Source organism: Lissotriton vulgaris, chromosome 11 (genome assembly GCF_964263255.1).
Source record: "Lissotriton vulgaris chromosome 11, aLisVul1.2, whole genome shotgun sequence".
NCBI classification, from domain to species: domain Eukaryota; kingdom Metazoa; phylum Chordata; class Amphibia; order Caudata; family Salamandridae; genus Lissotriton; species Lissotriton vulgaris.
Genome location: NC_141699.1, coordinates 469,404,908 through 469,549,086, shown reverse-complemented (window position 1 = coordinate 469,549,086; position 144,179 = coordinate 469,404,908). Strand labels below are relative to the sequence as shown.

The 144,179-nt window shown below is 45.7% G+C and overlaps 1 protein-coding gene across 1 annotated transcript; it reads right to left on the bottom strand.

Annotated features, from left to right (window-relative positions):
* Positions 1-87,993: 87,993 nt before the first annotated feature.
* Positions 87,994-127,534, bottom strand: GNRH1 (gonadotropin releasing hormone 1). The gene is made up of 3 exons (XM_086942488.1): positions 127,397-127,534; positions 125,429-125,524; positions 87,994-88,056 (listed from the first exon to the last, which is right to left on the bottom strand). Exons 1-3 carry the CDS (start codon positions 127,532-127,534, stop codon positions 87,994-87,996), a joined length of 297 nt encoding a protein of 98 aa, XP_086798614.1.
* Positions 127,535-144,179: the final 16,645 nt, after the last annotated feature.

Below are 144,179 nucleotides of genomic sequence, written 5' to 3'. Positions count from 1 at the left end.
GCACTCAGGTCTAACAACAGGAGTGCCGCTGTTCGTCCGGTGTCCAGCACGGAGCGCAGATGTTCAACCATGTATAACAAGGCGGTCTCCGTGCTGTGGCCTGCACGAAATCCATTTTGCGTGGGATCCAGGATGTTAGCTTTGGCAAGATGGTCGGCCAGGATCCTATTCACGTGGGCTTCGGTGATTTTAGCAGGCCACGGTAGCAGAGAAATGGGGCGATAGTTTTCAGGTTTTACAGGATCTAGGGTAGGCTTTTTTAGGATGGGAGTAACTACCGCTTGCTTCCACTTGGTGGGCACCACCCCTGAAGTCAAAGACGTGTTAATAAGGGCCAGCAAGGGAGGACGACATATCGCCTGCATGTTTTTGAACTGAGTCGGAATGAGAGGATCTGCTGGGGAGCCGGATTTAATTTTTTGGCTCAATAGATCGAAACCCTCCTCAGAAAGGGGGGCCAGCAAATCCAAAGTCGGAGTATTGTCCTTTATACTGACATCCAAGTCCAATAGATGCCCGGCAGTTGGGAAGGTGCGGTAGATGGTAAGCACCTTTTGAACAAAGAAGGAGGCCAGGCTCTCACAATGAGAGTCTGTACAGATTTCAGCAGCAGAGGCCCTCTTAGTCGTCAACTCTTTTAGAACCTTAAAGATAAGTTTAGAGGGGTTAGGGCAGTCCCGAAACTCCTGCGCATAATATGCAGCACGCGTTCGGCAGACCGCTCTATGGTATGCCTTGGATAAGAATCAGTAGTTTAGATAGAAAAGGGAAACAAACCAAAAAAACGAAATATTGGGAGATCCTGGAAAATTACATCGAATCTAGACAATAATTTATAACTTCTCCTTGTCAGAGGTCCCTTTGCCTCTTTTTTCTTTTTCTTTTCTTTTTTCTTTTTTTTTGATTCCAATGATTAAGCGGTCAATAATTCCTGGCATGACTTGAAGTCTGTCAAACATCCGAAGGGTCAGAGATCTCCCGATACGAAGGAATTATTGACTAAGATGGAGGTGTGCGGAGGAAAACTGATTAGATCAAGAACGAGACATACCCCTTGTACGCTCTGATAGACGATCAGGGGCAGTCTTTGTGAAACATCTTGTTCGGATACTGTTGGTCTTCCCAAACGCCTTTCTTTCTTTTTGCATAAACCGCAATATGAGGATACAAAAAAAAAAAAAAAAAACACCTCACCGACTCCACGGTTTTATGTCCATCAATTACTTAAAACTTAAGCAATAAAGATGCATGTGTATTCCAACCCACCCCAAAATACATTTTGCATTTGAAATGGTGTATACGAAATACATGAAAATGCTTATAGGTACTGTACGTTTTAAGCAGTGTAATCATTCAAAAATAATTGCATATATATTCAGTTGAACGATTTGCGAAAAATTACACATGAAATGTCTCTCAATACAGAAAAGAAGGGCGAGACTATTTCATCACATATAAATACAGTTGCTGTAAAATGTGCTGGAGGCTGAGGTAATATTTTGTCTCTAGATCTACTAAAAATAGAAGCTCTGTTCTTTATGAATAGTTCTACTTTAAGCAAAGTACGTGTGCCAGAAAAAAGGTTAATATTTTGGAATTTTGGAAAAATAATTTCATGATGAGCGAGGGGAAAAAATAGTTTAGCTCTTGTTTATCAAAGCCGAAGGCCGAATTCAGAGTTCATGGGAACGCTCCGTGCCAGATTGTTTTCCAAAAGTTATTGTTTCTGTTCAGGGGAGAACATCATTTCAGACAGACTCGCAAAAAATTGATTTCAGGATCAGCAATGCTCACAGAAGGTCGTACCTGGGTGATGTTGCTTTCATTTCTTGCTTCACTGCCACCACCTAATCGTAGCACAGGAGTCTCAACGAATGCCGTCATCAGGATTGGTAACTGCTGGGTACAACACGATGCATGAGCCGTTACTGGACCTAGCAAAGTATCGATATCCATTGGCACTGCTGATTGTAGTGCAAGACAGGTGTCTAACACGCATTCCTCTCCGCATAGCATACATCGAAGCACAGGTAAGATGCAGTTCTGCCATATAGGTCTGAATGAAAGAAAGCAGGTCATATTCAGATCTCCAAGCCGGGCTAGTCCAAGGACTTTAGTTATGCGGTCCCGGTAGCGTATTGCTAGGGTCGTTTCTTCCATTGTCGCTGGAGCCATGTCTGCGTTTTGGCTTGCCATATCGGAGCAGAAGGGTCAAAAATAAAATACCTGCTACGAGTCCCAAAAGTAGTCGTAGGCCGCCAAAGACCGAATGGACAAAATTGGGAAAGATGCCCAGGACTGCTTCGAAGGGTGTTAACAGTCCCGAAAAAATTGTCCTAAATACATACGAGATACCACTGGCATTCGACATATTTAGGATTTGGCTTAACATTTCTACGAAATGCACGGGGCAATTTGTTGATAAAAGTGTATGTATCTCTGCAGTTGTTCTTGCAACTTGGAAATCATACGTCTCTTTTGATGACGTGATGGGCACTGTTGTCTGTAAAAACACAGACTTCATTCTGCTTAAAGTATCAATTCGTATAGAAGAGATATTCAACGGAGGCCAAATCGGAGCCTCTGAGTCTCCAGGGACATTTGGATACAATGCTTGCATACAGCAAGTGACCATGGAACTGACGCTTAAGATATATGCTTTCCCTGGCACCAAGTCACAACAGCTGTGATCCGTTATTAGAACGTAACTCCCGTTAGAGAGTTGTCTAAAGAATGGCTCTATCTGTGTTGCAGGTGTGCCGTGCTGGTGGCATGAAAGGTTATTTGAAGTCCCCTCACAGGCCCCATGCAAGTTAATACCTTGGCACAAAAGTATACCGCTTAGTGATGGTTTACACTCATTACCACTAAGAAATACATTTTTGTTATTGTCACTATAACATGTGTGTGTATAAGGTAATTTCCATGATGACTTAATGTATCCTTTACCCAACCTTTCATACTGGCCTGCTGGTATATACTTTAGGCAATTTTTAAATTGGAAAGTTGTTATCGGAATTGTGATTATTCCGTGTATTATCCATTCAATGACAGGTCTTTCTGACATTGTCAATGGTAATCTCTCAAGTTTTTCGATGCTCAGGATTGTATAGTCTGCTCCTTTCTGTGCCAAACTGATTTGTTTATCAGTAAGGTTAAAGATAGAAAACAATGACGTTGTGTTGATTAAATGCCATGGCACATAGCCTGAACGCAGGTTTTGCAACGTCCAGCCTAGCTGTACAATAGAACGTAATTGGGACTGGCCATGTTGTAACATTAGCTAGTCCTGGTCTATTATATCGATAGCAGATGATACAATACTGTCCAGTGAATATATTCTGGAGGACAGAGTCATTGACCCATTGTCCACAACAGAAAATGATTTTTCAAAATTAATACGATCAATTTCTCGTATTATCTCTGCTGTCTCAATTTGAGTCACTTTCCATGCCTCGTTGTAAGCAGCGTATATACTGGCCGCTATGAAACGTTTTTGACGCTGTTTGCGTGGTCCCATTATGAAATCGCGCAAGTCAGCACCATCTTTAAGTAAAGATAGGTGTTGCTTAATTTCTGCCAGTGTGGATGTTTGTAGCCATTCAAGGCATAGTTTCCCTACACTGTATGTTGTTACTATCCCTGGATTGTCTCTGGGAGTATCTAGGGTCTGGTCTGGTCATTTTTAAACCCTGTATTTTGTTCAGGAATCTGTCTTGACAGTTATTTGTGTCTGTAGGCGAGATTATCCACTTTTTCCAATCAGGATGTGTTCTGTTTTCATGTAAAATTTGGGATACGTCTACCTCAATATCTGTGGTTGCATTATCAGGTATTGGCTTTGGAATAGACGGTTTGTTAAGGTCTTTAATCTTGGCTAGGCCAAGACAGGTCGTTTGTTGAATTGTCATTCAAGAACATTATTTGTTCTGGGATCATGCAGGCTCGAAATAATGCTTCTAGGCCTTGTACCTGCCAATCTTTTGTACCCCAGATGGTTTTTGTTTCAATGTTATTTTTCCAGAAATCAAAACCAAATGTAATCATTTTTTCATAAAATGCTTCTGAATATATCAATTTAGTATTTGTCAGCATGGTTTTTGTCCCCGTTTTATCTAATAGTTTATAATAAAATGTTTCTGCATCACTTGTGTTAAACCCTGAGAAGTATTGGAATTTCTCATAGAATGTTTTTGAACTGCTTTTAGGTGGAGTAGCACAATGTTCCCATTGGTTATATTTAAAAACATTTCTAGGTTGAACAGATTTATGCAAATAGTGGTCTGCATAATGGGTAAAACAGTACATCTGTTCATAATTCGATGAACCTTGCAAATAATGATGTTCTGTAAATTTTGCTGACAAAACTAAATCTGACATCATATTATTTATGCTTTCAAAGTCCCAATCATCAGAGAATGTACTTGGTTTTACAAAGTCACTTAATGAAACCTTAAACTGATGAGGATATTTCAAGAGTTCGACCGGTCCATATATTTCGTAATCTGTTTTGTCCCAAACTACCCCGCCGGGTATTTGAATGGCTGTGACATTTATTGATGATAGCTCTCTTTTCTCGATGTGAGATGATTTGTGTGGCTTCAGAACTAAGTTGATGTTCTGACTTGCTGTGTCCATTGTACTGTATTTTCCCTCAATGAATTTTCCCAAACAAAGTACCATGATGAGCCAAACCAGGAGGAAAAATACACCTAGCACAATCCAAAATTCTAACCATGGAGAAATAAGATAGGTTTCTTTGAGTTGATGAAAGAGTTCTGTTGCTTTGTCTTTAAAAGTCTTAGTTACTGGCGTTACTTCAGGCTCGCTTTGATCTTCAGAAAAGTTATCGGAATTGATGAAGTAGCCAGATGCAGTTCTGTCAATTGTTGGAATTGTTATTTCAATTTGCCTTTCATTAGCACATTCTGATGCTACATAATTGTAGACTGGTGTTTCATAACAAACTGTTTCAATTTGGGTTTCAAGAGGCACAAGTTCCATGGCATTTCTGCATAGACCTTTTTTATTCACTGCAGGTTTATCAAATGTGATTAGTCTTTCAGTTTGAACCTCTTGGATACTAGCAAATTTGGGTATTCTGTTACTTCTTGGGAGTCCACTGGGCCTACTATTTATTATAGGCCACATGATTGTGGTTTTACCAGGTCGATTGATACAACTCGGTTCTCCTTTTTACCAGAAAGGGGCGGTAGTACAACTGATCTTGTTCCGTTGATTGCTAAGACAGGTACTGCTTTCCTGTAAGAAGGCCCAAATTCCTTCTTCACCGCTATTTTCTCTCTGACCAGATCCCCAATCTTTGGAATCCAGACAGGTCTTGCTGTGACAGGTGGTGTGCCTTCAGTGGTTGTTGGCTGTTGTTTTAACTTTATGTTGCTCAGGGCTTTTCTTGTTTCATTTAAGTCCTGTAAAACAGCCAAACGATCTTTGATGTCAAAGCATTTTTTCTTATTTTCTACCTCTGAAGCATGACTTTCTAAGTCCTGAACATACATTCTAGTTCCGAACAATAGTTCGTACGGGCTGAAACCTTTTAGAGAATTTCTTGGCAAGTTATTAAGACTACGTTGGACACTTGTTAAATGCTGGACCCACCCATCACCCGAACCTAATACCTTTGCCGTTATAGATTGCTTTATGTCTCGGTTTTTTCTTTCCACTACCCCGTTTCCCTCAGGATGGAAGGGACAAGAGAACCGCAACCCAATGCCCATGCTGGTCATGGCCTCCTTATAAGCTCGAGAGCTAAAAGCAGGACCCTGGTCAGAATGAAGCATGGCAATTGCGTATGTGCCGATAAAGACTCGCAAATCTTTTATAACAGTTCTGGCATCAGCCGAGCGCTGGGGCCACATTTTTAAATGAATATAGTATCAAAAAAGAAATTAATAGGGCGCTGGATTTCATGGCCATGGTATTACTCCGGTTGACTCGTTACTGCGGTCTCTGTTGCAGTCTGGACAGCTCTTTGCAAATTTATAATGTTGCAGGCTCATCCCCGGCCACCAGTATTCTGTCAGAGATTCCTTCATCTGTTTGTGCCTTGGACCCAATCCCATGTGTGCGTCTGCTATTAAAAGATTCTCCGATTTGTGTTTGGAATTACCCTATCCCCCACTCCAGGGATTCGAGCAAAAGGAACGGAGTTTGCATCAATTATGTATGTATAATTGAGTGGATAGTTCACGGGTAGTGCTGCACAGTTGCCTTTTGAAGACGTTTTTACCGCCAGCATGGTTTCCCTGTCTATGTATTTTTCTGAACGCTTTTTTGTGGCTACGGAAGCCGGTTTAGTTGCTTCCGCTGTGGCTGAATTAGCCAATGAATTCCCTGCAACGTGAACGCCATCACGTTGATGACTCAGAGTGTGTATCACGTGAGTCTTTTGTAGTTCCTTCTGTAAAAGAACTACTTGTTTCCAAAGCATTTTATGCTTGATTGTGGCACCTGTGTCGTCTTCGTAATAATTTTGAACCCAGTTCTGTAAATCATTATTGTATGAATTGACGCAAAAATGCGAATCGCACACGATTAGTGTCGGGAATTCACGTTCGGCATTTTCAAGCGCCATCTTTAAAGATCTGATTTCAGCTCGCTGAGCCGAACATTTTCTCAGTGATTCAGTTTTTGTTATTTTCGGTATGAATTTACCGCAGAGCCAGTGACCTTTAACAATCAAGCAAGCTGCATTGTAGGATTTATCATCTAGATTGTAATGCTGTACAAATCTGTCTGTATAGATTATAGATTATACAAGAGTACTGTTGGAGAGGCAGAATTTCGATTGGCAGAGGATATTCTTTTTCATATTTTAAATCATTCCGTTTTTTCATGTTCGGGACAAAATAGTATGTCACGTCTTCTGCAGCAAGAGAATTTTCCCACTGTATCCATTTCGGATCTAGTGCTACTGTTTTTAGATTTACTGGGCTGAAAAGCGCCTCGAAGGCTGATTCTGCTGTGAAAACAGTTATTCTTTTGCCGTGGGCTATGGCTCGTTCTCTTGCTACTGCAGTTTGAACTGCCTTTACAGTATTTTCTATGATACTGAATGTTCTTTTTGTTTGTGTGTACAAATGTGATTTGTAAGCTATTGGTACCGTTTCTCCCTCATTAGAGGTCAGGTACGTGAATCCGCATCTTCCTGGGATGACCCGGATTACAAGGTTGCGTGTATTGTCACGTGTTTCTAATTTTGTTTTAGCTAACATGTCTGTTTGCAGTAATCTCAAAATTTCTGTGTGTTTTTGAGTCCAGTTGATTGGTTTAAAATCGGGTTTTATTAATTCGTAGAGAGGTTTAATCCTCTCTGCATAGTTTAGAATGTAAGTTCTTCCGAAATTCAGGAAGCCTAGAATAGATTGTAAGTTCTTCAGCGTTTTCGGTGCTTGGAGTACAGCGCACTTCTCTAAGAAGTTGGCCGCTAGGCTTTTGCCTTCACTTGATAATTCGTATCCTAAAAATAGGACAGTTAGATGGGCAATTCGTGACTTTTTAAAGTTGAATTTGTAACCCTCTGCTGCAAACCCAAGTATTATGGTGTTCACTCTTTTCAAGTGAGTATCCAAGTTGTCGTCTGTGAGATAAATGTCATCGACATAAGATAATGCCTCATCATCATACATTTGTAGTAACTCTGTTACTCTGGCTGAGAATAGTCCTGGGCTGTTCTTGAATCCCTGTGGGAGCCTACAGACATTTGTCATATGGTTACTGCGTTTCTATATATTGTGTTAAGTTAGCATGAGTTTATTAAATGTTTAAACGACATATTTTCCTTCGGCTTCAGTTTGCGCACGACACCTAATTGTTATTGTAGCTTTCAACCTAGACGAAAGATGTGATTTATTTGAGAATAATATGTTATTGCTCTGATATCAGTAGTGCCTGGTACAACTGTCTGCACACTGAGAACTGCACCCTCTAAGAATAACCTAACACAAAGTTGCTGAAAGCCTGATCCTCGCACTACATTAGACATAACACAAATAATGTTGCTGCCAACATTTGGGCTCTACGCGGGTTTAAGATAGAGTTACAGGGAATGAATCGACACACTTGATGCTTCGCATGCAGAGAGCTGGTAGCTGTTGATGTGATCTACTCCTACTGAGAATTAGAGGTATGGGCCTGCCCTGCTAGAACCCAAACGAGACCTTCTTAGATATAATATAATATGCTAATTAGGGTGCGTGAAATATAGGTGACACAGAATTCTATAGAGTTTGCATCATAACATGCTATCACCTTTTGCTTATTATGGATTAGTGACTATGCTGCTAACTCTGCTTTTTATAATATGTATGTTGATATTATATAAGATACTGCGTTTGAGAACTTTGCATTGAAAAATAAACATTTCAAACTTGCACGTGTGTTCTTTGCCTCCCAGTTTCGGTTTGTAATGATTATATAACGAAAGAGTGTTCATGTGTTCCACGATACCTGAGGTACCCTAAGTTCTTGTTCTGGATTGTCTAAGTCATTGGAAGTTATTACTACCGATGAGACACTGTAGCTAGCTTGGTAAGGGGATTTCTGAAACTAAGGTGAGTTTTGGGTCACCCTAACTCACCCAGGTTCTAGATCTCTGTGCACAGTTCTGTGAGAGAACGGAAACCCTGCTACATGGCGCCCATACGTTGTTGGCCTTATATCATGACACTCGAGTAGTATATCATTCAAACCTTAACCCCTTCATTCCCGTTTCCGGAAAACGGTGGTGTCGGAAAAACCTACCTATTTTTGAAATAGGTCTTTTCAAGCTTGATTCTTACTAAAACGGTTTCTTTGAATTACTACCCAGTTGTGCTACAAAGTAGTCTTTGTTTTTTCATCTTCCAGTACTAACATGGCACAAGCCGTGGACATCCCGCAGCATAGTCGCATTGCGGTGCGTGACCACTTGCGGGCTTATAATGTCCCTGTGGAAGGCTTGGCTGTTGTTCTAGTGGTGAGTGCGGAACATGCTTACCCGTACGAACTATTTTATTCGTGGGTGACATTTCCGCCGGTGAACGCTAATTCTGGTGTTTTCCATTCCTACACTGCTTCAGCTGTACCGGCTGCGTATGCTCCGTACAGAGCACTGGAGGTTCCTATTGTTGCTTGGTAGCATGGAGTTTGGTTTGGTGGCGCCCTACCACACCCTTTAACCGCTCCGAGGTTAGGTCCTTTGTCCATTCCGGGCACACCTTGGCCCGCTTTGGCTGGATTCACTCCTCACCCTGAACGCGCCACATGCAACGTGGCTGATCGGCGGCGGCTTCATGAAGTCGCTGTGGAGGTGATTAGAGCGCTTGTTCAATACACTGGCCGTAATGTTCAAGACGCAGCCCCTAGGGGTGCACAGCTTCGTGCAGAACAGGCTGGTTTGAAAATCAATCCTGTCATGGTGAATTCCGTGATGGGCAAAAAGCCCCAAGATAAGGATGATTTTCTGTTCTGGCTGGCTGAGAAATTCGGCCAGCTAGAAGCTGTGTTTCCCAACACGAGTCCTGGTGATAAGCACAGGATTCTTACACTGAGTTTACCGAAAGATTTGGCGCCTGATCTTGTTGACTGTGAGTCCTGGGGTAGGACTTTTGCAGCGGTCTATTCGAGGTGCTATGGTACCACGTCTGTGACCAATCTGGGTGCGGTCCTTAAACGTGTTCAAGACGAACACGGACCGGAGTCGGCGGTCGAATTGGGTATGCGCATGTGTGGCACCTTTGATATAGTTTGCGATCTGATCCTTGCGAATGTCAAGGGGGATGCTGTGAACTTTCAGGTTGCTAACGCATTGGCGTTGGTTCCCGAGGCCGAGAGACCGCGTAGGTTGGCAAGGATCATTGTGGCTGCTTATAAAACGGTTGGCCGCAATGCAATGGGGCTTAAAGTTTTTCCTGATAAGGAGAAAAAGCCCCAGAGTCAGTCTTCGGATACTAGTGGTCAACAAAAGTCCAAAAAACTAAATTGGCCTAAAAAGCAGAATCAGGGTAAGCAACAACAACAACAAACACAGGTTTCTGCTCCTGCGTCTCCGTTGCCTGCGCAGTCAGATCGGGTTTATGATTTGCGCGATCGCGCGATGATTAAGTCACCTGAAAGATTTCAGGCTTCTGACCAACGCTCTCCTCGTTCCTTTCAGGACTCATCGGCTCCGTCAACCGGTGGTGGAGGGGGCGGCAGGGGCCGGGGTGGCCAGCAAGGATGTGGTCAGCCCCGCCCACGAGCCGGTGGAGATCAGCAGGAAGGCGCTACGCCCAAGAGACCACAGTTTGCCACGAAGAAAGTCGCCGCCCTGACAGCGCATCGATATGCCCCAGATAGTGAGAATGCGGCTTCGTGATCTGACTTGGGCTCTGACCTTGCTGGATAGCGCAGCAGAGATTACCATAGTGAGAGAGGCCCTCCGTCCACTGTTGAAGGTGACAGCGACTGACACTTATGTTGTGATTGAAACTGCTGATACGCATGTTGCTCCCCCTGAACGTCTTTTTGAAATTGTCCTGTTAATTGAAGGTGACATGCAGCGAACTGTAAAAGGGGTATTTTGGGAAAATCTCTTGTCTACGTATGACATTTTGCTTTCGGAGGCTGACTGGCCCCCACCTTTTGTTCTCGCAGCTCCGCGAGGGGAGGAGGTGATCCTCCCCAGTTTCGCGCACACTGTATCGAGAGTGGAAGCTCTGCATTTTGCAGAAGAGTGGGCTCTGGCGCTTGCGCCGGCTGTGTATCGCAATCAGTGTGGCTGGGATAAATTGTCTCCAAGCCACGAGATTCCGTTGCGGTCTCAGCCACAGCCTCAACCTCAATATCCCATACGGCGTGAAGCCAAAGCTTCAGTCGCGGCTGTCCTTGAACAATTGGAATATCAAGGTGTAATTGAAACGTGTGTGTCACCGATGAATAACCCCCTTTTTACTGTAAACAAGCCGGACGGCTCATATCGTTTGGTTTTGGATTATAGGCATTTAAATTCGCATTGCCGTAACTGTGCAGTACAGAATACTCATGGCTCTGCTTTAGTGAATAGTCTTGAGCATAAAAGGTTCAAAACCACGCTTGACATTTCCAATGGTTTTTATGCCCATAGATTAGACGGTCTAAGTTCCCAATGGACCAGTTTTACATGCGGCGGTGTGCAAAAAATGTTTCGGCGTCTCCCAATGGGCTATAAGAATAGTCCTGGGGTATTCTCCGCCCGCATTGTCTCTCTTCTTGAGGGCATCGACCCAGTTGTTTGTTCGTATGTGGATGATATTTATCTTACAGACGGCGATCTTTGGGAGCATCTGTGTCGAGTAAATAGCATGTTTTGTAACTTTGCAGACATTGGTTACAAGTTTAACTTTGCAAAGTCGCACATTGCAGAGTACACAGTGTTGTTTCTCGGCTACGAGCTAAACAACGAGGGAAAGGGGTTAGCACCTCACTTCCTGGAGAAATGCGCACAGCTGCGCTCTCCGACAACACTGAAAGAATTACAATCTTTACTGGGCTTTTTGAATTTCGGGAGGACTTACATTCCGGAATATGCCCAGCGCATCAAGCCTTTGTATGCTTTGATACAACCATCTTTCTCCAAATCATGCTGGCTGCCTGAGCATTCAGCCATTCTGCAGTCTTTGCAGGCTGATTTGCTCGCTTCTGAATACTTACAGACTCGTGATAACCAGACCAACCTGGTGATAAGAATTATCCCTGGGGCGGTGGGTTTCACGTACCTGACTTTTAATGAGGGAGATACAGTACCTATTGCTTACAAGTCACACTTGTACACTTCGGCTGAATTGCGTTTTTCCACTGTGGAGAAAGTTTTAACTGCTGTTCAGATGGCAATTCTTAAGGAACGTGCCCTGTCACAAGGAAAACGCATGATGGTTGTTACCCCGTGTCCGGCCTTAGAGGCGGTTACGAAAGCCAGTGTACCTAATTCCAAAGCTTTGCACCCTAGGTGGATTCAGTGGGCTGCATCCTTGACGTCCCAGGATGTCACGTTTATTTTTGACGCCACTTTACGGTCGCAGGAGTACTTACAGTATGAATTTGTTCATCCTGCTCCTTTAGCAATGCGGCCGTTGGAGGATTTCCATTGCATCATTTACACTGATGGTTCGGCGCAGGTTGCGCATGGCTCTAAACATGCCTACGTTTCCGCTTGCGCCATTGTGGTCGGTGCCATGGTGAATGATGAGTTCAAATCCAGTGTCGTGCACACGCAGACACTTGGGGACTGCACCGCACAATTAGCAGAGCTTCGTGCTCTGATGCTTGCATTGGAGTACGCAGATCCTAGTGTGACAACTTTAATCGTAAGTGATTCTTACTACTGTGTCCAGTCTTACAATGAGAACTTGTTCTTTTGGATTCAGAATGAATTTCGTGATTCCAAAGGTAGCACAATAGAACATAAAATGATCTGGGTCCGAGTGGCGGAACTTAAAGAGAAGTTGCCACTCGTGTTTGTGATTTATACTCTCGGCCATCAGCGCGTGGGGGTCCACGCTGTTGGTAATTCGCTTGCTGATGAAGCAGCGAAATCAGCGGTATCGAAATACTTAGTTGCAGCAGTCACGAGGTCCAAAAGCAAAATAGATAATGACATCTTGGCAGCTGTTGCTGCAACCGAGAAGGGAGGTAAATATCCTGCGGGGTTCCCTTCTAAATACACATACCACTTAAGTCCCGATAAGGTTCCTTATGTGAAAATTCCTGATGTTGGCGAGCGTCTAGTTCCCAACTCGGATCGCAGAACGGCTTTGATTACAGTGGCTCATGAAGGTGTGGCGTTTGCGCATGCGGGCGTCTCAGCCACTGTAACTCAGCTACAATAGAGGTTCTGGTGGCGGGGACTGTACAAACAGACGCGCGATTATGTCCTTCAATGTGACATTTGCCAGCAGATTAAACCTTCAACTGCTGCGCGTCCGCCTCAGACACAGTTGTACATCTCTAATAAACCGCTTGGATGCGTTTATTTAGATCACTGTGGTCCTTTTTCTTCTGATACTGCATACAAATACATCTTAGTAGCAGATGATTCATGCTCACGCTTTGTGTGGGTATGGCCACATCGGAGCGCTGATTCACGGACTGTCATTAAGGATTTGCGAGTCTTTGTGGGAATTTTTGCCTGTGGTACCTTCCATTCGGATCAGGGGCCGGCTTTCGCCTCTAAGGCGTATAAGGATGCTATGGTTTCGTTGGGGGTCCAAGTCAAGTTTTCGAGTCCCTACAGGCCCGAGGGCAATAGTGTAGTTGAACGAATGAACCGCGACTTAAAGCAATCTTTGACAGCTCGAGTTATAGGCACTGGCAGAAACTGGCTGACCCACCTCAATGGCGTGCAGCGTGCGCTTAATAATCTCCCTAGAAGGTCTCTGGGTGGGCGGACCCCGTACGAAATGCTCTTTGGTATCAAGATGTATGTCCCTGACCTCGATGGGCTAGACTGCAAGGCCCAGGCCACGGCCTTTGACGTAGATGAACATTGCAATGTTTTACAGAATCTACAAAAGGCCAGAGACAGTCTTGCAAAGGAACATTTGCCCTCCACATCGGATGATGCGCTGCAGATCCCGGTAGTTGGCTGGCTACCCCAAGTTGGAGAACTGGTTCGAGAGAAGATCGATAACAAGAAAGAGTTTGGTCCCTCATATCGTGCACCGGTTCGGGTTCTTGGAGTGAAGGGCACAAGAACAGTCATTTTACCACCACTTCCAGGTCGTAAGGAAAAAAGATTTATTTCTATTGACAATGTCAAGACACACAGGGTGGCCGATTCTTCATAGCATGACACCGGCTGTATCCTGTCCTTCCATGGTGAGGCACTCTGTGCTAGCAATAACTTCTGGTGCAGAACAGGAGGTGTCCCTCGAGATGCCTGCCATATCCAGTCCTTTATTAAATACTATTCCTGTTACTAACATTGATGAGCTGAACTACACTTATCCTGCTGATTTATCAATGCCTGATTTACAGACCCGTTTGGCCGACCAGTCCAGATTCTCTTTTGACTCTGTTTCGGAACTTTCAAAGAAACCCTCAACTATCGCAAAATATGCCAATTTATTTAAAAAACATTTTTTAATTCCCCCATGGACATACATTTGGTTGATCCTATTTTCATTTTACCTTTTTATGTCAATTGGTTTTGTGTTTTATTTTTTCCGCCTGATCGATGGGCACTACGTTAAAGAAAGAACAGGAATTCGGTACCTAAATGGAACATTGGCCCATCTTTCCTCTTCACATTCAGCACACAGACTGAAACGAAACTTAAATACAGTCAACATTACTGCTTGGCCTGTCCTTGATGGGATTGTGTGGGATGCGGTTAGGTTTCAGATACATGGGCCTACTGAAGTGATTAATGTTCCGAATGTGCTTAGAGTAAACATGGGAGATGTGATTAAACAGAATATACGTTCTGATGATTGGGATATTCAGGCCGTAGAAGCATTATTTTCTGATTTGAAATATTATGCTGCCTTCGATGCTGAGGATCTGTATTTAGATTCTATTAATTATGGTGATTTGTTTTGTTTTCAACATTATGGTAATCACTTTTTGCATAAGACTAATTCCAGGAGGGTTGCTGTAAATTATACACAATGGGAACATTGCCCTGCACCAATAGGAGGCAGCTCCAATACGTTTCTGAAAAAATACACTTATTTCACAGACCTTAATCAATCAAATCCTGAGTCATTTTATTTCAAAATGACACAAAAGTCCATGTCCAAAGTTCGACTTACCGATACAAAATTGCTGTATTCGCAGTCCTTTCTAGACAGGTTGGCTGTAGATGGCTACGAGTTTTGGAAAGGAACAATTGACCTTAAATCGGTTTGGGGTACCAAAGATTGGCAGGTACAAGGCACTGAGGCTTTGCACCGTGCATGTCTCATCCCGAATCACATGTTGTTTCTAAATTCATCCATTTTCCAAACAACATGCTTTGGATTGGCTACTGCTAAAAAATTAAATACGCCAATCATCCCTGATTTAGAGGAATATTTAGGTTGGGGTAATTATACTGAATTGTCCATTCATGAGTTGCAAGCTCTATTGCACAATTCATCCTTTAACATTTCCAGTTTTGATTCCAAGGGTTGGCTGATGTGGCATAGGAGTGCTGATTCTTGCCAACGTCGTTTTCTGGGTTTGGCTGAAGGGTTCACAGAAGTCAGACCTGATCCCCGTTTTGAAGAAGATTATACTGTCACAACTTATTCTGTGGGGAAGCTGTGTCAGAATTGGTTACAACATTCCACATTAGCTGCAGTTAAACTACATCTGTCACAATTAACTGATAATGTGGATTTGAACGATTTTATAAAAGGCCCAGCTAAAGGTAGATCTAAACGATGGCTTTATGCGATTTACAATGAAATTTGGAAAGTTTCTCAAATTGAGGCTGCTAAAAGGCTGAGAGCAATTGATCAAGCAAATTTAGAAAAAGTGCTTGCAGTCGTAGATAACAGTATTAACACGCTTTCTTCCCGAATTTACACGTTGAACAATATTGTGTCTTCTGTTGTTGACATTGTACATGATGAAGTGTCCGTGTTATATCATGGTCAAAATCAATTGCGTTCTGTAATACAGTTTGCTTGGACACTACAGACTTTGAAGTCTGGTCGAGTGCCTTGGAGTTATATGAACGTCTCATCATTATTTGCCCCATTTAATTTGACTGAAAAACAGCGCATGCTTTCCATGCGAGATGCATCATTTTCTATGTTACACATTGAAAAATTAGAATCGTTGCCCTTTTCTGTGGCTGAGGTAACTGCTGCTACATGGCTTATCCATGGTATTATTACCTTACCTTTTGCTCTGTATAAATTTACAAATTGTATGAAATATATTGCTATAGGGCGATATGAACCATTAGGCAGTGCTTTCCTCCATGAGACATGGTCTTTACCATACACATACAGATGCCTAAAGGAGGGGAATGAAGTGAATCTGAATGGTGAAGAATGTACACAGTCGCCTGATAGCTCGCTAATATGCAGACACATCCAGTTGCATGGTTCTTGTAATCAGGACAAGCCTAATTTAGCCTGTGTTTTGAAAGGGACACCGGTTCCTGCAATAGTTCCCACATTCACTTTATTATCCAATGGTAGTTATTTACTTTTAAATAACGAAATGTGTTGTGGGTTAATGGTCGGTATCGCATATGTGGTTACTGTATCAGAACGTGTGGTTTGTTGTAAGAATGTGTTATATCCACCCACGCATGGGAATTCAGATGTTTCAATTTGGCCACGAATACCAACCTTGAGAACGGAGTTCAATGGTTTGAGCCGTATAAGAGCCCTATTGTCTCAGAAACAAGTGGCCCTGAGCTCTGCCCGTGAAACTTATGTCGTTCACATAGCTAACACACGCACAGAGGTGCAGGCACTTTTAAATACTGATTTGCCGTTTCATTTCTCCGAGTTGGTTCATCAAATCTTCAATGCCTCCTCCACAACCGGTCTGGCACATTTTTTTAAATTGGTTAGCAGTGGTCTCGTGACTACGTTTGAAAAAGTATTTGGTATTATCCCTGCATTCTTTCATTCTATATTCGCAAGCTTGTTTGGCGGATTTCCTGTTTTGCTGGCTTTGGCTGCAGGCGTTTTGGTGATATTTTGCTTTCTAAAACATGGATGCCCATCCTGCGCACGAAACGCTCAGCCACTACTGATGCAGTTTCGCAACCGGATGCTTGATTACTATGGCTCCTTGCCGCTTGCGACTTTAAGCACAGCTTTTGGATTATCGTTCCGATTGTCCTATTTCACATGTGTCCAGCCTGTGTTTCATTGCCTGAGCTGTGATTTCGACTGGGCCATTGATTTGTGTCTCTGCTTACCGACTTCTCCTGACGTCGATTTTGATCAGCTAATGAGCCCCGTAGTTGCTCACGAGTTGGTTTGTTCTGGCGAAAGGGTTATGGCCGTGGTAGCGATGCATGGACTAATGGGTCAGTGGGACATATCCGCAGCAGCGCATGACTTTCTGGCGCATAGCATTCTCGAGAACCCACTGAGTTGTCCTCTGATGTTGCTAGAGGATTCAGTGCTGGAGGAGCACGTATGTTCTTTCCCATTGCTTAATTGGATGGCAGAACTGTTTTCGGATGATGACAGTGATTTCATGTTGGAAGCTGTAGCTACCTATTTTGCATATTCATTCAACCCATGAGTGACTTTGAAGACTTTCATTATTATGGCACGTGACTTTTTAGTAATTCTGAATGGTGCCTTTTTTATTACGAACATTGGACTTTCAGTTGTTCTAGGCCTATGTACTTGGAGTTGGCCTTAAGTTCGAATTTTTATATTTTTGTGTGACCACTATAGGCATTCATACATTTTTTTTATTATTGAAAACATATATACATTTACATACATTTAGCTTGGCTCAATATTGTTGAACTCTGCTTTCATGTTTGGCCTATCATATAGTATTGGCTTAAATTTTCTTCCTTTTTTAACCGTCCTCGGATCATTGGGGGGGTGTCATATGGTTACTGCGTTTCTATATATTGTGTTAAGTTAGCATGAGTTTATTAAATGTTTAAACAACATATTTTCCTTCGGCTTCAGTTTGCACACGACACCTAATTGTTATTGTAGCTTTCAACCTAGACGAAAGATGTGATTTATTTGAGAATAATATGTTATTGCTCTGATATCAGTAGTGCTTGGTACAACTGTCTGCACACTGAGAACTGCACCCTCTAAGAATAACCTAACACAAGGTTGCTGAAAGCCTGATCCTCGCACTACATTAGACATAACACAAATAATGTTGCTGCCAACATTTGGGCTCTACGCGGGTTTAAGATAGAGTTACAGGGAATGAATCGACACACTTGATGCTTCGCATGCAGAGAGCTGGTAGCTGTTGATGTGATCTACTCCTACTGAGAATTAGAGGTATGGGCCCACCCTGCTAGAACCCAAACGAGACCTTCTTAGATATAATATAATATGCTAATTAGGGTGCGCGAAATATAGGTGATACAGAATTCTATAGAGTTTGCATCATAACATGCTATCACCTTTTGCTTATTATGGATTAGTGACTATGCTGCTAACTCTGCTTTTTATAATATGTATGTTGATATTATATAAGATACTGTGTTTGAGAACTTTGCATTGAAAAATAAACATTTCAAACTTGCACGTGTGTTCTTTGCCTCCCAGTTTCGGTTTGTAATGATTATATAACGAAAGAGTGTTCATGTGTTCCACGATACCTGAGGTACCCTAAGTTCATGTTCTGGATTGTCTAAGTCATTGGGAAGTTATTACTACCGATGAGACACTGTAGCTAGCTTGGTAAGGGGATTTCTGAAACTAAGGTGAGTTTTGGGTCACCCTAACTCACCCAGGTTCTAGATCTCTGTGCACAGTTCTGTGGGAGAACGGAAACCCTGCTACACATTTTTCTGTGACCCCATTATTGAGAAAGCGGTCAAGTACCTGCTTTCTGGTGCAATATTTTGACAAAAGAACCCATTAGATATGTCTAATGTTGTTTTGTATTTTTTGCGAACTATGTTATTCATTAGTGCCGCACTGTGCGAATTTTGTACTGCAAATGTTTTGCAACATGAGTTAAGGTGTCTGTAGTCCAAGACTAGACGATACGAATCGTCTGGTTTGGAGACAAGAAACAAAGGATTATTCATTTGAGAGGTGCATGTTACAATCACCCCTTGGTATTCAAGTTGATCTAAAATCTCCCTGACCTGTTTTTTAGCTTCTTGCTTAATTGGGTACTGCCTTTGTGCAGTTGGTTGACATTTTAACTGGATTTTGTGAGGAGGAGAGTCCTCATCCCATCCTACATGATTCTTATATAGTGCAGGTGCTTGAGCTACTGCCCATTTCCTTGCATATATATATTTAGTGTGAATTGGAATATGATTTGAGAAGGCAGGCATAATTATTTCTTCGCCATGAGGGCACTCCCTGACAAACTCTGGGGGCCAATCTTTCTCGGCTAACAGGATGTCATAGCCTTTTGAGAGGTTATCCAAAAATAGACCCCTTATTTTCCTAGTCTTATCTCCCTCTATACGCAATGTTATTTCGTATATCTTATGAGGTTCGCTAACTCTGGTATCTCCAGTTTCTACTTGAATGTATTCATTCGTGTCCACTGTCTCCAGATGATTCATCAGGATCCTGCGAGCTATGCTGATTTCTGCTGCCCTGTCTAGCATTGTCTGTGCCCACTCTCCGTTTTTCAGCTGTGTCCTCAGTATTCTTGGCATGTTCGATTACTCTAATACTGGCTACCTTCTTTCTTGGAAATTGTAATTTTTTACTTTGAGCAGGTTCCTTGTCTTTGGACTTGGTGTGCTCTTCCCTTGGTTCTAACCATCCTCTTCTTTCCGATTTCTGCAAAAAAGATCGAGAGGGACTGTTAGAAGGGAAATCTGAGGGTCGGCCGAGCAAGGGGGAGAGGCCTCCAGGCGAGGGCCCTCTCCTAAGATCGTACAGCCGAGCAACCACCCCCTACAGATGGACGCCACACAAGGATAGGTTCTTAACTCTTTTATCAGTACTTTTAGGCAGGTTATCGTAACGATACAGAAGGAACAGGATTCAGGGATCCTCTTAAACTTAGTCTCTTGTGTGAAGGGGTAGCGGGACAGTCTTGGTACCAGTCTGGTACAGGGATATCTTGCGCACAGCTCTCAATCCTCGAGCTGGGGGGGTTCTTCGGTATGGGCCGCGGCAGCGCCAGCAGGACCCCAGGTATGGTCTCACGAAGATGGGCCGCGGCAGCGCCAGCAGGGCTCCAAGGATGGTTTCACAAAGGTGGGCCGCGGCAGCGCCAGCAGGACTTCAAAGATGGCTTCACGTAGACGGGCCGCGGCAGTGCCAGCAGGGCTCCAAGGATGGTTTCACGAAGGTGGGCCGTGGCAGCGCCAGCAGGACTCCACAGATGGTTTCACGAAAGATGGGCCCCGGCAGCGCCAGCAGGACCCCCAGGATGGTTTCACGAAGATGGGCCGCGGCAGCGCCAGCAGGACTCCAAGGATGGTATCACAAAGATGGGCCGCGGCAGCGCCAGCAGGACCCCAAGGATGGTTGCACGAAGATGAGTTTGTCTCGGTGTCTCTCGACTCCAGGATACAACTGCCGACCTGCTCTGGAGCTGCCCCAGTTATAGGTCTGGTGCCCTTTGATGTCCGGACCCTCGCACTTGGAGGTCGGAGGGTCCGGGATGTGCGAGTCCAGACACCCAGCAGGGGGGTGGAGCCAGCGCCCAGGGAGGCTGGGGGCGATCGAAACCAGGCGGATGGGGGACCATCGAAACTCCTTCCCCCATTGACTCGTCAAGTGGTCTCTTTACCCCCTGGTTGGATCGTGGTGCCTCGATGTCGGGGCTTTGCTGGGTCTGTGGCTGGGGTCGGGCCGAGGCCACGAGGCCTGGTCGTGGAGGGTCCAAGATGGTGGCTGGGCCAGAGACGGTGATCCGGGAGAGGGTCCGGGCCAGCCGAAGGGGTTGAGGAGAGGAGGTCGAGTTCCACCGGGGAAGAGCTGGGGGCGGCCCGGAGGGGCAGCACTCGTGGAGAGAGGATGGTGATGCTCTTGGCCGGGGAACAGGGGTCGAGGTAGTCCGGGACCCGTCATGCGGGAGGAGTGGGGCCACGCCACAAGGCCATTTCCAACACGCGTCCCCCCCCAGCTGAAGGCAGGGAGAGTCACCCATCTCCTTGGGTATTCTCCTCGCCGAGGCGGAAGAAGCGGGACAGGCCGTCTGCGTTGGCGTGGTCGTTGCCTGGGCGATGCTCCACAGTGAAGTCCATCCCTTGCAGGGAGATGGACCAACGCAACAGCTTCGGATTCTCCCCTCGCATCTGCATCAGCCATTGCAGAGGTCGGTGGTCAGTTTGTACCCGGAAGTGGGTGCCGAAGAGATAGGGCCAGAGCTTCTTGAGAGCCCACACCACGGCGAAGGCCTCCCGCTCGATGGTGCTCCAGCGCTGTTCTCGGCCAGCAGACGTCGGCTAATGAAGGCCACCGGCTGATCAATTCTCTCGGTGTTGACTTGTGAGAGAACTGCCCCGACGCCGTGATCAGAGGCATCTGTTTGCACTATGAATTCCAGACTGTAGTCGGGGGCTTGGAGCACGGGTGCGGTGCACATTGCTGTCTTGAGGGTCTCAAAGGCGGCCTGACACTCGGGTGTCCAGTGTACCTTCGGTGGGTGTTTCTTTGACGTGAGTTCCGTGAGGGGGCCCACAATACTGCCGTAGTCTTTTACAAAGCGCCGGTAATATCCCGTGAGCCCCAGGAAGGCTCGGACCTCTGTTTGGGTGACCGGGGGTTCCCAGGCCATGATGGCGGTGATCTTGGGTTGGAGGGGGGCTACCTGGCCACTTCCCACCTGGTGCCCCAGGTAGGTCACGGACCCTTGGCCGATTTGGCACTTGCTGGCTTTTATTGTTAGTCCTGCCCATCGGAGGGCGGCCAAGACCTCCCGGAGGTGTTGGAGGTGTTCGGCCCAGTGGAGACTGTACACCGCAATATCGTCCAGGTAGGCGGCGCTGAACTCCTCGAGCCCCGCCAGCACCTTATTCACTAGTCTCTGGAACGTGGAGTGGGCGTTTTTCATCCCGAAGGGCATCACCCTGAAGTGGTAGTGGCCATCAGGGGTGGAGAAGGCGGATCGCTCCTGGGCGCCCGGGGTGAGGCCGATCTGCCAGTAGCCCGCGGTTAGGTCGAAGGTGCTCAGGTAGCGGGCTGCCCCCAAGCGGTCGATCAGTTCATCAGCCCGAGGGATGGGGTGAGCGTCTGTTCGGGTGACGGTGTTCAGGCCCGGTAGTCCACGCAAAACCTGAGTTTGGGGGCGACGCCAGGGGCGGCGGCCTTGGGGACCAGCACGACCGGGCTGGCCCATGGGCTGTCGGAGGGCTCGATCACCCCTAGAGCCAGCATCTTGGACACTTCCGCCTGGATGCAGGCGCGTACCCGATCGGGAACTCAGTAGGCCCGGTGCCGTATAGGTGGGCTATCCCCGGTGTCGACATCGTGGAGGCACCATGGGGTGACCCCGGGGATGAGAGAGAATAGATCGGCAAATTGTCGTAATAAGTCTTGGCAACTTTGGCGTTGTGCTGGGGTTAGGGTGGAAGAGAGGTTGACTCCTTCCACGGAGCCGACTTTTTCGAGGGTCTTCAGGAGGTCGGGTAGTGGCTCGGAGTCCTCTTCAGCCCCACTGTCAGTAGCCATCAGGAGGCTAAGTTCTGAGCGGACAAAGTGAGGCTTAAGTCGATTGGCATGGAGGACCCGGAGGGGGTTCCTGGGGGACTCCATGTCCACCAGGTAGGTGACAGGGCCCTTGCGCTCCACCAACTTGAAGGGCCCAGTCCATTTGTCCTGGAGGGTGCATGGTTCGACCGGGGACATGACCCAGACCTGTTGTCCCAGCTCGAACTCAATGGACGAGGCGTTTTGATCGTACCGCCGTTTCATGTCTTCTTGGCTGGCTTCAAAGTTGGCCTTGACAAGTTCCCGGAACCGCCGAGTCTGGTTCCGGAGGGTCAGGAGGTACCGGTACACGTCAGGAGGGACATTCTGGGTGGTCACCTCCCATCCTTCTTTGACCAGACTTTGGAGACCCCGGACGGGGTGCCCATACAATAGTTCGAAGGGGCTGAATCCCAGGGACTTCTGTGGGACCTCCCGGTAGGCAAATAGGAGGCAGGGCAGCAACACGTCCCATTAGCATCGTAAGGGCACCGCCAGGCCCATGATCATACCCTTGAGGGTGCGATTGAAGCGCTCCACCAGTCCGTTCCCTTGAGGGTGGTAGGGGGTCGTAAATTTGTACCTGACCCCGCACTGTTGCCATAGGGACTTCATGTATCGGGAGATGAAGTTCGTGCCTCGATCACTGACGACTTCTCGGGGGAAGCCCACCCGTGAGAAGATTCCCATCAGGGCCCGGCCCACCACGGGCGCTGTCACGGTCCGGAGAGGTATTGCTTCGGGATAGCGGGTGGCATGGTCCACCAGGACGAGTATGAACCTGTGACCTTGTGATGTCCGGGGCTCCAGGGGCCCCACAATGTCAATCCCTACCCGCTCAAAGGGAGTGTTGACGACTGGAAAAGGTTGCAGGGGGACTTTTAGTTTTCTGCCGCTCTTCCCGCTGGCCTGGCAGGTGGGGCAGGCTCGGCAGTGGTTGATCACATCGTTCCTCATCTTGGGCCAGTAGAAATGGGTCACCAGGCGGCTGTAAGTTTTGTCCTGCCCCAGTTGCCCGGCGAGAGGTACATCATGAGCCAAGTTCAGGAGGAAGTCTCGGAATCGGAGGGGGACTACCAGCACCCGGCTGGCCCCTAGCTCGGCAATCTTCTGCTCGCTGTAGAGGAGCTCATTGTCCCAATAGACCCAGTGAGCCCCCGAGGCATCCCCGGCGCTCTGGGCTGCGGCTTGTTGGCGGATCCCCTCGAGGGAGGGACACGTTTTTTGCTCTTGGCGGAACTGTTCTTGAGTGGGGCCACCTTCCTGGCGCCACTGGGCCAGCTCCGGGAGGTCGCGGAGTGGGCCATTTTCTTCATCGTTGGGCTCCGGTGGACCCGGTTCAGGGGTGGTGTCTTCAGGGATGACGGGCGGTGGAGGCTCGGGCCACTCGGATTCTTCAGTGGAGGGGATGGCGCGGGCGGCCATGTATCGGGTCGTCGCACAGACCCATTCAGGGAGGCCAAGCATCCCCAGGTGCTCCCTCTGCTCAACGGCAGCCCAGGGGGAGCTCTCGAGGTCGTTCCCAAGGAGGCAGTCTACGGGGGCATCGTCAACAACCAGCTCGCCGCCTTCCTCGAATCCAACAAATCCCTAGACTCCTCACAATCTGGCTTCCGAGCCAAACACAGCACTGAGACCGCACTCATCGCAGCAACAGACGACATTCGAACTCTACTGGACAATGGAGACACAGTCGCCCTCATCCTCCTCGACCTCTCCGCAGCCTTCGACACAGTCTGTCATAGCACCCTGTTACAACGCCTCAGAAACATCGGAATCCAAGGAAAAGCACTGTAATGGATCACCTCATTCCTCGCCGGAAGAACCCAGAGAGTCCGCCTCCCACCATTCAAGTCAGAGGCCACTGAAGTCATCTGCGGCGTGCCACAAGGATCGTCACTCAGCCCCACCCTCTTCAACGTATACATGAGCCCCCTCGCGGCCATCGCACGCCAACACAACCTCAACATCATCTCCTACGCTGATGACACTCAACTGATCCTCTCACTCACCAAAGACCCTAACACCGCCAAAACAAACTTACATAAAGGAATGAAAGAAGTAGCCGAGTGAATGAAGCACAGCCGCCTGAAACTGAATTCCGACAAAACTGAAGTCCTTATCCTAGGCACCTCCCCCTCCACCTGGGACGACTCGTGGTGGCCAGAGTCCCTTGGAAAAGCACCCATCCCGACCGGCCACGCACGGAACCTGGGCGTCATTCTGGACTCCTCACTCTCGATGACCAAACAGGTCAACGCCGTTTCATCATCTTGCTTCAACACCCTTCGCATGCTCAAAAAAACATTTCGCTGGATCCCCACCGAAACTAGAAAAACGGTCACCCACGCACTGGTTACAAGCCGCTTGGACTACGGAAACACCCTATACGCCGGCACCACCGCAAAACTTCAGAAAAAACTCCAACGCATCCAGAACGCATCAGCCAGACTCATACTAGACATTCCGCGTAAAGACCACATTTCTGATCACCTGAAAAACCTCCACTGGCTCCCCGTCAATAAGAGGATAACATTCCGCCTCCTAACCCATGCACACAAAGCACTTTACGATCTTGGACCCGAATGCCTCAACACACGACTTTCCTTCTACACCCCCTCCCGCCAGCTACGCTCCTCCCACCAAGCCCTTGCTGCTATACCTCGCATCAACAAAACCACCTTGGGAGGAAGATCCTTCTCCTACCTGGCAGCCAAAACCTGGAACTCACTTCCCACACACCTTCGCCTCACTCAGAACCACCTAGCATTCAGAAAGCAACTTAAAACCTGGATATTCGACAAGTAATTCCCCACCCTTCTCCAAGCGCCTTGAGACCCTCTGGGTATGTAGCGCGCTATATAAATTAATTTGAATTGAAATTGAATTGAATTGAATCTCGGACGGTCACTTTCAGCATGCCCGACACTCCCCCCCCATTCAATCTGGCACAGGCTTTCAGAGTTATCCGCGGACCGTACTGGGCATAGTACATTTGGCAGGATTTGATCCGGGGTCACCAGATGGCAACGGACGGCCGTTACGCTGGCTCCCGTGTCGCGGAGGGCTTCGGCCCGGTGTCCATTAATGGTGACCCACTGGCTGTACTTATGTGTGTTGGCCGGGATTGGGGCCCGGGGGACCATGTCTCTTTCGCCTAGACATACCAGGGACATGGCTGCGGGTTCCCACTCGGTCTGGTATTGTTCATAGTTTTCGGCTTCTTCTTCGCCTTGTTCCTCCCCCAGGGAGGCGGCAGCGATTTGGAGGTTTTGCGGACCCGTGGGGTTGGATGGTTGGTTTCTCGGACAGTTGGGGTCATTGGCGTAATGACCGGGTCGCTGGCATTTGTGGCAGATAACGTTGCAGCGGGATCCCGGCCGTGCAGGTCCCGGCCGTTGCAGGCTTCCTCTCCCGGTCAGGGACGGGGGAGTGCTGGTGGGGGGTGCTGTGGTGGTGTCCCGGCCCTGGCCTCCTCCTCCTCGTGGACCGTGGGATCCCTGGGAGGCTCGGCCTTGGTCTCCCGCCCAGTTCCGGGGGACCCAGGTGCTCTCCCATCGATCCGCTTCAATGGCGAGTTTCCGGGGCTCGGTCAGTTTGCTGTCGAGGAGATGCTGCCTTAGTTCGACGAAACGGTGATTGGAGAGGTGTTCCCATACGATGAGATTGAACAATTGTTCGTAGGTGGTGACCCGGTTGCCCTTGATCCACCCCTCCAAGGCTCTGCTGTAGAAGTTTACATATTCTACCCAGGTGGCACCAGGGATCCTTTCACAGTCTCGGAATCGCTGCCGGTACATCTCGGGGGTGAGCCCATAGCGAGTGAGGAGGGCGGCTTTCATATGCTCGTAGGAGGTCATCTCAGTGTCGGGGAGTTGTAGCAGGGCGTCTCTCCCTTCGTTGACGAATCTCCCCCACAGCCCGGCACCCCAGTCTTTTTTCGGAACACGGTGGGAGGTCATGGCTACCTCGTAGGCCTTAAACCATTGCTGGATGTCGTCGTGTTTATGGTACTCTCGGACGACATCTTTGGGGATGTGGACCTTGGTGTCCGTAGGGGGAGGGAAGCTCTGGTTCCCGGAGACGCCGGTGTCCCCGTTTTGTTTCCTAATCTCTAGTTCTTTCAAACCGCGCTCGTGCTCGTACGCGAGCTTCTTCTCCTCCAGCTCCCTCTGGCTTCTTTTCTCTTCCAGGTCTCTCTGTAATCGTAGTTGCTCAAGGGCTTTCTTCTTTTCCGCTAGTTGCAGTTCCCCATCTAAGCGGAGTCTAGCCAGTTCCAACTCGTGGAGCCGGCTCCTCTCTCGTTCTCGGGCATCCTCATGAGAGAGCCCGTGTTTCTCTCCTCCTCTGGGGTTGCAATGTTCTCGGTGATTGCGATGTCTTCGTTTTGGGGTGGCGACGCTCCTGTCTCCACCCAAGTCTGCAGGGCCTGCTTGAGATCGTCTTTGGTGCTTAGTCCTGTGGTAGCGATACCCAAGTCTTTGCAAAATTGCTTCAATTCCTTGTGACTGTAATCTTCCAGTCGTTCCATCTGGAACTTTGTGGTTGGTCCGGTTTCTTTAGTCGTCATGGTCGCTGTGTGTTTTTTGTTTGTAGTGGGGTGAGTTACTCTCTGTACGATTTGCGTCTGCTCGAATCGCGCCGCTGGCCACCAATGTTAGAAGGGAAATCTGAGGGTCGGCCGAGCAAGGGGGAGAGGCCTCCAGGCGAGGGCCCTCTCCTAAGATCGTACAGCCGAGCAACCACCCCCCTACAGATGGACGCCACACAAGGATAGGTTCTTAACTCTTTTATCAGTACTTTTAGGCAGGTTATCGTAACGCTACAGAAGGAACAGGATTCAGGGATCCTCTTAAACTTAGTCTCTTGTGGGAAGGGGGTAGCGGGACAGTCTTGGTACCAGTCTGGTACAGGGATAGCTTGCGCACAGCTCTCAATCCTCGAGCTAGGGGGTTCTTCGGTATGGGCCACGGCAGCGCCAGCAGGACCCCAGGGATGGTCTTATGTAGATGGGCCGCGGCAGCGCCAGCAGGGCTCCAAGGATGGTTTCACGAAGGTGGGCCGCGGCAGCGCCAGCAGGACTCCAAAGATGGCTTCACGAAGATGGGCCGCGGCCGCAGGGCTCCAAGGATGGTTTCACGAAGGTGGGCCGCGGCAGCGCCAGCAGGACTCCACAGATGGTTTCACGAAAGATGGGCCGCGGCAGCGCCAGCAGGACCCCCAGGATGGTTTCACGAAGATGGGCCGTGGCAGCGCCAGCAGGACCCCAAGGATGGTTGCACGAAGATGAGTTTGTCTCGGTGTCTCTCGACTCCAGGAAACAACTGCCGACCTGCTCTGGAGCTGCCCCAGTTATAGGTCTGGTGCCCTTTGATGTCCGGACCCTCGCACTTGGAGGTCGGAGGGTCCGGGATGTGCGAGTCCAGACACCCAGCAGGGGGGTGGAGCCAGCGCCCAGGGAGGCTGGGGGCAATCGAAACGAGGCGGATGGGGGACCATCGAAACTCCTTCCCCCATTGACTCGTCAAGTGGTCTCTTTACCCCCTGGTTGGATCGTGGTGCCTCGATGTCGGGGCTTTGCTGGGTCTGTGGCTGGGGTCGGGCCGAGGCCACGAGGCCTGGTCGTGGAGGGTCCAAGATGGTGGCTGGGCTAGAGACGGTGATCCAGGAGAGGGTCCGGGCCAGCCGAGGGGGTTGAGGAGAGGAAGTCGAGTTCCACCGGGGAAGAGCTGGGGGTGGCCCGGAAGGGCGACACTCGTGGAGGGAGGATGGTGATGCTCTTGGCCGGGGAACAGGGGTCGAGGTAGTCCGGGACCCGTCATGCGGGAGGAGTGGGGCCACGCCACGAGGCCAGGTCCAACACGGACGTGTATCATTACTTTGATATCTATCAGGCTTTTTCAAGTTATCCCTATTTCTAAGGTTATATCTTTTCTCAGAGGGCTCCCTTTGGGGAGACTGGTGTTCTCGGTTCGAAGTTCTTTCCCTCCGTCGAGGAGACCTTCCTCTGGACTGAAAACTTTTCCTCTGGGAGTGGATTGTTTATTTCCATCCCAGCTCTTTTTAGGAGTGTTTATATTATTTTTAATAAATAATTTTTCAGGATTTTCAAGTAGTTGGGGTTTTACTGGTTTCCCACCCAAACTATCTCTACCTAATTCTTCATAGCATTTTTCTATGATTCTGGCAAGCTCAATTGGTTGATCTGTTATATCTGTATCTTTCAATTTCTGGCGAATCGCCACAGATGCTGCTTCTCCCTTTATATTGGCTAATAATATAGTCGAGACCTGCTTGAAGTCTTTCAGTAGTGTCATACCAAGAGTTAAAGCAGGTTCTGGACCGTATTCATTCTGAATTTGTTTTAGCACATCTGGTATTACCGCCATGGACGGAACACCATGTGTTTTTGTGTAAATGGAAGCAAAGACTGTACCCCTAGTGTCACAGTCCTCCACATGTGGTGCGACCCCCATTGGAAGGCAGATAGTCAGAATTCTGTGTTTCTCAATAGGGGTAGTATTCGGGAATACTGCCTCTATTTGAGTTATTTTCTGTGCTAGCCAGAATGGAATTTGTTCCCGTTTTGCGGGTGTTTTTCCAAGACATGATTGTATGTTCTATGGTGTGATTTTATTTGTGTTCCCCTGATGAGGGGTTAGCTGTGGAATATTAACAGCTGTTTGGACTGTTGCAGTCCGCATTACATATTGGACTAACTGTCTGTGAATTTTAATCAGTAATTTTGGCTGTGCTAAAAGTTCTTCGCAAGACATTTTATCAATGTCTGGATGTGGTGTGTAGCTGGCTAGAACCGGCCACGTTGCTCCTGGTCTACCTAGTGGACCGAGCCTGGTGATGTGATCATTATGTTTTAGGGCGCCTTTAAACCAGAGCAGGTGCTCTTGGTATTTTAATGGAATTTTAATCTCCTCGAAAGGAGCGTATTCTTCCGGAGGTTCCTCTATTTTGTAATAGTGGAACTCGTGTGTTGTAGCGTTTGCCGCTGGAAAGTTTATCCATGAATAGAATACCTCTGTCTGCCGATATTCGTGTGCCTCTATCACGAAAATGACTGTACCACCTCGTGCTCTCAGTCCGTTTTCTATAAGTTTTAAAGTTATAGTTTTTCTTATGTTTGCCGGGATGATAATTGCACCTGGTTCATTAATCCCTGTAACATCGAAACCCCGTTGATTCGCATCTACTGCGACTTCATTGGTTCCGTTGTTATCGCCATTATTTGACATTGTTTTAATGAAAGTTTGCAGAGCAGGTTTCCAAGGAAACAAAAGATTAGGTGCACAATATTTTGGAACACTGTATCCGTCAACGTTGACTAAACCAAAAACTCTACATAGGAATCTCTTCCTACTAAGTTCCGGCGGATTTTAACCTTTCACCCACTCCAGACGTCTATTGGAGTATTTACGGGAGAAAGGGTCTGTGTGAAAAAGCACGACTGAGTTCTAACGTCTTGCGTTAGTTTTATCGCCTTACCAAACGTTGGGCGCCATGTAGTGTAGTTCCTATTTTCCCTATAGGCCCTGCGCATTGGAATAACATAAACCTCTACTGACTATGTTAGACTTAATTTAGGTTTGCGCCAGCTAGCTCAGAGGTCACTGGAAACTTTCTTGACTGAATAGGAAGTGATCAGCTTCCCTGGCTCAGACAAGAAGGGATTCAGCTTCCGACAACCACATAAACATGGCAACTTTGCTCCCCAGAATAAGAGTCAATCTCTAGAGTCGAGTGAAAACAATAGACAATTATTTCACTCAGTCAGACGTGCGTTCTTAGTTTCACCAGAGTGCAGAGAAGAGAGAGACGGGCGTTTTCAATAAAGGGTATGATTTATTGAACAGTCTTCCTTCTCATGCAAGAGAAATGGATTGCCACAATTGCAATACTTAATATAAAGTAAAGTCCGTACAGTAAAAGGAGTATTATGAAATAATACTGTAAAAGCATTGATATGGTTTCTTAGCCATAAGATGGTTAAAATGAGTAAAATATGTACAATATATACATTCATATATACATTGGCTAACGACCTCAACTGGTACTTCTAACTACGCCTACCCCGGTGTACCTGACCTCTGCCTAATACATGGGAGGGAGTAAGTAAGTAGCAGTTTAAGTTAAGTTGGTTTTGCCAAGAGTTTGATTCAAGAATTCTCTCTAAGGGTTTAGTCAGCTCCGTACCTTTGGAATAGAATGTAGGAGGTTTGGTATCTCCCTCTAAGGACCCGATATGCCCGTCACCCGCAAGGGGATGCTGGAAACGCCGGAGCTGGATTTTCTCGGCAGGAGAAAAGATAGCGTCTTTCTCAGCGCGTCAAAGAGGAGGGGCAGCGTCCGTGGGCTTCTCGCGTCTGCTGGGCTTTCTGCAAGGGGACAGCTGTTCTGCTCCAGTATTCACCACCACCGTGTGTTTGCTTAAGGCAACGTTGGTATATTTATACCTGAAAGGTGCCGAGTTTGACGTAAGTTTTGGACATAAGACGTCAATAAAGATGTCACTAAGAACTAGTCATTCTTACAGCGCTCGCAGGAGTTCTATTACTAATCAAAACAAAGCAAGCGGGGCTTTCCCATGTTGCTGGGGGTTTGGTGTGTCGAAAGAACTCGGTGTGCTCTCTAGGAATCTAAGGAAGTAGCTTCTGCTGTGTCATGGACTGCAGAGGCGATGTACTGAAAATATGGCTCCGATTATTAAGCCATTATAGGGATATTTATTGATTATAGCCGTATAGGGGCATAAGGTCACAATATTGATCGGGTTCCTAGATAAAACACATCAGCCTTTGCCCGCCCCAGTTGGCTTCGGGGACAGCCACCTTAGCTTGCAGCCGTCGCCCACGGAGGAGCTGCTTTCCCCACCGCTGGGCCCTACGGAGGCGGGAGCGACCTTCGCTCGTGCTGTGTCCACGGCTGTGGGTATTTTGCGCATGGGTGATCCAGTTGCCCATTTCCCCGCGGATCATCTTCTGGAGGTTCTCCACCAGGGCTCTGATGGGAGGGAGCTGCTGCTTCCCTTTGAGAGTTCAATCCTTTCTTCCCTGATGGGAACTTGGGGGCATACCGCCAAAGGGGACCCGGTGCCTCAACACCTTCTGCACCGGCACCTTCCAGCACCGCGTGACCCGGTGTGTCTTTCCCTCCACCCCTCTGCTTCAAGCCCACTTTTGCGGACTGCCTTTCCCTCCCTGCCACCACTGTTGCCTCCACCATCGCGGGAGGCCCGCAGGCTGGACTCTCAGGTGCACAACATGTTTGCTTCGACCAGTGCAGCTCTGCGGGCCCTTAACACTTTGTGTGTTGGCTAGGGCCACCTCTTGTTTGTGGGATTTAGCTGAGTGTTTGGGATCCGCCGTTTCACAGGAGGATGCTCGGATTGATTTGCAGCCCCATGCATTGGATGGCCGGGAGCAGGCGGCGTTTATTCTTCGCTCCGCTCTGGATATATCCGAGGTGCTTGGTCGTGCCATGGCTTCTTCAGTTGCCCTTCGCTGCTATGCTTGGCTTCGGAACAGTGTGTTCCTGGAAAATGTTAGGGAACTGCTGGTTGATCTTCCCTTCGATGGTACTCTGTTGTTCCATGCCCCGGCACACTCGGCTATCTGTAGGTTCGTGGCAGGGCTTCCGCCTCCTCTTTCTTCTCCCCCTCAGTGGCTGGTGAGTTGTTCTAGTTCTTGGAAATGCTCCACCTTTTGGGCGAGTCGCCCTCGTTGTTGTTCTGTGTGCTTTATGGCCACTGGAGTCCACCTTGTTAATATTGGTTCTGTTGGCTGCTGGACGGCCCTTCTTGACTGTATGTTTTTGCTTTGGGTTATCTGCACTAGGTTGCCCCTGAGATTAGGCCTTCGGTTTTTCTCTTGGGCTGCTTGACAAGCCTTCTGCAGGGTTTTATTCCCCGCTGCTCTTTCTGTTGTCCTCTGCTGTGGAAGTTTCTTCCAAAGAGGGTTTCCATGTCTTGGGACTTAACATACCCTATGTGGGGTAGTGGTAGCTGTCATATAGCTTGTGCTGTGCTGGGGAGTTGTGGTCGCATTCGGGCTTCTGCTCTCCATGGCGTTTATGTACATTGCAGATGCAATTCCCTTGCTGGATTGGCATGCCTTGGTGGCGCCCCGGGGTGTCCTTCTCCGAGGTCGCTACGCTGTACGCCAGGTCTGACCTACTGTCTGCGGCCTGAAGTCGTGGCTGTGGTTCTGCTTCTTTAGGTCGTGTGCACGGACCAGTTGCTGAGGTGTGTCCGGGGTCTTCCTCACTTTCATGCTCCCTGTCCTGGGGGCTAAGATGGTTTATGTTTCTCCTTCTTTCAGGCGCAGCCTGCCCGGTCTTCCTGGGGGCCCGGGCTATTCTTCCTGCTTCCGACTGCTTATTGCTGTCGGTACCGTTCTGTCTGGTCTATTGACTTCCGACTGTGATGGGCTCACCTTCTTTTCCCTCGTCTCCTTGGGCCCTCTAGGTTGTTCTTCTTCCTCTACCTTGCCTTGGCATTGGATGGAGGTTCTGTTGCCTTTGAGGGGTTTGGGGTGCTTCGGCCTCCCCTGGTTCCTCTGTTGAGTGTGAACCGGCTTCCTCTTTTTTCTTTTCTTCTTCCCACACCCCATTTGGGGTCGGTGGTGTTCTGCTTGTGGGGGTTCCCCTTGCCTGGGAGGACGGGGCTCCTCGCCCTGTCCGTTGGACTAGTTCCTGTGGGACCCTCTGTTATGTCCAGGCTGGTGGGGTCCTTTTGCAGACCCTCCTTCTTCGTGGGTATGGCTAGGGTATCTATTCTACATTAAGGAATCTGTAGCTAGTAGTCTATCAGATGTACGAGTTACTTACCTTTGGTAACGATGTATCTGGTAGAGACGATTCTAGCCGCAGATTCCTTCATGGCTCGCCCTTCCTCCCCTTCTGCATGGACCTTTGGCTTCTGCACTCCCTATTCCAGTGGGTGGCTATGTCTTCTGTGAGTGCATTCTTTCATTCTTTTGACAGGAGGATTTGTCTGGTTTCTTGTTCCTTTCCTCCACTTTGGCACTTGGAGGCTGGGTCTATAGGTACTCCTGTGCCCCTCTGCTCTGGTTGCTCCGGGGTTGAGGCTTGCCTTTATTCTCGTCCCTCCCCTCCCTCCCTCTTGTTACTAAGGGTCCTGGCCCCTCTGCTAGTCTCTTGGTTGGCACGATCTGGCTGTGCCTTGCCCTTGTTTCTTGGGGGGTTGTCACACTCTGTGCTGGGGTTGCCTTGGAGGTTGTCGTTCCCTGTTTGTCTTGGAACTGGTTCCCCTTTGTTGTTCTTGGTTGGGGTTATACTCCTGCTACATGTTGTCATTTCTTTTTACATATGTCCCTTGCCTCGGGGGGGATCTGTCTACATACTGGCAGGGTGGCAGCTCAGGGCTGTTCTCTGTTCTTTCTTCTTTCCCTACCTTTGGGAATGGCAGTGTTGGCACTGCTCCTTCTGGTGTTCAAAACCATCATCTTTTTTCCCCTTTTTCTGCTCTTTCGCACACTGTTCCCATGCTCCCACAGTTTGTCTGATGGCTCTGCGTTGTGGCGCGGAAAAGTTCTCCGAAGAAAACTGACTTGGGCGGACCGGAGGGAGACTTATGTGACCTTGCTGACGTCAGGTACGCGGACGACGCCTGGGTGGAGTCGCGTGATGCCGTCCACCCGGCACGCAGCGATGCTGTGGCAAAAAGTTTTCCGGATCCAGTCTCACGCCTGGGGGTAATTCTACGTTAAGGGATCTGCAGCTAGAATTGTCTGTACCAGATACACCATTACCGAAGGTAAGTAACTCATACTTATAGGGGACTCCAAATGCTGCGCTTGGTGCAAGTTAGCAGATGGTGCACAGGGGTTTCTTCATTATTGAGTGTTTTTCCACACTGGCCGGGGGTTCTTCCCTTCCACTCTGTTGGTGCCATTCTATGCTAGCATATGTGAAGGAATGGGCATGAATCTTGGCCTACAATTCTTTGTCTGGGTCCGCCCTGTGTGGTGTTCCTTCTTTCTTTCTTCAGGCATTAGCACTTCTTGTGCTAGTTTTCACTAAACACGGGTGAGACAGGCCCCTGTCCATCATTTTTTTCCCTTAGGTTTCTTGTGGCTCTCTCTTGTCCGTATCTTGGAATAACTGGCCGACTCAGCTGCCCTACCTCTTCGATAGCCTGTTTTTTCCTCTGCTTATACCATTTGCAAAGCTGCAGTTGCTTTCATTTTTGATTGGAAGCGTTTCCATAACACCTCCAAGCCCAAATGTAACATTTTGGTATTGGCCTGGCTGTCCTTCAGGTGTGCCTTCAGCGCTTTTTGGGGGGTATGTGGCAAATGTTCCTCTTTTGATCTTCTTGGACATGGGTTCCTTGGCCGTCCACTCCGGATTGGATTGTACAGAGGTTTGTGATTCCATAGGATTCTTTTCCTGGGAATTTCCTCCACTTCTTGTGAGCGCTGTAGCAGTTCTCACCCATTGGGGGGCTCATCTCCCTTGTACTAATAGGCTACCAAGTTTGATCTTGGGTGGCATCAGGATCCTCACCCACGTCGTCCCTGGCTTATTGGCTGGGCACGGGTTGTTTTGTGCATACGAGGACTTTCCTTTGCTTCTGGCCTTCCTGCTACCTAGGATGTGGGTGCTGCCTCACTTTCTGTTCTTTTTCTTCTTTACACTGGCACTTTAGTTGGACTTTCATTTCTGGCTTTGATCTTCCAATACTAATTTCTTTTACGCTGTGGCCTGGTTTTCTGCATAGGCCTCCCAGGTGTGTGTATATATATTGATACACACACATACACACACCTATATATATATTACCTACTGGCGGTCGCCAGTAGGTAGTTATAGTTAGGATTGTTTTCCATAGGAAATCCTCAACATTCTATTTGGAATAACTTTGGCCCTGGTGGATGAGTCTTTGCGAATTTCTCACAGAAGATGGCTAGGTCCGCTGCGCTCCTTCCCTGAAAGTTTGGGGGGGATTGGTCAAGTGGGGGCTGAGATATAAGGGGGGTCCCAAAACGAGTTTTCTCCATGTTATTTTCCATAGGACCTTTAGACTCGGCTACAGTTCGAACGGGTGAATGAATTTATAAGAAATTTGCCAAAACTGTAGAGTCTTGTTCGCAGATTACGCTTTTTTTGGAATGGTGTAAATCCGTTCAGTAGTTGTTGAGAAAATTAAAGTTAAAGCCAATTATATATCTATAGGCGCGCACGCGTGCGCGCACTCAAGCGGCTGCGCGTGAGCGGAATTTTTTTGGGCTGCGTGACGTCTGTTAACGTTCGATTCGAAGGAAATCAAGAAGTTTTGTCCGCCATTTTGTCACTGCGAGTAAATATATTGTTCATCTCAAAGCGTTGAAACATGGAAAGGGGAGAGGTAGAGATTGTCTTGCTGCGTAGCTTTTCTCGGGGTGTGCAGTAAGGCCCTTAAACGCAAAAAGATATAATTTTTTCCCGAAAAAAAATACGGGGTGCGCGCACCCGGTCGCGCACACCTATTTACAAGAGTGTGAAATTGGAGGTAAATCAGAAGTTTGAGTGCTTAGATATAAGGTGGCTCTGAAAAGAGCCCTTGTGTTAATTGAGTGTTTTCTGCATTTATAAGTAAGTACCGATGCAGAGTCTGATGTTGCAGAGGAAGATTCTGTTTCCCTCATTCGTGAAATGAACACCGTCTCTCCTATAGACGTCTTGCATGTGGTATCGCAAGTTGTTGTGGTAAATAGAACCCATGCTATAATCTCTGAGGAACGCAGAAACAGATTTATTTACATGTCTCCTTGCTTTCTCAAATTGTGCACAATGGTGATTGGACCAATTCCATTTCTGTCTTTGGCATATATTGGAATATACCAAGGCAGATCGAGGAAAAAGTGTCATCAATTGTCGAAAGGTGTCTTTTAGAAGCATTTCCAGACCTACCCCAGTGATTGTGCCTAGATCGTTCCCACCACAGTGCACAATTATAAGGTCTGGTTCTGGGAGATGCATAAAAGTTTTCACCAATGGAATCAATTGGTGACATTTCAATCCTCTTTTGGAAATCCATGTTATGTGTACATTTGGTAAGCTGAGGTTGCAAATTCGTCTGCTTACTGCATATTTTTCACTCCAGTGAATATAACTGTGTCCTATTAGCCAGACCTTCATTTTCAAGGGATTTGTAGTTGTCCTCCGATCGGTTCTGGAAGTGGAATGGTAGTTAGAAGTTGAAATTCTAAATAAAGAAAAAGGAAGAGGCTGGGTGTGGTTTAAAAAATAAAAATGATTGGTTGATTGTAACAAGTGGAGATTGAACAGGTTAATGTTTATGTTAAACGAAAAGTACTATTGGGTGTGAAAAAACAAGACATGTAACAGAGTTGTGGATTGGCAGGTGTTTCTGGAGGGAAAACAGTGTTCTTAGTTTGCTGTAGAACGTTGAGACATGAACTTTTGACCTCTGCCTTCAGCAAGGTGCAGAATGAGGTGTAACCATGGAAACAGCCGGAGATGGCAGTTGGTGATGGGTTCACTCTTTGGTGCCTCTGCATCTGAGTCTGTTCTCTGGTGGCTGGCGGACAACTGTTTGTTATTGTGGAGATGAAAGGGTGATAAGGAGAGAAATACGACATAGCGTCTGGCCTGTAGAAGCGTGGGAGTAGTGATTAACTCTGAGTAAAGCGGAACTGTGTCGGTGCTTAGTAACAGTAAAAAAAAAATGTTAACAGTGGTATAACTGTCTTTACGGTGCGCGACCTACTAAGAAAGAGTTCACGGGCCGTATTTGGCTTGCAGGTTCTAGTATCAGTAAGTGAGGTCGAGAAAAGAAAACATTCAGGACTTTATTTATGAAGGCCTTGCGCCACCGGTGCGTTACTTTTTCCCATTTTAAAAAATGAGGCACTGGCGGCGGAAGGTCTTCATAAATAACGTCCTCAGTGTCTACAGTTAAGGTTATGTGGAACCCATGAATAGTTTTTCAATATGAAATCATTTCAGTTGAGATTATGGATTAAAAGAGATACCGTGAATATTTGAAATGTTTATTTAGAAATGTACTATTTTAAAGGCAAATCATTATGTAATATGAGTACAGAAATTGCAAAAAACACAGTAATTGGTATTGTCAGTAGTACATGGAATACAAATGCTATAGTTGAAGAAAAATGAATATAGTTGGAAAAAAACATTGTACACTCTTATAAGGAAGTATATTATATTTTAATAAATGGAAGAAGGTGTCTGGCCTTTCAGTTTAGGAACGATATATGAAAATGCAAGTGTTTATACATCATTACTTTATGAATCAGCTGTCTAACAACACGAAATCATAATGTGCACTGTTAGTAAAGCAAATAGGTCTGTTCTTCAAAAGAAAATATGGAAAATAACGTGAAGAATATAGAAAACCAAAAGGAAATGAGGACGTCAATGGCTTGTTTGAGAGTTATTGAAGCATTGTTTAGGCAAAATAGGTAGTTTCTGCTTGTAACAGGAAATCAGTTTTATCATTTGAAAGTATGTCAGCTATCCAATGGAAAAGAGTAAAGCAGTACTGATAATCTGTTATAATCGGAGCCTCTTTTACCATCAGAGTGCAGGTCGGTGGGTTTTCGATGTAGCTCGCTGTTAGGAAAGAGTTAACCGTCCATTGTGTAGGCAAAGTATGCAGCAAGTGCCTCTAACATGAAATCCTTGTTATCATCTGAAAACATGTCAGCCATCCAATTGAGAAGATCAAAGGAGCATTCATGATCTGTCATTATTGGAGCGTCTTTTACCATCATTGGGCAGCTCAGTGGGTTTTCGATGTAGCTCTCTGTTAGGAAATCTTGCGCCGCTGCGAATATATTCCAATGACCCAGAACTCCTTGTATCGCTGCAAAGGCCATAAACCCTCCGTTGTAACAAAGCTGTTCATGATCAAGTAACGGATTCATGAGGTGATTGTAATTCGGTTCAGGAGGTACCAAATTGCAGAGACATAAATCCAGGGCCCACGTGAAATCACAGCTCAGGCAATGAAATACAGGCTGCACACAGGTGAAATACGAATATCGAAATGATAATCGATATGAAGTATTCAAAGTTGAGAGTGGTAAGGTGCCGTAGTACAGAAGCATTCTCTGTCGAAATAGTTCTAAGTGGCCCGGCTCGTTTGCGAAGGCAGGAGGGACATCCATTTTGAATTTCCCAAGATGGTAAAGGAAACGGCGCAGCACCGCTGGTTGTATAGCAACTCCACAGAATTAGGTCGCCGGCTATGCAGTGGAGAGAAGCAGAATGACTTGATACATTTTGTAGGAGTCTAGTCACTTATATATTGCTTAGTGGTTATTAAAAAAGTAGCTTTTTTTGAACTGGAGGATGCGTTAAAAAATAAGGGAGTAATTTGAGGGAGTTGTAAAGCAAGGTCAATTTTTTTTTAGATCAATGCTGTTTTCTGTGAATGTTAGCTTAGTGAAAGATATGTGTGTGAGCAGATGCAACGTTCAGTTTTAAATGTGACAATGGCGCTCTTGTTCATGTCTTCCGATTCAAGGTCGGTATTCGCTGCCAAATACAAAGATTAAGAAACGCATGCGTGGGGTACATAGTGTGCATTCTTAAAGGAAAGCAAATGAAGGGTTATTTTTACCGCGTTAGCATTGTCGTTTAAAAAGTTATAGTGATTTCTATTATATGTGAAGAAAGTGTTACTGATGAAGACTGAAAATAAATCCTTATAAATGATACGGACTGGTGTATTTTAGAAAAGGTGTGTAACATTACATGAATTGTGGAAAAAAAATAATGTAATTGAAAGTGTATGGTTTGAAAATGAAAAGTAGAGGTTTATAGTTCATGTTTTGAAAGCAGTTCTAGAGGGTCAGATGAAAGTGTATGGTTTGAAAATGAAAAGTAGAGGTTTATAGTTCACGTTTTGAAAGCAGTTCTAGAGGGTCAGATGCATGATAGATTTATAAAAAATAGAACATGTTTTTAAATAGTATTTTGGAAAAAATATGTGCCTTTATGTACTATTTACATTATCTGCCTGTTGCGTATTCTTTGAGTTTTAGTAATCCTGTGTCTTATAAGTTTTCTAGGGGCGGTTTGAGGCTCATGGTGGGTTTAGGCAGGGAGGGTATGTTGGGGGTTTGTAATAGGGGGTTCGGCTGGGGTGGAGTGCGGAGTTTAGTGAAAAGTGAGGGGGCGGGGAGTTACGGTGTTTGCTATTGGAGCAGAGTCAGAGGACGCCACATTTGTGTTATGGGGTGCCACGGAAATATGTATTTATTCTCAGAGGTTTATTATATTAAGGATATATATCAGCATGGTGGCTCTTGTCGTTTTGTGGTTCTGTGTATGTTTATAATGCTGGTTCTGTAGTTTTTGTTTATGGACCTTATTACGACACACAGGGGAGCTACGTTGCACAGTTGGAGATCAGAGATTTAGGAAATAAAACTTTATAATTGTAAGGACTGTAAGCGATAGAAATCGCCCGTTCTCGGTGTAAAAAATATCACCGCTATTGGTGGTATTTTCTACGGTGTTAGTACTCGAAGGAGAATAGTAACATATATGTGAAATAAAATTATGTAATAGGCTCAGCATTTCACATTATCTTGGAAAACAAAAGTTGCTTTTACATAGCAATAAGTCTCTTATAATTAAGGGACGGAGTGTATATAGTGCTATTTAGTACTCTGCTATGTGATTGATGTCGAATATTTCATAAGAGGAGGCTTTAAAAGTTTTACGATAAACTGGTTTTCTAGGGAAGTGGGTGGAGTGTTCCGTGTAAATTGCAGAATAGAAACTAGTAAGAACCAATTGGAAGTGTTGTTTTAAAGTCACATGACTGCACATGCGTGTCTCGACGCCTGTACGCGATAGGTGGGTGCGCGCACCCGGTCGCGCACTATACGAAAGCGGCGAGAAAATATCAGCTAATATGCTCTTGAAGCTTGTTTTGGTGGAATGAGTTAGTTCTGAAAAGAACCTTTTTTTTTTTTTTTTTTTTTTTTTTGGAAACAAGTGTTTTGATGCTTTTGATTTCTTAAAGTTGCTACGACATTTTTCAGTATGTCATACTATCCAAATAAACAGAAGAAATTTAACTTTTCTTGGAGCATTTATGACTCTCAATTATTTGTTTAATTAGAGTAAAGCTTTGCTCTCCGTATACAAGAAGTTCTCCACAGTTCGTACATTTCATGTGCACGTTCGCCAGATATGGTCTCAAGTCCATCTCAGCACTCGATGGAGATACAGGTCATCCACCGGAAGATGTGTTGATTACTTCTGATGGTAATAGCGTGGCCTCCGTTTTTCTTGTCAAAGGTGGTCGCTCATTTTCATCAGATTCGGAAGATGAATGCGGAACCATAGCCATTGTACCGAAGTCTTCGGGAAGATGTTCGACGTTGTTGTCTCTTGAGAGTAGAAAAGAAAGTGATGGAAGTGGGTGGAGTGCTGCGTGTAAATTCCAGAATAGAAACTACCAAGAACCAATTAGAAGTGTTGTTTAGAAGTCACATGACTTCACATGGGAGTGTCAGGTCCTGTACGCGATAGAAGGGTGCGCGCACCCGGTCTCGCACTAAAATAAAGCGGCGAAAAAACATCTTATAATATGCTCTTGGAGCATGTTTTGGTGGAAAGAGTTAGTTCTGAAAAGAACTTTTTTTTTTTTTTTGGGGGGAAACAAGTGTTTTGATGCTTTTGATTTCTTAAAGTTGCTACGATATTTTTCAGTATGTCATACTATCCAAATAAAGTGAAGAAATTTAACTTTTCTTGGAGCATTTATGACTCTCAATTTTGTGTTTAATTAGAGTAAAGTTTTGCTCTCCGTATACAAGAAGTTCTCCACAGTTCGTGCATTTCATGTGCACATTCGCCAGATATGGTCTCAAGTCCATCTCAGCACTCGATGGAGATACAGGTCGTCCACCGGAAGATGTGTTGATTACTTCTGATGGTAATAGCGTGGCCTCCGTTTTTCTTGTCAAAGGTGGTCGCTCATTTTCATCAGATTCGGAAGATGAATGCGGAACGGTAGCCATTGTACTGAAGTCTTCGGGGAGATGTTCGACGTTGTTGTCTCTTGAGAGTAGAAAAGAAAGTGATGGAAGTGGGTGGAGTGCTGCGTGTAAATTCCAGAATAGAAACTACCAAGAACCAATTAGAAGTGTTGTTTAGAAGTCACATGACTTCACATGCAAGTGTCAGGTCCTGTACGCGATAGGAGGGTGCGCGCACCCGGTCTCGCACTAAAATAAAGCGGCGAAAAAATATCTTATAATATGCTCTTGGAGCACGTTTTGGTAGAAAGAGTTAATTCTGAAAAGAACTTTTTTTTTTTTTTTTGGGGGAAAGAAGTGTTATGATGCTTTCGATTTCTTAAAGTTGCTACTACATTTTTCAGTATGTAATAGTTTGAAAATGAAGTGAAGAAATTTATCTTTTCTTGGGGCATTTGTGACTGTCAATTTTGAGTTCAATAAGAACGAGGCTCTGCTCTCCATACAAAAGAATTTCTCCACACTTGTTGCATCTCATATGCACCTTCGCAAGATATGGTCTCAAGTCCATCTCAGCACTCGATGGAGATACAGGTCGTCCACCAGAAGATGTGCTGGCCACCTCTGATGGTAATAGCGTGGCCAGGGCTCTTGTCGATGCTTTTGCATAATGCTCAGGATGCCTTTGTTTAACATGCCGCTGCATGGTGTGTATAGAAAAGGAATATTTTTTACTTGGATTTCCCCTTGAGAGCTCCGAATTGCATATCGTGCAGGTTACTTTTGGCGCATTCACTTTCTTTTGATCTTCAGGATAAGTGAAAAATTGCCAAATGAAAGATTCCTTTTTTCTTCTTAACGGTGGTCGCTCATTTCCTTCAGATTCGGAAGATGAATGCGGTAGGGCAGCCATTTCAGCAAAGTGTTCCGGAAGATGCTCGACGTTGTTGTCTCTTGAGAGTAGAAAAGATTGTGAGGAAAGTGGGTGGAGTGCTTCGTGTAAATTCCAGAACAGAAACTACTAATAACCAATTGGAAGTTTTGTTTTCAAGTCACATGACTTTACATGCGCTTCTCAGGACGTGTAGGCGGTGACACTATCTAGTTTCGAACGTGATTACATACTTAGGAACTAGCATTCAAAAAAACTATGAAATTCACTGAAAAAACCATAGGTTTTACACACGTTATAGTTAGGAAGTAGCATTTGAAAAACCTATGAAATTCACTGAAAAAACCATAGGTTTGACACCAGTTATAGTTAGCTGGAAATTTTACTGACATAAAACCAATGAAATTCCACGTTATAGTTAGTTGGACTCACTATAACTTGCGCGTGTAATGCACTGCTGATGACATTACATATTACATCACTCATGACATGGTCAGTGACATCACTTATGACACCATCCAGTGAATGTGTGTCTTTCTAAAAAATAAATATGTTTTATATATGTATATGTAAAGGTCGAGGGAAGAATAAATGTTTAAATTATTGTCTTAATGAATGTTTTTTTCAAAAAGAAATGATTGGATAACTGGCTTATTAAGTGTACCTTAGTGAATACATATATTAGCGAGTAATGTTTAAATATTTAAATATATGTATCAGTGTTTCACTTTGTGAATAACTGGCTGCATGGATTGATGAGTACCTACATGTGTAGGTATTTGGGTTCTTATGTGTTTTTTTAGTATCAGTATGAGTGTTTCTATGGTTTTATGGGGGTATTACTAATCACATAGATGCATGAATGACTAACTCTCTCTTTGTATGTGTTTAGAAGACACCATATGTGCAGGACTGTATGGGTGGTTGAGTGTGTATAGTTTTATATGCAAATAAATGGATGTTCAATAGTTTATTTGCATGTGTGAGTATGTGTGTGAGTAACTTTTGGATGATTGTCGGTGTGTAACAGGATGTATAGGTGTATCACTACATATGATGAGTGAGTATATGTATGAGTGACTATATAGAACTGTTGGTGAATGAGAGAATGTGTATATAGATGGTGGAATTACTGAATTGGTTGTTGTAACTGGTATGGGTATCTCCATTTTTTTGAAAATGTTAATTTCTATTTTCCAATATGTGTTTTAAGGGTTACATTACACTTAAAGGAGGTCTGTCATCAGTGATGTTATGAGTGATGTCACTGACCATGTCATGAGTGATGTAATATGTAATGTCATCAGCAGTGCATTACACGCGCAAGTTATAGTGAGTCCAACTAACTATAACGTGGAATTTCATTGGTTTTATGTCAGTAAAATTTCCAGCTAACTATAACTGGTGTCAAACCTATGGTTTTTTCAGTGAATATATATATATATATATATATATATATATATATATATATATATATATATATATATATATATATATATTACCTACTGGCGGTCGCCAGTAGGTATATATAGTTAGGATTTTTTCCCTATGGGATTTCTGAAAATTCTATGTCTAATAACTTTGGCGTTTGTGGACGGAATCGGCTGAAATTTTCAGGAAAATGGCACATTTTGTTTCTGAGCAGCCCCTGGAAATTTGGGGGGGTTTCGTCAAGGGGGGGCTGAGAAAAAAGGGGGGTCCCAAAACGCGTTTTTCCCATTCATTTTTCCATAGGGCGGTTGGCCTCACTTTTAGCTCGAACGGCTGAATGGATTTGTACGAAACTTGGCAAAATTGTAGGGACTGTTAGCCCGATGTGCCTTTGCTAGGTCTCAATATATGTGCTTCAGTGGATTTTGAGAAATTAACGTTTAAATCAAGATATATATCTGTAACAGCGCTCCGGGCAGCGATCCGGTCCGCTTACTTTTCGCTTATCGGAACTTTGCGATGCGAAGCTGATTGGCTCTCCGGTGTCTGTCAACATTCTAAACAGTCCGGTGCGGCCGCCATCTTGTCTCTCGGTAGGATCGAGAGATAAGAGGAGGCCAAAACAAAGGGGGAAATTTCGATAAGGGGGCCTAGTAGATCCTCCCTGACCCTCTAGGTTTTATGTGGAGGTTGTAAAAGGTTTCTGCAGGGGGAAAAAAAAAAAAAAAAATTATTTATGCGTGGTGAGCTCCTAGTACGCGAACCGGGTAGCGCTCTGGGCAGCGTACTATAAGGATAAAAGAATGATAGATTTTTTTAATACTGTATGTTAAATATTTGTTGTTTTTGTTAGTTTTTTTTTGTTTTCTTTATTTATTTATTTTTTTTATTATGATTGTGTTTCATACTTTATTAAATTTTCTAACATTTCATTGTCAGAAATGTCATAATTTATTATAGGGTGTAATTGTTTTTCATTTTGAAGCAAGTTGTCTACTGCTTCAACACATTGTAGAAGTTCGTGGTCTCTACTGTCATCCATAAAGTCATCAAGTTTGTCTTGGCTGCTCTCCTTCAGTTCAATCGAAAATGAAACTTGTTGTTCGCCTTCCATTTTGCCTGAAATTTTGAATAAGAAAATATATATTAGTAGAGATTGGGCATTGTTGGGATTAATTTTAGATAGGTAGTTTTTATCAGTGAATTTTTCTTTTGGCAGTGTATAGTATCAGAGTGGAAATAGGACTATAAAAAAAGTGTATGTAATTTAACGAAGAGAAGCCTAACTCCATTCCTAACTATAACAGAGAAGTCTATCTAAATCCATAACTACTACAGAGGGATAGTGTATATGTATCAGAAAAAGTCTACCATATCAAGTTATAGTGTTCAATATACAACTTACCTTCAGAAACAAGTTGAAGTCTTAGGTAAGTATTGAAATGTGATGTACAACAAGAAGTAGCAGTCAAAATGGCTGTGTTTTCTTCTCTTCCTTTATATATATTCAGGTATATAACCAATCAAATATCAGGTAATAAAAGTAGAAAATGAAAGTAAGATTTTTATTGGTTGTCAATTCCAACACTTCAGATGTGTTTTGTGAAGTAATTTACCTCAAGGTATTTAGAGAGGTCTACAGGCTTAATGGCTAAATGGAATTTCAATCAAATTTGTGAAAATGAAAGGGATTGTTATGTAGTATGAGTTAATCTATATTTGGTGAGAGTGTCTCCAGTCCTTTTTCTTTGAATTACTTTCCCACCTTTTCTTTGGGCCGCTTCCCGGGAAGCAGTTTAGTCCGCGAACTAGAAGCGTAACGGGAGTCCACCATTTTGTGTTTCGGTCGAATTAACATATAAAATGGAGGTTAAATAATGTTCAGAAAGGGTAGAAGGGGACACGGTACAAGTATTTTGACCCCCCAGGTTTTCTGAGGGTGGCTGAGGAGGACCATATGTGCGGAGAAAAAACATTTTTAAAATAATTTTGGGTGGTTAGCTTCCAGTTCGCGTACCGGGTAGCGCTCTTTGAGCGTAGTTTGTTGAAAATTACAGAAATAAGTTAGAGAAAAGTATTAATTGTGAGTGATCAGATGAAGGGTAGCTCTGAGAAGAGCTTTTGGGTTTATGTTCCATGTAGGTACTTATAAGTAGGTACCAATGCACATTCTTAAATTCAGAATGAAAATTCTGTTGCCCTCATCTGAGAAGTGAACTCCATCTCCTCTGTAGATATCTTGCATGTAGTAACGCAAGTTATTATTGTACAGGGAGCCCATTCCATGGTCTCTCATGAAAGCTGAAACAGATTTGTTTACATGCTTCCTCGCTTTCTCAATTTGTGGACCAAATTGGTTGGACCACCTCCATTTCTGTCTTTGGCATATATTGGAATATACCAAGGCAGTTTGAGGAAAAAGTGCCATTAATTGCTCAAAGGTGTCCTTTAAAAGCATTTCCAGACCAACTCCAGTCATAGTGCCTAAATCATTTCCTCCACAGTGCACTATTAAGAGGTCAGGTTTTGGCAAATGCATAAAGGTTTTCACCAATGGTATCAATTGGTGACATTTTAATCCTCTTTGGCCCAACCATTTAATTTCCACATCCTGTAAATTGAGGTTGTGTAAATTTCTGTTGTCAGCATACCTTTGAGCCCAGTGGATGTAACTATGTCCAACAATCCAGACGTTAAACATGGTGGGAGAAGGTTGTGCTGCAGTCAGATGAAGTGTGGTAATGAAAGGGCAGTTGAAACAGTAGGAGTTTGTAAAGAAAAAAAACTGTGGATTTCCAATGCTAATTATTCATTAGCAGTGATTGGCGCATTTCCATTTCTGAAAACAGAAAGTTAGGGTGCATGGATGTGTTCTTGAAACATGTAATTTCAATGGTCAAGGAAGAAACTTTTAATGAAAGATTGCACTGGATACGCAGGTGCACTGAGAGTTCAGAGTTCAATTGAAACATTGTTGTGTGAACTTGCAAACATGAGAGGTCTTTCAGGAGGTCGTTGCTAAGCAAAAAAAAGGCAGAGAGGGCAGAGGGGGGGAAGGGTTTTGATTTGAAAAAAGTGAGGGAAGAGTTATGATTGGCTGATATGAGAGATATGTGAAATGAATATCTGTATTTCTGTGCTTTCAATAGCTGCAGCCTCTGGAGTGCATCGTTTTTCTTCTGCTGAAGACAATTTGGTGTATTTCTGAGACTGTTTTCAAAACTCAAAAAGTATTTGCTAAGGTGAGAAAAGATTTATTTATTTTAGATATAGAATAGAATGATTTAAGGAGAAAATGATGAAGAAAGCTGTGTTTTTAAAACTGTGGCTTTGTCTATAGTGATATAGAAATAGATTTTGTTTCTTTGAGAAATTGTATTTGCATATTCGGTGTAGGATTCCGGCATGTAGTAACTCAAGGTATTGTTGTATATGAAGCGCATTCCATGGTCTTTTATGTAAGCTGAAACAGATATGTTGTTTTTAAAAACCATTTTGAAAACAATTAAATTTTGGATATGTACTGTTAGAGTTTCATAGGTTGTTTTGGGTCATATTTATAAGGCATTTGAGTGTCTTTGATGTTATTTTTTCATTTTTAAATGGAAAGCATTCCTCATGGGGCAAGTGTCTTGTAAATACGTTCTCACCTGCGCTTGGCAAATTTAGATTTTGATTATGGGAGTTACATAGCCATGTTAATAATGTCGGAAAAATGGTGCTAGGGTATTCCAGAAAACGCTTTCGTGTGTCTCAAGGATATTTTCAGTCATTTCCTCTTGAATGCAGGTATACAATCGATTTATATGCTGTGTTTAAAAACGATTCTTTTCTATGATGATATGTTTTCTCTTTTAAATGGAAAGCGTTCCTCATGGGGCTCTGAGCAGTATTTAGTCATGTTATTCAATGGGTGGTGGATAACATGGCTAAGAGCATTTGCAGGATAATGCATGAATATCGCTGACTTTTCAGCGTGATATTCATGCATTGCGACCGTTTTTTTTCGCATTTGCGAGCAGTTCTTAGCCATGTTATCCAATAGGAGGTGGATAACATGGCTAAGAGCATTTGCAGGATAATGCATGAATATCGCTGACTTTTCAGCGTGATATTCATGCATTGCTACCGCTTTTTATCGCTAAGGAGAAAATGATGAAGAAAGCTGTGTTTTTAAATTGTGGCTTTGTCTGTAGTGATATAGAAATAGATTTTAGTGTACAGGTTTGATAATATTTCCCTACATTCGCAGGGCTAGGTGATAGGCTGAGACCAGCCTGGCATGTAAAATGGCTGCCGTGCACGACAAAATTGTGGCATTGTAAAAAAGGCAAATTGGCGCAGACATTGTGTCTCAATAAGGATTCATTTATAACAATGTGGTATTTTATCAAGCCTGTGCGCTTCAATTATCGCCGCTTTATCAGCCGAAAACGACCGATAAAGCGGCGATAATGGGCTTGATAATATGCTCTATGGATTTCCAATCGAAGTACATGCTAGATGTGAAGACATCTAAAATGGGCTTCGATTGGAATTTCACAGAGTATATTATCAAGCCCATTGTCGCCGCTTTATCGGCGATAATTTTAGCGCACAGGCTTGATAATATATCTCAAAAGATTTTATCGTACTGAGAAATTGGTGGTCAACATGAGACCTCTCATGTTTGCAAATTCACACAAATTCCTCCTCTTCCCGCTCTTCCTCTTCTTGAAAGATTGGTTGAGTTGGTGGTCCTTTCTTTCCATGAGGAGGTGGAGGTGGTGGTGGGGGAACACTACCAGAAGCTACAACAGAAGCCATTTCCCTGGATTGTACAAAGGTCTTTCTCTCATCAAGATGAAAGTCAGAGTGAGGAAAGAAGGAGGGGTTTTCATCATTTGGGAAAAGCCAAAGTTCTAAACCAATGAAAAGTGTTAATTTTAGATCACATGACCTAGTATTACATCATTAGGAAACCAAAAGTGAAATGAACTAATGAAAAGTGTTATTATCGAGTCACATGACCTGCTGTCTTTACGTTTCGCGCTTTGCGCCGCTATCCAATCCGCTTTCGAGTCCGCTAACTTGGCGCGTCGGATAACGTATTACGCGACAACGCAAAACGTCATGATAACGTAACAGTCACGCTTAAGGAGCGATTACCGGCACGCGCACCAAGTCGCGGCTTTGAATTCAGCTAACGGGAAGCTGACTAGTTCGCGGACTAGGAGCGGAGCAATTTTTTTTAAAAAAAAATTGTATAAAAAAATGTACAATATATTTTATGATTTAAAGAAAAATACATTTTAGAGATAGAAATATTAGCTTTCAAAAAACCATTGAAATTCAATGAAAAAACCATAGGTTATACTCCATATATAGTTAGGAATTAGCATTTACAAAACCTTATTTTACTCGCATAAAACCATTGAAATTCCATATATAGTTAGATGCGCTAACTATATATCGCGCACCCGCAATCCACTTCTGATGATGTCACATATTACATCATTCATGACATGGTCAGTGACATCACTGATGACATCACTGATGACATCTCAAATGACATCTCAAATGACATCACTGATGACATCTCAAATGACATCACTGATGACATCACTGATGACATCTCATTTGAAATGACTGATGACATCACTGATGATATCATTCATGTGATAATACGATGAACCTCTTCAGACTCTAATATAACCTTAGATACAATCAGTGTAAACAGACACTCACAGACTGTCACTCATCCATGGAGTTACTCACACACCTAGTCAGTCATGCAAAGAATCAATCACACCTCCGTTTCCTCAACTATACAGTTATACAAACTTTACTTATTCAAACATATACTAACACATATTTACTCTCTTATACAATCCCTGATACAAGTTCACAATGATCCATACAGCCACTCACACATTCACTGGCTCTTATGCACAGTTATTTATATATGTCAACTCTCACATGTACTGTGTTTTACATATGTACTTACTTTGACATGTAGCACTGAGATATCCATTCACTCACCAATACACTCATGCACACAGTCAACCGCCCATACAGCTGTTTCCACATGCACTTTTGAAACCATACATCTAGTGAATCAACTGCTCACACATCTATGCACAGAGTCATACACCTCCCAGCCACCCACACACACACTCAGTCTCCCATACAAATACTTGGGCAACCAATCAATAACCCATATAGTTACTCATATAGCTACTTATCAACGCATGCAACAGTTTACAGAACAACAGACATAATGATGCACAAATTAAGACAGTTTAGTCACTAACCCTTGCTCTCAGTGAGACACATTTAATCATTCTCTCATACAGTCAGTCATGCACCTACTAAATCCTTCATCCAGACACTTATACATCCACTCATTCTTCAATATGTAAAACATATTTAAACTTTACAGACACATACAATCACTGGATGTTGTCATCAGTGATGTCATCAGTGATGTCACTGACCATGTCATGAATGATGTAATATGTGACATCATCAGCAGTGGATTGCGGGTGCGCGATATATAGTTAGCGCATCTAACTATATATGGAATTTCAATGGTTTTATGCGAGTAAAATAAGGTTTTGTAAATGCTAATTCCTAACTATATATGGAGTATAACCTATGGTTTTTTCATTGAATATATATATATATATATATATATATATATATATATATATATATATATATATATATATATATATCCCAGAGAGCCTCCTCCCTCGTGATGTGTTTCCTCTGCATAATGGGGTGTATCGCCATGATTGTTGCTATTGCTTGCAATGTTTTATCAGCTATTGGTTGGCCCCCTCAGCCTTGCCTACTTCTATGGCTGGGAGCTTGGCTCAGTAGTTTTAGCTGTTGTCCTTGATATTCCACCTTGGTGTCAATACCGGTTGCCCTTCCGAGGGTTGTTGTAGTGCTGTGTTTATATGGAGTGTTCTTCCCGCTTGTCTTGTTCTTCTGCCATGCATTTTCTCCCATGTCTTTGCATGACTATGGATTCGGTTCTGTACGGATTAAATCCCAGAGTTTTCTGGTGGGATATTTCTTTCACGACCTCCCTTTCTGGCAAGCGGTCTTTCTTTTTCTTATGCAGACTGGACAGCCTAGTCGGGGATATTCCTTGGAATCAGTTTGCAGACCTTCCTCAGGGATGATATTGCTTAGGTAAGGAATCCGCAGCTAGACGTCTTTATCACATGAATAAGTAACTTACCTTCGGTAACGCCTTATCTGGTAGAGACCAGATCTAATCGCAGATTCCTTACTGAGCCACCCATCCTCCCCACGTTGCGAACTAGTTCTCGCTTTTTCCGCATACCTTTACACACCTTTGTGCTCTTCATTGGTGTAAAAAATGTTTTATATACAAGACACACCAAATGGCCAATAATACTTAATATAAGTGTCTTTCAAAAAGAGGATTCTTTTTGTGCACACTGTTTCCATGGCAGTTTCTATACGTGGCTCTGCGTTTTTAGCGCGAAAAGTAGTCGCGGAAGAAACGGACATCAGCGCGTCAAGGGTGGGATTATATGGACTCTGCTGGCATCCCATCCAGTGGGCAACATTGTTACGGAGTCACTCAGTGCCTTCTACCGATGCACTGAGTTACTGCTTTAGAAAAATGTACAGATCCAGTCTGGCATCTGGGGATAATTCAAAGGTAAGGAATCCGCAGCTAGATCTAGTTTACCAGATAAGGCATCACTGAAGGTATATAACTTATTCGACACTGATATACAATTCCTGCACCAGTTGTGGAAAACAGGGGTTATTCTAGCGAGCTGGTGTATTAGCAGCAAAGGCCTTCCCATTAAAGTGTTGCAGCAGACGCGGATGCATATCTAACATGCAATGAGTAGATCCACAGTGGGGCCAATCTTCCTCATCCTGTGCTGTACTGGCAAACACACCAATTTAGTCTGCCCTCAGTGGCACATGTCCACCCGGGGGGAAGTGGGAGGAGGCTGTATTGAAGCCCTCTCCTGGGTTGGCGATCCATCACGTTTGACAGATGTGTCTTGAAAATTGCATAAACAGACTACGCTCTGCCTTTTCTCTCCTACAATGGAACACATTTTTTTCAGAACATCTGTTGTTGTTGATCACCAAGTGTATCTTAAAGACTCTGAAAAAGTTGGAGTTAGTTACTCTGTTCTTTTTCAGGACGAAGAAGTAATCCAGAGGCCTCAAGCCTGTGTTGGACCTTCAATCCCTGAACACCTACTTGAAGGACAAATTCAAAATGCTCACATTGGCTGAGATCCTTTCTTCTCTGGACTCAGAAGACTGGATGGTGTCCTTCGGCTTGCACATACACTTTCATATACCCATCCTGCAATACCACAGGTGTTACCTACAGTTCTAGGTAGGGCAAGAGCATTTTCAGTTTGCTGTGCTCCCCTTTGGCCTCAGAAGTGCTATTCGGGTGTTCTTGAAAGTGTTGGCAGTTGTTGCTGCTCATCTTCGGATGTCGGGAGTTCTGTATATCTGTACCTCGATTACTGGCTGTGGTGGCGTGCTCTTTGCAGTCAGTCATAGACCACCTCCGGTCACACTGTCAATCTTTTACCATCATTGGGTTTCTCAGCAAACAAGTCTAAATTCCACCTGATTTCCTCTAAATGGCCTCCATTCATTGGGGAGCCTCTACACAGTGGAGTTCAGAGCTTTTCCCCAACAGCAATGAGCAACGAGTCCAGGTCCCCGGTACTATTAGCCTGACATTTTTAGGACATTTAAGTTATTTATATTCCGTTGACAAGAAATCAATACATGCTCCCATGTTGTTTAAAATCGTGCTTCCCGCTTTCCGAAAGAGGCAGTGATCTTCTCTCCCCTGAGCAAGCTCCAAAGTCTTTGGAGCCGAGCCCCATTCTAGCGCTGAGCTTTTAAATTGATTGTGCCATGGAACATCAAGTTAAAGGTCTGCTCACTGTAGGGTTCCCTAGGCAAGGTAGTGCAGAAGGTCTGGGGGCCCCTTTCTCTACAGATAAGACTGCTACAAATAACTTGCTTTGACAGTCAGGTCGATAAGGAAGGGCATTTTGTCCTTTCTGTCCTGCAGGATTATTTGATCTAGGCCATTCCACAGCCCCACCACCTTGGGTGGCACTGCTTTGGTATCTATTCACAAGGTGATAACGCTGCAGTTAGAAGTATCCATGAGAAGAAAAAGTTACTTACCTTTGGTAACTCTCTTTCTGTTAGAGACTGCTAACCACAAATAACTCCTTTTGAATATTCCTTATATGTCAGCCTGGATCTGGAAACATTTCAGAAGTAACGCTGCACGCTGGTAGGTGGCACCATCCAGCTCATTACTGACACTGTTCTGCTCTGAAAATGATGTGCAGAGCCTATGTAGGCGCTACTCCTGTGCGCTGACTTCGGCTCCTTTCTGCGCCACCAGACGTGAGTCCAGAGTTCCCTCAGCTCTTTTTGAGACCTTACCATGCTGAAAATTCTCTTTTTTTAGGCACGTCACCTCCCAAAACTTCAGGTTTTAAGTCCTGTAAGATCTGTTGAGGATTTTTCATAACTACAACAAGTATCAGAGGGTCTAAACAAAGTTTAGGGAGTGATAAACATCAACCTGACAATACACATCCCTTTAACCACTTGACCAGTATGAAGGTAAACTTCAACATCCCAGGCGGATGAGGAAAATACCATCAGTCACCACTCGGATCCGCCCTTCATCATTTGGGATTTATCCATACCATCCGCATGAGTATGTCCAAGTCACAGTCAAAGTAAGACCAAGTTGTTAAAAAAGTCTACTCTGCCGTGTCTACTACAGTATGGTATATCACTCAATGATGGTTTAATGAGTGAAAACAGTGTGATGACTGTGGAGTGCAGTGCAGAAAAAGTGAATGAAAATAATAAACTAAATGTAGTAAAATTGGATGAGAGAGCATAGAACCAACTTTATTCAAATCATGCTCACTTGTCCAAGGTTAAAAAGGTTTCTCCAAAGACAGGTAAGTAGACTGTCTAAGGTAAAGCCAGGTCGACATGTTTCAGCAAGTATGGACTTCTACGTCCTTGCCTTCATCAGGACCAAATCAAACACAAAACAGTTGTGCTACTGCACGAAAAAGAAAATTAATATAAAGTGACAACTAAGAATATAACGTGTAAATAGACAAGTGCGGATGTCACCTGAATTTTCCAGAACATGAAAGTTCGTCATGAACTTACAGCTAGTGTTGTTCACTGTGAAGTCAGAGAAAAGGGAGAATAAATATCAGATGAAGGTAACCACTCAACGTGAAACTATTCATGAAGTCTGATCCAATCAGTATGGACCTATAACTAAATCAGATTATTTAATACTGAAAGTAAACTAAATATTATAGAAAAACAGTGGTTCAAATATTCGGATAAATGTCTTATATTCCAAACATCTATGGAAAATCTTACCGTAGTCTGTAAGATTCAAAGACCTCACCCCACCTGGCAGTGGCTCAGTGTATGAGTGAAGCACCGCTCTAAAAAACATGTAAACAGGAACAAACATGTTTTACACATAGTGCAAAGACCCGACACACACTTCTGCCCCAAAGTTACTGAGTTAATGGTCTGCTATCAAAGAGTGGTTCACCCAATAGTGTGTCTAAAGAGCTGCTATTTGAGGCTCGCGGGTGAAGTAGTTAATACAACCACTCGTGTAACGAGTGAGAGCACTCGAAATCGTTCTACTTCAAGGCTCTCATTTACCTTAGTATTGCCTTAACAAGAAATCTGAGCGCACTCTCACCTGTCCATCGATGCTCCTATGCCGGCTTCTGAACCGACTGGGGAGGCACCGATCGACAGGAGAGGGCTCTACTATATCGCGCGTAGTGGTTGGAAGGAGGACCACGTGAGCGCAAGGTCCCTTGATCTTATTGGTCTATGTGGCGTTGGAAATGCAATCGCGTATTGCATTGGTTCATTTCTCAAGGCTGCACAGACCATTGGTGTTGTCATGGATACCACCGCCGGTGTACTGCTCCTGCTCCGCCTCGATAATGTTGGTAAATAGAGACGGCTTTCAATCAGGAGGCGCAGTCGGAATAATGAATGCAAATCCACCCTACAATCTCGGTGGTTGTGTAAATTATTTAGCGGCAAAAGTCACCAGCTATAGAAAGCACTATGAAAACGAACCATTTGGGACTGGCAGAAAAAGATTGAAAACTCTGCAAGTAAAGGGTTGTATCTCAGTACAATGCCTGCTATCATTGGCGATTCGGAAATGCCACCCCTAAATCGTTGGTTTGTATTTACATCGTATTACGTTCGGCAGACACTGTAAGTATCGTGTTAATGCACGTGTGACACATGATGTCATGCACGAATTATATACAGGAAATATGATGTATCAATTAGTCTCAGTCGTGTTAGTATGTATGACAAGTCGTGAACCCATAGATGGATAAAGATCTCCTTAACAGCACAATAGTGGCTAACCAGATGGTATGAGAGGCTCACATTAAGGTGCTCTCAGTCTAACTTAATACATACACAGATGCCGACAATGAATAAAACTAGGGTGCAGTGGCAACCTGCAGAATTGGTCTAGTGGATGCTGTAGACAATGATATACCCAAGTCGTGTAGGTTACAATGTGGACCAAGGAATATCGTCGTTTAGTCCTTCACGGTGGGTGTTAAGTTTCAGTACCCATTTCTGCTCATTGACCAGCAAGTACTTGGTTATGTCCGCAATATACGAAGGAATGAACAGTTGTTCCAAGACTGTCCATTGGAACTCAGTACTGTGGTGTTTAGCCTCTAGGAAGTGGGTAGTCAATTTAGTTGCCTGTCTCGCACATCGAATAGTGCTTTTATGTTACGATATGCGGATGCGTATTTTGCGAGTCGTCATCCCAACATATTTATATCCACATGGACATGTGATCAAGTATACTAATCGGTCACTGTTACAATTGGTGAATTTAAGTTGCTTCCAAGGTCTTTGCAAGCCTATGTCTATCTCGGTTGATTTCTTTCTTTGTGCACAGGCCTGGCATGTGCCACAGGGATGATGACCTGTGACTGGAGGCAGGTTCCACAGTGATCCGACTGCTCTTGGCTGTTCTTCAGGGGGTCTTGTGTGCACCAGTTTATCCTTCAAGTTAGAACCTCTTTTAAATGAAAACAGAGGACGTTGTAAGGTCTGGTATCCGGAATTCAGGATAGGCCAGTGTTTTCTGACCAATTTTTGAATCCTATTGGATAAAGTGCCAAATGTATGGACAAAAGTCAGTCGTTCTAGAGGAGCTTTGGGTACTGCTGGTTCCAAAAGGGCTTGCCGGTTGTTGTTCATAGCCCGTTTCATAGATTGTTTGACCAACCTAGGAGGGTATTTTCTTGCAACCAATTGATTACATAGGATGTTGGAATGTCTTTTGTAAGCCGCAGTGGTGGAACAGTTTCTCTGGACACGCAAAAACTGCCCAAAAGGAAGGTTTTCCTTTAAGGATTTAGGATGGTGGCTGTCAAACCGTAATAATGAGTTCTTTGAGATGGGTTTTCTGTAGAGCTCGAAATGCAAGCCTTCAGGTTTTGCCAGAATCAGTAAATCGAGAAAAGCAAGTTCATATTGCCCCATCTCAACCGTGAATTTAAGATAAGAATTTCTAGTATTGAGCCATTCTAGGAACTCGAGACATCGTTCTTTACTGCCTCTCCAGGTCACAAAAATGTTGTCGATATACCTTTTCCAGGTTCTTAGGTTATCGACGTAAGGGTTGAGAACAATAGAGAGTTCATTTGAAATCAATAGAATTTCACGACGTTACATTATGCCCAATGCATTTCGGGTTTGTCAAAGAAACCCTTCGTCAGGGGCCTGTGGCAAACGAAAAACATACAAGACCTTAGCATTCAAAAGAGAAAATTGTGGCATTCATACAAAAAATTGCAGTTTATGATTTACATCCTAATCGTGCTCAATGCAGGTTCTATGTAATCACATCAAATAACAATCCAATACAAAAACATGAGTAAACGTATTTGAACAATATCGGTCTGAGTGTTACGAGGGAGAAGGGAGAGGTTTAACGCATGAGTGTAAAGCAAAAAACGGGTTGCTGATCAAGGGGTTAGAGGATAAACATGCAGTGCAATAACTTAAGGTTTGTACCCGGTCGCCGAGCTCTCAATCGTCAATTTCAAACGCGGAAGTGCACGGATATGGGGTTAGCCTATCAAGTGCGGTTTTGTAGAATAGTGACGAGGTCACGTGATCGCGAGCGCAAAGAAGTAAACAGTGCGTTCGATATATGTACCGACAAACGTATTCGGACAGAATGAAGTGAACGTTTCAAAAAGCGGACATGGTGACATAGTGCAAACAATAAAAAACGGAAATGGGTTTAGTATTTAGACACGAGGTCTATAAATGATCATGTAAAAAAGGTTCCGATCAAGTAATCTGAGTCATGATAGGTCAGTATTTCGAACCCATAGCGGGGGGAAAGCGATAGTTAGTGCATCGTATAAATGACTTAAATTCATGCGAGAGATATGGAAGAAAGACTCTCTTCACAGATCTTATAGTGTGTCAAACGGCATGTTATGCATCATAAAAAATAACAAATAGAAAATTAACAAATAGAAATTGAACAATAAAATTCTGTGATAAACAATGCAAACAATTGCAACCGACTGGAATTAATGATAGAATTGAAATGTCTTGCTTTTTATAATCTTTAACATCCACAACCTCAGACTTGTTAGGCTGACCCTATTTCCTCAGCACAAATATGAAACTTTATGCCACAACCAAATATTCATGGTCAATGTTAATGACTGCATTGTTTATCACAGAATTATATTGTTCAATTTCTATTTGTTAATTTTCTAATTGTTATTTTTTATAATGCATAACATTCCGTTTGACACACTATAAGATCTGTGAAGAGAGTCTTTCTTCCATATCTCTCGCATGAATTTAAGTCATTTATACGATGCACTAACTATCGCTTTCCCCCGCTATGGGTTCGAAATACTGACCTATCATGACTCAGATTACTTGATCACGTGATCGGAACCTTTTTTACATGATCATTTATAGACCTCGTGTCTAAATACTAAACCCATTTCCGTTTTTTATTGTTTGCACTATGTCACCATGTCCGCTTTTTGAAACGTTCACTTCATTCTGTCCTGAATACGTTTGTCGGTACATATATCAAACGCACTGTTTACTTATTTGCGCTCGCGATCACATGACCTCGTCACTATTCTACAAAACCGCACTTGATAGGCTAACCCCATATCCGTCCACATCCGCGTTTGGAATTGACGATTGAGAGCTCCGCGACCGGGTACAAACCGTAAGTTATTGCACTGCATGTTAATCCTCTAACCCCTTGATCAGCAACCCGTTTTTTGCTTTACACTCATGCGTTAAACCTCTCCCTTCTCCCTCGTAACACTCAGACCGATATTGTTCAAATACGTTTACTCATGTTTTTGTATTGGATTGTTATTTGATGTGATTACATAGAACCTGCATTGAGCACGATTAGGATGTAAATCATAAACTGCAATTTTTTGTATGAATGCCACGATTTTCTCTTTTGAATGCTAAGGTCTCTTATGTTTTTCGTTTGTCACAGGCCCCTGACGAAGGGTTTCTTTGACAAACCCGAAATGCATTGGGCATAATGTAACGTCGTGAAATTCTATTAATTTCAAATGAACTCTCTATTGGAAATGATGACAATTTCTAAAGATATGCTTTATGAATTAAAATAATTGCCATGTTCACAAAAACTTAGAGGAATTTTCTTCTTTTAAATACATTATCAAAACAGTTGAATTTGAAAAAACCAATCAGGTTGAAGTTGAAAGTGCGCGTCCTTTGTGTTGTGTTCAAGAGACCACACTCTATCCACATACTCTCCCTGTTCCTGCCATTCCTGCTCCCCTGAGAGAGCCCAGAGACAACACCATAGTTTTTGATCTCCCTTTCGAAACCGTTCAACTTCGGAGCCGATCCCGCAGCTTATTGCAGCATAACCAGAGTTTCTGAAGCCATCCGCCACTCCTAAGCAGATTGAGGAGTCCTGCGAGGCCATGCCCTGATTCTTTGGATCCTTGCAGACTCCCTCCGGCACATCTGTTGGCCTCACGGAACAGAGAGGTTCTCAACCTGGATTACTGCTGGTTGATTCTCCCTCTGTGCTAAATGTATGCTCCAAGCCAGCAGCAGGACTGCCTTCAACTCCTGTTCCAAGTTCGGCGCACAGTCCACACCAGTTCTAGGCATTTTGATGCTAACCCAACCAATGGCAGAAGATGAGGCTCCAGTTGTCCTTTCTGACACAGAATCAGCACTACCCCTACCTTAACCAAGGCCACACTCCTCCACCGTTGAGGTTCTTCCACTCGATTTGCCTCAACAATGGCAAACAATTCTTGAATTCCTTGTTCGGCACAATTCCATGTAATGGTGATGGGATTGGATTGGCCAACCATTTTACAAATTTAGTGAATGATGATGGGATTGGCCAACCAAATCACAAGGAGAATTGGTATGACAGCCTGCAGGAGGCTGGTGGCCTTCATACGTCCCCAGAGACAGCCCTCCTCCCACCCCCTGGGCCAGCCACTGAGGAAAGTGCTTCTTACGCCATGGTTAAACGCAGAGCAACCCAAAGACTTGACCTTCAGCTCCCCACACTGGAGGTCAAGACTAATGTCCTTATGGAAGTCCTTCCACAGAGACAAATGTCACCTCTTACCTTTTTTTTGTTAAAGATATTTTTATTGAGAGTACAGGAAGGAAGAAAAACAGAAGAGAGAAAGGATGGAAACATATGAAATGCAAAAAGAGCCCTCGCAGGAGCTAACTCCACATGGCCAAGAAGCAGTAACATTGATGAAGATTCGTACAGCGTGACAGCCCTAGGCAGGATAAGTCTCAAAGTCCGCCAGCCAACAGCATCGTGCCCAACGAGGAACCCTGGAGGGGCATTAACCCACGTTGGCACCAGGCAAAAGCTGTCCGAGTCAGAGGCGCATTCGACCAGTTCAAGTTGCGCCTCCATGTGTCTTGGCCATGAGAAAGACATTGCAGCGAGGTATAACGGAACCCCCCCCCCCCCCTTGAACAAACAAACCAAATCCCCCCCCCCCCCCCCCAAGGCTCCAGCCACCTACCAACCCCCCTCCCCCCATTGGTGGCAGTCCAGCAGCAGGCATTCACTCAAACAGTCTTCACACCTGAAACAAATGTAGGGCACGTAAGGTGGGTGGACAGACCGCCGATGGCAAACCTCGAGAAAGAAAGCGGACTAGTGGGCCCCACCTGAAAGTGAAATTCTTAGAGTCAACCCTGAAAACATCAGCCATACGTTCCACACTCAACAGCTTCCACATCTTAGCAAACCAGAGGGAAAGTGCAGGGGCCTCCTTATTCTTCCAAGCCGCAGCCAAGGTCAACTTGGCCGCACCTATGCATAGCCAAAGGATTTGTTTATCTGCCTTGGTCTGATGCTCTAAAAGCGGGTCCCGAAGACCCAGGAGCACGAAGCCTATGGAGTCCGGAATCGAGTAACCCAACACATCTTTAATATGAGACAGTATCTCCCCCCAATAGGGGCGTATGATAGGGCAGTCCCACCAGATATGGCGAAAATCCCCAAGGAAACCACAGCCTCGCCAACACCTATCCGATGCAGAGGGAAAAATCTTTTTCAATCGGGTCAAGATACCAATCCAGCATTGTTTTCATATGGGCCTCCCGGAGATCAATAGAATGATTGAATTTGTGTAAATCGCGCCAGAGGCGAGTCCACTCCTCGTCGGAGATATCTCGCCCCAGGTGCTCCTCCCACAGACCCATGTATCTAGGGCGAGGCGAGATAGCAGTAGTCAATAGAAGATAATAGAGGAATGAGATCACCCCCTTCATAGACGATGCGCGGGTGATATAGGATTCGAAATCTGTGGGAGGCCTCGTCGCTGCATCCCGCACCTCCGGTGACAATGCCCAGTGGAGCAGTTGGGCGTGTCGGTAACGCTCGGAAGGTAGCACCGCGTAGTCACGCATGCAATTATGGAAGGTGAGCGGCTCATACCCATGGAACAAGTGTGTGAGTGCGTGGCAACCCCCCGCTCTCCACCCGTCAAAGGGGCCTTCAGCGAGAGCCGGCAGAAAGTCCGGGTTAAAGTGGATAGGCGTGAAGGGGGATGGGAAGGAGGTCAACCTCTCGTCAATAGAGACCGAGTCCCAGACCTTCAGAGTGGTACTCGTAGGAGTGCTAATGTAGGCGTTGCGAGGCCGATTCCCCTTCGCATTCCAAACCAAGTCCCATATCGATCTTCCTGCCACACTCCTGTCCATATGCAACCAGTGCTTCTCCGACTCCATTTGGGTCCACTCGGCCAGCACCCGGAGTTGCGCCGCCTTATAATAGAGATGCATGTCCGGGAGGCCGACCCCACCCTTCTTCAGAGGCCGACGCAGCGTAAGAAAGGAAAGTCTAGCACGGCCTCCCTGCCAGATATAGCGCAGAATTATGGATTTAAGACGCCTAAAAAAATCCCCCTCCAAAGTGATAGGGAGTGCTTGGAACAGGTACAAGAGCTTGGGGAGCATCGTCATCTTGATGGCATGCACGCGACCCATCCAAGAGATGAACATGGGCTTCCAACGATTAAGCTCGGTCTGTATCTGGGTCAGCAGGGGAGGGAAGTTGGCCGCATACAAGGTAGCAACAGACGAGGTCAGCCTGACCCCAAGATACTGTATGGAGGAGCTAGACCACGACAGGGGCGTGAGTGGTCGGATGCGGTCCACCTCAGCGGGCGGCAGCGTGAGATTGAGGATGTAGGATTTGCCGGGATTGACCCGAAAACCCACCACCGATTCGAACTGAGAAAGCACTTCCTGCACCCGTGGGAGGGAAGTCCCCGGGTCCGCTAGTGACAATAGAACGTCGTCAGCAAAGAGGGATATTTTATGCTGCTCCCCCGAAAAGGGGAGACCAACAATATCCGGATCCTCCCGCACCCTAAGGGCAAGAGGCTCGATGCTGAGCGCAAAGAGTAGGGGAGATAGGGGGCAGCCCTGCCTCGTACCCCGGGAGTGTGCAAAGAAGGGTGAAACATGGCCATTCACCATAACCCTCGAGCGTGGACCATGGTAGTTGGCCCGAAGCATATCGATAAATTTGGGCGAAAAACCAAAGGCCTGCAAGGTACTAAAGAGGAAGTTCCAATCCACCCGATCGAACGCCTTTTCAGTGTCGAGGCCCACCAAGACCACCGGGATCTTAAAGCGATTAGCCTTCTCGATTAGGTGAATCAGCCTTCTGGTGTTGTCGTGGGTCTGGCGACCTTTTATGAAGCCCAATTGGTAGGGGTGAATAAGAGCAGGCATGAGGTCCTGGAGCCGAGCAGCCAAGATAGAGGAGTAAAATTTAGCATCTACGTTTAACAGGGCTATGGGCCGGTATGACTCACACTTAGAGGGATCCTTCCCGGCTTTGGGAATAATCGAGATCATTGCTTCAGCCATGGTGCCCGTAGTTTGGCCCGCCTCCCTCATGCCATTGAAAAGAGTCACCAAAAAATCCCCCAGGTCAGAAGCAAATGTTTGATAGAAGGGAGCCGGAAAGCCGTCTGGGCCAGGCGCCTTGTGCGGTTTAAGGGACCGAATGGCGGTCAACACCTCCTCCCTAGTGAAGGGGGCCTCCAGGAGGTCATTCCATTCCTTGGAAACCTGCGGAAGTGGATAAGCTCCTAAGCATTCCTGTTGCTCTGCAGGCGCCAGGTGGTCTGCCGAGTACAGGGCGGCATAAAAGTCGCCGAAAAGCTCTGCCTTGACCGCGTCCCTATGTTCCATGGCACCGGAGGGCGCCCGGATGCCACCCACATATTCCCTCTCACGCTTATCACGGAGCTGCCGTGCCAGATGCTTCCCCACTTTGTTGCCTTGAGCATAAGAGATGATTCAGAAAAGGGGGTGGTGATGAACAGAGTGTCTGAATTAAGCAGACCACTCTTACCCAGTCTAAAGATCAGGGCTTGATCCATCACCGTTTTTTAGCTCACTGCACCATCCCAGCTCAGAACTTGGCTATATGCAAATTAGTCTGACCCTGGCCCAGTGCATCATGGGAACAGGGCAGACCAAACTACCAAGCCAATTCTTATACTGGGAAGGAAACAAGCTACCGGGGACCGGTTTCTGGCATTTCAGCCGTCTTCGGCCCGGCTTGCTTGAATCCTGATGGTGCAATGAGCTAGGGACTCACATCTGAGTATACCCTTCCACGCTTATGGTGGACAAAAATGATTCAGAAAAGGGGGTGGTGATGAACAGAGTGTCTGAATTAAGCAGACCACTCTTACCCAGTCTAAAGATCAGGGCTTGATCCATCACCGTTTTTTATCTCGTTTTTGGCCACGATAGGTGTGGCAGGGTATACTCAGACATGAGTCCCTTTCTCACTGCACCATCAGGATTCAAGCAAGCCGGGCCGAAGACGGCTGAAATGCCAGAAACCGGTCCCCGGTAGCTTGTCTCCTTTCTGGTGAAGAATTGGCTTGGTAGTTTAGTCTGCCCTGTTCCCATGATGCACTGGGCCAGGGACAGACTGATTTGCATATAGCCAGGTTCTGAGCTGGGATGGTGCAGTGAGATAAATAACGGTGATGGATCAAGCCCTGATCTTTGGACTGGGTAAGAGTGGTCTGCTTAATTCAGACACTCTGTTCATCACCACCCCCTTTTCTGAATCGTTTTTGGCCACCATAGGTGTGGCAGGGTATACTCAGACATGAGTCCCTTTCTCACTGCACCATCAGGATTCAAGCAAGCCGGGCCGAAGACTGCTGAAATGCCAGAAACCGGTCCCCGGTAGCTTGTCTCCTTTCTGGTGAAGAATTGGCTTGGTAGTTTAGTCTGCCCTGTTCCCATGATGCACTGGGCCAGGGACAGACTGATTTGCATATAGCCAGGTTCTGAGCTGGGATGGTGCAATGCGATAAATAACGGTGATGGATCAAGCCCTGATCTTTGGACTGGGTAAGAGTGGTCTGCTTAATTCAGACACTCTGTTCATCACCACCCCCTTTTCTGAATCGTTTTTGGCCACTATAGGTGTGGCAGGGTATACTCAGACATGAGTCCCTTTCTCACTGCACCATCAGGATTCAAGCAAGCCGGGCCGAAGACGGCTGAAATGCCAGAAACCGGTCCCCGGTAGCTTGTCTCCTTTCTGGTGAAGAATTGGCTTGGTAGTTTAGTCTGCCCTGTTCCCATGATGCACTGGGCCAGGGACAGACTGATTTGCATATAGCCAGGTTCTGAGCTGGGATGGTGCAGTGAGATAAATAACGGTGATGGATCAAGCCCTGATCTTTGGACTGGGTAAGAGTGGTCTGCTTAATTCAGACACTCTGTTCATCACCACCCCCTTTTCTGAATCGTTTTTGGCCACTATAGGTGTGGCAGGGTATACTCAGACATGAGTCCCTTTCTCACTGCACCATCAGGATTCAAGCAAGCCGGGCCGAAGACGGCTAAAATGCCAGAAACCGGTCCCCGGTAGCTTGTCTCCTTTCTGGTGAAGAATTGGCTTGGTAGTTTAGTCTGCCCTGTTCCCATGATGCACTGGGCCAGGGACAGACTGATTTGTATATAGCCAGGTTCTGAGCTGGGATGGTGCAGTGAGATAAATAACGGTGATGGATCAAGCCCTGATCTTTGGACTGGGTAAGAGTGGTCTGCTTAATTCAGACACTCTGTTCATCACCACCCTCTTTTCTGAATCGTTGAGCATAAGAGAGGCGCCGTAGGCGCAAGAGGGTATACTCCGCCCGATTATTATAGTGGGTCCTGAGTTTACCCCGCACCGCAGCAAGAGGGCGAAGAGTCTTTCGAGAAGGATTCTGTTTATGCGCAGTTTCAAGTGTCGTCAGCTCCGCCTCCAGCGCCTCCCTTTCCTCGCGCCTAAGCTTGTTCAGGACGGAGTTCAACGCAATGCACGTGCCCCGTGTCGTCGCCTTAAAGGCGTCCCATTGGGTGAAGGCCGAGGTGTCCCCAGCTTTGTTGAACTCAAAAAATTCGCCAATGGCTGCCCTAAGTTTTTTGCAGGATTCCTCATCACGTGTAAGGGAGATAGGGAAGTACCATTTGCGGTGTGGGGACGTCTCTGGGGCCCAAGTCAAGCACGTCACCAAAAGACTGTGATCTGATACAGAGAGCGGAAATATTCTACTGTCACGCAAGTCCCCCTGTAAAGACTGATTTAGAAAAATGTGATTGAGACGTGAATACGTGTGGTGAACATGGGAATAGAACGTGTAATCCCTAGTGTGGGGGTGGAGGGCGCGCCAGCTATCAATAAGGCCTAGACCGACCAAGGCGTCGCGCAACTCAGGGGAGAAGAGACCCGCCTCCGTCCTTTGTTGGTGCGAGCAATCAAGACTTTTGTCCCAAACCAAATTGAAATCCCCCATTACTATCAATGCTCCCTCCCCAAAGTCCCCCACCTCCCTCATGAAGGCCTCAGGGAACCCATTCTGGCCCGCATTCGGTGCATAGATAACCTCCCACGTGCAAAGCTTACCCAGGAGCATCCCCTTCACCATCAGCCATCTCCCCTCCTTGTCACCTCGCACCCCCATGGGTTGAAACTGAAGTGTAGAGCGGAACAGAAGTGCCACCCCCCGGTGCTTAGTAGTGGCAGAGGATTTGTAAATCAGTGGGTATTGCCTATGCTTAAGCCTAGATTCGTCTTTACGGGCCAAATGAGTTTCCTGCAGTCCCACCACATCCAAATGATGATCAAGAATATATTTACACACTTTCTGACGCTTTTGAGGAGAATTAAGGCCTTTAACATTCCAGGAGCCTATCGTAACAGGCATCATTTAGTCAGTGCCCTCCCCCCCCGCTCCATTCAGTGCCCCCCATAATGCCAGAATCAAACCAAACACACTCGCATTCATACCAAATCCCCTGCCGCCACCACTGAGCCCGTTCCAAAACAACCCTTCCCCAATCCAAAGGAGCCCCAAAACAATATACAAAAGGGAGAGATTCAGAACCAGAAAAAGAACAAAGAAAGTCGGACATGACCATAAGGGTCGGGGGTAGAAGACCCGGGTAATGCCCCCCTCGAGTTCAGGGTCGGGGTAACCCTCCAATGGAGCACGGTCCTTCAAAGTACCTGAGATGGTAGAGCCCCCCCGGCCCCACGGGCTGCTGTGGGGGGAGCCTAGGCTGCTGAAGAGCTGTCCACCCGGCTCGACTCAGTCACCAGGGCCACCGAAGCCAAAACCTCTCCCCTCTCACTTTGGCTCGCCGATGGAGTCGGACCCTCCGCCACACCATGTCGGCCCACTCTCTGCCACGCTGGGGAGCGGGAACGGCGACGTCTTCTCGGGGAGGCGCTGGCGCCCGCCGACGCGGCTGCTTCCTCCATGCCCAGAAGTTCCTTGGCGGCTGCTAGAGATCTCACTTGCACTAGTCTGTTCTGCCATCTGAAAATGAGCCAAAAGGGGTGACCCCAGGAGTAGGACACCCCGTGCTCCCGCAGGAAAGCCGTGATCGGGCGGAAGTCACGTCGCTTTTGCAGTGTGGAAGCCGCCAGGTCTTGAAAAAGCTGAGGGTTGTGCCCTCGAAAGTGCAAGTTGTTGGTGTCCCTTGCTTTCCGTAGGATTTTCTCTTCAGTTGAAAATCATGGACACAAACCAGAATGTCAGGCGGCGGCGAGCGCGCGCCACGCGGCAGCCCAACCGGATGTACTCTGTCCATGCGAACCTCCGTGAGGTCGTCCTCCGCCAGAATTTGCAGAAACAAGGCCTCCACATACTCCCGCAAGTTCTCACCCTCTCCTTCCCAGGGTACCGCTCGGATCCGTATGTTATTACGGCGGGACCGGTTTTCCAAATCTTCGCAGTGGGCCTGAAGATCTAAGTTCTGCTCACGTAGCCGGAGCATGTCCTGCTGTAGCTGATGGACGTCACCAGTGAGGCCCCGATCATGGTCCTCCAGGGTCGCAACCCGTTCTCCGATGCCGTCCACATCTCGACGGACCTCACGTAGATCGGAGGCCAGCTGCGACTTCAGTTCTGTGATATCGTCCTTGATAGATGCGAAAAGTTCAATCAAAAAGGCCTTCGTGACTGGGCCCTCTCCGTCGTCCTTGGCTGGGGACTTGCTAGAGCCGGGGGGCGATCCGGACGGACCTTTCCCAGGACCGTCCTTCCCTGGCCTATTCATGCGATTCCTCATCGTCATGATGCGGCGCCTCAGCCAGCCTCTGGGCTCCTCGCGACCACCCGGAGCGTCCCGGATATCAGGCTGCGCTCCCTCACACCTTCCGCGATCTCCGCTTCGTAGGCACCGGGAGGCCGAAGCGATCAGAAGGCAGCATTCGCCGTGTCTCTCAACGCCTGTTGAATCGCCCTCAAGGCATAGGGGGTTAGGGGCGAGACGGCACCTCCTCTTCTCACAGCCTTCTGCGCTGTCCAGCAGCCGCTAGACAGGTTGGCGCCTCCTCGTCACCTCCGCTCAGGCGCCAATAGCCAGATGGGTCACAGGGGCGCCAGGTGGGCTCGCAACGATCCCAGTTGGGGGGTCCCGCAGTGCAAGCGCTACACTAGACAACTTGCTGAGGTCCAGGGTCCCCTCGTGCTAAGAGCCGATGCAACCCAGGCGAGGCTCTGTAGGCCGCACCAGCGCTCGTGCGTCACCACTTCGACACCTCGGCTAAGTCCGCCGTTCCAGGTCGTAGCTCGACGGGAGAAGGCTCAAACGCATTCAGGGCACCTTGGTGACCCCAGGAAAGTCAATTCCGGAGCTGAAATCGCCCCAATTCAGCTACACAAAGCTATGAATGGCTCGGGGTGCCGGAGGAGCTCGCAGGCACGTCTTACTCCGTCGCCATCTTGGCCACGCCCCCACCTCTTACCTTTCAACAAATACTTTTTTGGGGGGATGGGTCAACCTTGCTCAGGCCCGCCAGTCAACTGCCAGATTGCACAATGTCACTGCCTTGTCCTGGGCGACCTGGAATTTTCATTTCAGCACCACTCCTTTGTGAGCTTGATGGTGCAGGTGTCTTCAACAGGATAACCCCAACACATTCCCTACTAAGATCCCCCCGGCTAAGAGGGAGCCCAAACTGGGAAACGTTTGCCTACTGAGGCACTATTTCCACCTCCTTTGAGATTAGGTGACTCAAGCGCTTCTAGGTGTTCCTGAAGATCTTCAACTTGTCGTGGGCCAGGCCGTAAAGGATGGTCATGAGACAGCCAAGTTCACAATTTGTTGTGGCCTGGACACCAGTGATTCCATCAAGCAGGCCATTGACACTAGTATCTCCATTTGTGGCAGTGCAAGGCTGCGGTCCACTGGTTTTTCGGGCGATTTCCAATCATCCCTCATAAACATGCCTTTCAATGGGACTCACCTGCTTGGGGACAAGGCACACTCCGCTCTTGAGCTGTTCAAGGAGGGCAGAGCCATGACACGCTCCCTTTGCTTATCTGCCCTACCTCACCATGTGCATCAGCCCTACCACTCGTTTTTTGGTTTCAGCAGAGGTACCTTGTACTCTAAATATATTATAAACAAAATTGGAGAGCAAAGGGATTTTATCCACCTTGGTGGACGGAAGGGTACTCCCGATCCCCAGGTTAGGTAACTGTATAACAAAATAAGGAGTACCACCAAAGATAAGGCTAGAAACCGATATCGGTGGGATGAGACTCTAATGAAGAAAAAGAGGAAGTCCTTCTTTGTTTTTAAGGAACCCCTCACTCACCGACCGTCCTGGTATGACTTATCCGAAGATTATTTATTCTAAGACTACTGGACAATGCTAAAAACAGTGTATGTCGATACAGTGAAGGCTTAATTAGGACCAAATGTATCTGTGATATGTGTTAGGTCATACCAGGACAATTTTTAACTCACAAATATTTTTTTTCTTTACATTCATCACTCACATACCCGCTCCACTGTATCCCAGGTGTTGCAGCACACCTTGACGGCACTCGGCTGTCAAGGTGGCCCCGATGATGAAGCATGTCACCGACCAGGTCGGTGAGTGAGGGGTTCCTTAAAAACAAAGAAGGACTTCTTCTTTTTCTTCATTAGAGTCTCATCCCACCGATATCGGTTTCTAGCCTTATCTTTGGTGGTACTCCTTATTTTGTTATACAGTTACCTTGTACTCTAAGCCAATCCAACCTTCACAAGGCACCCAGTAGTTTCATGGTCAAGGCCATGATGCCCACCGCTCATGCGATCAAGGTCACTGGCCTGCACAGTGCACTCCCCCTCCTGCTCCTCCTACAGCTGCAGCTCGATCTGTCAAATCCCTTTAGAGTGACCTTATTGGAGCACAACCACCTGGTGGGAGGCAGAATCTGATATGACTTGCAAACCCTGCAAGAATCAACAAACTGATGGGTCTTGCTATTGTTCAGTGAGTATGTACCCTACCTTTCATTCTTTCACCACACCACCCTTCCCCCAGTGACTGACAGAGGACCATCTCTCCATTTATTTTCTGGCAGGAACGGCAAGACCTTTTGGCCAATGGGGCTAAGGAGAAGGGGCCCACACCAGAAGTGTGTCTTGGTTGGTATTTCTGCTTATGTTATGTTATTTCCATTTCTAGAGCGCACAGCTGCCCCAGCAAAGAGGCGTCCCGGCGCTTCTTTCTGGTCTCCAAGTAGGACAGAGACCTTTGTCCTATTTTAGACCTGCACTCTTTTAGCAGCTTCCTCTGGAAGGAGAAATTCGAAATGTTCAGCCTGGCCCAGGCCTTGTCTACTTTCAATCCTGGAGATTGAATAGAGGTGTTGGACCTGCAGGACACCTATTTCCATATACCCATCTTACATGCCCATTGTTGCCACCTGTGATTTGTGGTAGGACAGGAGCATATTCAGTTCGCTAACCTTCACTTTGGTCTCACCAGTGCCCCTCCGTGTGGACTAAAATGATGGGGGTGGTAACACATCTCTGGAGGTCAGGAGTGCCAACTTCCCTACCTCAACGACTAGCTGTGAGTGTTTGCTGTGACCTCCTTCTCAGAAGCTTCCCTTCATCAGAGCCATTCTGGATACGGTTCGGTTGTGTGCCTTTCCCTCAGGAAAGAGAGTCTAGGACAGTTAGGCTATGATCCTAATCTTTCAGAATCTGTCCTGTATTTTAATGAGGTTGACTGAAGCTGCTGGGATTGATGGCCTCCTGCATCCTGCTAGTCATGCACGCCAGATGACATTCGCAGCTGTGGGCCGTCTGCTTGGTGCTGAAAGCCTTCAATCCATCCATCAAGGGGAGGCTTGCTCAGGTGCTTATAGACTACACCACCGGCAAGTAATACTACACAAAAACAGGGAGAGTTGAGATTGGGTAATGGACCCTGAGCCTCTGGAAATTGTATTACCGCAAGGTAATTTTCCTGGTAGTAAACCACCTAGCAGGATCTTTGAATGCTAGGGCGGACGAGCTCAGCCGTTGGTGCCATGCGGATCATAAGGGGCAGTTACACCCCGAGGTGGAGCAACGAGTCTTCTGCAATTGGTGAGAACCTTGTCTCAATCTTTTTGCCCCCACTGAGAATGCTCAATGCCAGTACTTCTTTGCGTTGGAATTTCCAAAGTGTCTCTCATTCATATACACGTTCTGAGTGGAACTCGGTACTCCTGTATGCCTTTCCGCTGATGCCACGAGTTCTCAAGTCATCCTAGTGCTTCGGATTGAATACAGAGTATAGTGTGTGAAATAACTTTATTCAGTAAAAAATTTCACCATAAAAGTATACAATATGTAACATACATATTTAAGTTAAAATACATTAATAAATACCTCATTCAAATAAAATTCCATCCAGAGTGAGCATATTATCCAGTACAAATAGTATGGTAAGGCTCAACAACCAAATATGCCTATGATCTCACATGGCTGTCCCCTTGCATACTGATGGAGTCCAATTTAACCACTACAAAAATACCATCAAGCAGCCTAAAAAAGGCCATCTAGGTGTAAAGCGGGGTAGGGCGGGGCTTCATCCTCCTCATACCTGTCAACCAAGCACTACCCAGATATTTAGCTACCCCGCAGACCATAAGGGTGGAGGACGTATCAGTGCAGAGTACTCGTAGGGCCATTTTGTGGCATCTAAGACCCATCCCGCTACATAGTGGTTTTAGCCAAACCTTCCTGGCAGTTTTATATGCAGGGCAGGCAAAGGGGAAGTGTGCCACAGACTCCTTCGGGGCAGCGCAGCAGGGGCAAGAGTTCGACAAACCGCCAACGTTGGTCCACCCCGAAGTAAAGTCATGCACCGGGAGGGTCCCATACCTAAGTTTTAAATAAAGTGCTCTGTCCAGTGGCTTTGATATAAGGTCTAGGAAGGATTCCAATTTTCTTGACCATTTAAACTCTAGGAACCGCCCCGTGAGCAAGCCCCCAGCGCCACTACGCATTGCCTCTGCCTGAACCCAATCCCAGTAGAGTTTCTTCATCACCAGTTTAGGGGGTGGCATTTAGCTAGTCTATACATCCCACAAGCCCAGATGCACCACCAGCTGTCTCAGGTTGCTCAACCATCTGATCTTATCACTGTAATTGAGCAAAATAAGTGTATCTACGACAGCAGCATAGTTTGCAAGCTCCTTGGTCCTTCTTAACCGTACCCAAAATAATAAAGGGCGCAGTCGCACTAGATCTTTAAAGGAACGCCTGCCTTAATCTAGCCGTAAGGGGATTAACGGAGTGGAGACAGGGAGGGCCACCAAGTCCCTCAAAAATGTGTTTTCAGCTGAGACCAACTCCGAAACGTTCTCAAACCCCCACAGCTCGGAGCCGTATTGGGCGGCCGGTAGAATCTGTCCCTCATAGATCGCCAGAGCCGATGCCACCGGTTTGCTCATCGACTCCCGATGTTCTCTCAAGGTCACCCCTGACACTCTTTTATGGCTGAGTAACATTTTGGCCAGGTAGTCCTTCCAGTTCATCCGACTATTAACCCGAACCCCCAAATAGTCGAAGGAATCTACCAGCTCCAAAGGTGTCCCGTTAAGCATAAGGTTGTTCCTAAATCTTTTGGAGGGAGAGAGGGCCATAAGCTTAGTTTTGGAGGTATTGATGGTAAGACCTCTATCCGTGTAGAAGGTGCTAAAGTGGTGCAAAAGCTTTTGGAGTCCCACGGGGTATTTGGAGATTAGTATGGTATCATCCGCGAAGAGCAGAGTGGTTGTTTTTTCCCCCGCCAGGGTTGGCGCGTCTGCCCCTTCCTCTCTCAGATGGTCCACCACACCGTTCACAAAGAGAGAGAAGAGGGTCGGCGCCATGACACAACCCTGGCGGACTCCACTCCTCATGGGGACCCTATCTGTCAGTTGTCCCTGGGTGCCCCATCTAATCCTCGCGTAGTTATCCTTGTGAAGCCTTATAATCAAGCCCAAAGGATGCCAGGGGAAGCCCATCTTCTCTAGCGTGTCCCACAGCCTTGCCCGAGGGACCAGGTCAAATGCCGTCTTAAGATCTATGAAAGCGAGGTAGAGACTACCCTTGTTGATGGTCACACACTTCCAATAGATAGCGAAAAAACGAAAGACCTGGTCCATCGTGCCTACCCTTTGGCGGAATCCTGCCTGAAAATGGGACAGGACATGTTCCTCTTCCATCCAGGTTCCCACCCTAGAGATAATGACCCTGCCAACCACCTTCTGAATCACATCGATCAGACTAATGGGTCTGTAGTTGGCAGGGTCATCTCTAGCCCCCTTTTTAAACACGGTGACGACCTCTGCCCCCTTCCAAGAGTCTGGCACAGGTTGTCCCTTGGCGATCAGGTTCATTATATGGGCAATAAGTTTAGCTCAAGCAGTAGGATCTTCTAACAGGAGATCCCCTGGAATCCCGTATGGGCCTGCTGCCTTCCCCGGGGTCAAGTGCCTGATTGCCACTACTAACTCCGCTGGTAGGAATGGGTCCTCAAAGACTAGTGGGAGTTGGTCCCTTCTAGCCGAGGCTGGGGGGGAACAAGAGGGCTCTTCCACTCCACCGTCCAGTGCAGAAAAATGGGAGAACCATTGTTGGCTTGTTATGTGGGTCGCTAGTGGTTGAGAGCTCTTCTGCCTGGCTTTATTAATAAGCTCCCAAAACAACATTGAATTTGTCTTACTAACTGCAGAATTAAGATCCTTCCAATGTTGTTCTTCCCATTCTCGTTTAGCCAGTGCCATTACCCTTGCATAATCCTTCCTAGCCTCTCTAACTAGTGAGGGATCTTTTTTTAGCAGGGCAGCTGTTAGCTCTTTCCTTTTTTCCCTGCACTGAACCGTGTACCAAGGGTTGCTGGATATAGAAGATGTGATATTTACTCTTCCTCTTTTCCCCTTTGCTAAAAAGTGTTGGCCTACTACTTCTATTGTATTTTTATATGCTGTGGCAAAAACAAGAGGCGACTCCTGTGCGTTTTCCATTCCCAATTCCAGAGCCACCAATTCCGCAGTCAGATCTGCCACTTGAGACTTAATGCTCGCAAGTTGATCTTCCTGTAGTCGGGCCTTGTCCCATTTCAGCCTACGGTTGCCATTGTAGGGGGTGACCTCATTGGTTATCCTCAAGGGAACGTTCTTCCCACATCCATTTGGGGTGCCCCACCTTAACTTAGTACAAAGGGGATTGTGGTCACTGTCCTGTGTGCATACCGCCTCCATATCTACCAGGTCCCTCCACAATTTTACGTCCAGTAAAATATAGTCGATTCTTGACGGACCAGTGAGCCTATTAAGTCATCGCACCAGCACGGTCGGACATAGTCCTACCGTTCAGTGCTCTTAGATTATGTTCCCTGGTGAGTGCATTAATTTGTATTGCTCTTGCTGACCATTTTCTGATTGGGGCTAAAGACAGAGTTGGAATGGACCATCAAGAATCTTCCTCCTCAATGCCCAATGGATCATCCCCATTTAGGGGCTCAAATGTACAGTTAAAATCCCCACCCACTATAATTTTAGATGATGGGGGACAATTGGCTAATGCCAAATCTAGACTCATTAGAGTAGGCGAGGCTGTATCCCCCGGTGACCCTCTGGAATAAACATTAAATAAGTCAAACCTACTCCCCTCACTGTGTCCCCTAATTGAAAGATGCAGGATATCCCTGCATGCTGCATTGTTGTTAATAACATCCCAGTTCAGATCAATTTTAATCCAGGCCAGTAAGCCTCCCGCTGGCCTGCCCTTCCCACAGCTTGTGGTGGGGGAGTGGAAGGTTGAGTACCCTGATTTATGTAGTGGGAGCAGACACCAAGTCTCTTGAAACAGACACACATCGAACTTCCCAATGAAAGTGTGCCATTCCGGTAAAGCCATCTTCCTTTTTAACCCCGCCACATTCCACGATAACAAGTGAACAACCCTCTGACCTATATCAGTCACGTCAGGGGCCCCCTTGTTCCCGCTCCGCCCCCGAACAATGAGCTTTGGACTGGTCTCCACATCTTTAGTTAGATTTAGGGCTATATTATTACCAACATTGAAACCCGGGCACACTATCTCTGTTGGGGCTGTGGTTACATTACTGCCCGAGGGATTAGCTAGTATAGAGTTCCCCGTATCATGACAACTGGCTATGCTTGAAGCCTCTTGGGCTATACCCCCTAGGCTAGCATCACATGATCGAACCCCCATGTGGACCCTCAGCTGTGATCTTCAATCGCAGTCTTCCATACCTGTTAACACAGAAAACCTGTTCCCTGACTCCAGAGGTGTAAAAGGTCTCAAATGGTCCATTCTCCCACTGGTGTTTCTGTTGTATCTCGGGGGTACTGTGTTCCACCCGAAGGGATCGACCACTTGTGCAGGGTATTGGCCTTGAGGTGCTTGCCTAATATTGTATAATGGCAGGGGATTTAAATGAGTGGGGATCAGCCCATTTGGAAAGGATGGTGGGAAGACCAAAGATCTAGGGTAAAAATATGTCAGGGCCCGAGGGGTAATGCAATTATCACCACTTCCCCTCGGCCAATTTAATATGTAATCCACTGCCCGCGGGTCTCTAAAGTTAATTACCACCAGATCGCCCTCAATGTCTTTACATCTACTACCCAGCCAGGTAAGTCGCCTAACGTGCACTATCTCGCCATCAATGTTGTGAGAGATGGGTCTATAAGTACCCAACCAATGCATGATTTTATTCTTTAGCTGGGCAAACCCTTCTCTCTTATTGTCTGGTAGTGGTGGAACCCCCGTTAGAACAACCACAAATGGCACAGCTTGTGGCGGTAGTTCCACTTGTGGCCCTTTATTTACTGCGGCTCTAATGTGTCTAGCACTTCCTCGTTCCTCCCGTGTGATCCCTGTGGGGGCTATTGCCGGACCCCTTGACGGTTCACTAACCGGAGCTCCCACCGGCTTTAGTGGCTGTGGCTTTTGATGGGAGGAGTCGCCCCTACTAGAGGGCTGTGGAATAGCTTTATTAATTTGAGATGGGGCTTTAACGGCATTGGTAGAAGGTAACGTAGCTAAGATTGTGGATGGAGCTGCCACATTTACCTGGGCCTTGGGAGGAATCACCTTACTACTTATGGCAGTCTCTAGGATCGTAAGTCTAATCTCCACCCTTTTTAAACTCTCTATAATGGGCTGGAGAAGAGATCTAATTAAGTATTCCAAATTCCCCTGTGGAATTGTGGTGGATACTACATTCAGTGGTGGCTCCACAAGGGTAGGGTCAGGCTCAGAGCTATTAATATCCATGGCAGGTAGTGCAACTACTGGCGGTAATGTCAAGATAGAGGGACTTTCTGGCACCTCCACTGGCGCCAAGACAAGTTTATTAACGGGCTTTGAAGTTTTACCAAAATCAGAGTAGCTAGTTTTAGATTTTGGCAGCCCTCCCCCCATCTTCCGTCTTTTCTTACTAGGGGGTGGGCCATAGGTTTTCGCCACTGCTAGATGCTTCGGCTTTGTCCTTGTCAGCTTAGCACGGGGGGATCTGGGTAATTAAGTCGACAGCCGTACCGCTTACGATTGAAGGGGGGGAAGCATACACAATCTGATCAGTAAGAACACAAGGAGTGGGGGTACAGTCCCGCAACAGCAGTGGGACACTATCCATTGATAATAGGTCTTCATTACTACTTGGGCTTCCTCCCTCCTGGGCAACGAAGTGGGGTATGGGGTCGGCAAGAGGACTATTTTTCAAACTTTCAATAGAGCGTCGGCGCTCAGCCCTGCGCTCTGCCAACAGGCTTTCCCTATCACCATCAATCGATACCCTGGAAAAGTAATTGTCCAGTGTCCCATTTCTAGACCCCCCCCGGCTTTCCAGTGGTAGCATCCTCGGGAATCAGAGCCATGTCCAACAGATGTTTCAGTGGCCCCGCGTGGGGAAGCAAAAGTAAGAGGGTATGCCCAGCCCAGCCTCCTCCGGCCTACGAGGGCCTCAGAGGGCCCGCCCTTTGCCCGGGCTTAGCCCCGTGCTCTGTCCCGCGCGCGTCCCGCTTCGCGGAAAGCCCAGACTGATCTTGTAACCCTCAGCAGTCAAGGGGGCGTGGCCGCTGCGGGAAGAGACTACAGCTGGTACGATCGCCTCGCAGTCCCGCAGCGGTAGGGAGGCGGTCAGCGGCTCACCGGTACAGCCGGCACGGCGCTTGTGGCGTCCACACAGCCCCAGCAGCAACACAACCAGGGGTCCAATTCCCTAATAGGTCCAAGCAGGAGGGCAACAAACAAGTGAGTAGCACCCGCGCAGCGGGTGCTGCGCAAGGTTATACTTTTTGAAGTCAGGGGGGCGTGGCCGCTGCGGGAAGAGGCTACAGCTGGTACGATCGCCTCGCAGTCCCGCAGCGGTAGAGAGGCGGTCAGCGGCTCACCGGTACAGCCAGCACGGCGCTTGTGGCGTCCACACAGCCCCAGCAGTAACACAAGCAGGGGTCCAATTCCCTCGTAGATCCAAGCAGGAGGGCAACAAACAAGTGAGTGAGTATAGTATCCAGGGGCCTCATTTATGAGGCCCCTTGCGCCATCGGAACTTCACTTTTCATGAAGTTCCATGGCGCAGAAGCCTGCGTGGTATTTATCAGGCAGCAGTACGCCAGTTTTTGTGGCGTACTGCTGCCTGATAAATATCAGTCCCTTTAACGCAGTGTACTGCGTTAAAGGGGCGTGCAATGGGTGTTGCTGGGGGCGTTCCCAGCCACATCCATGGCCTTTTGACTCTGCCCCAGATTTACGAGAAATCGTAACTCTGAAGCAGTGCCAAAAGCTTACGCCTCCCCAGGGGAGGCGTAAGGGAGGCGCAACAGGGAGAAATGTCTTTATTTCTCCTCGTATTTCCTTTTTCTATGTGTGCTGCATTCTACAGCACACATAGAAAGAGGAAAAGCCTCTTGTGATTATTTTTGTACAGAAAGGTTTCCCTTCCTGTACAAAAATAATCTTCCCCGCAACGCAGGCACCCTTGCACCATTGTGCAAGGGTGCCTGCGCTGGCGCAGGCAGACCATTGTGCGCCGGCGGAGGGGAAAAGGACAGGAATGCGCCGTATCTTATGGGTGTGGAGACTCACAAAAGCACCTGACAGTGCACGGTAGTGTGGCATTCATAGGCTCCGCATGTCATTACCAGAGCAGACAGTGCCAATTTAGAGCAGCATGACACCACCTGCTGGCCCGCAGAGGTACTGCTGAAAAGTTTCCGGATCCAGTCTAAGGTCTGTGGAATATTCAAAAGGTGAGGAATCTGTGGGTAGATGTTTTTTTTTTTTACTTAAGAGTGTTACCAAAGGTAAGTAACTTGTTTATTACGTTGATGAAAAGGAAAGACTTTCGAAAATGGCTCCTATCATTTCTTTATATCTATATTTCATTTACAGAAAATCAACATAAGAAAAAAATAACGAGCAGTGCGAATGAGTATCTATTGAATTTATTTTACAGTTTTATTTGGCACTGTTCATTGTACGCTTGCAGGCCATGCAGCAAGCCATTTACGTTTAAACACTATTGTTTACATCAGCTAATGTTGAAGCAACAAAATCTCTGGATATCAGAAATTCGCCTTCTTGGATGGACACTTCATTGAGGAAGCATTTTCCCCTCGTTGAAAAGAAGTCTCTTTCTACCAGCTTCTCCTTCAAGCCATCGTGCCTGCAATGCAAAAAGTAACAGGTTACGGCCTTGACATAAACTAATGGTAGAGCGCATTTCTCATATTAATGCGCTTCTTAGCGTTCTTTACAACCTGGTGAATGGCTTTCACGATGTTATGAACTTTCCTCTATCTAGCTTCAGTGTCTAAATCAGGTACCTTGGTTTTTGGTCTATGCGTAGTCTGTGTTGCTGTTGGTTCTAGCTGGTTTATTATACGGTCCTACTGTTTGGTGTAAAGTGAACCATTGAACGGTGTCACTCCTGACATTCCCCATGGGTAAATTGTTGTCCATTACCCTTTGGGGTGTATTACCAAACTATATGGCTTTGGTGCTGTGTTGTGTGGAACAGATAGCATGATGTAGGCTGTCTGCGGTATTGTGGACTTTAGATTGTGTTATTTGCTAGGGAAGTTTTTCAAAGCACGTGAAATGACTGATCATGTGAGGTGTCCTTGTATTATTTAGCGTCATTGAGCAGTATGTGTATGTCCTTGCACGTCTATATGTAGCGGGATAACTTGTACTGCCATGGAGCATTGTTTTGCTATCTGTGTGGACTCGCAATGCTTTACGTACATATTAGGTAGTGGGAAGAGCGGTATAGTGGGTACTGTGGTACCTGCGAAAGATGGTTATTTTAAAGGAGCATGATTTATAATAAGATGCATTTCATTACAAACTGCAAACAAAGAAACAGGCATTGGCAAAGCCAATTGGATCTGCCTTTGAGGCCTATTGGCTTTTCCAATGCTTTTTGCTGATGCTGTACAGCAGTGTTTACCAAACTCAGTCGAACAACCAAGCAATAAATAAAGATTCCTTTACATTTTGTATTGCTCTTGTCATTTTTGCTGAATTTCAAATAAAGGTAAAATGCCAGGATAAGTCATCTAACAAACTGCTGCTTGTTTTTTAAAGATGTGGATTGGTGTTTACAACGTCCTTCCACTTTGTAGTAAGAGAAAGAAAGGTAAAGTGAACTATGTGACAGTCTTGTTGGGGCACAGAGAGTGTGAAAGGAAAGACTATAGAATGTCATTTTTTGGTAACACAAAAAATTTAAATATCTGCAAATTAACTGTACTCGTTAAGCAATTAAGAAAGCAAAAATGAAGCACATTTTTTTTATTTAATTGTGATGGCAACACAGATTTTAATAAGAAGAAAATGAATCAAGATGCTTTACTTGGTGATGCACAAGTGATAAATAAATAGTTACTTAAACCTGATTTTCACACATTATCATTTGTTTGTGCAAACATAGTGGTCATTTCAATGACCAATGTGCTCTCCGTAAATGTCAGCGCCCTACCACACAATGCTTTAGTTATAAGGTCCCAAAGGCGAGATCTATTGGCTATGCCAATGCTTGTTTTTTAATAGAAGTGTTCAGCCATGCAATTCTTGATGTTGTTGCACCAAGGATATTGTGCTGGATAACTTAAAAAATATAAGGTCCCAAAGGCTAATGCTTGTTACTAACTGTTAAGACAGCGAGAAGGTTCAAGCTTTGGAAATGTCAGAAGAGAGCCTGGGGAGAACGCTTTAGATGTCAAACAGCAATAGGTGACTTAATCCACACCATACGACTATGCCTGAACTAAAACACTCCTGGGAGGGGATTTTCCAAATGTTCGGCACTATACTACGCAGATCAATTGCTCTCAATCCTCTCTTAAATATATGACGATAAAGGGACTACTAGAGTTTGCGGCTGGCACCCACATCGGGAAAGAGGGGGAGTGCACAGGCATAGAGAAATGCTGACAACCTAAGCCTGCATTCTAAAATGGAGGAGAGGTATGGACCGCTGATGCCTTCTGGAGATCCCCATCTATAAAGCTGGAGAATGCCCTTGCAGGCATCACCACTTATGGGGTCCATGGTTTAATGTTTTGACTATCTAAATGATGATTAATAAAGCAAAGGGTTGTGCATACAAACCTGGCCACTCATGCGATGCTATAATCCGATGCATAAATTAGGGGGCTTGCTAAGCTGGAGCAAAAATTACTTTTGGATTGTGTAATCAGCCAAATGTTTATCATGTCACTGTGTTTTGAAAGATCAATAAAGAAAGTTATATTAAAAAAAAGCACATTTAGGGCCTCATCAGTATGGTGGGCGGACTCTGTCCGCCCGCCATACCATTGGGAACCGGGAGGTCCCGCACTCCCGATTAGCATGCGCCTGCCACAATGGCGGGCGCATTCGGCATCTGCAACATTGCGGCGGGCAGGGCAGTGAGCACCGCCCACGGCAATACCAGAGAGGTAGGTTGTGTGTTTCAATGCACAACATGACAGGCCTGGCGCGGTGCCTGCCACGTTGTTCATTGAAAGGCAGCGGGGCAACATAGGTACACCCCATGTGCACCCCCCGGAGTCCCTGGGGGCCCGCAACGGGCCCCCCAAGCAGACTCCGCATGCCTTTCCATGGCGGCAATGTCGCCACGGAAAGGCATGTTCACGGCCACATTCTAATATGGCTGGCGTGTCTTTCAGACACCGTCACCATATGGAACGCTTTTCCGCCTGGTCGACTTGGTGGAAAAGCGACAGATTGTCTTTCCGTCTGCCGCGGACCCCCCAGCCATTGTAATATGGCGGGGGTCTTTTCTGCAGGGATGGCGGGCGGATCGCCCCTGCCGGGCCGGCGGTAACTACCGCCAGCTCGGCGGGGCAATCCGCCTGCCCGCCATCCTAATGGGGCCCATAGTTTGGATGTCTCTCAATAGACGGGGTTTTAAAAAAATATTGTACCCACGTGCGCTCCTTACAGTAAACCGAATTAGCTCATCAAGAAAGTAGTAAAAAGATGAGCTCTGAGAATGGTCACTGGCATTAGGGTCTACAATAGAAAGTTGAAATGCACAAGCCCTAAGAGTAGATGTCAGAAAGTCGCGTCCTTTGCTGACAGAGCTGGCGCGTTCATAACACTGTAAATTAGGGAGGAAAGAGCCATAAATCTAGAGACTCGCCTCCTGAAAGCGCTCTGTAACCCGTAGGGATTGGGGAGCTCGCCAGCTCGGTACACAATGGCAGCGCGCATGACACAGTTAAAGACCAGAAGAATATCAAGTTACAAAGGGGGGAGGGAAAGCGAAAGCACGCCGCCATGCACGCTCATGTGCACATCAGTACGCCAATTAAAGTAAACAAAGATGTCATCGGGCTGTCCACGTGCGCGTGCATTTTTTGTCCCTCTGTACACGTGCACAGCTTGAATCGATTACAAAAGGCCCTCGCATGGCGAGTGTAGTGCTGCTAACGCCAGGCGAGACCTAATCACCTGCCCCATTAAATCTTGGTAGATCGCAAATGTTTTTGTTCTAAAAAGTATGGGAAGCACTGCTCTATGGCATTGTTAAAATATGGAATGCGTTTTGCTGATTCTACACATAAAAAGAGAAAATGTGTCATGATGCTTCTGGCACCACATCATTCAGTAGGCACTTGCATATCCCCACTTGATTGCCATGAATGTTATTTTCTATAGATTTTTTTTACCAATCCAAGATGGTGGATGCCACTTTGATCTGTAAACTGAAAATATAATTTGCTGCACAAAAGTGTGTTTTTATAATTGGAGTGGACCAGCAGCAAGTAGTACCTACTAGGCTCTCCTAAATACATATTTATTTTATAATGACTTAAAGGGGGTGGAGGAGCTATGAAGAAGCAGGTGGTAGGAAAGCAACGGTAAGCAGGTAGGCAGACCAGTGGAAGCAACGAATGGCAGATGGAAAGAATAATGTATCAAACAAAATAAAAGCGAAGAGGAGGAAGCATTGGACACGGTGTGGGGAGGAGGGAGTAACATGTAGCATAAAGGACACAATGAAGCAGACAAAGGAGAGAGTAAATGGGGGAGCGGAAGCAACACAGACATGTAGGATGGGGAGGATTTGGTGGAAGGAAACTGCAAAAAGATTAATGCGCCTTTAAACACATGCACTCTTATGGAGTGCTTCAAGAAAGAAAAAAAAAGTAGTTCACTTAATGTGAGCCAGGGAAGGATAAAAGTCAGTTAATCAAAAGGTTGTTAAAGAGGCTATATTCTAGAGGAGGGACAAAAACAAGAGGAGGAAGGCAAGCCATCCAATAAGAAGTAATCAAGTGAGAGTGATGATGAAGTCAACCAATAGTAGGCAATGGGCAGGCTTGAAGCCCACTGTCAGTTTTTAGTATGGCCTACAAGAGGCTTTCACCTGTGAAAGGCAAGAGCTAAAAACAGCGCTGACTTAGTGAATTCTTATCTCTGTAAAAGGCTCCACTATTTGGAATTTTGAGTTAAGTTTTAAAATTAGTTTAAGGGGGATTGTACAATGGAGATCATCCAACTTGATTATTCCAATCTTAGATTCCATTTTCTCCTTACTGTGCTACTGCTGAATTAGCAAATTCTGAGAGCAATCAGGCACCTCTTTGGCCAATATTTAGATGAAAATACTTAAATCTTCAGCACACACCCAAATCAAAAAGATGAAATACTAAGTCTGCTGGTTGTGCCGTTTTACACCTCACCTTTCAATACAAGTGTTTTCTGGTACTTCATACTCCTGAGGTGAAGGCATAATGCCTGGTTACTCAACGGTAATACTCATTACTCCGAGTCCTGGTCTCCCCGTCCCATTCCTTCATAGTGAGCAGCTAGTCTGCTCCACAGAAACCTACAACTTATCTGAGCTTTTGCACTTCCCCGAATATGGCGTCACTATCACGTGACAATAAAGGGGGAAGTGCCTGAAAGAAACATCCTGAGAATACCAAAGGAAATAAACCCAGAAAACGAAACAATCACCCCAAAGCCACAAATCAACCCAGAGAGGGAGGGAAGGGCTCAGGAATGGGACGGGGAGACCAGGACTCGGAGTAATGAGTATTACCGGTGAGTAACGGGGCATTACCTCCTCGTCCAGTCTCCCTATCCCATTCCTTCACAGTGAGCCCATACCCAAGCACACGTTGATTGTAAGAAAAAAACAGACCAAAAGGTGCAAGAAAACAGGTCCATTTTAATCAACAAAAATCAGTACAGGTTACAAATCCTGAACCGCAGACAGGACATGAGCACCAAAAGCAGCAGAGACAGCTATCCCCAACTGAAGACGGTAATGCGAAACAAAAGTATGGGGAGAGGCCCAAGTGGCAGCATTTCAAATGTCCCGCAATGAGGCCCGTTTGAACATGGCCCAGGAGGAGGAAACACCCCTGGTCGACCTGCCCTGAACAGAAGAAGGGAGAGGACAGTGGGCAGACTCATAAGCAGAAGCCACGGCACCCTTGTCCCAACGGGACAAGGTGGACAAAGAAGGACGAAGACCCATCCCAGAAAGGCCAAAGATGACAAACAAGGAATCCACCTTACGGAAACCAGAGGTCCGATCCAAGTAGATGCGGAGAGCCCTCAGCAAATCCAACGAATGGAGGACCACCTCCTCAGGAGAGGCAAGTTCCGGAAAAAAGACCGGAAGAACAATATCTTTCTGACAGTGAAAGGAAGACAACACTTTAGGTAGAAAAAACGGACTGGGACGGAGAATGACCATGTCATCACAAAAGCGCAAAAAGGGGGGAGAAGTCATCAAAGCCCCAAGCTCACCAACCCTACGTCCAGACGTAATGGCCACCAGGAACAGGACTTTAGCAGAGAGGAACTTCAGGGCCACAGAGTCCAAAGGTTCAAAAGGAGGGCCCGTCAAAGCCCGGAGAACCAAGGGACGATCCCAGAGAGGCACAGGAGAGCGAGAAACAGGACGCTGAAGCAAAAAACTCCTCAGAAGGCGAGCCACCAAAGGGGAAACAGAGGATACAGAGGAACCCCTAAAGGCAAGAATGGCAGCCCACTGTGCCCGCAGGGAAGAAACCGCAAGACCCAAGATGAAACCATCCCGCAAGAAGTCCAACACCCGGACAGCCTCACAGGAGTCAGAAGAGAGACCCTTCCAAAGACACCAGGAGGAGAAGTGCTTCCAATGATGGACATAGGACCGCAAAGTGGAAGGGCGCCGAGACAGCTGAAGGCAATGCGCAACCTCCATAGAGCAACCCTGACCCAGTAAACGCAACCTTTCAAGTGCCAAACCCCCAGCTGGAGGCGGCGCAGGGAGGCAATCCCGAGAAGAGCAGCCCGCAGAGGGGGGGACACAAGGGAAACCTCCAATGAGGGCAAACAGAAAAGGTCAGGAGAAGGGGAAACCAAGACCGACGAGACCACTCCGGCACCACCAGGAGAACCTCCGCTCGATCCAACTGAATCTTCCGGAGGACCCGCGGAATTAAGGCAAAGGGTGGGAAGGCAAACCGCAGGCCCGACGACTATGGAATCGAAAAGGCATCGGTGGCCCACGCCAACCAAGAGGGAACTATGCTGCAAAACAGAGGCAGAAGGGCAAAAGCCACCGATGCAAAAAGATCCAGCCAAGGACGGCGGAAACGGAGGACAATCTGATCAAACAGAACTGGGGACAGACACAGGGACACCGATGAGGGGAACACCCTGCTCAAAGAATCCGCAGGCCCATTCTCCGTCCCCGGAAGATAGACCGCCGTCAGAGACAGGAGATTCAACTCGGCCCAAAGCCCGACCTTCCGGGAGAGGAGAAACAGAGACCGACACATGCCCCCTTGGTGATTTACATAAGCACGAACCACCTGGTTGACTGTCTGCACCAAGACCGCCCGACCCCGAAGGAGAGGAGCGAACCACTGCAGAGCCAACCAAACCACCCTCAACTCTTTCCAGTTCGAGGACTGGAGTGACTCGAAACGGGACCACCAACCCTGAGTCTTGGAGGCACCCAGCACAGCACCCCAACCCAAGGCACTGGCATCCGTGGACATCACAACCACAGACCGAGGCGGGAGGAGATCGAACCCCTTTGAAAGAGACTGAGGGGACAACGACCACTGGAGATCCGCCCGAATCCCCGGAGTGACAGGTATCAGAGTCTCATAGTCCAGGGAGGCAGGATCCCAGGGAGGCAGGATCCCAGGGAGGCAGGATCCCAGTGCGACAGGACATGATGCAACAGGGGATATAGATGTAGTCTGGCCCAAGGAAGGATATGCAAAGTGGACGCCATTTCCCCCTGACTCCGCAACCAGAGACGGGCCGACACCCGGAACTGGGACAGAAGCCAAGAAAGGTGATGAAACAAAGTCAATTGGCACTCCTGGGACAGGAACACCCTGCCCAGGTCCATGCGGAAGAGAGCCCCCAGGAACTTCAGGGACAGGGAGGGCACCAGGGAGGACTTCCGGTGGTTGATGAGGAACCCAAAGGAACCCAGGATAAGACACACCTGGTCCACATCCGACAGGGCCTGAGAAAAAGAAGGAGAGACAATCAACCAGTCATCCAGATAGGGTAACACCTGTAGCCCCCTGGAATGAAGAATACCCACCAGAGGGGCCAAGAGCCTGGTGAAAGCCCTGGGCACCAAGGAAAGGCTGAATGGGAGCACCCGGAACTGGTAGTGAAGGTCCCCCACAGCAAACCGGAGAAACCGCTGTTCCGCCGGATGGGCAGGGACATGCAGATATGCATCCATCAGGTCCAGGGACGCCAGGAAGCACCAGAAGTGAAGTAGTGTGGCTCACTGGTTAGAGGCGGCAGACCCGAGAGCAGAGGACGGCCCGGGACCAGGGTTCGATTCCCAGCGCGGCAGGTTTCTGGACCAGGGTCAGCGGACTCGATAATTCTCTCGCCTCGGTGCCCACTCTGATCAGCGATCACACTCGGCAACTCTGGGCATTAGCTTGCCTCATCTTCACTAACGGCCCCACCAGACCGCCGGGGATGCCTGGTCTCACCCTGGAGATACCCATTAAGGGACCATCTCTCAGGGAAGCCAGGAAGGGTTTCGCAGCGGTCGAAGCGCCTTGGGACCCTACGGGTAAGTAGTGCGCTATATAAATGCCAATACAGAGGCAGGATGGACTGCAGAGTCACCATCTTGAATGGCCGATGGACAAAGAAGTGATTGACCCACTTCAGATCCAAAACAGGACGAAGATCCAAAGTATCCTTCTTGGAGACCAGAAAGAGGATCCAATAGCAACCCCTGCCCCTTTCCATAGGAGGAACCTCCACAATAGCCTTCTTTAGCAAAAGGAGCCGCACACCGGCCAGCAACGCCTCCCTTTGCAGAGGAAGACGGGGCAGGGGAGTCAGAACGAAAACCAGAGGAGGAGGAGAGGAAAACTATCCGGTAACCTCCCGACACAGTCTGAACTGCCCATGCATCCGGAACCGACAACTGCTGGGAAAGGAAGGATTGGAGGCGACAACCAACCTGCAAAGGCAGACAGTCATTGGGAAGAGGAGGAAGCGGTGGCAGCAACACTGGCAGGGGCCCGGGACTTGGCAACACCAGGGGCCCCCGGCCACGACCCCTGCCACGAAAGGGCTGTGAAGCGCCACGAGCAGGAGGCCCAAAAGCACAATGGTAGCCAAAACCTCGCCCCCTAGAAGGAGGGCGGACCGGAGCCACAAGCTTGCGGTTCTCTGCCAACTGCTTGACCATCCCCTACAGCTGATGACCAAACACCTTGGAACCCCCAAAGGGCAGCTTAAGGAGGACCGACTTCTGGGAAGAATCAACCTTCCAGGAACGCATCCAGATATGACGTCATGCAGCGATGGAAGCACCAGAAGCAGCCGCCGCCGCCCCCAAATTGTCAAAGGAAATATCCGACAAGTACCGCACCTGCAACGCCATCATAGACAAAAGCGGTGTGGCATCCTCGCCGTCCTGCAACAGAAGGGCCAGGGACTGAAAATCCTTGAGGAGGGACTGGACCATGTAGTTAGAATAGGCAGTCGCCCGCACAGAAAAATTAGAAGCAGCATAAGAACGCTTCACTGCCCCCTCAACACGCTTATCCACAGCGTCCGCAGGAAGGGCGTCATTCGAGAGGACCAAACACTGAGATGAAAGACCAGCCATCAAATTGTCGATCTTCACAGCCTGAGGAAATTCATCAGAAAAACCTTCCAGAGGGGAACGCCTGGACAAAAAACTAGGGAAGGCGGACTTATCCACCTCCTTCCACTTGTGAGCCAGCACATTGCGCACAGCCCCATGCACAGGAAAAGAGTCAGCAGCAGGCTGGACATACTGCGTAAAGAAATCATCCTCCAAAACATCAGCAACGGTAGGAGAAAATTCCAAACTGTCCCGGACATGGGAGAATAGTTCCGCGAGCTCAGCACCCTGAACAAAGCGCCCATGAACACCCTCATCAGGAACAGCCTGCGGATCCACCGAACCACAAGGCACCTTGGGAGGAGGGCAAGCAGCGTCCCTAGCCAGGAAAGCAGCAGCCACCGCCTCATGAACCATCAGGTGCAGGGCATCAAGAGGAGCAGCAGAGGAAGAGGACTCAGAAACCATGTTCAGAAAACCAGCAATGTCCCAAGCACCAAACACAGGCAAAAATCAAGGACAAAAACCAGAACACAAGGACCCCATTTAAAGCAGCCACGAAGTCCCGAGAACCCAAGCTCCCATGGGACCAGGGAAAGGGGGCAGGCATAAAAGCACAGCCGGCCGCCAGAAATCGCCCCCATGAAACAGGGAATTTACCCCGAGCTCAGCTAGGCAGCAAGGCGACCGCCGGCAGAAAAAAAAGAACAGGATGTTTCTTTCAGGCACTTCCCCCTTAATTGTCACGTGATAGTGACGCCATATTGGGGGAAGTGCAAAAGCTCTGCTAGGTCATAGGTTTCTGTGGAGCAGACTAGCTGCTCACTGTGAAGGAATGGGACGGGGAGACTGGACGAGGAGGTAATGGCCCCATGTAAACCATGCCAGAAACCCTGGAGTCACTCTATCAAGTTATCTGTTGGTGTAGTGCTCAAGCCAAAGTTTTGAAGAGGAGGGAACATTGCATTATCGCACCAGAGATGTGGTGGGTCCTCAATGAATGTGCTTGTTCGAAACACCAGCCTAAAGAAAGTGATTCTTATTTAATGCTTTCAAAATCTTGTTGAGATATATTATATATATATATATATATATATTTTATTACCGCTCTCCACACACCAAATGCGCGGCACTCCCAGGCGGGTGCTGAAGAGCGAGGGTGCACTCGCTAATCAATTAACGCTCCCAAACTCCAAGGTAGACAGTTATCCACAGGAATAAAGCACTCGCGGGGGCCGTTTGAATCGATTTATTGTGAGTCAAACACAGCAACCAGCAAACAGACGCGTTTCAGTCGTAACCTTCTTCGATGTTTACCGAAACGTCACACAGAACATCAATATAACCAGTGTGCTTGGAAATAAACAAAGGACAATCAAAGAACTCCAATAGAGTAAAAAGCATGAGCGCCATATTGACATGCCTAATTCATCTCACTACTGATTGTGGATGATACACGTGTACTTAATAAATAAAAAGCAACACAAGTCAAGAAAGTGTCAATCATAACACAAATAACTGATAAAGCCCACGGATGGGCATAACCACTCTGAACCCATGGTCCAACATTCCCAAAAGCACAAACCTGGCACAAGAACATTCATAGAAGCAGTTCACAATTCACATGATATATATAAAAAGTGTAATTAAACAAGATTCTTGGTTCATTATTCATAATCCAGGGAAGGAAATAAATCAATCAAAAAAAGGGGATATTATAAAATAGAAAATCCAGTCACATGGTACTCATGATACAGTTCATATGCAGTGTGGAAAAGCATTGAAAGTAGTGGCAAGGGCATAGCAAAGAGAATCTTCATCGTGTCCAGGGCATGCTACACAGACAGACATTATTCACCTAAATGGACTGCAAGTTCTTCATGCATGTTCAACCCCCCAGGCATCTTTGTTTGCAGGTCGATGATGTATCGTGACTCCAGTCTACGGAGCCTTGTGAGTCTGTCCCCCCCTCTGGGATTGTTGGGGACATAATCCAGGCCAAAATAGCCTTGAAGATCCCTGTTGCAGTGATGTACTTGGTCAAAATGACGTGCAACAGGATATGTCTCGTCTGATTTTGCAATGGCTCTCATATGTTCCAAAATCCTTATTTTCATGGGGTGAACAGTGCTCCCTACATATCGGAGCCCGCAGGGACAGTAGAGGCAATAGACACTGTAGGGTGTGGTGCACGTGAGAAACTTGTTAATTTTTCTCCGGAGGGCCACCCCTGGAATGTCATAGGTTAAAACCCTCTTACTAAATTTGCAGGCCTTACATTTCCCGCATGGGAAGAAACCTTGCATTGCGCCAAAAGGGGATTTGGGAATGTCTGTCTGATGACTCTGGACCAACTCATTTTTTATGGACCTTGCTTTGTATCATCCACAATCAGTAGTGTGATGAATTAGGCATGTCAATATGGCGCTCATGCTTTTTACTCTATTGGAGTTCTTTGATTGTCCTTTGTTTATTTCCAAGCACACTGGTTATATTGATGTTCTGTGTGACATTTCGGTAAACATAGAAGAAGGTTACGACCGAAACACGTCTGTTTGCTGGTTGCTGTGTTTGACTCACAATAAATCGATTCAAACGGCCGCCGCAAGTGCTTTATTCCTGTGGATAACTGTCTACCTTGGAGTTTGGGAGCGTTAAAAAATATATATGTATATATAGACAATGTTCCTGTTCGCCAATGCATGGCGAGAGAAAACCAGGTGAAGACCTCGAAATCACCTCCAACGCCCGCAGCAATCAGGACACGGTAAGCAGTTGTCAAGTGAAAAGCAGAGTGAGAATTTATTCACAAGGAAAATAAAGACTTAATGTCAATCCATGATGCGTTTCGCTCCACAAGGGAGCTTGGTATGTATATACATATATAAATATAATACCTACTGGCAGTCGCCAGTAGGTAGTTATAGTTAGGACCTATTATCCATAGGAAAAACGTTTTTTCTTTTCCCAATAACTTTGGCACCGGTTGACGAATCTTCGCGAAATGTTCAAAACTCGTGGGGGCCTCAGCCGGTCAGCTCCTATCTTGAAAGTTTTGGGGTGATTCGGCAAGTGGGGGCCAAGAGAAAAGGGGAGGTCCCAAAAAGTGTTTTCTCCATGTTATGTCCCATAGTTTGGCAAAAAGTTATCCCTTGTCTGAGAAATAACTCATTGGTGTAAATCCGTTCAGTAGTTGCTGGAAAAAATCAAAAAATAAAAATATCAATATATAGAGGCGCATTGGATCTGCACACCATCCCAATTACGAGCTTCATGTTAATTGGCTGTCAACACTCCAAACCAAGAAGTGTTGGCAGCCATCATGTGCCTCTATAGAATCGAGGCAAAAGAAAACACAAAAACTAAGGCTAAAATCAAGAAAAGGGGACAGGGTAGAAACACCCTGACCCCCTAGGCCTCCTCAGGGCCAAAAAAAGATTTTTTTTTAAAACAATCGCAAGATGTGCGCTGGGTGCGCCGATCTGGCAGTGAAAATAAAAAAAGACTTAGTCTGAGTTTGTTTAATTTAAGCCCCCGGGTGGGCCAGGGCAGTAAAAAAAATGTGTGGGGGGCCCCAATCCCCACACACTGCCCCAGGGGACCGCCACCCCCAGAGCTTTGCAACAATATTTGCTGGGGGCATATGGCCCTCCCCGCAGGCTTTTTTTTCTAAATGTGTAGGGGGGCCTTGGAGGCCCACCAAGCCCCGGGGACCACCACCCCCGGGGCTTTGTCAATGATGGGATGGGGACCGCGTGGCCCCCTCCTGGAACCTGTGATAGCCCTGGGGACCGCAACCCCCAGGCCTGGCTCCAGCAGTGTCCCAGGGTGCCCACCCCGGGACACTGCTGTGTGCTATGGCAGGGTGGGAGCGGTGCGGCTCCCACCCTGTCTTAGCAAACTCTGGTTGGGTTTTTGGAAAAGAGAGTAGGGGAACCTGTTCTCTCTTCCAAAAACCAAAGCAGATTGCATCTTAGCAGCTCCCCGTGTGGAAAAGCAATGCCGGCTCCCGCAGGAGGTGGGGAGCCGCTGGACTGTGGGGGAATTGGGGACCCCCCATGGTTCATAACGCAGTGGCCAGGCATCCAGGGGATGGGCCATAAATTGCCTGAGGGGGGCCGTGCAGCCCCCCTCCAAATAATAAAAAAAAATAGAAACAATGGCCTTGCCCCGGGGGATGAGGTCCTCAGGGCCAAATATGGCCTTGGGAGGGGGGCCACACAGCCCCCTTACATTTTCTGGAAAAAAAATTAAAAAGTGGTCCGGCCCTGAGGAATGGGGTCTCCAGGGCCCATAAAATAAAAAGGAAGGTGGGCCACACAGCCCCCCTTCTTAAAAAAGAAAAAAAATACATGCGATCGTGCCGGAGGCCCGCCCCCTCCCAGCAGCACTCTGCAAACGCGCCCCTGGCACGTTGTAAGATGGGGAAGTAATTCCCCTTCAATACTGGGGGTCCCTGGGGGCCAACTAGCCCACCAGGTATCTCCAGTATACACCGAGGAGCGGTGTTGCAGAGAGGTGGTCCAGGCCATGCCCCTTTTTACCTCTCTACAATGGAGCTCTGTGACCCTTACTTGAGGTACCTGGTGGGCTAGTTGGACCCCAGGGACCCTCAGGATTCAAGGGGACGTAATCCTCTAACTTAAAACTCGCCACAGGGCGCGTCTGCACAGTGGTAAAGGGAGGGAGCGGGCCTGAGGTGACATGTGTGCAAACACGCCCTGTGTGTGTTTTAAGTTGGGGAATTAATTCCCCTTCAGTCCTGAGGGCCCCTGAGGCCAACTAGCCCACCAGGTACTCCAGTAACTGCCATAGGCCTGCGTTGCAGAGAGGTCTAGGCCACGCACCTTTTTACACCTCTCAGACTTAATCTCCCAACTTAAAATGTGCCACTGGGTGTGTTTGCACAGTGGTGAAGGGAGGGGGCGGGCCTTTCTGCACCTCTGCCTTAGAAGTAGTTTAAACCCCCCTGCCCTAATATATACTAGGGCCTTACAGAGGAGGTCATGCTAATCACAGGGTTACCCTAACGCATAGTGTTCCCTAGTGTATGTAGGTGTTTTAACTGTATTCTAAGTGTCTTTTAGCATAGCACTGGCTCTAGGCCTGGTCAGTCAGAGTCAGTTACTACCAGTACCGATCTGAAAAAGTTAAGGGCACGGGATGATTTTGCAACAAGGCCTCTTTCTGCTCCTCTGTTTGTTCTTTCTGCACGTCTTACTTCTTCCTGCCCTTTTCTTCGTCGTTGAGGACTTCTGTTGCTTCTTTCTGCATTTCTTTTGCTTCTTTCTGTTTCTAAATGCTAATTTCTAACTAGAACATGCCTGAAACCTATGGTTTTTTCAGTGAATATATATATATATATATATGTATCTGTATGTATGTATGTATGTATGTTATGTATGTATGTATATGGTTCACCAGGTTGGTGAAACCCTTTCATGGTTAAAATTTCCTTTCTTGATGCCGTTTTGTTTTTGACTGTTAAGAGCCTGCTCTCCCCTTTACCACATATTCTTTATATAACTTTTGTTTTAAGTGGTGGTTTGGCCGACTCCCCTCACCCCCAAATCCATTCATGCTCTTCAATGCCCCTTGTACTGCTCCCTCCTCCTGCTTTACACCTGACTTTTGCTTTAGCAAACCCCTCCATCCTCTACCCCATCCAAAATCTGCATTTTATGAATGGGCCAACATAGCAGGAAATGTGCTGATCTAATGCCCAGCTTTTTCACAGCAGCAGAAGCCAATTGCACCAAAAGCAAAAAAATACACTTCGATTTCAAATTCCTCCTGAAAAGATCAATAGGGACAGGCAAACATTGTTTTGGCATTTGGATGTAAAACCCGCTAAAGGCAGTATACCAAATTTTATGAATAAACTTTAGTGGTGACAGACAAACTCCCAACCAAGTTCTTATCTAGCCCCACACTTACTAAATTAAATAATGTTACATATCAAGAAGTCTGATTTCTGTGTCAAATCTTGCCATTCGACGAACAAATGAGTTACCTTTGGTAATGCTTTTTAGGTCGAGCGACCTATCTCAATGCGCACATGCGCATTGAGAGCGGGAGCTTGATATAAAGGGGCTTAAACAGATGTTTAACTAGCTGGCGATTTGGTGCTGTGCCCGTGAAATGCTCGTGCACAGCATCAAATCGCAGCCATCTGCCATCTGTTCCCCAGCAGCTCCGCCCCACAAGCTTCCCCCAGCGTGCGCTCTGGCTCAGTCGAGCCGCACTCCTCCCACACCTCTCACACACAAGTGAAGCTTCACTTCAAAGGCCCCCGCATTTACATTTCACTCGTCTTTTGTATTCTCTCACTCGCACGCTCAAACACACACACATTTACTCTTAGCCTCCGTGGCACTCTCGTTCTCCCTTTTGCATGCACATTTTTTGCTCTCAGCTTTCATTACTCTCTCTGCTGTTCCCCTTCTTTTACTCTTTTTCTTTCAGTCACTCTTTCCGCAGCCTATCTGTCTTCATGGCTGTCTTCAACCCTGAAAATGTCCATGAAGTATAAAACATCTTAATGTAAATTGTCCGGCAAATTCCCACGCTTAAAATGTCTCTGTAAAGAGCAACAATTTGAAAGTAAAAACCTGAAAAGAGCATTTTTTCTAGGCGAGTTTTGCAAATGTTTGAACAGTAGCAAAAACATCTGCAGCTAAACCCTGCGTGTAATACGTTTGCTGTGTGGGGAGTGCACATTTTTTTTTAACACCACCAACAACGTTTTGAGTAGTTATTTGGCTACCCCTAGTTCGTGGACTTTTCTGCTTTAACTGCATTTGCACCCTAGCATAGTTTAGTTTTTCCAGCGCATTGCCTATATTTCCCACGGATGGTGTTAGTTGGTGCTGAAAATTGTCCAGTTTTCTTACATCTTTAAAACTGTTTAGAATGCTGTTGGCCTGTATTTTTGGCCTCACAACGAACAACTCAGAAATGTGAAAGTCCCAACTTTCACCTGAAGAACTCACATGGTGGTTTTGTCTACCTAAATCCTATTAATTGCAGTGCTTGCATCAATTGTGGCAACTTCGTGAGATAGAAAGTTTGCACACCCCTAGTTGTGTCCTGGCGGCTGTCGAATCAGCTAGCACCAAAGACTAGCTTACATTTTTGGGGGTTTCAAATGTTTACCATAGTTAAATGTACTAGGCGGATTTTTGCATAAGGGTGGAAATACTTACAAATGTACATTTCTCCAGTGGTCGAACACTTCAGTTTTCACATGAAATGTGTTCTGAATAAATTAAATGTATGAACTCAAAACTTTTTCCCTGAGATGCTAAGTCTCATTGCCCAACCTTTTAAGGGCCTAACTTTGAGTTGGGGGAAATGTGTGACTACACCAGGTGGCTGAAATTAATGATTCCTGCCAGTGCCTCAGCACATATTTCTTCATATTAACAGTTAAAACCCACAGATGGATGGCTGCACAAAACGGGCTTCTGCAGCAATCGGTGCAAATGTGTTTGCATTGCTCATTCTGTGCAGATTTTGGTGCAAGCATTGCAGTGCACGAGTGCCATGGTACTATGTTGGTTGTTCAAGGGTAGATGGGTTCAGATCTTCGTTTCGGTCTGCCCTTTAGTTTTCACAACAAAGCAAAGACAACCCTGAAAATGTCCATGAAGTATTAAACATCTTAATGTAAATTGTCCGGCAAATTCCCACTGAACACCACCACATCCACCATCACCACCGCATCCACCACCACCGCATCCACCACATCCACATCCACCATCACCTCCACATCCACCATGACATCCACCGCCCCATCCACCACCACCACCGCATCCACCACCACCACTGCATCCACCTCCACATCCACCATCACCTCCACATCCACCATGACATCCACCGCCACATCCACCACACCCACCACCACCACATCCACCACACCCACCACCACCACATCCACCACACCCACATCCACCACACCCACACCCACCACCACATCCACCATCACATCCACCATCACCTCCACATCCACCATGACATCCACCACATGCACCACCACATCCACCACCGCATCCACCACCACCACCGCATCCACCACCGCATCCACCATCACCTCCACATCCACCATGACATCCACCACCACATCCACCACATGCACCACCACATCCACCACCACCACCACCGCATCCACCACCACCACTGCATCCACCACCACATCCACCACATCCTCCATCACCTCCACATCCACCATGACATCCACCGCCACATCCACCACCACCACATCTACCACATGCACCACCACCGCATCCACCACCGCATCCACCACACCCACCACCACCACATCCACCACCAGGTGCAAATGCAATGTTCTTGGATTTTCGTCACAATAAAATACACTGAACATAATCTTCACAAAATTAAATTACAAACGTTTAAGCTATTGCCATTTATAAATTACAATAAATTTTATTTAAGTATTAATTATTTACAAAATTAAAAGCCATTGTTATTTGCAATATCAATACATCTAAGTCACGTAAAGACAACACACATTGCATTACAAATGCTATAGGTGTCACATTTGCGAAAGTTAAAACTATTGACATTGTAACTGACAAAGCTATTACTTTTGCTATTTTCGAAACCAACACATAAATAAAAAAAGTGTCATTTACAATACCAATTGCTCAAACTTTCCTAATGCGAGACCTATTGCATTTCCAATGCTTGTTCTGGTAAAGACTCTTATCTAACCACACAATCCTTACCTTTTGGATATTTTCCAAGCATCAGGCTGGATCTGGAAACTTCCAAGCAGTACCTCTGTGTGTCGGTAGGGGGGGGAACTATGCTGCTCCACCCTGACCGTTTCACTGACATGTGGGCCCATATATGCACCGCTTCCATCGCTAACGTCTGTTGCTCTTGATGCTGCCCAGGCCCCCAGGGGTGGGGTGCAAAACATTGATAAGGTGATGTTTTGACTGATGTGGAACGGCATCTCAAGTTATGTGCTTTTAAAAAGGTTTACAACATTTGTATCTTGCCTCTGCCTTTGTCATGCCACAGTGGGTCCTTACCTTGGTACTCAGGTTTCTCCTCTTGAGTCACTTCACAGCTTTTCCTTATTGCTTCTCAATCTGTGTTCCTTGTACCCCATAACATCTGCACAGCCTGTGAGTGAGCTTCAAGCTCTTTGTGTCAACCCGCTTTACACCACCTTCTTCTCTGACAAGCAGGTTTTGCAGATAAGGGCATTCGTGTTGCCTAAAGTTGGAATACTGTTCCTTGTTGTTGAAAATATCACCTTAGCGGCGTTCCATGCTCCATCGCACCTGTCTAATAAGGAGGAGAGACTTCATTACTTGGACCCCAAAAGAGCGCTGAGCTTTTACATAGATCATAACAAAGAACACTGGGTGGATGAAGGCGCATCCGGAAACCATAAAATGGCCAAAAGAGTCCAAAGGAATGCTTTAACTTTGCCCAGAGCAAGTCCTTGACAGGCTAGGGACAAAACAAACAACACAACCTCAGATAACTGTGCCTGGAAGGGGCCTATCTGCTACGTTTCACACCAAGCCACATATTTGTGGCAACAATGGGCGTATACTGTTTACATCTAGGGACGCCTGACTGCCAAAACGACATCTACCACCTCTGCAGGAAAGTTGAAGATATTCAGCTATAGCTGCTCAATCTCCAAGCATGGAGGTAGGGATTGGGAAGGCCAGAGTGCTGAACCTTTCCCTGCTGCTGCGATTACAGGTCCTCCCCGAGGGGCAGCCTGATTGGAGGACAGATGCTCAATCCCAGCAGCTCTGGATACCACACTTTACATGCCCAGTCCAAGCCCACAAGGATAACTTGCGCCCAGTTGGTCCTGATCTTTTTCAGAACACAGGAGAAGAGGTATCAGTAGGAAGGCATGCAGGAGTTCCAAGGTCTACTCTAGGTGGAACACCTCTCGTAGCGACAGATGACTTGGAAACTCCATCACGCAGAAGAGCTGACATTGAGCGTGCTGTGTGGTGCCAAATGGATTAAGCCATAGGTCTCCCCATTTGTGGAAGACACATTGTGTCACCTTATGAAGTAACTGCAACTTGCGCTCGACTAAGCATCAATGGCTGAGTGCCTCCACCCTGACATTCAAAGACTCTTACTATGGAGCCCAAAACAATTTGATCAATATAAACACCCTCCCGTCGGTTTAATGAGAAAAGAATCTTTTTGTTTAAAAGAATTCTTACCCACCGGGGGTAGCCCAATGAAGGGGTCTGTCTGAGAAGGAGTCAGATGTGACTTCAGCATATGATAGTGAAACTTTAATATGACAGGAGGTTCGCCCTAATCTGGAGGTGGTTGATGGCAGCCTGGGGCATGCCTGCCTATAAGATCCAGTTTTTGAGGTAGGGGAAGAATGGAGCCTCTGACCTCAAAAGTGTGCTGCTACCACCACTTTTGTGAACATTTGAGGGGTGCTGGTGAGACCAAAGGGGAGCAAACTGAACTGAAAATGCTCCTGTCACACCTTCAACCACAGATAGCGTTGATGGACCTGCAGGACCGGTATATGGAAATAGGTGTCCTGCAGATCCACTGCCACCATCTTGTCTCTTAGGTCCAGACTTGAGCCAGTGTGAGCATCTTGAATGTTTCCTTCCAGATGAAGGCGTTGAGAGGGTAGAGGTCTATGATAGGAAGAAGGCCTCCATCCTTCTTTGGCATCAGAAAGTAGCAGAAATAATTTGGCTTGCTTCTAAGGCAGGCACCCTCACAATAGCCCCTTTGGTCAAAATGGCTTACAATTTCGGCCATAAGACGGATACAGATGGTCCTCTGCCAATTGCTCTGGGGATGGTGGAATTGTGCGACGAAGCAGCAAGGAAGGCCAACGTGTACCCCTTCCAGACAATCTGCAGTGCACCCCTGTCTGATGTGATAGTATGCCAACCTGGAAAGAATATGAGGTTTTTACTTCAATAGGGGTGACTGTGCTCCACTAAGGGCATGTTTAAGGGGTGTGGCAGGGGGGCAGCCGACTTAGTGGCTCTTTGACCTGGACTATCCCAGAAACAGGAGCCGCTGCTGAGGAAACTGCTGGGCACATAAGCCTAGGAAGCATGTTGTTGCCATGCTCTTCTTCCACCGCTCTAGATCAAAATCTTCCTTTCCCACAAACAGAGGAGTCCTGTCAAAGGGCATGTCCATGAGGGACGACCAGACATCACTGGGAAAAGTGGATAACTGCAATCAAACGTGGTAGTGAATGGAAACACTGATTGCAATGGCCCACCTAATGGAATCAGTGGTGTACAAACAACAACAAATTGTGAACGTTGCCACATCACAACCTTCCTGTATGGCTTCAGTTAGAACAGGCCAGAGATCTTCTGGGATATGAGGGAGGACACGAGCCACTGAATTCCAAAGTGAGTGGTATTAGCAGCTTAGGAGGCAGCTGGCATTCACGGATCAAATGGTCAAGCTGGTGGATGAAAATAGCCTCTTCTCTAAGATTATCACACATTTGAACTCCCAATTAGGGGAGTAGTTGGAAAGGTATTTGAGCTCATCTGACTTGTGGATGCCCATACCGCCAAGCTTTCAGGGGAGGGGTGCTAAGAGAAAAATGCTGGGTCGCCCGGGGCAAGGCAGTTTCGTCTTGCAGTATTGCAATTGACAGGGGGTGCCAGAGCAGGGTGTGGCCCATACCCCTAGGAGGGTGTTTGTAAGTACCTCATTGAAGGGCAAGAGGGGCTCAGTAGATTTTTGCCCCGCTCGAGTACCTCCATCAAGGCATTGGTTTTGATCTCTGGGGTATGCTGCTGGAGGTCAAGAACTGCGGCAACCCTATGCATGACCTTTGCCTGGCTCAGGGGAAGTGTCAAGGCCACTGGCTTCTTGAAGGTCATGAGACCAGTTTTGTTCATGGTATGGTTACCCTTTTATATCGCCTGCAATGTGATCATTGTCCAATCATACCAAATAAACAATGCAACGTGTGTCCTGGTGGAGGAGGCAAGACAAGTGGGGGAGGAGGTGTTTCAACTGAAGTCAAGCGAGACCTTTGATGAGGTCATAACATTACTGACTCTGATTCAGAGAGAGCACAATGGGCTCCACGTCTTCTAGCGTCAGAGTCAACATCAATGTAGAGGCTACTGGAATTGGCTTGGAGCAGGAGGTGAAGTCATTGTAGGCTAAGTGGTTGATTCTGAGGGTCCAAACAACGCTGAGGATAAACCCGCTGGTGGTATCCTGGATAGGGGGCCTTATGGCTCCTTGGGGCCTATAGGCATGCCAGAGGCAGGAGGTAGGAATCAGAAGAGTCAAAGCATGGCCATGCAGAACTCTTCGATCTGCTCTGTGTTGCAGTAGGCCCTAGAAACTTTAGTTGTGCTGGGACAAGTTTCGGAATAGGCTCCAAGGTAGACATACTTCAGGAGCGAGATTGAGAGGCATTGCAAAGTTCTCTCAAGAGAATGTTAGTGGCAGGAAAGGGACAAGTTCTGCTTGGATTTTTTTATGTTTCTTCTTTGACTTACCGGAATACTTGAAATGTGACAACGACCGACCTCTGGAACGACTCCTGTGACTTATCGACTGGGAATGGTGAATCTTCACGATCTAGTTGCAAAACATGGATTAAAATGTCATGAACTCCTGGTTTGGTGTGTATTTCAAACCATCCCAGTTGATGCTTATCTAGGTGCTCTGAAACCCAGATTCTAAGCCAAAATGGAACCGGGTGAAAATTACATTTCTGATGGATACATTTAACAGCAGATTACTCACCTTAGAATATACCTCTACTGCCAGATTGGATCCGGAGAACTTTGAAGCATGTTGCTAAGTGTTGTTGTGGCAGCTCTGAATTAGCTCCCAGCCAGAAGGGAAGGAGCAGTGTCTCATATAAGTGGCACCCATGTTCTCTGATGTCAGTTTTTCTTTTCGCACCTTTAGACATGGAACAGGAGTTCTGCTTCCAAACTTGCCTGTGTCTGATGATTCCTAAAAATCTTTTGTACTGTGGGCTGGTGAATAATATCCCCACTGAAACTAACAGGCTTCAACTATGCCATGACTACATGGAGCAAATATTGGTCAAGGCCTTTCACAAGGTGTGCATGCAGTGCCTGGGCTCTAGACAGGACTCAAAGTTGTGTCATAAGCATGCATTAATGCACCTAAAGGCGATTAGAGACTAGGAGGCGAACTTGTATGTCCTCAAACACAAGAAGTTGCAGCCTTAATGTAGATCCTGCTTCTGCTCCATGTTGTGTGCCTGGTCTCAGTCATGATGACACTCCCATGACCTCTCCACTTCTGGCTCAGAGTTCTCTGGTAAGTCGAAGTACAAGCTCAAACATAAGACAGTGAAGCCAAACTCCATTTAATTCCTGCCACTTTGAGTCCAAAGAGAAAGTGCGAGAGCCTTAAGATGTAAGTCACACTCCATTGGGATCTCTGGCCACAGAATAGATTCCTCAGATGGTACCAACATGTCCTTAATTTACCATGCTGTCATCAACCCTGGAGCAGATTGAGGCTTTTCAAAGCAGCCATGCCTGAATCAAAGATGGCCCTCTTTTCGGACCACCACCTGTCGGATAGCTAGGATTGCTTCTTCTAAATTACCCGACATTCTGCGCACCAACTGTAAATTTGCACGGATTGCTTCTTGTAATTTAACCGAGATTCTGCATTGCTTTACTTGCTGCCCGTATCTGATTCGTGGCTCACCTTTTTCCTCATTTACTCAGTTTTTCCAGTGGCGACAGACGGGGGAACCAAAGCCAGAGTTTATGCGGGGGCTTGTTGCATCTCTCAGCTCAGTGATAGTAGCCCGATTGAGACCTGAGGTCGCAACACGAGTGCCGAGATATATATATATTTTCTACGGCAAGGTTTCCTTTGGCCTACAGTCCTGATGAGGCCCAAATAAACTGGGCTGAAACGTGTTGACCATATATAAAAAGAAGCCCTTTGTTATTTGAATTCATTGTATAAAGAGAAATTGTGGTAACACCGGCGTATAGTTGAATAGGGCGGAATGGTATATGCCCTAAAGGTGTTTACATAAGGGTTATCTTAAAAGTGAACTGCGAATTGTATATTGTTTTGTTTTCTAAAAATGTATTTCGCGGCGCCATTCTGAGGTTCTGTGACAATTATAAGTGGTGCTTTCGACTCGTACGAATATGGTTGAGTCTGGTATCTATGAACCGCAAATGACGAGTTTAGTAAGTGTGCGCAGTTTCGCTGTGCTAACTTAAACCGTTCGTTTGTTATGTGGGTTTTTCATCTGTACCCACGGGTTCCATCTTAGATACGGCATCCATTTTGTCTCTTGCCCTCAAGTAGCCAGCGAACGGACGCTGTCCGCTTCGCGACCCTGGGACTCCCAAGATATTTGCGGAAGACACATGTCCTTTGTAAGTGTCTTTATGACGAGGGGGTTGTTACTGTAAGGCAGATGGCGCCGCTCAAAGCTCATCTTGCCGCACGGACTTATTGTCTCAGCCGTGCATCTCATTAGGCACGTCCCTTTGATGCCTGTATCTCGTGTTTCCCGATACCTCCCCTTTTACACCCTTTCCGATCTCCCCACTGTCTTCGTCTTCCTCTGCACCTATCTTTGTTCCTATTTCGATCTGTTTTACTGTTGATTGGAATTCGCTAATGGTGGGAAGATGGGTTTTTACAGTTGGGAACCGCCAAATGTTTCCGCACTTATGTTCCAGACCTCATGTGTTTCAAAGTGACCAAAGCGACCCCTCTGGGGGATGATGGTGGGAACCGGGTTGTAAACTTTTGTGTCCCATGTTGTCCTATGGGTAAAAACTGTATAAAAGGAGCGATCCACAGAACCAATTTGAAGCAGTCTCCCCAAGTTGCACGTGTGTTGCTTGTCGTGACTTCTGTGTTCCCTGCAGTAAATAAACCTTGAATCTTTGACGCCGAAGGAAGTGTCCCGTGTCTCTGTGATTCGTACGCCGGAGCAGGTTACCCACGAAGGTTTCAGGTGTTGTGCCCTGGCACCGCTGGGTCTTAAAGAACCCAGTCCTTCAGTTGGCGCCCAACGTGGGGCTGCATCAGTGGTACCGGTCCAAGCCCGACGATCGTGAGGAACTTCGTGTGAAATCTCCGAGGGAAGGTGCACTCCGCTTCATCGATCCTGTTGTCGAAATAAGTGGCCCGAAGACTTTTCCCGCGAAGATTCCCGCCTCCGGACGGCTGCGACGGACTGCTGCCCTGACTGTAGACCTGTTTTGGCGCCTGGCGTAGACCTTGGTATAGCGAGACGATAGACGGGCCTTCCTGGTGATGCCATCGATCTTTGAGTTAAGTATTTGTGGGTCGCTCCCATAGTTCTTGGTTGTTGACACTTTAGCGAGTGTTTTTGTTGTTAACGCTGTGTGAGTGTTTTTGTCGGTGACACTTTGCTAGCGTTTTGTTGTTGTATTATTTGACGACTGCAGCCGCCAAAAACCGAGGGTTTTGTTCTTTGCTGGGACTTGGTAAATCCCGTAACCCTTGAAGTTTGTGAAACTCGGCTAGTGTGCAAGATGCCTGGTCATAGTACTTTGTTTAGTTGTTTCAGACCTTGCGGTACGGATTCCCGACTGGAGGACTCGTGTCCGATACCTCCGGTTGGAACTCCCACGTATGAACTATATAGTAAACATGGACTAGGTCCAATTACCTTTAATGATTATTGGATTAAATATACGAAGAAGGACGGCGACCTTCGTTGGCCACCTCATGGTAGCTTCGAGGCCCCGATCTTAGATAATTTAGAGATTAAATTGTTCGAAAGGAAATCAAGGCCGGCCATGTTTGATGCCTTTCGGTTGTGGCGCAAAGAAGCCCGACAGAAAGAAATCAGACAGAATAAACGTAATCAGCGAGATAATGTTGCTACCATAGTGAAGAAAGCAGAGCAGTTTCAGCATGATAAGGAGGTTAAGGATAAGGAAGTGTTTGATAGACTACAGCGTATGACCGTAGATAAATGTTATCCCGCTCTGCCTATGGAGTCGGAAAAGAAGGAAGAGCCAGTTGAGGATCCTTTAATGTCTTATCTCATGAAGTCGCCACCTCCGTACGTACAGGGTACCGCAGCTGCAGCTCCTGTGGTTCCTGCCGTACCTATTCTTCCACCTATTCCTCCTGTGCCTGTTCCTCAACCTGTACCTGCTCTTCCGACTGTTCCTGCCCCTTTGCCTGTTTCTATCCCTACTGCTCCTCCGCTTCCACATACTCCTGCTCCCGCTGCTGCTCCTGTTTTGTTGACTCCTGCTGTTGCTACTGTTTCTACTCCTTCACTTGTTAGTCCTGTGTCCTATACTTCTCCCTCTACTCGTTCTCGTAATTCTCCTCTTGCTGCTAGTTTCTTTCATTCGCTTGGGCCTGTTCATGGGTCCGCTAACTCCGATGGTCCTCAGAGACGTAGTCAGCTTCCTGGAAACAGAGAACGCGTTGCGCTATATAATATGGCGATGGGTTGGATGGTAAACCCTCTTAGAAATCCACCCCGTGTTGTTCTCGAAACGTTTTGTCAGTTCAATATACCAACTCAAAGATACGTGTTTGATGAAATGTGTAAGTTCCTTCGCGATCAGATATCGGCTGATGCGCCTGACGAGGTGCTGGCCGCTTTGTCTGATCTTCAGCTTCAGTTCTCGAACGGACTGATAGTAGATACTAATGTTCGACGTGCTATTGAGCGGTTGCTATCTCTTCGCCCCGCTCCGATACCCCATGCATTGTTTCTCGAGGATATTGAAAGACAACCAGACGAGTCTGGTCAGTTTCCCATGCGCGAAGTGCCACCGGTATGGATGCCAGGTGACGCTACCCGAGCACCGCCGATTCTGCCACATTTCCAGAGAGTGTGGATACACCTCCCATGGAAACGCTCGGAAGTGTTGCAGGTGAAGCAATCTTTGCCTGACCCTCGCAAAAATCCTACAGGATATTATAAAGAATTATCGCAGCTTGTAGACGCTACAATTATGAATCTTGCCGATATCGATATGTTGTTCGGCAATGTCGTACCGCAACCTGTATGGGCTAAAATTAGGCAGGAAAACCATCCGACTGAGTTAGGTGGTGATTGGGCTGCCATTGTGGCGGCGGATGGTTTACAAACTGGTGGGGCCAAACCTGAGCAGATGATTACTGCCCTTCCTCAGAGAATTATAACATTAATGAAAACTCTTATGCCAGCCATGAAGGTAAATTGGGACAAACTGTCAGCTTGCAAGCAAAAGAAAGATGAGAGTGTTTCCGACTTCTTTACGAGGTTCGAGGAAGCATTCATTGACCATAGTGGACAGGATATGGGTACCGAGGGTGGACAGAGATTGTTTGTGGATAAATTTGTTTCGAACTTATTGCCCGATTTGAGCAATAAATTAAAGAATTCGGAAAGTGCATGGGCCGTTTCTACCTCTGCTCAGATATTGGCTACGGCACAATATTATGAGAATAGGGAGAAAGAAGAGAACGACCGTGCTGATAAAAAGACGAAAGAGTTAAAAACTAAAGTGTTGTTGCAACAAGCATATCCTCCGCGTTCGAATCAGAATGCACCCCAACAGAATAGATCGCAGCCGCAATCGAATCGATCGCAGCCGCGTAATGACTCCTCCTCCCAAAGATCATCGTTAGGGTACAATCAATGTGCTTATTGTAGACAGGAGGGACATATTAAATTCAATTGCCCTGTTTTAAATGATCGTAATAGTGGTAACTCATCTAGAGGAGGTCGTGGTGGTTCGCAGCAGGCTTCACGTGGTAGAGGTCGTGGTACTCAGAATGATCGTTCTGATAACTCCTCTAATAATAATAATAATTGTTTCGATCAACGTGGATCCTCGCAAGGACGATCTGCGCAGTACAATGTAGACGACTATTACGTCGATCAGGGGACTGACGACAGTAATTACTAGGACAGCCAAAGACAAGGAGAGGGAGTGGTATCAGTTCCGGTTGATCAGAGAGGGCCTTACGTCGCAGTTGCTACATCGGGCGTCGTTGAGCCTTTTCTGTTGGACACTGGTGCAGCGAAAAGTTCTATTCAGCATTCGAAACTCCCTGGCGCACCTTTGTCTGGCTTAACAAATGTTTCCGTTGGATTCTCTGGCGCCCCCGTTAGCAATCCAGTTTCACGCGTGTTGCCCCTTAAAATTGGGCCACGTGAGCTAGAAGCTCCATTGATTCTAACCACAGGTTGTGGTGAAAATCTTTTGGGCCTGGATTTGCTTAAACGTTTGTACGCAACTTTGTATTGTTCTCCTGCGGGTGTAAAGCTTACGTTAGGAGAGAGGGTTGTCTCTCCCATGTACTTGTCCCTCGACAAGCTCCCACCGGAATTGAGTTCTCTTCCTGCATCTTTGTGGGCAACGGGTCCGAATGACGTGGGCCTACTTGATATCTCCCCTTATGTCGTACAGTTGAAATCTAATGTACGTTTGCCACGTATTCCCCAATATCGTATCTCCCTTGATGGTGAACGAGCACTGTTGGCGATCATTTATGACCTGATCGAGAAAGATGTTATTGAGGAGACTCGGGGAAACGTGTGCAACAGCCCTGTGCTGCCTATTCTTAAACGTACTGATCCTTCAAAACCACCTGTTTATCGTTTTGTTATCGATTTACGGGAGGTGAATAAAATTGTGGTTCCTCAATTCCCTGTTGTGCCTGATATCACGGCGCTACTGACTCTGATTCCGGCTTCTGCTTCATGGTTTTCGGTGATTGACTTGAAAAATGCGTTTTTCAGCATCCCGATTGCCGAAGAGAGCAGGGACCTTTTCGGTTTCTCTCTTGGTGGACGTAGCTTCCGGTTCAAACGCGCCCCTCAGGGCTACTGTGAAAGTCCATCGATTTACAGTCAAGCCTTGAAGAGTCAACTGGATGCGTTTCGGTTGCCGGTCGGTGCGGCCTTAATCCAATACGTCGACGACTTATTGGTGGCTGCCGATACTCAGGACATTTGCAAAATTGCTACGGTGTCGTTGCTGCAACATCTCTGTGAGTTAAATCACAAGGTGTCACCTTCTAAACTCCAATATTGTTGTCAAGAAGTTACCTATCTAGGTCACTTATTGTCAAAGGAGGGAAGGAGATTGACCCCAGAGAGAATTGCAGCGATTGCGCGAATGGCTGTGCCGAAAACCCAAAGAGATGTACGTGCCTTTCTAGGTATCACATCGTACTGCAGGCAATGGATTCCTAATTTTTCATTGCTAGCGAAACCATTGGTGGCTCTTACGTGCAAGGATGTTTCGACTCCTTTACCATGGACGGAAGAATGTCAGAAAAGTTTTTCTGAACTGCGTGATTCATTGTGTTCGGCTCCTGTGTTAGGTACTCCTGACTACAGTAAGCCGTTTACATTATATGTTCACGAGAGAGAAGGTTGTGCTTTGAGTGTCTTGACGCAACCTTTTGGTGGTAAGCAACGTCCATGTGCATATTTTTCCTCGACCTTGGACCCAGTAGCTAGAGCATTGCCGAGTTGTTTGAGAGCAACTGCGGCAGCTGCGGTCTCCATCCGACAATCAGCAGGATTGGTCATGGATAATATGCTTACGGTGATGGTTCCGCATGCAGTCGATACTCTTTTGAATCGAACGAAAACTCAGCACTTGACGAGTGCGAGGTTGTCTGGGTACGAGTTGACGTTGTTGGCAAGCCACGTTCAAATAAAACGTTGTAATGTTCTGAACCCGGCAACTTTGTTACCAATTAGCACAGAGTCAGATGAAGTAGCAGAGCATGATTGCTACTTGAGGACTGAAGAGGAAACAAAAGGTCGAGTGGACCTTAAAAACACCCCATTGGAAGACCCGGATGGTACTTTGTATGTGGATGGGTCATGTTTTAAGTTGCCAAATGGCGATGTGACTACTGCTTATGCTGTTGTAACGTTGAATACTGTTGTTGAGACTGCAAGGTTGAATCAGAATTCTGCCCAAGCCGCAGAATTGATTGCTCTTACTAGAGCATGTGTTTTAGCGAAAGGGAAACGGGTGAATGTGTTTACTGACAGCCAATACGCCTTTGGCGTCGCACACAGTTTTGGACGATTGTGGAGAGAGAGAGGTTTCTTGACGTCGCACGGTACGAAGATTCAGCATGGCCAGTTGGTGAATGATCTTTTGGATGCATTGACGCTGCCTAAGCAAGTAGCGATTGTTAAATGTAGTGCGCATCGTAAGGTGACGGATGATGTTGGTCGTGGTAATGCGTTTGCAGACGAGATTGCTAAGGAGACTGCCCGGAACCTTAGCACTCGAATGTATGTGACGAGTTCGGTTAGGTGGCCTGCAGAATCGAGCATGTGTGAAGACACTATCGAAAGTGTGAAAGAAATTCAGAATGAGGCCACCGAGACTGAAAAGGCGAAGTGGAAAGAAAGTACAGGAAAGTTGGATGCGAATGGTTGTTGGATTGATTTGTCGGATCAGAAAAGATGGTTGTTGCCCGATGCGTATGTGCTGGCCGTTGTGACAATGGCGCATGGGTTAGCACATATCAGCGTGAAAGGTATTTGTAAATTGGTATCCCCGGTGTGGAAGAATGATGGTATTACGAAATGTGCTGAACGTTTGGTGAAGAATTGTATGGTGTGTATGATGTACAATCCTGGCAAAGGAACCCCAACTCCTCCTGGCAGTTTTGCTCCCCCTTCGTATCCTTTTGAGGTGATTCAATTGGACTTCATCCATATGGAGAGATGCAACAATCTGAAATACGTTTTAGTTGTGGTTTGCGCATTCTCTCGATGGATCGAGGCCTATCCTCTCAAAGACAATACTGCTTTGTCTACTGCGAAAATCCTACTGAAGGAATATTTTCCTCGGTATGGAATGCCTAGAGTCGTGTGGTCAGATAACGGAAGTGAGTTTGTTGGAAGTGTGATGAAGAGTGTGTGTAAGGGCCTTGGAATTAATCAAAAATTCCATAGCGCCAATCATCCCCAGTCAGCTGGATTGGTTGAAGGGTACAACGGCACCCTTAAACTAAAGCTAGCGAAGATTCAGGCTACGACTGGTCTTTCGTGGCCTGACGCTTTACCTTTAGCATTACTGTCAACTAGGGCGACTGTACACTCCTGAGTAGGGCTTAGTCCCTATGAAATAGTGTTCGGCCGTCCTGCGAATGTGTGGGGGGTTCCTAGGCCAGGAATGTTTTCTGATCTTGAGTACCCTATGCTGATTGATTATCTACATGACTTGACTGCTAAACTGAGGTTAATTCACCAACAGGTTTACGACGCATTGCCGACGCAGACGGAGGGTCCAGGTCACCAGCTCCAGCCCGGAGACTGGGTGGTGACAAGGAACTTTTCACGCACAAATAACCTGGACCCGAGGTTCACCGGACCCTATCAAGTGCTCCTGGCCACGAGGACTGCCGTTCGTCTCGAGGGACGTAAGAATTGGGTGCATGCCACGCACACCAAGAGAGTCCCTATTCCTTTGCCGGCAGACCCGTGGGTAAGGAGAGGCATTGCGTCAACGGAAACAGAAACATTGCCGGCGTTTGTACCTTTTAGCGACGCACAGCCTGTTGGAGAATCCTCGGCGCAGCAGAAAGACACTGGCGAACAATTGTCATTGAAAAACTCAAGACCAGAACACTCAACTGATCAACAGGACGCTGTCTCCTCAACCGATCCTTTGTTTGACGAGCAGGCACGTTCTGGGAAAACTCGATACTTTTTGCGATCTCGCACTATGGACAAATAAAATATTCTGCTTTGCTGAATTGGCGATTGCATTATCCCGTTTTCCGTGATCAGTTCTGAACATTTGTATTATTGTGATTATTTTGGTATGTACATATATTGAGCTTCATTCTTTGTACCTTTTTGCTTCCACAGCTGAGAGATTTTTTTTTGCATATATACATATTGTGCATTGAAGGCCGTAGGGCCGCGCGCGTACTTCCTCCTGGATAGTAGGTCTTGACGCTAGGTTAAAGGCCGTCGGTTCCTGGGAACTCCTAGGGATTGACTATTGCTACACAGAACGAAGTGCGTCAAGAAACGTTGCGGACGGTCGTAGGGAATGGCATTCTCGAAGCTGAATGATTTGGAAGAAGCTCAAGTCCACAGATTCAAGCTGCAGCAACTCAGTCGTACCAAATGTTTTATATTCCAACTGTTTGTATTGTTTTTGACTGCTTCTGCACTTTTAGCGGGTGGGGTGTATTACACGATGTCTTACTTCTTACCTGCTACACCTACTCCTACTTCTGACCCTAATCTTACCTCTACTGTTTCTCCTCATTCCTTTCACATGTTACCGGAACACGAGCAGGCTAGACGTGTAGAATTCCGCAACAATTCCTTTATTCAGCTCCTTCATCAGCATCAGTTAGTGGTTAACACTACTAATTGTTGGGTGTGTGGGTTGATGCCACATACTACGGATAAGGGAATTCCATATCTGGTGTTACCGTATAGTTCCCAAGGGTCAGCTCGAGCATTTCAAACAATGTTTCGAAGCGCACTGGGTTTCCACCCCATTCGAGAACCACGTTCCCCCTACTCTGGTCCTGCCTCGTATCAAAAACCTTTGTCGATAGCAATAGAGGATTTGGATAGTGATATCTATGATCCTTCGCTTATTCCCGAAGAAGAGGTACAAGCCTATAGAGTCCTAAGTAGAGGTGAATATAGTGTGTTCACTAGCGAAAAGCAGCTTAAAAGCTCGCCTCCGATATGGGTCGTACCCCACACTGGTAATCTTTGTCTCATGGGTCGTGGTCGAAGATCGCAAGCCCGACTTGGAGCAAGTGCTTGCACTGAAAATTATATTTTGCCAATGTTCTCGTCCCCTGTGTTCCTGGCTGCCAAGGGTACATACTTTATCTGCTATGATCGTGCATATGCATGGTTGCCCGCTGACTTCATGGGCTCATGTTTCATTGCAAATCTGTTGCCTCCGACGTTTACCGTAGATGCCGATTATCACAAGACTAGAATTGTGAGAGGCGTAATTAGCGAAGAAGATACTGCCGGTCAAGAGGCAGGAGACTTTTTCAAGGGTTTCCTCCCGTTTTGGGGACCTATGGCTAATAGTAGGAACCTGAGACAGTTGACTCGAGTGGTAGAATCGACAGCTAATATTACTGCCAGTGCCCTTGGTAATATCACCACTGAACTTCAGGCGGAGAGACTTATGACGTTACAAAACCGTATGGTTTTAGATGTAATTTTAGCGGATCGAGGTGGGGTATGTAAGGTGATCCATTCGAGCTGCTGCATTTTTATTCCAGATAATGCTCCTACCGTTTATCAAGCCATCTCGAGGTTGCATAAGATCTCCGAATCCATACACGTGGATGTAGGGGATTGGACGTTACTTGGATGGTTTTGGGGCCTGATGTCGACTTGGGGTTGGAAGATTCTGATGATCATCGGGGTTGTTGTGGTGTTCCTGTTCACGTGTTGTCTTTGTGTGCAGTGTGGTCCTGCCTTATGTGGCCTCTGTGCTACAACGTGTATAAGACAACCACCTGTTACCAAGGGGACTCGATTGGACAGAGCTATGCTACAGCAACACCTCGATGGTCTGATGAATATCGAATATGATTCCGACTAGTGCTTGCCTACATGAGGGCAAAAGGAGCGTCTGAGGTTCCGTGACAATTATAAGTGGTGCTTTCGACTCGTACGAATATGGTTGAGTCTGGTATCTATGAACCGCAAATGACGAGTTTAGTAAGTGTGCGCAGTTTCGCTGTGCTAACTTAAACCGTTCGTTTGTTATGTGGGTTTTTCATCTGTACCCACGGGTTCCATCTTAGATACGGCATCCATTTTGTCTCTTGCCCTCAAGTAGCCAGCGAACGGACGCTGTCCGCTTCGCGACCCTGGGACTCCCAAGATATTTGCGGAAGACACATGTCCTTTGTAAGTGTCTTTATGACGAGGGGGTTGTTACTGTAAGGCAGATGGCGCCGCTCAAAGCTCATCTTGCCGCACGGACTTATTGTCTCAGCCGTGCATCTCATTAGGCACGTCCCTTTGATGCCTGTATCTCGTGTTTCCCGATACCTCCCCTTTTACACCCTTTCCGATCTCCCCACTGTCTTCGTCTTCCTCTGCACCTATCTTTGTTCCTATTTCGATCTGTTTTACTGTTGATTGGAATTCGCTAATGGTGGGAAGATGGGTTTTTACAGTTGGGAACCGCCAAATGTTTCCGCACTTATGTTCCAGACCTCATGTGTTTCAAAGTGACCAAAGCGACCCCTCTGGGGGATGATGGTGGGAACCGGGTTGTAAACTTTTGTGTCCCATGTTGTCCTATGGGTAAAAACTGTATAAAAGGAGCGATCCACAGAACCAATTTGAAGCAGTCTCCCCAAGTTGCACGTGTGTTGCTTGTCGTGACTTCTGTGTTCCCTGCAGTAAATAAACCTTGAATCTTTGACGCCGAAGGAAGTGTCCCGTGTCTCTGTGATTCGTACGCCGGAGCAGGTTACCCACGAAGGTTTCAGGTGTTGTGCCCTGGCACCGCTGGGTCTTAAAGAACCCAGTCCTTCAATTAGTATTCTGGCTTCAAGGATTCTGTGTTGTCTTTTGACGTATAATTGTACAGTCGTGTATATGTATATTTGTGTATGTTATTGTATATAAATGTGTATTGTGTATACGTTGAAAAAATAAGACAGAAAAATATATATAAACAATTGGATGTATAATGATTTACATCGGATCCACAATTTGGTGTGAGTGTGTTCTTTAAATAAGAGAATTGGTTGCCTTGAGAATGATTTCTCACCAGTGGATTAACTAAAGTTTCCATTGAGTTTATTGAGAAAGTTTGCTTTATCCATTCCACTGCATTATTTTTGTTTGCACTGGTTTCTTTCGCCCAAATGCAGTTGGAGTATTAGGCTAACCCCTTAGTTTTTTGACAAATGCTTTAATTTTTCAGCAGTTTCCAGCTTCCTCTGTTGCAACTTTGGACTTCACAGAACTGCAGGAACTTCCAGGTGACTTACTTTCCTTCTCTCGTGTGGTCGGTCTGCTTGGGACCCCTTTAGAGGCCAATTCCAACTCCTATATGGGCTTTCAGTCTGGCCCCACAATCCACACTGGTTGCAGCCACCGGCACCTGAGGATGACCTAGTACGAATGCCCATGTTTGACCCCCCAACCAACGTTGGCTCAAGCAGACCAATGTCACGCTATGATACTACAAAGGTGCAACCCATTGTAATGCATCCTGACTAACACTGTGCCTCTATATGTTGGAACTATCAATTACATTTTTGATCTGATTTTGGTCCTTTGCCAGAGAAGGTTGCACCTCAGGATATTGTTGATGATGAAAATGGCTTGCTCCCCTCTCATTACACTGATAATTCCATCTACCTTAATTTTAAAAAATGCCAGTGGGTGATATCCTCCTCAGGATACAGAACTTGACTTGTCAACAATGGAATAAAGTGGTGTTTGGAGGGCAGCTGAAGTACTAGAATTACACCTGCCCTCCAGTCAGACTAAAGCAAATGTTTTGACGAAGATTCTACAGACTGGGGTGGAAGCATCAAAGCCCTTACTAACATTTAACAATGGCTTCACAGATACTGTGATTGCTGCTTGGTCAAAACAATATTTCTGCCCATCTGTTACCGGGCGAGCTGCCAGCACTTAGCCAGGCTTAGCACGATGCTCTGTGAATGCGATCTGTTACAGGTCTCCCCATTGGGACATGGCCAGTGAGATCTGGCCAGCGTCCTAGAGGACCTTCAGGCCTCCTTTGCTTAGGCGATACATAATGGGCAGGACTCTGCCAAGTATGTTATCCTCATGGGTTTGGATTCCACAGACTGCATTGTCAGACCAGTCAGTATCTTTGTAGATATGCCTGGATGAGCTCTATTTGTTTCTACAGTGATATACATGAGTCACTAATGGATACGCCCTTTGATGGGTCTTGCCTCTTTGGGGAGAAGGCATACAATGGTTTGGAATACTTTCAAGACAGCAGATGTACAGCGCAGTTCTTGGGGCTGTGGACCCTTGCCAAATAATGTTTGCACCATTTCAGGAAACTTAGGGGTTATTCCCAGGGCTTAGGGGCATATTTATGAAAATTGTCATGCAGTGCAGCACAGCATGTCAGCTTGCTGCACTACCCTGCGTAACAGGGAAAGGACAGGAATGCACTGTATTTAATCAATACAGCATTCCTGACCTTTCCCCCTATGCTCGCGCCATTTGGGCAGCCAAGTGCCAACGCAGGCACTCTTGCACAATGGTGCAAGGGTGCCTGTGTCGTAGGCAGGATTGTTTTTGTGCAGCAAGGGGCACCTTCCTACACTAAAACAATTCTGAGAGGTATTTTTTCCTCTTTTTATGTGTGCTGCATTCTGCAGCATACATAGAAAGAGGAAAAAACAAGGAGAAATAAAGATATTTCTCCTATACAAAGCTCTCCTTGGGAGGCATATTTTTTTGGCGCATTTTCAGGTTTACAAGTGCTTGTAAATCTGGGAATGTGTCAAAAACCATTGGAGCAGCGTGGGAACACACTCTGCAATGTCCATGAAACGCCTTCCTTTCGCAGAGTAAGGCAACATAGCGAATTGCGCTACATTGCCTTGCTCCAGATTTATGAAGCCATACAGAGTGACTTTGCGTGGCTTAAAAAATCTGACTTACAGGTTTGCATCACGCATGTACCCCATTGTGTGGTGCAAGCATGATGTAAAGCTCTCATAAATATGCCCCCTAGTATATAGGTAGAGATATGGATGGAATGGACAACTCAGTCCTTTCACGGACACGGACGTGGAACAAGTAGACAGCGTGCAGGTTAGAAGGCAAATTGCAAGCACCGTGGTGCACCCATCTTACACCATATTTCTTCTGCACAAATTGTTGCGGAGGCGCTGGCAGCTTTGTTGCCAAATGTCATGACTCCCGCATTGGGCAATCCATTGCTCTACCAGCTTTCTTTACCGGCCCTCACTTCTTGAAAGAGGAAAGGCTTCATCTGTTAGACCCCAAATGGGCTACATGCCTTTACACAGATCATACTAAAGGATCATCAAGTGGACAATAAACTTTTGTGGGGATTCTCTGGAGTAAAGAAAGGGAAGGCTGTGCAGAAAATAACCTTGTTGCGATGACAGAGTGGTGAACTAAGGGCTGGCCATGAAGCAGCCTCCTGAAGGTCTCAGACCCCATTCCACAAGAGCTAAATCTGCTTTCACTGTGTTTGCTCGAGGAGTGCCTGTCCGTGACATGTATCAGGTGCAATGTGAGGTTCAGTGTGCTTGTTCATGAAGTCCTACTGCCTTGCCCGCAAGGTGGGTGGAAAGGGTACTCGCCTGCTCAGGTCTGCAGGACGTTTTGGTCTGAGCCCACACCACAGATCCTTCACCTTGGGGAAATACTCGGTTATCTATTCGAAGGTGAGGAATTTGTGAGTACAAGTATGCACCATAAAAACAAGTTCATTACCTTCAATAATGCTCTTTCTTATGGAGACTTTATCAAACTGCATATTCCTATCTGCCCTTACACCTCCCCCTTCTGTGGAGTAGTCTATGTTAAACATCTAGAAAGGTCCCAAGTTAGTAGTCTGTAGACTGTGATCAGCAATAGTTAATGCTCTGTGTCTGAGGGAGCAGAAAGAGAAAAGATAAGAAACTGATGTCAGCACACAGTGTTGACACTTATATGCTGATCCACTTTGTCACATGCAGGGCAGAATGGAGTCACAGCAGAGCCGCATGACGCCAGATAGTGTTAAGTGGGAGCACTGCTTAAAAATTCTCCAGATCCAGTCTGACACCTGGGAAATATTCTAAAATGAGAAGTCTGCAGGTAGATAGAGTATCCTCCAGAAAGGGAATTACCAAAGGTAAGTAGTTTGTTAAAAGCATTTTTGGAAATGCCTATAATTTTGCTCCTCTTGGACGGATTTGCATCAAATTAGGCCATTAGGGTTTGCTGCTAATGTTATGAGCCACAAGGTTCCCCAATACAGGCATAGGTAGTTGCACAACCTTTTTCCTACATTTGTCCTACCTCATTCAACATAACGATTCTGGCACTAATTAGTTAGATGCCAAATAAATGTTGTGTTTTCTTCGAAAACTAGCCTCATTTATTATGCATGAGGATTCTCAGAAAAACTACCATATTCTGCATAATAACTCTGTACAAAGGTCACCCCTATCATCATCCTTGAACGATAGGCCCACAGTACCATGACACAGCTAGGAAGAATCCCCGAGTGTGCCTTTTGGGTATATAAGTACCACATCTTTGCTGGGCAAGCCAGAGGAGAAAACTCCCATGTCAACACGAGACGCTGAAGTCCCTGCACAAAGACACTCCAGCACGCTGTGGTCAGACATCCCTCCGGGGTGTCCAACTCAAGACCACTACAGGGTCCTTTATTCTCTCACATCAAGTAATGGGGATGGCTCTTTTCTGCAGGGATTCTTGGCTCTACACTAACATAGAAGCTTAATACATTCAGGTACATTTAGCTAGGTTTAGCATTGTAGCAGAACACATAATTCCTGCGTGCATATATTCACTGTTTTAGCAACATAGGAGAGCTCTACCTTCTATTTACTCTGTTGGTACCTGTAATCGTATATATCTGTTTCTGTCTAATGGTTGTTGCAACACACTTATTTTATACTAGAATGACACTGGTTCAATAAATACTTATCGAAAACGTCCCCAGCATTTATTCTGTGCATCTCTGTGACAAAGTAAGCACGAGTGACTAGGAGAAATGTACTGTTCAGTTTCCACGATCCCTGAGGGGTCAGGGATGTCATGTTCGATAGCTGCCAGAAACTATTCACTCTTTTGTAAGGTTGGGGGGCTTAGAGAGGCTTTATCAGCTAGCTGGTCTACAGGCGAGCATCTCCTTTGGGGGTGTCTGGAATCAGTCTGGACACGAATCCCATAGTTTATGCTGTCTAAACGTGCAGATTTTATATAGATTATTGGAACTACACTGAAAATATCCGGTATGGCAATTTTCGTGAAGTTCGGTGTAGGGAAAAATTGTTATAATTGTCAAACAGACGTGTGTTTTCAGATTGGCTTCCCAAAGATGTTTTTTCCATTTTAGCGCTGATGGGAAAGTTTGCTCACCACTTGGCAACAATATAACACATTCTTTTTAAAAAATGGAACAGATTTCTGTCAAACCTGTCATGAATGTAGAACTTCACTCAAATAGAATGCTTTTTGAAATAAGGTGTAAAACTGTTCAGTAGCTGTGGGGATATTAGCATTTAAAGAGGTGCTGTATGGCTCTGAAAGGGTTAACTCTTTCATGTAGCTTGATAGTTATAAAAGCATTAGTTTATGACTTTAGTGTCTTTTGACGAATAATGAAATTTTGTAGCCACATAGGTTAAGCATACCCTTGAGTCCCTATTCAGAGTTTTTGGGACAGGACAACTCTCTCACAAAAGTGATGGAGTACCTTGTCCGCCAGTTCTTGGTCCGCTCACCCTATTGCAAGTTGGGTGGACTGGTTGCAGTTGGCTCGATCAGCGGAAGACATACTCTGATGGCCATATGGAGTGCTGACCATTGGAGAAAGGTCATCTTCCCTATTTAGGGCTGATTTTTTTTCCAGTTTTTTACCTTCGGTGACAAACATAAAAATGATAATAAATGTCTTCCACGCCCAAAGTAAAAACTTTCTGGATGTGGGGGTTATTAGTTATTTGTTTTTCAAAAACAATCTCCCACTTGGAGTTTTTTTTGTTTTTAAAAATAAAAACATTGGTAAATAGCCATCAAAACTGATGGCAGCCACCCTCGCAACATTTAGTGATTTCAGAGAAGCTACTATGGCAGCATCTCATCTGAAGTCACAGCGATCACCATTGGACCAGCTGTAATCTCTAAGTTTAGCAGGTGGTGCCTAGCCAGGGTGACAGAGTAAATTACTCTGCCATTCTAACAAATGGCAGGCCACCTTCCAAGCACTAAATTAAACCCTTGATATTTTCAAATTTGAGCAGTTTCATAAAAGAGAAGCCAAGCAAGAAAGACATGAGCAAAAAAAGTGTTAATTTGCTAATAGCTTTGATCCACAAATCTGCACAATATTTGGTAGAAGATCAGAAGGATTCGTTTTCTATTAGTATGTCAAGTTGTTTACCAATCAGTCAAAGTGTTGAAAAGTTGTAGGTGGGGGGCTATACATTCTTCATGCACAAAACCAAAAAACCTTGAAATTCGCCAGTTATGGTGTGCCACAATGTACACCACATTTTATGCCCTCAACCAATTTCAGTACACACTTTAGCCGATAGGATGTAAACAAAACATAAAAAAGGCTGTGTACAAACAGAAAATCATGGCAGAGCGTGAGTTATGGTGGGCAACGCTGTCAGGAAAGACCTCTTTTTGCATGATCATTTCAAAGTTTTGGACTGATGCTACTGGTTTTTCGACCCAGAGTGCACCGAAGCCTGCCAATCAGACGTCAATCACAGTGTTCTAACCCTTTGCAAAGAGTATGTTGAATTGGTTGTCCCAATTGGCTTGAGCTAACCTACTTCTAAGTCCCTAGAATATGGCATCAACCTACCCAGGACCTGCAGGTTAAACTATATAATGGCTCCCAGCTTGCCACTGCAGGCTGGAAGAGCAGTTTTAAACATCTAGTTCGACTTTACCATTTAAACCAATGGCGAAGCCCATACTTTGCTTAACAATATATGTAAGTCTCTCCTAGGGAATGCCTTTCAAGGTCTATGGCACGGAGCAGTATATTATTAAGTAGGACATATATTTCTATAAGCTCTAGCAGTAAAAGCCCAAAATTGTTGTGCTTTCTGTGGAAAGCATGGTGGTCCCATTGGCTAGTACAGAATTACACATTGCTCGTCAGCTGGGCTAACTTCTGAATGAACCACCACAATTGGTACTTCAGGGTATGAAAACATTTGTGGCATTAAACCCAATTTGATGTTTAAGGGGAATTTAACGTTACTATTAAAGAAAAGCACTTATTTTTTTTTAAGTTGACACTCTGTTGCCCAGTTATTCCCAGTGGCCACTCGCATTTGCCGGCCACCAGACAGCCTTCTGTCCTCCTGAGTAGTAATATAAACAACTCCCCAGCCTTAGTACAATAGAGGTCTGCCCCGGAGGAAGGGGTTACCTCCCCTTCATAGGAAGCCACACTGGGTGTTGGCCCAGAACATGAACTTCAAAGGTGAAACTGCCTTAGATGTGCAAACGGCAACCACACTCAAGAGGGGCAGCCCCTTTGTTCAGGTAGACGTCAGGAACAGAGAGGGAAAACATTTGTGAAGCCGTATTTTTCTATGGGGGTGTTTCAGACATATTGAGAGTGGGCAGAATAGTGCAGTCTGGGATTGCTAGATGCCACACATAGCCAGAAGTTGTCATAAGGTGGGATGAATCCTGGTAGCCCATTGGCTAGGGACCACATCATCTCCACTGGGCACTTTCTAGGCTGTGAACTGTTAAGGGAATGACAATTCTCCTAGTTGCCCCTGTTTTGGGGTCCCCTCGTCTCACAGTACAGGATTCCCTCTTCCCAGTAACCTTATGGGTTGTAGTGGCATCTCTTTCCTCCTGTTTGACAGCTAACTGTCTCAGGCCTTTGAGTAGGACAAGTCTTCTCTGGAGGGCCTACTTGCTCCTTGGAATTTTGCCAGGTCAGGCAAATCTCTCAGAGAAGCAACTTCCTTAAGGGACTTCCCTTTTGAGGCATTTGTGCTCTACTGTAGATATATACCCACTCAGGAAAACCAGGCAATGCTGCATGAGTCCTTCTCGCCATCTCTTCCCAGGAAGGGGTTTCAAGGTCGTTGCCCAGCTGACAATTCACTGGGATGGCAAGAGACACCGATACTTTCTCTGGGCAAGTATTCCCTCCCCACTCAAAATCTACCACAGCTAAGTGATTTGACATTGTAACATTGTCGAAGTTCACGATCTGGTGCACCTCGTCAGGAATGATCGGCCCTGGGGAAACCAGCTCAGCTATAACCATGGTGATGCTGGCTCCTGTATCCCTCAGGGCCTGCACATCCACCCCATTGCCACTTGGCCGCTACCTGTATTTCTCCATACTGGTGGGGCAGTGAGCCAAGGGTTCAATTTCTTCCCCACCCTTGGAGACTAAAGTGGCTTTAGTGTACCTCTTACAATTTCCAGGGACAACTTCCACCGCATCCCTACACTTACATTACCAGTGGGTGACTTTTTGGTGCACACAGTATCTCCCCTCTGGAGGCCTGACTTTTACAGTCATAGTACACACCAACCAAAGTTCTTACCTAGATACACCCTCCCCTATGACTGGGATGTGGCTCTGGACTCCCGCCCCCTCCCCCGCAATTGAACATCATTCGGAGACTTCCTTTTTGTCTTTGGCCCTATATTTTACCCTAAAGATGGCCTGTCCTTTCTTGTGATCACCACCTTGGAACTTTTTGGGCACCCTAGTGCATAGCCATTCATCAGCTATCTTCTCCAGATCTCTGCGACTAGCTCTGCCAGATGCTGTTTTAACTACTCTGAGGTGCAATTTGTAAGTATGTGTTACCACTAAATTATAGAGCCCCACATAGGTACGTACCGTGCTACCTTTTATCCTGCATTGCATTGACTTCACAGGAGCATCCACAAAGTCTACCATGTCTGAGTTAGCCCCTTTTGTGTGTTACTAAACCTGTATCTGTATTTCTCAGAGGTTAAACCAAACAGCTCGATGAGTGCCTCCTTCATGTGAGGATATGACTCTGCCACTTCCTCCTCTAGAGTCAGAACCCTATCCCTCCCCACTGTTGGAACTAGTTTCCACAATAAAAACCCCAGTGTTGGGCACCCACCCTTCTCGTCCTGAGGGCCCTATCTTACGATGTCATCCCCATCTACATATTTGGGAACAATACCCTTGAGCAACCTGGGATCCTAGGTACCACTTATAGTTACCTCTGAATCTTTGTTATGAGACCACGGTGTCCTTGAACATTCTCTCCTATGACCTGGCAATAGAAGCTGTGAGAATTGCCGGACTGCAAATCCTGCTCTTTGAGCTAGCAGAGGATTGTGCCTGTGGTTCCTGGCTCCTGGAAAAGTCACTCAAGAACCCCAGCCCTAAAATGTGAACTGCAAGTGTCAGTTGTCTGACTCCCTGTTCCAGCACCACGGGCATAAAAGCTGAAGTAGCTTGTCCCAGCTGGTTGGTAACCGTTTCCACAAACTCACTGCTGACTACCAATGTGCAGCCAGGAAGACCACTCCCTGATGCTCAAACATGGCACCTGAGTCTACCCGACCCGAGGGAGTCAGAGTGCAGGCTGGTCACCAATGAAGGACACTAGCTTTAACCAAAAGAAATAGCTGAACCTGCTGTGACCGCAGACCAGTAGCCTGCCATTGCCGGGCATTTGCTGGCTCACAGAGGACTTCAAGAGACATCAATCCCTATGACCCAAGTTGCTCCAATTCATCCGTGGACTGAGGAATAGGACCAGGAAGGCCCCCGTCGACCGCAGAGCATCCTCAGGACCAGGACCACTCCATTGAAGTCTATGGCGGCCTGTGTGTAAAATGTGGAACTGGACTTGAGACTTCTTTGGTCACCAGACAACTGTCCAAATACTCCTCATTGGCCTCCCTGATGTAATTGGTTGCCCAGTCTGTGCCGGAGTAGTCACACAAACTCTTTTAAACTTTTCAACAGTTTCCAAACATTACAGTTACCAATGCGTGTTTGCGCTTCGAATGAAAACACTAAGATTTACGTTTTACTTAAAAATCTATATCTCTAGAAACATCTGGTGGATTTTGCTCATCCTCAGGATAAAAATTCATTAAAATGTAATCTATTTTTATAAATTAGTGTTGGATTTCTTTTGTGTTGTGTGACTTTCTTATTCTGTTATTTGGTTCTCCCAAATGCTTTACACTAGTTCCTCGGTTCAAGCCTTGCGGCTCGAAGCCACAGACACCCGGAGTTGAGCAAGAGGTTTTACATATGAGCCTGTCTGAAACCAAAACAGTTTTGGCGAGTATTACACAGTGAGGTTGGACAACCACACCATAGAATACACCACAATCCTCACAAAAGCATATCTGCCAATTTGTAGGGCTTTTTCAGTTTTACGTTCGCAATTGCAAAACTTAGGGCCTGATTTAGAGTTTGGCAGACAGGGTACTGCTTCACAAATGTGCCAGAGTATCCAGTCTGCTTAGCTCTCAGTCCACCCACCTCATTTAGAGATGGGCAGACAACACATATTCTCTAGCCGCAGACCGCGTTAGCTCAGTTTAAAGAATGCTTCCTCCAATGGCCCAATTGAGAAGTGGTGCTTTAAGGTGGACGGAGTAATGTCTTTTTTTTTTTAATCACTGTCACCCACAAACTCCCACTTTGGACGGTCAACAAAACCAACTTAAGTAGTCCACCAAACCTTTAGTACATTAAAATTAACTGCTGTGAAGGCAATTCCCTCCTATGTACCAATGACCGCTGCGCCAGTGATCATATCTAAAGTGGACATGCAGATTACCAATGAGATGGAGGAGGTAATGTCATCCACCATCCTGACAGACACTATTCTGTCTACCAGATCCTAAATCAGGCCTTAAGCTTTAAATTGTGATTTTTCAACAACCCATATATGCAGCAGTGGAAAGTGTAATATCTTCTAATGAATGTAAACATGGCTGAATAGCATATTATGTACAGCAGATGTAGTAATAAGGGCACATCAACACAATTATTGCAATATCCATATTATTACCACGGTACAACGAAACTAACAGGCTAAAAGCACGGTTTAGTACCTCACAAATAGTAAGTTGAAATTAATTTCCAAATATTAACAGCTCTCCTAAGATTCACAAGACCTCTTCAATGCGATTTTACATTAATGCACAAATGTAATTCCTTATACATTGCTTTGTTTCAAACAAATACACCAGAAAATATGCTGTTGCATACACCAAGAAGCAGGTGTGCATTATGTAAAATGCTATATATTGCTATTGTTCAAGGAGAGGACAGTTGTCATGCCATTACCACTTCCCACACTCAGCAATGTTACAACTCCCATAGGGCACTGTCTCCAGTACAGAAAAAAACTCTCAACTATATTACACCAAACTTGCCATGAAATTGTACTTTAGTCAAAGAACTGCATTTGCTTGGTGTAAATCTGCCCCTTAGGTTTTGATATTTTGGTATCAAAAAAGTGTTTTGTGGTAGGCTTCAAAGGGTTAAAATTGGGGCGATAGCTGTACCATTAGTCTGATGATGGTCTAACTTTAAAAATGTTGACATATCTGATTAGATGAATGACCTTTTTCCCATTATCCGTTTCGAGTCTGAGACCCCAAAGCTGGGGTAGTGGACCTGAAGCTCAAGATTGACTGACCAAACAGAGAAAAATCTGGTTCCAATCTTGGGCCCTGTTGGACCTCCTGCAGAGTTTGCAAAGTCCATCAAGCGCCCATGAGTCTGTGTGAGTTTACGAACCATGGCTAAGGCCAATGAAACCCACCCCCCCCCCAAAAAAGACCAACTATAGCTTGGCCGCCCGAACACCATGCACGGCAAGGATTGGATACCCACAGATGGGTGGATGAAAGGCCTGCCCATAGGCCAGACCCTATGGCCAACCCTTACTATGCAAACTGTGTCCACAGAGTGTTGGGCACAGGGACTTGGCCATCCATCTCCCTCTACACAATGCCTTTGGCATAATGTATGTTAAAAAAAATCCGTTTTTAACATAGTTTAGTGACGTACCAGTGTTGTTTCATAGTGGACCAACAACATAAACTCTTACTTCCATTTCACCATTACTATCGGAGGAAGAAGTCTGACATTCCTGAATCTATTAATCACCCCATGTAAAGATCAACTGACGATGGAGGTTTATAGGGAGCCTCAAGATCGAAATGCTTTATTTCAAATTAACAGTTAACATCCTAGGGATTTTAAAGAAAATCTATCCTTTGGACAATTTCTGAGGTTGAGGCAAAACTGTTCCTCCACCTCTAGGTAGGAAGAACAAGCCACAACACTAACCCTGACATTACAAGAAAAGACGTATCCAATGAAAATCATACCAAGTGACAAGAAACGAGTGCACCGCCACATTGGGGAGGCCCTTCTGGAATACCAAGAGCTCCTACCACTAGGATTTCCTTTATGTCCGCTCTCCAGCTACATGTAGTAAACAATCAACAAGCCTTGGCACATTCTGACCTTTCGTTTTCGTACTTATGACTACCTACTATTCACTTACAGAAAGGGTTGGAACTTGTGAAACGTATAAACTCACACCATACTAAAGTTAACGGATGAGAAACAACACATCCTTTGGAATATTCAGCCAATAGCTGCTCATCAGTCATGCTGCAACTCAGCTGGTCATCACTCATGCTGCAACTGCAACATATGCCACTTTAGCGAATGAAAGGTTGAACAAGATCTGGGGTTTACCTCTCCCTCCAAGGAGCTCAGAAAATGCATAAATTGCAACAGGGAATATGCCATACATTTATATATTGGATTCAGTGCCAATGTATGTTGTGTTGGAATTGCAATCAAAAAGGTTAGGATTTGGTACAAGAACACTGCAGCAATCTCTGATACAGTAGTACTACCACTAAAATGAGCTCACAATTCACAGAGAAGAGACAACCGTGGTGCCGTCAAGTGGGTTGTTATTAAAAAACGTCAACACTCAATCAACACAAGGTCAACCACAAAAGTTTTGAAAAAGAGCGACGCTTGGTGTTCAGGTTGAGTACACATATCTTGGGACTTAATGATAACGCGCCAGGGCTTTCACTTTAACATAATTGAGGTGTTTCCTCGGTCCAGCGCATAACATGGCTTCCCCACTCAATGATAGCAGAGGATCAATATATGACACTACGCCAGAACCCCAAATGTTTCTAGATTAGCAAATGTTAAGATTATGCAGCAATGTTCATGACTATATTCTACATATATCTATACATATTTCTCACCTGACTGAGTTGACACTCTTGAATTCTTCATCTGCCCCTGATTCAGCTATGCTTTGTTCTAACAGATGTTTACCACCTTCTCACTCTCACAGACTCCCACTCAGCATTAATATCTTAGGCTGTTCGATTTAGCCAGACCGTACCCTATTAGAGGCCGGTCACCTTCACCCATGAAAATAATTATTTCCCGTGAGGAAATATTTTTGCAAACGATCTTCTCATTATATAGCTACAACTTCTGTAATATAAGACGGATCATTACACTGTATTATCAGTTTTATTATTCTGAAATCAAAACGCCATATAGGATTCACATTATTCTTCTGTTTTGTTTCCTGCATTAAGGCACACAAACAATAACATCAGCACCGCTGCTCTTACAGGGTGTATTTAGTATCCAATCTAGTTCATTATGTTTATCTCCCAGTCACATTAAATCAGGGCTCACTGTTTTGTCCCACCCAAGTGATCTGGAGGCGAGCACTCTGCGTGATCACGTGACACCTGCAACACTTCACCAGCATAGCAGGCGACTGATCCTTTCTCCTTCTAAAGCAGCCCTACGTAGGGATAACACAGGCCCCTGTAATGCAGGAGGGTGAGAGGGGCTCCAACTTCTCAGGGCCTCTCCCAAACCTTTCAGAGGCGTCCCATTCCACCCAAGAGCAATTAATATTTGTGAGATGGGAGACAGTTTAATTAATGGTTGCTATCATTCTGTTATTTATGAATAGCAGGTCAACCTACTCTATAATTTAACATAATGTGAATTTGTAAAGCAGCACCTTCACCCAGAAGGGTCTCCTGGCGCTGAATAACAGATGTTTATTTAATCCTACCCACTGGCAACCTGAATAAAATGATTGGTTGACCATGAAGTAGTTATATGTTTTCACTTTGGTCCCTCACATCCATCCTCTGTAAGTATACACCGTGTTAGTATAGTCATATTCAATACAAGAAGTACCTTTCTGATGAATATTGAGTCCCCTTATGTTATCACCGCCGGGCATGCGCAAGAAGAAGGCCCTGTGAGAGGATACCAAATGTGGGGGCTCAGTGGCCTTAAGGGAAACACTTTTGACACCTACACTTGCCCTAACACTACACCGCACTCGCTGACATATCTCGTCTATGTTTCCTTCCATGCCCAGGGTACTTCTCTGTCACTAACTGGGCACCATCCCTAGCCAAGAAAAAAACAAAACACACACGCACGCACACCAATATATATCTATATATTACACATCCATGCATGTGCATTCTCTTGTGAATATCTGCTTTGTCAATTTGACTAGAGTAAAGTTATGGTATTGGTGCATTTCATGATCCATACAAAACATACTCTCTACCACCAGCTATTGGTAGCACCTGGAAGATAGTTTCCAGCAGGACATGCCTGCCTGCTCCACAGCTGTGAGGGGGCATAAAGACCTGCCTGATAGCTGGACGAAGCACACAAACCAACTTCACAGCACTTAAAGGAACTGACAACCAGGACTTACCACTGCCAACCACCCACATCCATGGCTGATATCTATCAAGAAGTCCTGATCTGCATCTACTGCCCGTCAGGTAGACGCCTCCACTGTCAGGAACCAACACACAGAGCCTGTCACACACCTGAGAGCTGCCAGAGTTATTGCTACAGACGGACTTCTTCCAAAGTTAAGTCATACTTACAAGGGACCCTCTCTGGAGACCAAGGCGTGGGTTCTGTTGAGGAATTGTGCAGTCAAAATGCTGCACCTCTGCTGGTTGGTCCACCTCATTGCCAGGCTGGAAGAAGGAAGAGCAGTATGGGTCCTGGGCAAAGACAGACTTTTACAAACGCATTTCCATGCACAGCACCAGCGTGGGATCACTGTACAATGTTACCTGATGCCCATATGTTTTAAAACATGACAGGCGACCCAAATGATTGTAACTGACGAGGGCTAATCAGATCTATTAGAAAACATGAATGCCCTCTCGATTTTTAATTACTGAAACATTATACCATTCTCCCTTCCACCAGTTTCTGCTGCACCGCTAATTCCTATATGCAGTCCTGCCAGGTTTCCCAGGTCCAGTTGTCATGTGCTGCTCCACTCCAGATTTTTGTTTGAATTGTGGGGCTTGTAGTCTTATTTATTTCCTTAGAAAACAGGAGTACACGTCCCAGAACTCATAGAAAACCCCTGCACTGAAGCAGCACATCACACATGGACTTGGAAAACTTGGTTCCTATGCATATGTGTTGTTAGGCTACTGGGCACCCACCTGTGTCCATTTCTCAACCTATAAATCAAATTCTCAATTGGCCACATGCCCTCTACTCTTTCTTGCTGCCTTTCGGTGCATCATTGTGAATAGCTATGCTTTCAATAAAAGGGATGCCATACCATTCCTTACAGTTAGTCGTCTGTAACATATTGCTGCTACTACTATAACCTATCCTACCAATATCAGATCACCAGGTAACCATCCCGACCCCACATCCAAAAGCTAAGCTCTTTTTTCTGGTAAATTGTGTTTAGGCTCACACCAAAATGGCATTTTACCCCCCGCATCCCTGATACACTTATCAGTATATTACTGGTTGTAAATATGGCACTGCACTCTTTTTATCCTGTTTATGCATCGATGCATTTTTTTCACACAGCATTGCATTGTGCGAACCTTTGTAAATCTTAGCACCAGTTTTCAGAGCCACGCAAACCAGACTGGTCATTGAAATACATCACTAGTACTATATAGTTTTCTACTGGATATCTAGTAGTTAGTCTAGATTAATACTGAACTATGTTATTCATACCGTTTAACTTTAATAACTATCAATTAGTTCCAAATCACTGACAAAAACAAAAAGAAGAGTACTGGAAATCTTCACAGAAAACGTTCACTCCACATGAGCAACAACATCGGGAAACGCAGGAGTGTCACATTTTGCTGTGAAAAATTAGAGAAATGTGACCCAAATAAAAACTTTAAAAAAAAAAGATCAGGTTAGAATCAGCTGCTCCACTAGCCTCATGTTTTACAAACAAAATGTATAAATATATATATTTTGCTCTTGCCCATCCACCTAAAAAGTAGTCCACTTCAGAAGAATCGGGCCGGCAGGCTAATTTCAGCTTTCATGGCTCACTATTCACAAACTTTTTTATTTTTTGCAAACATGCCTGGTAATTTTACTTTTTCTTGCTTTTGATGTCTATTGTATTTGTTTGCAAACAAAAATACATTTTAAAAATTGTAGGCTTACCAAGCCTAGTCCTATTGTCTTTAACAATGCTTGTTGTATTAAGATAGTGATATTTCAGGATCAAATCACTGGATTGGAATTTGCATCAAATAAGTGTTTTGTGGTGCACATATTTTTAGTTTAGTTTATTAAGTAGCGTATGAAACAGCAATGCTGGAAAATTACACTGCGGTAGGTAGGAACAATGTCGGGTTTGATAGATTTTACCAACGTAAATTTAGGCGTTGCTACTTCAAACAAACTTTTGTTTTTTTTGAGGTGACCGACTTTTGTATTCTGAGTTCTATCATTTTCGGCTTTTAGCCAAGCTCGTTAGGACTAAAGTTAATTAAGCTGAGCTCACTGCCAGAGATGCAATTCCGCCACATCGACGTTTTCACAGATCCGTACACAACAGAACTCACCTCCTGGAAGGAGTCAATGAGGTTTTCAGCATCCCTCTTGCCTCCAGGTCGTAGGCCGTACGACCAGTGCTGGGCGCAGCAGAGCTCCAGAGACAGGATGAACAGGAAGCCGGCAAGAAGCTTCCCACAAACTTGCATCCTACAGAAAAAGCAAGAAATACACCGGGTGAAATACAAGGCAGGCCACCCAAGATCTACTACAGAGGTCAGATACCCAGTTCTGCAAAGGTTATCATGACATATGAACTAAAAAGAATGTTGGTGGATTTGGGCCCTTGTCGACACAACTTGAACAGTTGTGAGACTGCAGTTTATTGAGCAAGCACTCAGAAGCGTAGATTACTTAAGTACTGACCCATTCCTCGTGTGTTAATAGTTAACACACTCTTGAGAGAGTATTGATTGTGCATCTGAATTACATCTGCCTATAAAACCCTGACATGTCCTGATTCAAGCTTTCAAATGACATCACCTTGTTGATGAGACAGGCTGAGATGCTCTGAATACCATGTCCTCCAGTCTTCTTGTACTGCCGAGAGCCTTCCCTGCTTCTGGGAACGGCCTTTCTCTGGTTTTATATGGATTTGACTGGTAATTGGTCGTTGGTTTGCTTTAGTAATTAGTGCACTTAGCGGCTAATGGAACTGCTCCCTGCTGACCTGCACATGGGTCCCAGACACGGATTACAGGATGACAAATGAACAATGTGCCTCCCTGCTGTGACAATGGCGAGCGCTGACCAGGGCACACTTGGAAGCTGAAAGAGGTATGTTTTCAAATGCCCTTTAATCCCCTAATTATATATGAGGACGGCAAGTCTTTCCCTTGGGTGAATGACTGAGTCCTGACAAAGAGGTTATCTAAACAAAATGGCTTGTAAGTTTGGCCAAAAATGGATTGTTTGTGATCCTGTTTGGTTCAGAAAAAGAGAATTGGTGTAGGTATGTTGGTTAAACAACTTTCTGATGTATACATAGATTTACAGATTACTCACTTTGTGAATATTTCCAGACATCATACTGGATCCAGAATATTTTTTAGTAAGTACCCCTGCACGCTAGTAAATGGCATCAAGGCTCCATGACAATGATGTTCCACTCCGGAAGTGATGTGGAGTCGCATTTAAGCCCCATCCAAGTACAATGACGTCAGTTCCTTTCTTTCCACGCTACCAGATGCAGATCCGGAGCTACCCGATTCGCTTCGAAGAGACAATTCTCTCTCTCAAAATTATTATACCAGTGAGCAAGGGAAATGTCCCACACAACACCCAAGGGTTCCAGCCTTCCAGGGACAGTGGCAAACTGAGGTCTGTGACAGATGACCATCAGGTTTGCCTTTGGTATCTGGGGTTTAACCATGGCTCCAAGTCCTGTAGGGATTGCACAAGATCAACCTGAAGACCACAAGGGAGATTGAGGTGAAGCTTTATGTAAACAAACACTGAAAAACTCCACTCTGTGGCAGGACGAGGTCGAAAGGGAATTCCCGTTCTTGCTCCACAAGTAGTTCCCACAGCAGATTATTGTGGTGGTCAAAGTCAACAGGTAAGTCAAAAAAAGAAGCACAAGAAAGCAGGACTCGGTCCCTTTCTGCCAGACTTAAGCTCCAGAGAAGGCACAAAGGCATCAATGTGACTTTCTGTCTTGCTTCCCAAATCCTTGCCTTCAGAGCAGATTCCGACCCACATTCCGAGGCAACACAAATTTCCAGAGTCATCGGTGACATCGTAGCAGATAAGGAATTCTGTGAAGTTCTGCTATGTCTTTTTGGCAATCTACTGGCTCACTTTGGTGCTCATCCTAGTCCCAAGGAAACACGAGGACCTCAAACTGCAATCTCGGCTCCAGCTGGAACCTCGGAACTATAGTACTATTTAATATCGCTAAAAACAATATTGTGGCATACTGTTATAAATAGGCTGTGGGGTTTTAGGTTTAAACTTATAATAACTGATAAAACCCCACTGAAAGAAAAATAGCCCTCACTGGTGAAAACATATAAACACTGAAAAAACACCTAGACAACCACAAACTAAATGCCATTCAAAGAAAGGAAAAAGAGCGTGAAAGACATTTTTTTTCTTCCTGAAGGGGTCAATACAATGTAACTCTGTTATACAAGCTAGCAGTAAGAAAGACTAACTCTGCTTGAGTTTTGTTCTTTAGGGATGCCACTAAAATATTGTTTCTTCTTCCTTTTACTTTTTTTCAGTTTTGTGGCCTTTGGTCTAAAGATGCAGGGTTTAGTTTCATGTTTTAGGACTAGTTTAATTATTTTATAAACTATAGAGAATCAGGAAATATCAAACTCATATTTGATATTTTGGCTGCATTTGATTCTTTCACCGATAGGTAAAATGGTAGGTTTCATGAAAATCTTTCCTATTATGTGTCATCACATTTACCCACAGAGAATTGGTAAAAGCCCTTAATACATCAGACCATAGTTTCTATTGGGTCGATATTGATAGTAGGTGAATTGCCAACATCTCAGCTTTAAACATTCAATGCAAGGTATAGTGACCAGTATATATATATCACCAAGCATCTCGGATAGTGGTGAAAACATGACACCAGACTTTTGGAAACCATGGAACGCAGTGTCACTTGTAATGCTCTGCAAAAAAAGGTTCTTTACAATCTTTAGAGTTAATGAGGTATGCTATTGACTTTTTAGTCCATTCTGGTGCACTGTTTTCTTATGCCCAGGAACTAAAACACAATTATTTATCATTTTGTGCTTTATGTGGCATCAAAGAAAGAGTCATCCCAACTGGTTCCCTTAGCTGATGGTTCTCAGGCCAAGGGGCTATGAATGCTGAGAGGGCCTTTTCACAGAAGTTTACATGGGAAGGAAAGAGCGAACACACATGACCCAAAGACTCACGGTAGAAGTATTGTATGGTGTACTACAATAAGATTAATTTGCAAAAATCTATTTGGACCTCATATACACTATAAGTACACTGTCTATATACCATGTTCTTTCAGTGCAGAAAGCAAGCAATAATGAAAGCAAAACGTTCCATAAACACCGGAAAAATACTTTTTCTGTTGTTTTTAGTGGCGCGAAAATGTGTAACCACTGATAACTACTGTTTTTTAAGATATTGAAAACACTGAAAAAAAAACACCAGAATATACCAAAAATAGAAACTGAAAACAGGAAAGCCTAGTTATAAAATACAGAAAATCGAGGGACAAAATATCGAAAGGTAAGCGCATGTTGGAAAGAATAGATTTATAGTTTCTAACTCCAAATCTACATACCTTGAAGATATATGTACAGCATAGGTACATATGTAGAGGATTAGGTATAAAAAGTCTAGACTTACTTATCTGTCTATATATTATTGTTGATATTTTGTCCCATCGATATTGTATATTTGATTTTAAGGGGACACTCCCCTCGAAACCTACTGCGGTTTCTATCTTGGCTTTGGTGCTGCCTCGATCCCAGTGTCACGATCAGTGCTGAACCCTCGAGCACTGATGTGGATGCATGAGGGAGAGAGGCAATCAATTATGCTCTCTGACAGTGAGACAAACTCTTCTCAAACTCCACCGAGGCCATGCCCTGATCCCATTAGGCTGCAGCCTTCAGGCTAATAATCAGACTCTGATACATTGTCCTTTCCTCAAGAAAGGAATCAAACTATCCAAAATCTTTTTTGGGACAAACTCAGATAATGATCAATGTGATGATGGGATGAGTTGGTATCTCAGTACACCAATGGCAATTGGTATGAGGAATTCCAAGATGCCAGTGGTCTGGAGAATTCTCCAGATGGGTTTCTCCCCGGGCTCTTCTGTGGAGGACAGTGCTTACTTCGCTGTTGTAATGCTGAAGCACCTGAACTTCAATTCTCAACTATGGAGGCAAAGACAAATGTACTGACTGAGGTCCCTCAGCCAGGTCAAATACACACAGAGCCTCTTCTCCCTCTAAACGAGGCCCTAAGGGGAACCTTATTTTGATTATGGGCGAAGGCATGCTTAGGGGTCCAGGTAAACCGGCAAATAGTTCAGCGCCATTGCCCTGCTCCAGTTGACCTGGCTTTTCGAACCCAACACCCGACTCCTGAAAGTTTAGTGGTTGTAGCGATTTCCTGCCCAATTACCACCAAACAGGCTAGTCACTGTAACATTCCTAAAGCAGCGCCCAGGATTAGAGCTCATAGAGGCCCTAGGAAGTACAGCTCCCAGCATGCTGTGGGGCGAGGCAGACTAAGGCACAGGGCGGCCGAATATAAGCACCTCCCTCTCAAGGGGAAGGTACTTGACAATCACCTTGTCGATGTGGAATGGAGGATGGTGTTCCCCGCCGGATTTCAGCAAGAAGAAACACAGCGTTTTGACCTTGTTTCCAGTGACACGCGAGCAATTCAGCCCGCCATATCCTCATTCACGAGGCACACACATACACGAGTCACCGCGCATGCACCAGCAGTTCTGCATGACGCCACTATTATTTGAAGCGATACAAAAGGGGATGATGGACGGAGCGTTTGAGCAAATCAAACACTCACCCCCAGTCAACTGATCTGGGTTTAATCCATCTTCATTCTTTAGCTCACTCAGCCACCCCAGTTCAGACATGATCAAATGCAAATCAGTCTGACCCTGTGCCTCATGGGAACAGTCTAGCCCGAACTGCCAAGCCATGTCTTCCCTGGACCGGAAACAAGCATCCTGGGACCGGTTTCGGATTCATAATCCTCATCAGCCAGGCTATCTTGAATCCAGTGGCCAAGTGAGCAAGGGACTCACGTCTGAGCATACCCTGCCAACTTAGGGCGAACAAAGCGATACAAAAGGGGATGATGGACGGAGCGTTTGAGCAAATCAAACACTCACCCCCAGTCAACTGATCTGGGTTTAATCCATCACCATTCTTTAGCTCACTCAGCCACCCCAGTTTAGACATGGCCATATGCAAATCAGTCTGACCCTGTGCCTCATGGGAACAGTCCGCCCCTGAACTGCCAAGCCATGTCTTCCCTGTACCGGAAACAAGCATCCTGGGAACGGTTTCGGATTGATAATCCTCATCAGCCAGGCTATCTTGAATCCAGTGGCCAAGTGAGCAAGGGACTCACGTCTGAGCATACCCTGCCAATTTAGGGCGTCCACCACTCGGACTGCTGACGTTGGTGTGAGGAATTCCCCGTTATTGACTCTGGCGTATCCTGACCCTGATAATTTAAGGGTGGAGACAGGAGTGAATTATCCCCCCTGGATTACTGACCCAGACATCGTGACTGGACATCATTTTTGGGCGTATCCAGTCTCTTTAGATACACTTTCTTGCTTGAGTGGACGAAGCTTAGACCCTACCTGTGGTGGGGATGGATCCTCCGAAGACCGCCGCCTGCCAGGCACGTGCTTGATAGTACCCATGTCCTGATGAAGCCATAAAGACTTCTGGCTGAAACGCGACCGCGTCGACAACTTGTCTTTAAGGCGTCCCCTTAGACCTATAACCTAGTCTGAGTTTTTTTCTTTAGCACCTTGATAAATATATATTTTGTGTATTGAGACCTCTGGCACTTAGTGTGGGACTTCCCTTCTGAGATGTATATCACTCGAAGCTAGGAGTGGATACTAGAAAAAAGTTGTGTATTATTTTTTCTTAGGGTACACTTCTGTATAGATAGCTTGTAGTAATTATAATGTACAGTTTGTATATGTGATTTGTATATATTGTGTATGCCCGATTGTTATAAATATTTCGTCATATGTGGTTTTTCCTTTTGTAAGCCACTCTTGCTGTTCCCGTCTAGGTTTATATGATATTTTGAATATGAATGTCTTCAAATATTTGGAGTCAACCGTATAATTAATTATTTCTTGGTTGTGATTAAAAGCTTGATTAATCCCTTAAGTACCACCTTCTTCTATCTCTTCATCCTTGGATGTCCCTTGCTCAGGTACGGGAGGGTTATGTGGGCTTAACCCCAAACCTTTTTTCTAGGACTGTTCCCATGAGGCACAGGGTCAAGGCTGATTTGCATATGGCCATGTCTGAACTGGGGTGGTGTGGAGTGCAAAAAAACGATGGATTTAGGCCCAGATCTCTGTACTGGGGTGAATGTATGACATTGTTCTGCATTCTGTCCATCTTTTTTTTTTTTTTTTTTTAATTCTTTTTATTGAAGTTGTGTTCAGGTTTTATGCAGCATAGATCAAGGAATACTGACAATCGCAACAAAATAAATATTTACATTTGATTTCAACTTAACAAAACGTCACACCAATTTACTCAAAATAACATCCCCAGATTTGATCGAATTTTCTAATGCCCCCAACTCTTTGAGCATATAACAGTTCGCTTTTCCTAATCCTTTTCATTTTTTCCAGCCATTCCTGTAGCGTCGGGATATAGGTTGAAAGCCAATTCTGCAATAATAAAGATCTAGCCACAGCATTCTGTCCATCAACTGTGGTTTTTGCAACTATTATTTGAAGCAGCGTGTCGAGCAGTGTGCAGCAGCAGGCCTCTAACGGCAGCAACCTTTAAAGTAACCCAGTATATCATTCATGTTTGTGGTCTTCCCCGTATTATGTAATATGTGCTGTGCTCCTCTCGTACTCTCCACATGAACTCCAGACATGAACTCCAGACGTACCATCTGTTCCATGTGACCTCAACCCCCCCCAACCTTTCCTTGGATACTGTTCTTCATAGTTGACAGTGGACTTTGGCGTTTTCTGGGCGATTCGGGACTGCGAGGACCAGCAGCCCTTCACAACCCTCAGCTGCGTGCCTCTTCCCGCCCCGCCTCCTGTGTGCTGATATACTGCTTGCGGCCCCTGCTCGGCGGGAGCCGCTCGCAGCAGTTGACAGTGGACTTTGGTGTTTTCTGGGCGATTCGGGACTGTGAGGACCAGCAGCCCTTCACAACCCTCAGCTGTGTGCCTGTTCCCGCCCCTCCTCTTGCGTGTATATAACCATCTACGCCCACCACTGCGCGGGGCGCGCGCCGGGCGAAGCCCGTTCGAGGCTGGGCTGGGCCACCCATCTAATGGTGGAGAATTTATGAAATCTGTAAGTTTATTTATCATCTTTTGAACTGTTTACGAACTTAAAATGGCGGGTCGCCCAGGTAGAGGGAGCAAAGCCACTCCTGGGGGGCTCAGTGGCGGGCACGCTCGACCAATTTATTGTTAGAGCAACGTCTGTGTTAGCGCGAGAAATTGAGCTCACAGAGCGCAAGCTTTCTTTAGAGCCGGCCTACATTAAAAGATCATCCTTGGGTAAAATCGCGCAGTCTAAAACCCCAGAACGACATGTACCTTCAAGCTCTACTACTAATTCATCAGCCATAAGCTCGGAGAGTGATTCAACAACTACAGACATAACTATAGATCCAACTATAGACATAACGAACACTCTGGTAGGCGAGCTTCCCAATGCACAGCCATCTGGCAACACTTAAGTGAGACTGCGACTACATCTAACGAGTCTGATAAATTAATCCGCCTAAAAAAGAAGCAGATTAGGACAGACCTTCATGGTCATTTTTTGTTGCAACACCTCCGTGAGGGCACCATCCCGGCGGGACTACAAATTAAGAATATACCTGTAATCTTTACAGAGGACCCGATATTCAAAAAAGGTTTCTCTATGATAGAAACTAAATGTAGTAGAGACCTTATGGTACTAACAGTTGAAACAGCGGTCAGAATATCAAAGGAAGAACTAGTTGAAATAGCCAAATTAGAGTCAGAAATAAGTATTAATCCAACCATAGCAGATGCTAAAGCACTCTTGGAAAAGGTAGCTAAAGAAGTTCAAGAATTCAAAGACTACACTATAACTCAAAAATCCAACCAATTTGAAAAAGACAAAAAAGGTTTTTCACTAGATAATATATATCCATACTTACAGGCTGATTTTTATTCCAAAGCGGAATCCAGACGTTTCCTTCAAGGAAATCAAGGAAGATCACGTAAACAGTTTATTTCATTTTCTGACACGTCTTCGTCAGGAACTGACAGCGAGCCCATCGGCAATTATAATCGCCCTAACAGGAATCGTAACTGGAACCCCAACCAGCAACAGCAAAATCAATCGTCGAATTTTTTAGGGAGAGGCCAAACACTTCCCAGGGGTCGAGTCAGAAACAACATCCCCTGGGAAATGAAAACCAGGAGACCGCATTACAAAAACTAAATGCGTCACCAATCTTTAACCTATCCAAAAAAGGTTTGACACCAGACGAGGAAAGCATCTTGGCAAAAGGTTTGTCATTCGTGCCTTCTAAAAGAACTGACTTTGTCAAAATGAAGTCAGAATTTATCGAATTTTGCAGAAAACTAAGATTGGCCTTGTTCTTTAGTGAAAACTCCACCATCAAGTCTATGGAGGTCACAGGCTTAAGGAACAAGTCCACCTTTTGCCCTCCAGCCAACAAAATTCCGAAAAATCTTTTAATTTTTGAGAAAAGCGTGTTGTCTGCGATATCTGCTATGGAGAAAGAGAAAAAATACATTAAGTTTAATACCACCAAGAAACAGATGATAACTTTAAACAACTTAAAAACTGACAACACGGTCATAATCAAGCAGGCCGACAAAGGCGGTGCCATTGTGGTGTGGGATAGCCATGACTATACAACTGAAGTTATGAAACAGCTAGAAGACAGTAACTGTTACCGTAAGATAAACAAAGATCCTACTACAGACCTTCAAAATGAACTTTTTGCTATTGTACAAGAAGGTTTCGACTCAGGTTTTGTCGGTCCTAAAGAACTTGAATATCTGAAAAATAAACATCCTAAAGTACCTATGTTTTACGTACTGCCGAAAATTCATAAAGACCCAAACCACCCGCCTGGCAGACCCATCGTGGCAGGATGTGGTTCGGTGCTAGAGCCGGCAGCGAAATACGTTGATTGTTTTCTTAAAGAATTCATGATCCAGGTCAAATCCTACCTCCAGGACACTACAGACTTCATCAAAAAAACTAGAAAACATCCAATTCTGTGAAAACAGAGACAGACTTGTTACTTTAGATGTAACTGCTCTGTATACACAGATCCCTCAAGATGAGGCTGTAGCAGTACTGACATATTTTCTAGATTCCAGACCCAGACCTTGGCAGGTACCCACTAAATTCATTGTGGATCTAGCAGCTTTTGCCCTAAAGAAGAATTACTTCTGTTTTAATGGTGAGTATTACTATCAGGTCAAAGGGGTAGCCATGGGCTGCCCCTTTGCTCCAGAGTTGGCAGTACTCTTCATGGCTATGTATGAGAACACATACATTTATAACAACAACCCATTTGTTCAATACATCGGAGTTTGGCTCCGGTTCATTGATGACGTTTTTATGACATGGACAGGCGACAGTGACACTCTCAATCATTTCCATCAATGGTTAAATGCCAGAACTGCTGACATAAAATTCAGCATTTCTGACTCGACAAGTAGGATTGCGTTCCTTGACGTGGAGGTCTTTCCATCTGAAGGGAAACTAGCGACCACCCTATACACCAAACCCACAGACCGAAATAAGTCTCTGATATTTAACAGCAATCATCCTAGAAATCTAAAAGAAAACCTCCCATATGGGCAGTTTCTGCGAGTACGCAGGAACTGCACGTTTAAAGAGGATTTCCAACAACACTCAGAAAATTTAACATCCAAGCTGTGTGAGAGGGGGTACCCTAAAAAACTTGTTAAAACCTGCATGAAGAGAGCTCAATGGACCCCACGCGAGACACTTTTGGAACGCAAAACTAAACCCGAGTTAAAACGGCAGGTATGTGTCACCACCTATTGCCCCAATGCCAACCAGTTGAAAAAGATCATAAAACAGAATTGGCATTTAGTAAAGGATCTTGATGAAAGTTTGGTAAATGTGCCCTTATTTGCCTTTAAAAAGGAAAACAATATTGCCAACCATATAGTCCGAGCGGCTATGCCTGTGCCTAAACCACCGACATTACGTCAAATGATGGGGATGCCCCCCATCCTCGGACACCACAAATGTGGTACCTGTCTATGCTGTGAATCCACTATGGAGGGTTCCCTATTCCAACACAATGGAATCTCCTGGAAGCATGATACCGTAAGCAACTGTAAGAGCAAGTTTGTTGTGTACGGCATCATATGCCCATGCCAATTGCTATACATAGGCAAAACGAACCAAGAAGTCCGTCAACGGATTTCGCAACATAAATCCAGGTTCAAACGGAAAGTTGAAAATGCCCCGTTGGTGCTACATTGGACGCGATTGCAACACTCGGTCAGTGATCTGAAATGGACAGTGATTTCTAAAATAGAAAAAAACCCTCGAGGAGGGGATCAGAACTTGGCTTTGTCTAAACGAGAAGCATTTCTTATTGTTAAATTCGATACGGCAGTATCTGGGCTCAATGAATTGAGCGAAATTTTTAAATTATAAACCTCAAACAAGTTGTTACAACGCTCCCCTGGTTAAATACTCCGGTCCGTTTTAGGGTTGCTCCAGTCCGCTTTTCCCTTGCAACTCGGGCCACGGAGAGGGCGTGACTATTCACCTGGTTCAGGTACTTAGTTACCAGTTCCGCCCCGGCCTGCTACTGCGCATGAGCCATTGTGCAGTGCTGTTGCAGACGCCGCCGAACTACTGGTCTCGTCAGACTATCTGACCGTAAGTATAATCATCCAGAACTCGTATCGCCAGCCGGTCTTTCTCCCCCGCCGTTTTTTGCTAGACTAATGCCCGCATTGTCTTCCTTTTTGTTTTAGCTAACAAATTAATTCCTGCGGCCCTGCCTTGTAAAGATGTTGGTGTGCCCTTCAAAACTTTGAGATTAGAGTCGCCACAACCGCGAACAATTATAAACATTTAATCACTTTTTCTCACGATTGTTGCAGGCGCCTTGAATTTCTCTGCTTCCGCGACCCGCCTTGCGCGGTTCAACGCGTGTTACCTACAATTGCGGTAAGCCGCCTTTACGAATAGTATCAAACCTAAAATATCCCACGTTTGGTCGCTGCTAACTATGCTCTTTGTTGACTTGTTTCCAGATTAAGAAAAAGCCGACTGAAATATAACCCTTAAGAAAAAGCCGACTGAAATATAACGCTTAAATCTAATAAAGTGCCAACCTTAAGAAACCGTCAACCCTTTTTAAATACCCCACTTGACCTTTAGCTGTTTTTTCGGTAAGATTTCTTTTCACAGTTCGATATTCTTCATGAGTCTGACTGAGATAAAAATGTAGCTTTGCAGGTTGTGTACACTTAAGTTCCTTTTCTACCCCTTCAGACCTTTTTGCGAGTATTTATTCTTTAACGGCTGCACCCACTACAACTTTCGGACCATATTAACTAGGTGAGAGGTTTTTTGAATCTATAGAGTAGCATTCGCCCAGCGTTACTAGAGCCCCTTTTTCTGATATTACGCTTGTTTACCTTTCACACAGGTTCTCGTTTGCGAAAATTCGGTCAGCCAGCTTCTCCTCTAAAAAACTCCCTTTTTTTAGATAAGGTAAGTAATAACAAGCCCCTTAATTTTTAAATCTCTTGTTAAATTAAAAAGTATTCAGTCCACTGACGTCCTTTTGAACTAATTTTTCAGACTTTGGCCCAGTCCACCCCGTCACAACTGTGAGACCTCTGTTACTCTGTATCTCTGCTTCTCGGTAAGCCTGTGGGGAGGTGGGCGGTGACTGAGTCGTGTACCTGATGTTGATCCTCCATTGATAAAAACCTTAGTTTCTCATACTTTGTCCCTCTTTCTTTCTGTATTTTTATTTAGAGATTGCCAAAGGCCCTGAAGAGAATCCCCAGAAATCAGCGGGATTCGAAACGCGTAGGCCCCAGCCATTTTCGTGTCTGCAAGAGTGATAAGCTTTAAATGGAAGGATTCTTGTTGCTTATCATTTTGTTGTACATTACCTTTACCCAATGATTAACAAAGTATCTTGGATATTCCGATTTGATATAGGAATGTACCCCTTGTTGAAATAATTTGAACTGATATTATCTCTCAATTGCCCCGCAGACTTTGGCTTTCCTCTTTTTTCTTTTGTCTTGTGTTTGGTATTCTAATGTAAATATTGCATCTCTTTGTACTTGTTGTAGTTTTTGTATTCATTGTATTCTTCCCCCATGAATGGTTGTATGTCGTTCGCTTGTGATATGTCTGATATGATGAATGACCCCCCAATTTGAGTTTCCATTTAGCATGTATTATATGTTTGTTTTTTGACAATATATATTTGATAAAATATGTCTCTCTGCTAACAAAGTGAAAAAATAATAAAAGCTATTGATTAGCCTCCAGTCTTGAATGCTGTTTCATGCACTGTGTTTGAATCTATGTATATTACTCATTGATATCAGTACTGGCAAACCTTTTTGTTATTTATGATTACGGCTCAGCCATACTGATTAGAGCCAACCCTTGGTTGTTCTTAGGATATACTGCTTGCGGCCCCTGCCCGGCGGGAGCTGCTCGCAGCAGTTGACAGTGGACTTTGGTGTTTTCTGGGCGATTCGGGACTGTGAGGACCAGCAGCCCTTCACAACCCTCAGCTGTGTGCCTGTTCCCGCCCCTCCTCTCGCGTGTATATAACCATCTACGCCCACCACTGCGCGGGGCGCGCGCCGGGCGAAGCCCGTTCGAGGCTGGGCTGGGCCACCCATCTAATGGTGGAGAATTTATGAAATCTGTAAGTTTATTTATCATCTTTTGAACTGTTTACGAACTTAAAATGGCGGGTCGCCCCGGTAGAGGGAGCAAAGCCACTCCTGGGGGGCTCAGTGGCGGGCACGCTCGACCAATTTATTGTTAGAGCAACGTCTGTGTTAGCGCGAGAAATTGAGCTCACAGAGCGCAAGCTTTCTTTAGAGCCGGCCTACATTAAAAGATCATCCTTGGGTAAAATCGCGCAGTCTAAAACCCCAGAACGACATGTACCTTCAAGCTCTACTAATAATTCATCAGCCATAAGCTCGGAGAGTGATTCAACAACTACAGACATAACTATAGATCCAACTATAGACATAACGAACACTCTGGTAGGCGAGCTTCCCAATGCACAGCCATCTGGCAACACTATATAGTGATCAGAGTACCTAAAGGGGTGTAAACTCGTGCATCGACTTTAGCTGTATCCGGTGCTAAATCTTCATTGCCAGGACCTACAACAGGAGCAATACCAAAAAAGAAGAATGGAGAGGGTGCAAAAAGGGGAAAACAAGGAAAAAGGGCTAAAGCTAATAGTTCCGTTCTAACACCTGCAGTGCAAACTACCCCTGAAATAGCATCACAGTTAGTAAATACTCATGGAACAAATACTTCAGGTGGCACTCCGCTAGTCATGGATGAGGGGTTTTGGACAAAAGTAGGAGGAATTGTAACTTCTTCTATCCGACCGATTTCAGACAGATTAGAGGTCATTGAAGAAAGACTGAAGAAATTGGAACAATTGACACTATCAAATCTCAAACTCCATAAAAAGAACGTTCCAACAGTCTTATCAATGAGCCAACAAAGTCGCCCCCCTCATAATAACGCAAGTAACATTCAGACGCAAATGCTCACGTCCTAGATACCGGTACTTGATTTAACGAAAGGCACCTTATGTCGTGATGCTAAAGGTGGATTGCAAAATAAGAAATCTAGAAGTGTACAGGAAACAACGGATTTACCAAAGTCAATTAGTGTAACAAATGTTACAGTGGATGTGGGGATTACTAAAGGGAAGGGTAGAAATGAAACTAATGTAAGAGATGACCACGGTTCCCTGCTCCCAAATATAGATCTACCACAGGAATCTGTCCCTTATGTCGTAGTCCTGACAGGGGTTCCTGAACTTGGTAAAGGTAATCAGGAATCGTTCACAGAGTTGAAAAACAAAACTACACATTGGCTTAATGCTAATAGACCATTACCCCATCACATACATAGTAAAATCCTATTTGTACGCAGAGTCAACTGGATGGGTAGTAGCAGGAAAAGTATATCGGGGGATTGCATCATTGCAAATTTCGAGGACATGCAAGCTGTACAACATATTTGAGGTGGGTGGCCACATTCCCTAAGAACAAGAATTCAGCCACTTGATTTAACTTATTTCTATAGCCCCCATTCGTACAGAATTAATCATGCTCAACAGGGGAGACCCCACGAAGGGTGGAACGGTGTAAACTGCCCTAGAGGTAGTTTTGAGCGTGAGGGATATGGCCTGGAACTGGGTTTCCCCACTAACAACAGATATAGTGTACTTGACATGGTCGATTGACTTACCCCAAGAGTTGCCACTCCGATGAACTCTAGGGATACGGTGAGGGAAAAAGAGCCGAAGAGACAACTCTGTGAAAGGAAATTTTCCAATGCAGGCACGGGAAGATATCAAACGTATACCGTAGATGGTAAAATGGACAAGGAGACTAACCCCGATGTTAATGTAGTGGACATTCAACACACACAGTATAAACATCATACCCCCGGTAGGTCACATCCGACTCCAATAAGAAGAGCTGGGGAAAAAGCTGTGGGAAACAACCAACAGGCCTTAGATAACAGCTTGTATCTTTCGCACCACTGTAATGAAATTGTAAGCGAAACAGACAGTAAAAAAGGTCTTACCATTAAACTAATGTCCTGGAACATCGCAGGGCTGTCTAGTAAGATCAGGGACCCGGGCTGTCTATCTTTTATGCAAGGTTTCTCTATCATTTGTTTGCAGGAATGCTGGGAACGGGAGGCCATTCATATTAATGGCTACCATACTTTCCATACTTCTGCAACACAATCAATGAGGGGCAGAAATAAGGGAGGTCTTTGTATTTATGTTTCAAATCTGATGAATAATATAGTAACGGGGTCTAACACTGATCCTGTTTATTATCAAATTTTGGAGATGACCCTGGGAGGAAATCAAAAAACTGTTTTGATTAACGTTTATAATAACATCCCGAAAACTGAGTTAACCAAGGTTTTTGTAGATATCCTCCAAATTCTGATGAATATTAAAGACAAAGCCCCTGGCGATAGATGTATTTTATAGGTGGGCGACTTCAACTGTTTTTTGTGTCCACATAGTCATTTAGGCATTTGTGGCTTGGATAACGGCAGAGATGTCCCTAGCACACATTTTTCTCACACGACCCTGGGGAAGCATTTTAACGATTCAATATTCCAACTAGACTTGGGTTTTGTAAACAAATTATGTACTCCACCGGTTCCCTTTGAACCTACTTTTATTGGTAGGGGATGTAAGTCAGTAACAGATTTTGCTCTGATCTCAAATCGTCACTCTTGTCATGTTGTAAATTATAAAACATATGACATTGCAATGAGCGATCATCTTCCAATTAGCCTATCCCTCTTTTTTGAGGAGAGAAACAATAAAGAGAATGATTTGATAGATAGTCTATATAACTATAGAGTAAGCCTAGCAAAAAAGAATGGATACGCAATAAAATGGGATAAAATAGAGCCTGCAGCATTCCTTGAAAATCTTGTTAAAAATAAATATCAAGATTTCGAAATATGACTTTCTGAGAATGACTAGCAAATTAAAGTTATCAAGGCTTTCCGCAATATCTCTGCGGAAAGTCAATCTTCTTACAGGTTCTCTGAAGAAATGCAAAGATAAGGCGCAAGGATGGTTCGACCGGGACTGTAGCAAGGCTCATGAACACTTGTTACTGGTACTCAAAAGCCTACCAAGGAATGTGGCTGAAATAAGACAAGCCAGAACCGCATATAAACATGCAATTAAAAAACGTAAAAACGAACTAAAGCAGGAGGAGGCCTGGCAGGTGTTACATCAAGCCTGTATGTCCAAAGATAATATAGGGTTTTGGCAGTAAATGCCCCTTTCTTCTCTGATAATAAAACTAATATAATGGAAGTGGCTATCACTGAAGAAAAGTGGGTGACTTACTTTACTGAGCTTTATCAAAAAGGTGATCAAATTGACAAAGCTAGTCTTGATCAAATAGGAGGTGAGGATTTTGTGTCTCGGGGATTATTCCCAATTAATGTTGAATTTACATTATCAGAAGTTGAAATCGCTATTAGCGAGAGCGCATCAGTGAAAGCTCCAGGACCGGATGGGGTGCCGGTAAATACATATAAATCCAACAAGGAGCTATGGGTCCCTCTTTTAACCAATGTATTAAATAGCTGCAACAAACATGGGTTCCTCCATACATGGCAGGATGGGGTCATGGGTTCTGTGTCAAGAGGCGATGTCATAACAAGGGACACTCACCTAAATTTCCAGGACTTCTGCAGAAGCAAAGATCTTCCACCACTTCCCCATAAGGTAAATCATTAGCATCAGGGGAGATGACGGATACCAGTGACTAACCCTGTGGGGAAGAGGGGTTGGGGAGAGAACAATGGTTTTGGTGTACCTTGGAGCACCCGTGAAAAGGATGGTGGGTGGGTCTTATTTCTTCTGAGCACAACCCCTCAAGTTCTTGTGGCAAGGCACACTTCTTCAGTCTGGATAGGTATTCTGTAATAAGAACACATTAATTTCTGACAACCATACATGAATGCTTTAAATCAGCCTGAGGTATGAGTCCTTAATAAAAGAAACAAAACAAGAATTACTAGAAAGAATTAGAGTCCATGTGCAGGACCCTTGAACACCTACCCCTGAGCTGACTCATGAATGCATATCCTTTAGTCTCTGCTCTCATCATTCCAAAATCTTTATTTGTCCTTAGAAGCTATGTTACTTCACACAACCAGTCCTTTTCCTTTATCCAAGGCTTTCTTATTCAATCTGAAATTCCGTAAAGAAAAAGGTAATACCAAAAGT

Coding starts and splice junctions, on each gene's coding strand:
- GNRH1 (XM_086942488.1), bottom strand. CDS start 127,534: ATGCAAGTTTGTGGGAAGCTTCTTGCCGGCTTCCTGTTCATCCTGTCT. Junction 125,525..127,396: donor TCATTGACTCCTTCCAGGAG/GTGAGTTCTGTT, acceptor TCCTTCTTCCAG/CCTGGCAATGAGGTGGACCA. Junction 88,057..125,428: donor GTCTCCAGAGAGGGTCCCTT/GTAAGTATGACT, acceptor TTTATTTCCAAG/CACACTGGTTATATTGATGT.